Here is a 144,179-nt window from a genome sequence, read left to right as displayed (position 1 = left end):
CCACATATCCCAGGTACGGGAGGACGTATTAAAAAACTGTAAGAAGGTGTGGAATCAGGGCACTCTCAGATATTTAATAATAATATAATCTCATATTTTTTAGGTTGTCCACAGGTACTGTAGTGATTTGATAGATGGGTGTCAAAATGCATCAGTCTACCTTAATACCTTTATTAAAGATTTTGCCTGCCAAATGGAAGATCAACCTACGCCAGGAAAATTCCCTGCCCCGTCATTAACAAGTGATAGTTTCCCATTTCTTTTGCCAATTCTTATTATCCTACGGTGAACATATCATGTGGTATTCCTTAGCAAGACAGCAGTGGGCAGGGGAAGGACACGGGCTCAATACCTATGAACAAATTATACTTGGAGGTTGGAAGTAAAAAGCTACTGAAAGAGTTACATTTAGTAGTAGGTTACCCAGGTATGCTGCTTACATACAAGATGGCATCTTACAAAGCTTCTCTTAACCCCTTAACGACCACAGACGTAAATGTACATCCTGGTTTGGTGGGACTTCTCGCACCAGGACGTACATTTACGTCCTGTGTATGACCGCGAGCATTGGAAGGGTGCTCGCGTCATACATGGCAGGTTCCAGCTGCTAGCAGCAGCCGGGGACCCGCCCGTAATGGCCGACATCCGCGATCACGCGGATGTCCACCATCAACCCCTCCGATGCCGTGATCAATACAGATCACGGCATCTGCGGCATTGCAGCACTTTGATTGGATGATCGGATCACCCGCAGCGCTGCCGCGGGGATCCGATCATCCAGCATGACAGCCGGAGGTCCCCTTACCTAGCTTCGGCCGTCTCCCTGGGTCTTCTGCTCTGGTCTGCGATCGAGCAGACCAGAGCAGAAGATCACCGATAATACTGAGCAGTGCTGTGTCCTATGCATAGCACTGAACAGTATTAGCAATCAAACGATTGCTATAGATAGTCCCTTATAGGGACATAAAAAGTGTAAAAACAAAAAGTTGAAAAATGTAAAAAAAAAAGTAAAAAAAAAAGTGAAAAATCCCCTCCCCCAATAAAAATGAAAATTGTCAGTTTTTCCCATTTTACCCCCAAAAAGTGTAATTTTTTTTAATAAACATATTTGGTATCCCCGCATTCGTAAATGTCCGAACTATTAAAATATAATGTTAATGATCCCATACGGTGAATGGCGTAAACGTTAAAAAAAAAAAGTCCACAAATGCTGCTTTTTTGTCACATTTTATTGAAAAATAAATTAATAAAAAATTATCTAAAAGTTTTATATATGCAAATGTGGTATCTAAAAAAAAGTACAGATGACGGCGCAAAAAATGAGCCCTCATACCGCCTTATATACGGAAAAATTAAAAAGTTATAGGTGGTCAAAATAGGGCGATTAGATTACTGATTTTGTACAAAAAGTTTTAGATTTTTTTTTAAGTGGTACAAAAATATAAAAGTATCTAGCCATGGATATCATTTTAATCGTATTGACCCACAGAATGAAGAACCCATGTAATGTTTACCGTAAATTGTACAGTTTGAAAACAAAACCCTCCAAAATGTGCAAAATTTTGGTTTTCATTTAAATTTCCTCCATTAAAAATTTTTTTGGGGTTCGCCGCACATTTTATGGTAGAATGAGAGGTTTAATTACAAAGTACAATTGGTCATGCAAAAAACCAGCCCTTATATGGGTCTGTAGATGAAAATATAAAGGAGTTATGGATTTTAGAAGGCGAGGAGGAAAAAACGAAAACGCAAAAATAAAATTGGCCTGGTCCTTAAGGTGAAAATGGGCTTGGTCATTAAGGGGTTAAAAATGTAATACATAAGTAACTGTATTTTCCACCTTCATATGCCACCAACATACTGCATGGATGAAAAAGACATTTCAAACAAACTGCAATTGTATTTTATTAGAGAATGAATAATATATACTGTATGTACGCACTCTGTTCACCACGTGAGTCTCCGTATTGTGCTAATATGGTGTGATACTGCTTTTTGATATAATTAAGTGTTTGTATATTTATCCTTTGATAAATATAGCCACATGGTTATATTGTTTATCAAACAGAAGACTTTTTATGCTTTTTTTTCTCCCCCCCCCCTTCCATTCCGTTTTAAGGATCTGTCGATGACAGTGTGAAGATGAGGTCAATTTAATATTTGACTGCAGGGCTTCTGATTCATTTCATGTTGCGTGAGTGTATTAAACTGTTTATATATTTGTATTGTATCTATAGCAGTGAACCATTGAAACCTGTCATCTTCAAACAAAAAATATTAAATCAAAATTTTAAAAACAACCCGAAATCTAAAATTTTACCACCATCCTACCTATAGGACAGACATGTTTTTGGAAGAAAGTTGGGAACAAAAATGTTCTTTGTAATTTTATTAGCTTCAATGTTAAAAATAATAGCCAATATGTTTTAATCTGAAACATTATTTGTACAGTGTTAAATGGTTCTCTTCTACACTTGCAGTAAAATCTACTATTATTATTTAATAATTGGCACATTCTGATGTGAGTCTTTTTTGCAATGCACTTTGGTCACACTCAGTAATGATCCCCAATGTACAACTGCAAGAGTTTTTTCCTGGAATGTGGCTAGGTGGGCAGGATCTATATGCTAGGTGCCCTTATCCATATGGAGATCTTTGCCACTTTCCTTTGCCACTTTACTAAGACTTCAAAGTATTGAAGACATGCAGAAGGAAATTATAAATAAAGGGAGGCATGGTCTTCTCGTATGAAGATTAGGATTTCTGAGACATAAAATATGGCATTTTTGTCAGTTTTTTTTGGGTTTCATACAAAAAATTTTTTTGCATTTTTCTTATGGGATATATTTTACAGCCCAAGATATGTCCCAAATTACATACAAAAAGAAGTCTATAATTTGGCACATTAATGGTCGAAATAAAATTGGCTTGACACTTGAATTTCATAGATAAAATTAATATGTAAGGGAATGAAAAAACTTTTTCCTGTTGAGTTTAATAGAACTTAATGGTTAAAAATAAAGTACATTTTTGGGCTCTTTGTGGGATGTAAAATGGCTCGGGGCCTGCTATTAATTGAACCCAGCATAGGGCAGTGGTCTCCAACCTGTGGCTCGCCAGGTGTTTTGAAGCAATAACTCCCAACATGCTGAGAGTTGTTGTATTACAACAAGTGGAGAACCAAATGTTGTAGGTCCATCACTGCTGTAAAGCAGGAGCACATCTTTGTAGGTGGGGACCGGTTCACTCAGGGGAGAAGCAGCGAGACTGGTGAGTTGAGCGGCAAGAGCTGGGCCGCATTAAGGAGTATGTGAAGGGTCCCAGCAAACTATTGTCCGCTGACAAATTTATAATTCATGTACATCTGAAGACTCAAACAGACCTACTCTGATGATAAAAAATAAATTAAAAAAATCACTGAATTGGAAGGGTCACAAATTTAAAAAAAAATTAAAAACAAGATAGATAGCCCCCTTCGTGATGGAAAACTCTGTAAGAAGGGCTCTGTACAACTGAGGACAAGCAGGGCTCTGTACACTGAGTACAAGCAGGACTCTGTGCACTCAGGACAGCAGGGCTCTGTACACTGAGGACATGCAGGGCTCTGTGCGCTGAGGACAAGCAGGGCTCTGTGCACTGGGGACAAGCAGGACTGTACACTGAGGACAAGCAGGGCTCTGTGCACTGAGGACAAGCAGGGCTCTGTACACTGAGGATAAGCAGGGCTCTGTGCACTGAGGACAAGCAGGGCTCTGTGCACTGAGGACAGCAGGGCTCTGTACACTGAGGACATGGAGGGCTCTGTGCACTGAGGACAAGCAGGGCTCTGTGCACTCGGGACAAGCAGGGCTCTGTGCACTGAGGACAAGCAGGGCTCTGTGCACAGAGGACAAGCAGGACTCTGTGCACTGAGGACAAGCAGGACTGTACACTGAGGACAAGCAGGGCTCTGTGCACTGAAGACAAGCAGGGCTCTGTACACTGAGGACAAGCAGGACTGTACATTGAGGACAAGCAGTGCTCTGTGCACTGAGGACAAGCAGAGCTCTGTGCACTGAGGACAAGCATGGAGTTGTGCACTGAGAACAAGCAGGGCTCTGTACACTGAGGACAAGCAGGGCTCTCTGTACTGAGGACAAGCAGGGCCCTGTGCACTGAGGACAAACAGGGTTCTGTGCATTGAGGACAAGCAGGGCTCTGTACACTGAGGACAAGCAGGGCATTGTGCACTGAGAACAAGCAGGGCTTGTCCTCAGTGTACAGAGCCCTGCTTGTCCTCAATACACAGAGCCTTGTTTGTCCTCAGTGCACAGGGTCCTGCTTGTCCTCAGTACAGAAAGCCCTGCTTATTCTCAGTGTACAGAGCCCTGCTTGTTCTCAGTGCTCTGTGCACTGAGGACAAGCAGGGCTCTGTACACTGAGGACAAGCAGGGCTCTGTACACTGAGGACAAGCAGGGCTCTGTACACTGAGGACAAGCAGGGCTCTGTAAACTGAGGACAAGCAGGGCTCTGTATACTGAGGACAAGCAGGGGTCTGTTCACTGAGGACAAGCAGGGCTCTGTACACTGAGGACAATCAGGGCTCTGTTTACTGAGGACAAGCAGGGATCTGTACACTGAGGACAAGCAGGGCTCTGTACACTGAGGACAAGCAGGGCTCTGTGCCCTGAGGACAAGCAGGGCTCTGTGCACTGAGGACAAGCAGGGTTCTGTGCATTGAGGACAAGCAGGGCTCTGTACACTGAGGACAAGCAGGGCATTGTGCACTGAGAACAAGCAGGGCTTGTCCTCAGTGTACAGAGCCCTGCTTGTCCTCAATGCACAGAGCCTTGTTTGTCCTCAGTGCACAGGGTCCTGCTTGTCCTCAGTACAGAGAGCCCTGCTTGTTCTCAGTGTACAGAGCCCTGCTTATTCTCAGTGCTCTGGGCACTGAGGACAAGCAGGGCTCTGTACACTGAGGACAAGCAGGTCTCTGTACACTGAGGACAAGCAGGGCATTGTGCACTGAGAACAAGCAGGGCTCTGTACACTGAGGACAAGCAGGGCTCTGTACACTGAGGACAAGCAGGGCTCTGTACACTGAGGACAAGCAGGGCTCTGTAAACTGAGGACAAGCAGGGCTCTGTATACTGAGGACAAGCAGGGGTCTGTTCACTGAGGACAAGCAGGGCTCTGTACACTGAGGACAAGCAGGGCTCTGTGCCCTGAGGACAAGCAGGGATCTGTACACTGAGGACAAGCAGGGCTCTGTACACTGAGGACAAGCAGGGCTCTGTGCCCTGAGGACAAGCAGGGCTCTGTGCACTGAGGACAAGCAGGGCTTGGTGCCCTGAGGACAAGCAGGGCTCTGTACACTGAGGACAAGCAGGGCTCTGTACACTGAGGACAAGCAGGGCTCTGTACACTTAGGACAAGCAGGGCTCTGTACACTGAGGACAAGCAGGGCTCTGTGCACTGAGGACAAGCAGGGCTCTGTGCACTGAGGACAAGCAGGGCTCTGTACACTGAGGACAAGCAGGGCTCTGTACACTGAGGACAAGCATGGCTCTGTACACTGAGGACAAGCAGGGCTCTGTACACTTAGGACAAGCAGGGCTCTGTACACTGAGGATAAGCAGGGCTATGTGCACTTAGGACAATCAGGGCTCTGTTTACTGAGGACAAGCATGGTTCTTTGTACTGAGGACAAGCAGGGCTCTGTACACTTAGGACAAGCAGGGCTCTGTACACTGAGGACAAGCAGGGCTATGTGCACTTAGGACAATCAGGGCTCTGTGTACTGAGGACAAGCAGGGCTCTGTGTACTGAGGACAAGCAGGGCTTTTTGCACTGAGGCTCTGTGACACATTCCTGGCTCACACAGCAGACTGATGAAAAGCCAGGAGCCTGCCAGCAGTTGGATCAGCTACTTATCACCTATCCACAGGGAATAACTTAACGTTCGCTGAAGTATTCCTATGTACAGTACCACATTTGGGTTTCCTTTTAAAACAGTAAAACAGTTCTAGCAACACTTTTACAGACTGTATCTTAAAATGAACACTCCCTCCCTCCCAAAAATATGAAAACTATTTTTTTTTGTTTCCACATGTAGCTAGTTTAGACCAGATGGAGGAAACACAATGAAATACACAGAAAACACAGATATAAAACACAGAATAAATATTTTGTATTGCACAGCCCTTTGGAAAAGCTGGGTGGCACGGTCTAGGCAGTTGCCAAAGCCTCTCCGAACCTGGTGCACCATATGTTTGTGGTATTTATGAGTCTGCATCCAAATATTTATAAAGAACTTTACTGAAGAAAACATTTTAAATACTAGTAAGAAGATGTTATAGACACAAGGGGAGCCCAGTCTAAACACGTCAGTGGAACAGTATGGAATACAAGAAGGGAAGCAGCATTGTTCTTTATTGCCCTTTTGATGTCCATCTAAATATCCTAAACCAAATGCTTAAGACATGAAAACACATGTAAAAGATATATGTCTGTAATTATGTTATCTCTTCCTAATGCAATATGATGGTACTGGAAAAATACAAGTCAATGACTTCACAATATAGTACAGATAACATCATCCAGTCTCTGTATTGCATTACTGTATGAAATAAGGGACATGTCAGGGTGACATGTAGCATGTAAAATTGGTAAACTGCACGGTTTTAATTTGCTTTTGCCTCAGATTTAATTTGGAAATCTGTTTCTTCTGCTTTTAATGAAATCAATGCAATGTCTGAGAGCTCTACAATGCAAATTGGCGAACAGAAAGGGATGTTTCTTCATACACTAGGACTGTGACATAAACAACGGGAATGGTTTGCTTGTTTCTCTAAAATATTGTGTCTTTGATTTACTCCTGATCTCATGTAATGTTTTTTGGAAAAGTGACTGGGGGAGCTTGCCACATACGTTCTAGCATATTTTCTATTAAAAGAAAACTGTCAGGTTTTTCGCCCCACACTAACCAGCAGTACTGGCTGGTAGTACGGGGGACGCTGATCAGTTTCATGCTTACCGTGCCTGGATCCGCCAGGTATATGCTAATGAAGTGCTAACTGGCATCGGCCGGGCTAACTGGCACCCAGCTCATCAATATTCCTCCCCTCCCTCCGCCTCTCCCTCTTCTCCCCGTTCTGTAATGAAGAGAGAGGGGAGGAATATTAATGAGCTGGGTGGCGCTGCGACAGGCGGCACTGATGTCAGAGTGCCAGTTAGCCCGACCGGTGCCAGTTAGCACCTCATTAGCTTATACCGAAAATAGAAGATTACGGCCGAACGGCGTTGCAGATCCGGGCACGGTAAGCATGAAACTGATCAGCGTCCCCCGCACTACCAGCCAGTACTGCTGGTTAGTGCGGGGGGAGAAAGCTGACAGTTTTCCTTTAAAGGGTATTCTAATCTAATTATGTTATTCCATATATACAGTATAGAAAATAATAAGATGACAGTGAGGGTCCGCTGGGAACACCATTGTTCCAGACAGTTCAGTGTTGGGGTCTATTCACATGGCAGAATTTCCACTTGTGGAATTCTGCCTCAAATTAAAGCCCATAGACTTCTATGGGATTCCGCACTCCCATTCACACTTCTGAATTTCCACTTGTGGATTTCCGTAGAAGTTTTTGGGCTTTAATTTGAGGTGGAATTCCACAATAGGAAATCCTGCCATGTGAATAGACCCTAATGCTGGGTTTACACTACGGAATCTCTGGGCAGAAAATTTCCACCTGGAGATTCTGAGTGCGGCCAGGTGTGTTCCGCAAGTATTTCCACCTAAAGAATGAGCAACGCCATTCTTCAGGCGGAAATTTTCAAGCGGATTTTCTGCACACAAATTCTGCTTCACAAATTTCGAAGTGTGAATTTGTGAACGGAAACCCATTCACTATACCGTACATTTTATCAAGTGGAATTTCTGCCTACAATTTCACAGCGGAATTGCAGGCAGAAATTCTGTAGTGTGAACCTAGCCTAACTGTGCTATAAAAACTGTCAATCATTGTCAGATGGGTGGGGTTATCCTGCAGCTCATGAATACCGAGGACTCCAAAGCATTTGCATGCTCATTGAAAGGACTAGTGGTTCCCACAGCCCATGGTTAACATTTCACTGGATAGAATGTTATTTTATTAAAATACACCAGACTGACAATAGACAAACTGCTTAAAGGGGTTATCCATGAATAGAAAAACAGAGCTACTTTCTTTTAAAAAAACGCTCCTTCTCTGTCTCCAGATTGGTTGTGCTTCTGCCGCTTAGTTTACATTAAGGAGGAGGGGGGGGGGGTCTTTGCTTTTAGTTTTTATGTGTTATGTACTGCTGGCACTATAATATATAGACGGTGGAGTGCTGGCATTAAATAAGGAGAATTTAGTTCAAATCCTTTTCAGAACACTATTGGTATGGTTTATCGAAGAGGCAATCTATTGGCACATTCATTACAGTCACACTGATGGCGGCTATGGCCATATACATTCCTATACCACAGGAATTTAAGGCAGCCTATGAGACTTGACCCAGGCCTTGACCCTGTAGAGCAGCAAGGGCACTAGTACTGTATAGGAGCACTAAAAAGGTACCATTAACCCATGTTTCTACTGATTCTGAGACCCCACACAACTGACTGAGTCCAACTACATAACTTTGAATGCACAGCCCTGCTATTATTATGTAGAGGTACTAAGGGGGTGGTACTACTACTACTACTACTAATACTACTACTACTACTACTACTACTGTGTTGGAGCAGTATGGGGCCACTATTACTTTAAAGAGGCAACTTTTACTGTAGATTAGCCCTTAGGGACACTATTTCTGTAAATGATCACTATGTAAACATACTGTAAAAGTTGTAAGAACTCACAGTCTTTAGCGTAGGCCGAGGCCGCAAGGCTTAGGCCTAGTAATTGTCTTTGAAAGTTGCGGAGGTCCTACCTCATCCAGAGTCAGCAACCCAAGAGAGAGATTATTGGCTGCAGCTCCCTTATATGGGAAGGGGCTGAGCGGTTTTGGATTGGTCCATAACAGCTGTCAGGACGGGGCTACCTGGTTGATCCTGCCAGTAGCATATGCTTATCTGAAAGATTAAGCCATGCATGTGTAAGGACACACGGCCGGTACAGCGAAACTACGAATGGCTCATTAAATCAGTTATGGTTAGGGGCAGTAAGTGGGCACTGTCACAGTGATCACGTAATCACACTTTGTAATGCTTATTTAGTTTCAAACCTCAAACCTTTATTGAGTATGATTAGAAGCCGAGAGAGAGAGAGAGAGAGAGAGAGAGAGATTAGTGTGTTGTGTATAATGATGTGTGTGTTACATATAGTTACATAGTTAGTATGGTTGAGAAAAGACATACGTCCATCAAGTCCAACCAGGGAATTTAAGTGAAGGGTGTAAGGGGATAAGGGAAAGGGATGTCGTTTTATAATTCGGCAAAAGTATTAATGTTATTTTGTTCCAGGAATGTATCTAATCCTGTTTTAAAGCTGTTAATTGTTCCTGCTGTGACCAGTTCCTGAGGTAGACCGTTCCATAAATTCACAGTCCTCACGGTAAAGAAGGCGTGTCGCCCCTTTAGACTAAACCTTTTCTTCTCCAGACGGAGGGAGTGCCCCCTCGTCCTTTGGGGGGGTTTAACCTGGAACAGTTTTTCTCCATATTTTTTGTATGGGCCATTTATATACTTATATACGTTTATCATATCCCCCCTTAAACGTCTCTTCTCAAGACTAAACAATTGTAACTACTTTAATCCCTCCTCATAGCTAAGATGTTCCATGCCCCATATTAGTTTAGTCACGCGTCTCTGCACCCTTTCCAACTCCGTAGTGTCCCTTTTATGAACAGGCGACCAAAACTGAACAGCATATTCCAGGTGAGGCCGTACCAATGCTTTATAAAGGGGGAGTATTATGTCCCTGTCCCTCGAGTCCATGCCTCTTTTGATACATGACAATATCCTGCCGGCTTTGGAAGCAGCAGCCTGACATTGCATGCTATTCTGTAGTCTGTGATCTACAAGTACACCCAGATCCTTCTCTACCAGTGACTCTGACAGTTTAATCCCCCCTAAGACATACGATGCATGCAGGTTATTAGTACCCAGATGCATAACTTTACATTTATCCACATTGAACCTCATTTGCCAAGTGGATGCCCAGACACTTAGTCTATCCAAGTCATCTTGTAACTTATACACATCCTCTATAGACTGTACTGTGCTACAAAGCTTGGTGTCATCTGCAAAGATAGAAACAGAACTGTTAATGCCATCCTCTATATCATTGATAAATAAATTAAACAACAGCGGGCCCAGTACTGAATCTTGGGGTACACCACTAATTACCGGGGACCAATCAGAGTACGAATCATTGACCACCACTCTCTGGGTATGATCCATGAACCAGTGTTCAATCCAGTTACAAACTAAAGTTTCCAAGCCCAAGGACCTTAACTTACCTGTCAGACGTCTATGAGGGACAGTATCAAATGCTTTAGCAAAATCCAGAAACACTATATCCACAGCCATTCCTCTGTCAAGGCTTCTACTCACCTCTTCATAAAAGCAAATTAGATTGGTTTGACAACTTCTATCCTTAGTAAACCCATGCTGGCTATCACTTATAATACAATTATCCCCTATGTATTCCTGTATGTGATCCCTTATAAGTCCTTCAAATAATTTACCCGCAATGCACGTTAGACTTACCGGTCTATAATTGCCTGGCGAAGACCTAGAGCCCTTCTTGAAGATTGGCACCACATTCGCCTTGCGCCAGTCCCTTGGCACAATACCAGTCACCAGAGAATCTCTAAATATCATGAACAAGGGTACAGATATTACTGAACTTACCTCTCTAAGAACTCTTGGGTGTAGTCCATCCGGCCCTGGGGATTTGCTTACATTTACTTTACTTAACTTACCTTGTACCATCTCTACATTAAGCCAGTTCAGTACATTACATGATGTGTTACCAGCACTGATCTGGCCAATGTCAGCTCCTTTTTCCATAGTGTATACAGAACTAAAGAACCCATTCAGTAGCTCCGCTTTCTCTTGATCACCCATGACAACCTCCCCATTATCATTATTAAGGGGTCCTACATGCTCTGTCCTTGTTTTTTTTGTATTTATATATCTAAAAAAATATTTAGGATTAGTTTTGCTTTCTTTGGCCACCTGTCTCTCATTTTGAATTTTTGCTGTTTTTATTACATTTTTACAGATTTTATTAAGCTCCTTGTACTGTTTAAATGTTATAGCTGACCCATCAGATTTGTATTCTTTGAAGGCTATTTTTTTGTTGTTTATTGTTTGTGTGTGTATATGTGTATATATATATATATATATATATATATATATATATATATATATATATATATATATTCAGGAGTCTTCAGTCTGTGGTATAATACCAGCATGCTGCCTCTGTAGTCTCATGGGGGTTGTAGTTCACCAACACCTCTATTGTATCATAGTAGTCTCCTGGGAGTTGTAGTTCACCAACACCTCTATTGTATCTCAGTAGTCTCCTGGGAGTTGTAGTTCACCAACACCTATATTGTATCTCAGTAGTCTCCAGGGGGTAGTAGTCCATACACCAGTGTTTCCCAACCAGGGTGCTTCCAGATGTTGCAAAACTACTACACTACTCCCAGCATTCCATGGTTGGGAAACACTGGCATACACACACATAACAGGGACTACAACTCCCAGCATGTGTCATTCAGAAGTCGCCCCCCCCCCACCTATATTGTATCTTAGTAGTCTCCTGGGAGTTGTAGTTCACCAACACCTATATTGTATCTTAGTAGTCTCCTGGGAGTTGTAGTTCACCAACATCTATATTGTATCTTAGTAGTCTCCTGGGAGTTGTAGTTCACCAACACCTCTATTGTATCTCAGTTGTCTCCTTTGGGTTGTAGTTCACCAACACCTATATTGTATCTTAGTAGTCTCCTGGGGGTTGTAGTTCACCAACACCTCTATTGTATCTTAGTAGTCTTCTGGGAATTGTAGTTCACCAACACCTCTATTGTATCTCAGTAGTCTCCTGGGGGTTGTAGTTCAGCAACACCTACATTGTATCTCAGTCGTCTCCTGGGAGTTGTAGATCACCAACACCTCTATTGTATCTCAGTAGTCTCCTGGGAGTTGTAGTTCACCAACACCTCTATTGTATCTCAGTAGTCTCCTGGGGGTTGTAGTTCACCAACACTTATATTGTATCTCAGTAGTCTCCTGGGGGTTGTAGTTCACCAACACCTATATTGTATCTTAGTAGTCTCCTGGGAGTTGTAGTTCACCAACACCTATATTGTATCTCAGTAGTCTCCTGGGAGTTGTAGTTTACCTACACCTATATTGTATCTCAGTAGTCTTCTGGGAGTTGTAGTTCACCAACACCTATATTGTATCTCAGTAGCCTCCTGGGAGTTGTAGTTCACCAACACCTATATTGTATCTCAGTAGTCTCCTGGGAGTTGTAGTTCACCAACACCTCTATTGTATCTCAGTAGTCTCCTGGGAGTTGTAGTTCACCAACACCTATATTGTATCTCAGTAGCCTCCTGGGAGTTGTAGTTCACCAACACCTATATTGTATCTCAGTAGTCTCCTGGGAGTTGTAGTTCACCAACACCTCTATTGTATCTCAGTAGTCTCCTGGGAGTTGTAGTTCACCAACACCTCTATTGTATCTCAGTAGTCTCCTGGGAGTTGTAGTTCACCAACACCTATATTGTATCTCAGTAGTCTCCTGGGGGTTGTAGTGTTTCCTAACCAGGGTTCCTCCAGATGTTGCAAAACTACTACTCCCAGCATGCCCTGGTTGGGAAACACTGGCATACACACACATAACAGGGACTACAACTCCCAGCATGTGTCATTCAAGAGTCCTCCCTCACACCTAGAAATCATCCTCAGTATGATATTTATTCCCCTGCAGTCTGTCCTCCTCACACATCATTATGGAGGTGAAGGTGCTCTGCACGGACGTCCTCTCTCCCCTCCCCCGCTCTGTGTTTTCCCCGTGCAAACTTGCAGCCTCCCCGTGGTAGATGAGGTCCTGGGGAGACAGAGCAGGGGGAGGGGATGGAGCTGTGTGCGGGGGATGGAGCTGTGTAAGGAGCTGTGTACAGAGCTGTATACGTCCCCACTCTCCCCCTGCTTCTTGTGTAATGTAAGAGCGGGGGGTGTGAAGTGAGATTTCTGAACCCAAGGGGCGTGGCTTAATTATGTCCTGCAGACGTGCGATCTCGGCCTCTGCCCTCGCTCCTCCCCGCTCCTCCCCGCTCCTCCCCTCTCTAGCTTTGGAAAACTTTGCAGGGGGAGTGAAGCAATCCCCCGGCGCATTATGGGCATTTGTGACGTAGCGTCGACCAAGATGGCGGCTCCGTAGAGAATAAAAGGTCGACGCTACGCGCGTTAGGGGACCAGGAGATGACTTCCGGTGGCGGCATAGCAGAGAATCGGGACCAGCCAGGTAATGGATCCCATTTAGAAACTTATATAACTTGTGTTATTATTACATTTGGGCACTAATTTGCTAGCGCTGCAGTTGTCCTTTAAGCTATTAAAGGGATACTCCGGTGGAAAACATTTTTTTTTTTTTTTAATCAACTGGTGCCAGAAAGTTAAACAGATTTGTAAATCACTTCTATTAAAAAAAAATCTTTATCCTTCCAGTACTTTTACGCATCTGTATGCTGCAGAGGAAATTCTTTTCTTTTTGAATTTATTTTTTGCCTTGTCCACAGTGCTCTCTGCTGACACCTGATGCCCGTATCAGGAACTGTCCAGGAGGAGCAGGAGAAAATCCCCATTGCAAACCTATGCTGCTCTGGACAGTTCCTGACACCGACAGAGATGTCAGCAGAGAGCACTGTTTAACTTTCTGGCCCATTTGATTTAAAAAAAATTTTTTTTTCCACCGGAGTACCCCTTTAACCCCTTGAGGACTCATGACGTTCTCATACGTCTTCATTTCAGAGTCCTTAAGGACTCATGATGTATGAGAACGTCATGAGCTTTCCCTGCCCCCGCAGCCAGTTGGAGCGGAGCCGGTGCCCGATGCCTGCTGAAATCGTTCAGCAGGCATCGCGGCATATCGCCCAGGGGGGTCATGATGACCCCCCATGTCGGCGATGGCCGCAGATCGCTGTACAATTCAGCCCAGCGATCTGCGGCGGATTCCGGGTCAATCGGGTCTCCAGTGACTCTGACGGCCCCGAACAGCCATAGCCAGCAGGGGTGAGGTGGCACTGGTGCCACCTCACGATCGTCCTGATTCGTCAGCCGGTTTACCAGCCGATCAATCAGGGCACCTGCTGCGGGTGTCACTCCCGCAACCCGCTCCGCCCCTCTTCCGGAGAACGTGAGCGGGTGCGGGAAGTTGACCCCGGCAGCTGGGGACCCCAATGCCCGGCGTCCCTGTTGGGATCGGGGCCGCAGGAGCAGTTGGACGTGAGTGACAGCCTCCTGCTGTTGCTTAGCAACAGCTCCCAGCATGCAAAATGGGCATGCTGGAAGCTGTAGTTATGCAACAGCAGGAGGCAGACCACCACAACTCCCAGCATTCCCTTATGTGCATGCTGGGAATTATAGTTTTGCAACAGCTGGAGGCACATTTTTTCTATGGAAAAGTGTACCTTCAGCTGTTGCATAACTACAACTCCCAGCTTGCACAATCAGCTAAAGTGCATGCTGGGAGTTGTAGTGGTGCATCTGCTGGTTGCATAACTACAACTCCCAGCATGCCCATTGGCTGTCGGTGACTGCTGAGAGTTGTAGTTTTGCAACAGCTGAAGGCACACTGGTTGTGAAACACTGAGTTAAGAATCACATGGGCGGAGGTTTACAATAAGTATCCGGCTGCAAGTTTGAGCTGCGGCAAATTTTCTGCCGCAGCTCAAACTGCCAGCGAGAAACTGCTGTGAACCCCCGCCCGAGTGACTGTACCCTAAAAACACTACACTACACTACCACAAAATAAAATAAAAGGTAAAAAACACTACATATACACATACCCCTACACAGCCCCCCTCCCCAATAAAAATGAAAAACGTCTGTTTCCAAAACGGAGCCTCCAGCTGTTGCAAAACAACTACTCCCAGTATTCCCAGACAGCCACTGACTGTCCAAGCATGCTGGGAGTTTTACAACAGCTGGAGGCACCCTGTTTGGGAATCACTGGCGTAGAATACCCCTATGTCCACCCCTATGCAAGTCCCTAATTTAGGCCTCAAATGCGCATGGCGCTCTCACTTTGGAGCCCTGTCGTATTTCAAGGCAACAGTTTAGGGTCACATATGGGGTATCGCCGTACTCGGGAGAAATTTTTTACAAATTTTGGGGGTATTTTTTGCGATTACCCTTTAAAAAAATTTTTTTTTTACATATGCAAAAGTCGTGAAACACCTGTGGGGCATAAAGGTTCACATTACCCCTTGTTACGTTCCCCGAGGGGTCTAGTTTCCAAAATGGTATGCCATGTGTTGTTTTTTTGCTGTTCTGGCACCATAGGGGCTTCCTAAATGCGGCATGCCCCCAGAGTAAAATTTGCTTCCAAATGCCAAATGTGACTCCTTCTCTTCTGAGACCTGTAGTGCGCCAGCAGAACACTTTTCACCCCCCTATGGGGTGTTTTCTGAATCGGGAGAAATTGGGCTTCAAATGTTGGGGGGTAGTTTCTGCTATTACCCTTTTTACCCTTTTTTGTAAAAGTTTGGGGAAAACAAGCATTTTAGGAAAAAAAATATTTTTTTTTACATATGCAAAAGGCGTGAAACACCTGTGGGGTATTAAGGTTCACATTACCCCTTGTTATGTTCCCCGAGGGGTCTAGTTTCCAAAATGGTATGCCATGTGTTTTTTTTTTTTTGCTGTTCTGGCACCATAGGGGCTTCCTAAATGCGGCATGCCCCCAGAGCAAAATTTGCTTTCAAAAAGCCAAATGTGACTCCTCTTCTGAGACCTGTAGTGCGCCAGCAGAGCATTTTTCACCCCCATATGGGGTGTTTTCTGAATCGGGAGAAATTGGGCTTCAAATTTTGGGAGTTATTTTCTGCTATTACCCTTTTTAAAAATGTAAACTTTTTGGGAAACCAAGCATTTTAGGTATTTTTTTTTTACATATACAAAAGTCGTGAATCACCTGTGGGGTATTTAGGTTCACATTACCCCTTGTTACGTTCCCTGAGGGGTCTAGTTTTCGAAATGGTATGCCATGTGGTTTTTTTTGCTGTTCTGGCACCATAGGGGCTTCCTAAATGTGACATGCCCCCCAAAAACCATTTGTCGCTCCTTCCCTTCTGAGCCCTCTACTGCGCCCGCCGAACAATTAACATAGACATATGAGGTATGTGCTTACTCGAGAGAAATTGGGCTACAAATACAAGTAAAAACTTTCTCCTTTTTACCCGTTGCAAAAATAAAAAAAAATTGGGTCTACAAGAACATGCGAGTGTAAAAAATGAAGATTTTGAATTTTCTCCTTCACTTTGCTGCTATTCCTGTGAAACACCTAAAGGGTTAAAACACTTACTGAATGTAATTTTGAATACTTTGGGGGGTGCAGTTTTTATAATGGGGTCATTTGTGGGGTATTTCTAATATGAAGACCCTTCAAATCCACTACAAAACTGAACTGGTCCCTGAAAAATAGGGAGTTTGAAAATTTTGGGAAACATTTGAAAATTGCTGCTGAACTTTGAAGCCCTCTGGTGTCTTCCAAAAGTAAAAACTCATAAATTTTATGATGCAATCATAAAGTAGACATATTTTATATGTGAACCCCAAAAAAATGTATTTTGAGTATCCATTTTCCTTACAAGCAGAGAGCTTCAAAGTTAGAAAAATGCAAAATTTTCATTTTTTTCATCAAATTTGGGGATTTTTCACCAAGAAAGGATGCAATTTCCCACAAAAATTTACCACTATGTTAAAGTAGAATATGTCCCGAAAAAACAATCTCGGAATCAGAATGATAAGTAAAAGCATTCCAGAGTTATTAATGTTTAAAGTGACAGTGGTCAGAATTGCAAAAAACGGCCGAGTCCTTAAGGTGAAAAAGGGCTAAGTCCTTAAGGGGTTAAGCTCTTTTTTTTTTTTATAAAGCCCTAGTTTGGGTATAGATATAGATACGGTACTATCTCAAAAGTGGCTGTAAAAGCTGGCAGGACACTGACATAGAATATTATTCACTCAAGAAAGACCTATTTTGTATCACCAATTTTCATAGATAGGGATTCTTTACTGTGAGAACAGCGATACAATGGATCTTACTGCCTTTCTATCTTATTACTGTGTATGCTTGATTTATTAAACATGGTTAAAAGAGGTCTAGATAACTTCTTTAAAACTATATTATTACATGTTCTGGATACTAGATTTCTGAAAGTGGGACATTGATCCAGGGAATTACTACTAGCTGTCATATTTGAAGTTTGGAAATATTTTTTTCCCTGGTATGGGCATATGTTTCTGCATAGTAGGGTTATAGGTTGAACATGATGGACTCTTGTCTTTTTTTCCGGCCTTGTAACTATGTAACTATATTGTAAATGAGCCAAAAGAAGGATTTAATTCAAGTCATACACATTGAACAGTCAGCATTTTTCTAGCACTAAAGTAAGGACACAGATAGGAATTATAGGATTACTTTACAATGATTAGGACTACATACAGAATTTTGGTAATAGACTTGTGATGACTGGTTCTGCCAGAACCCGCAGGGTTAATGTTTTCTAGGCCTGTTGTTATTTTGTTGGCACCATGGTTGTGGACCCGCTTCCTAGTGTGGATACGCAAATAGGCAGGGACAGAGGGAGTGGGCAAGTTCAGGGCTGCACTTTATCCCTGCCCAATGGGAAATTTTCACAGGCCCAACTACTGCATCTTTTTTTATTAATCCCAGACCCCATGACATCTCTGGTTGTCAGATGCAGGACCTAACTCAGTTGGTCCAGGACTTAGCTGAGAAGTTTAAGCATCAAGAGTCCTCTCAGTCCCAGTCTAGTATAAACCAGGACTTTATAGAGAGGCTTCATCATCATGAGCAGGTGATTCAGAGACTGTTGTCCAGAATCCAGGAGCTTGAATCATCATGCATTACTGTGGAATCTAAGGTTAATCTTCCTTAGCGTTTTTCAGGGAACCGGAAAGAATTTAAAACCTTTTGTGCTAGTTGTAAGCTATACTTTAGGTTAAGACCCCATTTGTCTGGTACTGAGACTCAAAGAGTTGTTATTATTATGTCCCTTCTGCAAGGGGGTCGCCAAGAGTGGGTATTTTCTCTTGATCCTGATGCCCATGAGTTATCCTCAGTGGACTCACTGTTTGCAGGATTGGGTCTTTTGTATGCAGAACCTGACCGAGCTGCGTATGCTGAGTCTCAGCTGTGTACATTAAAACAGGGACAGCTTACTCCTTACTGTGGACAGAGCGTAATTCCACAGGACCAATTGGGCAGTATCTATCTACAGTAACAGCTACAAACCGAGTGTGGCTGCTGCCCCAAATCAGGGAGAGAATCTTACCAATGTCACTATATGATCTGTCAATGGAGGCAATCCAATACAAAATCCCCAACATAAATTTTAAGACCTGGGAAAACAACGGAATCCATAAATACACTGATGTTGCAGACCATTCTGGCTTACTCCCTTTCTCTACCATTACTGAGAAATTCAACATTCCACACACTGAATTTTATAAGTACTTACAGTTACGACATTTTGCGGGGGCAATAAATTCTTCACAAGAGTTAAATAAATCACCACTTAGGGCAAAGTTGTTTTCGAATAACGCACTGCAAAGAGGGATTTCACAAATCTATGAATCTTTACCCACCTGTAAGAAATGGGAAAGAGACATGGGAAAGACCTTCACTGTTGAACAGTGGGAAGCATCCTACATTTGGCCTATAAAGGTCTCCAAGTGTGTTTCCCATCTGGAGATAACTAGGAAGCTACTATTTAGATGGTACCAGACCCCGTATATATTGGCTAAAATGTATCCCAAGGTATCAGACTTATGTTGGAGATGTAAAACGAAAGGTTGGTACATTGTATCATATATGGGGGAGCTGTGAGGATATGAAACCCTTGTGGAAACAGGTATTTACAACCCTGCAGAATATAATGGGGAATACACCCCCCATGGCGACCTGAGGTTGCACTATTAAACTTAGGGTTGGAAGACAGACACTTAGCAGATATAACCATAATGGTACACATGCTCACAGTAGTTAAAATGAAGATAGCTACATTGTGGAAAAAGGTTGAAGTCCCGAATATATATCATATAATAAACAAAGTAAACAATAACTATCTCATGATAAGGGGTAATCGCACAACAAAAAACCCAGGTTCAGGCGCAACCGCTTACTCCAAAAGAACTGGATGATGCTTTTATAAGTATCTACGTCAACGTTTTAATATAATTCCATAAAATAGCCAAAACATAATGCGTTTCGGGGCATACAACGCCCCTTCCTCAAATGTGTAACATGGCAATGAAAACAAACAGGAAGTCCAAAACTTTATATGGCCTCAAGGGGGCGGAGCCCCAGTGACCTCACAGTACATATCACCAGTAGTGGCCAATGGTAAAACAGTAAACAAAAGACATTGCAGAATAAAATATACAATAGCTATTGTAGATTTTATTCTGCAATGTCTTTTGTTTACTGTTTAACAATTGGCCACAACTGGTCATATGTACTGTAAGGTCACTGGGGCTCTGCCCCCTTGAGGCCATATAAAGTTTTGGACTTCCTGTTTGTTTTCATTGCCATTTTACACATCTGAGGAAGGGGCGTTGTATGCCCAGAAACACGTTATGTTTTGGCTATTTTATGGAATTATATTAAAACGTTGATGTAGATACTTATAAAAGCATCATCTAGTTCTTTTGAAGTAAGCAGTTGCGCCTGAACCTGGGTTTTTTGTTGTGCGATTACCCCTCATACTGTCAATTTTCCGGTGGATTGGAGGATCCTTATCCGGCACCCGGTGGCTGCACTGCATAATATCTTGAAAAAGCGATATAAGCTGTTGTGTCTTCTCTACACAACAATAACAGGTGAGCGGATCCTCATTTGTCCCCCCAACCTGTCATGGTTTTAGACTACTGCGCAATGAGAAGCTCTGCTGTCCTTTCTTTTTATATATAGTCTGCACAATAACTATCTCATGGAACAGTCTATAGCAACAGCCCAGTACCAACTCCCAAAATTTTTGAGCGTATGGGGAAATGGCATCAATTTATGGATAGTCTAACAACACAGGAAGGCTAGTAAACTAGCAGTACGTATGGGGAAGTAGTGACAAAAGACATATGAAGAACAGGCCGAATCTATAATTCAAATTTTCTATCTTTTTTTTTTCTTTTCTTTTTTTTTCTATCTTTACTTTTCCTTTGTGCTCTTGTGCTTTCTCTCACCTTCCTTCCCCGCCACCTTTTGCCCTCTTGGGTATGGGAGCTTAGAATTGAGGGAGGGATCTGGGAGGCGGGGAATAGTTATGTGAAGTAGGGAATTCTATGGGTTGATTTAATTGTGATTATCTGACATCCTAAATGATATGCTGGTGACCTACCCCGACACCTTAGACCAATTTATGACCTTAGCGGTACATTTGGATAGACGTCTGCGTGAACACAGATGAGACTGTTGTTCTTCCTCTGTCTCTCCATTTTTGCCTGTCTCCTCTTCTGTTTCCAATCATCAACCTGTGTCTGAGGAGAAACTTGGCTCCATATCTACACTAGAGAAGCTTAAAAGGTTCCGGTATCTCAACGGCCTGTGTTTCTATTGTGGAGAGGATACTCATGTCATCTGGACCTGTGTCAAAAGTCCACGTCCAAGTGGTCATCATGTCGGCTACTTGGGCGCACAGGTATTTTCCGATTCCCAAAAATGTAAGCCTACCAATTTGTCTCTGGGGAGAATTGATATACCTTTTGTTTCTACCAATGTTTCATCTGGGATTCCTAAGAAGCAAGCTAAAAGTGTTCAAGTTGAACCTGAGTCTGAGGAATGTGATGAGGATAATTGTGAGCTAGATGACACCAATGAATGGTGTGATATTGAGGATGAGGACACGATCGAGGAGATTGATAGTCTGTCTGTGATTGTCTGTCTTTTGTCCCTTTAAGATTTGTACTGTGATGACTGGATCTGCCAGAACCAGTGGGGTTAATGATTTCTAGCCCTGTTGTTATTTTGTTGCTGGGACCATGCCTCTGTACTTCTGGGTGTGGTTCAGCTTGCTGAGCCAATTAGAATCCTCCTGCTAGCTGCACAGGGATATATAAGGAAGTCTTTCTTTGTCATACCTTGCCTGTGAAAGTTCTTGTGACTGTAACTAGCAATCTCTGTACTTATATTGTCTATTCTCTTTCTGCGACTTTTTGGCATGGCTTTTGACTACTTTCTGACTCTCTGTTATTGTATTCTGTTCCCTCCTGGCTTGGACTCGGCTCGTATTCCCTCCTGGCTTGGACTCGGCTCTTATTCAGTGTGTGTGTGTGTTTAGGTTTATTTCTGTTAGTTTTGTGTGCCTCCAGCTGTTCATGACCTTTGTCAGTTTTTGTGGTTTATTGTTTTCACCAGTTACTGTCTATCACTAATTTAAGAAGGGACCGGCACTGTGGTTGTGGACTCACTTCCTAGTGCGGATACGCAAGTAGGCAGGAACAGAGGGAGTGGGCAAGTTCAGGGCTGCACTCTTTTCCTGCCTGATGTGACAAGACTACTACTTTTTTTCCCTTTTCAGAAAATCCATCTCTCATCCTAAAAGGTGATTTTGGTAAACTTCTGGAATCAGGTTACTGACCCAAAATGTTGGTAGTTACATTCATGGGCTTTGTTATCTCTTTTTTATGGAATATAAGAGACACAGCTTTCATAGAAACCATCTTGTTTGTAAGTTCTAATTTGTATAAATATAGTCCTTGTGTGGTATCTGGAGTGGTACAACCTTGTCTACTTGCCCTATCAGATGGATGTCACTAAATGGTGCCACTTCTGCCACAAGAGCTTCATATCTAAATATATTATTTTATGGAAAATGCCTTTATTGTGTTTCTCACTGTCTAGTGTCATTGTATCTTGAATGTCATGTAAAGAGTTAATGTTGTTTCTGTAAGAGGATGAGTAAAAAAAAACACATGAGCATTCCTGCCAATTTGGGCCTATTGCCCTGTCTCCACCCTCATCAGTCCAGTCCAAGTTAGCTTTGGGGACTATAGAAAAATCTCACGGGCCCCATAGCACCCAAAGGACAGAGTTGAGAAGATCCTCAGGCCACACCTGTGAAGCAGAGCAGGTCAGTGTTAGTCAGCTCCCAAAGTCTAGTCTATTAAAGTCAAGTCTAGTCAAGTCCAGTCTATTCCAGTCAAGTCTACTCAAGTCAAGTCTATTCAAGTTCTGTCTAGACAAGCCTAAATCAAGTCAAAGTCGGTCAAGACTATAAATCCCAGTAATCTCATAAGAGCAACTGTATTTTCTTGCTTCATCCACCGTTACAATTGCACATCTGTTGAACTGTACTGTCTGTATTACCTTCCTGCAATTGTTCATGTAAAGTTTAAGCGATTACCTTAACCTGGCATTTGAGGTATCCTTTACCTGGCGCTTGTCACCGGCAACTGCTTTACCTTGAAGTGTGGTAGGTTAACACTCTTGGCATCATGAACATTCACCTTAGTCATATCACACACCAGTCTACACTACACGCCATGCCTCCGCCAACCACACTTGCAAGCATTGATGTTATAGTGATTTGCAGCTATATCCCACACAATAGTTATAATGCAGATAGCAATAGTCATATAGCAATATTAATAGTAGGTTAAAACATAAATGATCACATAGTAAGCAGTTTTGTCTAAATAATGCATTCAAGTTGTTTCTTATGGTTACAGGCTTTTCTACCAGTTGAGGGGCTCAGCATGCCTAAATCTTAACTTTGGTTCCCAAAAGAGAGCTTGTTTACTTTCAAAGGTTTTTATTAATGTTTTGTTTACAATACACACAAAAAAAAGGACATTTACCAGAACGTGTCATGTTGGAAAAGAAAGTCACACAAACGTAACAATAAACAGTATAACAACATCAGAAGTGTGGGCTGGATATTTATTGAAATATTACCAGAAATCCAAAATACCCTGGTCCAGATGACAGGGGAAGGGGGGAAGGGGATATGAGGAAAAAGTTGGTAAGAAAAAAAAATCCAATATGCCCTAAGGGCAAAGTTATGGCAAGTTATTATTCAAGAATTTATGGTTGCCACATAATTTTTAACTGTGCCTAAGAGTCCTTAAAGGGGTACTCCGCCCACAGACATTTTATCCCCTATCCAAAGGGGAAGAAATATCTGATCTCCGTGCATCTGTGCCACACCCGACATTCTAAACAGTATGTTTAGAACATTGGGTTTCCGCGGCCGACGATGTGATTGTGACATCATGCCACACCACGCCACCCCCCCCCCCCCCTCCATTCATGCCTATCCTTTGGATAGGGGATAAGATGTCCAAGGGGCGGAGTACTCCTTTAAAAAGATTGTCAATCCATCAATCTTCTAGCTCCTAGCAATTGCCAACTTATCTTAAAGGGGTTGTCTCACCTTGGTTCTTCCTGATTTTCTAGCTCCTCTGACCTGCTTGAAGCTGCTGTAGGTAGTCAGAAAAGCCAAAAGCGTCCAAAGCAGGAAAGTTGTGTAATTAATGCAACTTTCATTGACTATAATGGAAGTTGCACAAATGACATAGCCCTGTGAGCTACACTGTTTATGTAATTCCTGGAGTTACTTAAACAGAGTAGTTTGTTGGGCTATGCCATTTGCACAACTCCCATTAAAGAGGACAATTTAATAATACCGAGCACTGGAGCCATCCAATGGTGTACTGCTATATTTGGGCAGTCTGATGGTTAAAGAAAACAAATTGGATGAAGTCTCCTTGTTCATTAACTCTATGGGGGACATATATCAAAGCATTTACACAGGTTTTCTGTGTATATTAGTTGCTGAAATGTCGCAATTGCATCAAATGGTGTTATTTTTTTATGTATTTAAAAAAAAAATTTACAATTTTTAACTCAACAGATGTTTTACATGGATTTGGCTTTTTACTTTGCAGTGGTCAAATATTTACAACATGTGACTTTTTAAAAGTTGTTGCACAATAAGTTGCAAGTGGGCCAAAAAGTTGCAAATCTACAACATGGCTTAGAAAAATGCCTTTGGAAAGCACATTCAAAAAGTCGCACAGTTTTGATGCAAATGCAACTTTTTGAGCAAAATGCTCAACTCCCTGGCCACCCGCCTGCATTTAACACCCGCCCGATAGCTGTTGCATGACTACACTGAGGATATGTTGGGAGTTTTAGTCTTGCAGCAGCTAGCGGGTGAGTGTTAGATAGGGGGTTGGATGTAGATGCGGGCGTGTTGTAGATGCAGGTGAGTGATAGATGTGGGCAGGTGGCTGGGAAGTGGAGCTGGCCGACTCCCAGGAATATGAAACTACGGCACTGTCATATTTCATATTTCCCGCTCTGAGCCGTGATTGGTCGGTTGGCCTATTACAGTGCCGTAGTTTCATATTCCTGTGAGCTGGCCTGCCAGGAAGAGGGGCACAATGCCGCACGCTTCACCGGCTTGCATTTTAACAGGGTGCCTCCAGCTATTGCTTAACTACAACTCCCATCAGTTGTAGTTGAGGAACAGGGTGCTTCCAGCTGTTGCTAAACTGGAAGCTTGCTGTTGCTAAATTATAACTCCAATCATCCCCAGACAGCCAAAGGCTGTCTGAAAATGATGAGAATTGTAGTTCAGCAACAGTGGAGGCTCCCTGTTTGGAAATGCTGCTTTATGGCATTCTCCCCAGAAAAGAGAGCCACAAATGTACTAACCTATTTTTCGTGTTTTTTTCTCCTTATTGTTTCAGATCCGTGTATCCTGTAGCTGGACTACTTCAGATTTGGTGTACTACGTCGATGACACAACCATTACATAATAGCTTAATTTAGTTTACCATTTAAGCTGAACAAGGACCCCACCTCAAATAATACACTTAATGAAAAAATACTGGGGTGAGACTACTGGGGTCAAATATATCCTTTATTACGAAGTTACTGGATTAAAACATATAAGCCAACTTAACAATACAAATATAGAAAAGAAGGCCTGCAGTCAAGAAACATAACCTCAAAGGACTAACAAATCAAGGAAGATGTTGATAACCCACCTCTACCACAATTATACTGCACTTATTTAGTACTGTTAAAGTTCCTATCACCAGTGGAATGATAGTTAACAGTGATACATTGTATACAATATGCAATCACAAGTTTTATCAATGGAGAAGGGAGATTAATAAAAGGTCAGTGGTACCGATATCATAGTAGGGATGGCTAGTGAACACCTTTTCCTACGCTTCCTTTAAATCCCTGTCATGTGGTGCAAAAGAATCCCTAAGCACAACTTACCCTGGCTGTGTGGCACGTAACTGGTGCACTTGCCCTAGAAAGGGCGACCCCCGTGCCTTGGGAAACTGGGGACTACACTGCCCTGTTCCTACCAGTGTTTGCAGCTTATCAGAATTAAGTGCAAGGTGCATTATGGTAAAGTGCAATAAGAATAACTGCAGTTGTAAAAAATGAACCTGCTCCCGACTACGTCGATGACCCCCTTTCTTTGTTTAATATTAATAAAATGGGCTTGTGGGGGAGTATTTGTTTGGGGAATAAAAGTTTTTTAACCCCTTAAGGATCAAGACCATTTTATTTTTGCATTTTCATTTTATCCCCCTCGCCTTCTAAAATCCATAACTCTTTTATATTTCCATCCCCAGACCCATAAGAGGGCTTGATTTTTGCATTACTAATTCTACTTTGTAATGACACCTCTCATTTTACCATAAAATGTATCGTGAACCCCCAAAAAATATTTTTTAGCGAGGAAATATAAATGAAAACCACAATTAAGCAAGTTTTAGAGGGTTTCGTTTTCACATTGTATACATGTTACAGTAAAAATAACGTTTTCTTTATTCTTTGGGTAAATATGATTAAAATGATACCCATCATTACATACTTTTCTATTATTGTACTGCTTTTAAAAAATATTAAAGTTTTTGTACAAAATTAGTATGTTTAAAATCACCCTATTTTGACCACCTATAACCTTTTCACATTTCCGTATACGGGGCGGTATGAGGGCTCATTTTTTGCACTGTGATCTTTACTTTTTATCGATTCCACATTTGCATATATGAAACTTTTAAGTCACTTTTTATAATTTTTTTTAAAGAAAATGTGACAAAAAGCAGTAATTTTGGACTTTTTTTTTGTTTTTGACGTTTACGCCGTTCACTATATGGGATCATTAACATTATATATAGATTGGACATTTGTGCACGTGGCAATACCAAATTGTTTATTTTATTTTTTACACATTTTGGGGGTAAAATGTGGAAAAAGGGACAATTTAAATTTTTATTGGGGATGGGGATTTTTCAAATTTTTAAAATTTTGTAAAACTTTTTTTACTTTTTTATTTATTCATAGCAATCATTTAATTGCTAATACTGTTCAGTGCTATGCATAGAGCATAGCACTGATCAGTGTTATCTGCGATGTTCTGCTCTGATGTGCTCGATCTCAGGCCAGAGCAGAAGACCCCTGGAGACGGCCGGAGCCAGGTGAGGGGACCTCTGGCTGCCATGCTGGATGATCGGATCAGTGACAGTGCTGCGGGGGATCTGATCATCCATTTAAAGTACTGCACTGCCGCAGATGCCGTGATTTGTATTGATCACGGCATCTGAGGGGTTAATGGTGGACATAAGCGCAATCGCTGATGTCCGCCATTACCGTTGAGTCCCTGGCTGCTGATAGCAGCCGGGATCTGCCATGCATGAGGCGAGCACTGGACAGGTGCTTGCGGTAATGGCAGAGAGTAAATGTACGTCATGGTGCGTTAAGTACTACCGCACCATGACGTATATTTACATCAATTGTCGTTAAGGGGTTAAACATGTTTTTTTTTATTTACTTTTACTGCCTAGGCCCCGGAGCATCATTTTTGATGCTCCAGGCCTGTTGGTACCAGCTCTTCCCGGCACCCCTGTGATGGTGGTTACCAGGGTAATAATTGGGGGTTAGCAATAGCTGTTTTTGGGGCTAATGCTAAGCCCCCACTTAGTATTGGACTCCTTCTATAAGACAACTTCCACTACTAAGCCTGTAAAGTAAATGTAAAAAAGCACAACACAATAATAAACAAGAAAAGTGGGTCATCAATGTAGTTCACCGAATCAGTAGTAGTTTTCTGCATGCACGGATCTGAAATGAGAAGAAAGAAAAAACACACAATAAATGTTTTAGTACATTAGCGGGAAAAAGTGGTAAAAAAATATGAAATAAACGTGTTTTGAAGTCATTTATTGGTTTTTGCTTATGTGTGCTAAAAAAGTTGTGTTCTGATGTTATATTTTTTGTATTTTGCTTATGTGAGCCAAATTTATCAACCCCCATGTGATAGTATGATAAATATGCTGCAAAACCAAAGCAAAAAAAGACTTCAAAACTCACCAAAGACAACAATGATAAATTCGCCCTTCTATGCTTAAGGGAAAAAGACAGAAGCTGGAAGAAAGTAAAGAGTTTGAAAATAGCAGAAAGATTCTTGCAATACCTACTTTGGGTTTGTGGGGATACGCAGAAAGAGAAAAGCGTACAAAAATGGCACTACCTAATGCCGTTACCATAGGCAACAAAGGTGTATTTTACTAAACTTAGAGAGTAACCACGTACCTGTAGGTGTTGGGCTAAGAGCTCAACACCTTTTTGCGTATGTATACAATTGAGACAGTAGCATGGCTGCCTGGACCTGGATCCTGCCGCACTGGGAAGGCTTGGTAATTGGCTTGACACCGCTGGAACAAAACAACACACGTTCTCTATGGGTGCACACCGCTTCGGTAGAAATCCCCCACGGACAACGTAGGAAAATAAAAAAGGTGCAATTTATCTATGTACGCACACCACTTTGGTAGAAATCCACCGCGGACAACGTAGGAGAATAAAAAAGGTGCAATTTATCTATGTACGCACACCACTTTGGTAGAAATCCACCACGGACAACGTAGGAGAATTAAAAAAAGTGGCCTTCTTTGGATTTGCGACGTTGCAACGTTGACATAGGAGTTAGGTATCTAGGTGATTTATCTACCTGCAAAATAAAAAGTTATGGTAAAAATTAGATTATCTACAGCACAAGCATCCTTAATTTTACCCCTAAAGTCTCAATTAGAGTGTTTCTTATGTTCCCCCGGGAGAGAAGCATGAGCCAATTGCCCTTGATAGTCACCTTATGGGCCACTCAGAAAATTGAGCCAGCAAAACAAAGTTCAATCTCTTTAGTAACCTCCCCAACATTACTGGGATTTGTCGCCAGGGAATCATTGAGCCCCTTCTAAAAGCCTCAGGCCTGACCAACCCATCACCAATCAAGACCAATTGTAATGAATGCACTTGGCCAGGCTTGCTGCTTGGCGCATGCTGCTCTCTGGTCAGTGAAGCACAGGCACCGGATCTGCTGCATTAATTAGGCAAAAAATCAAATGAAAACTTTGTCACCAGAGAAAGTCCACTGTTAAGGGGGTTTATCCCTAGATTGTGAAAATATTCCAGCCATGGCTTGATCCATAGATGTTTGAGGTGGACTGCTTGGAATGCTTGCGGCTGGATGTCTCGTTTGCAGCCCAATGTTGTCCAAGTGATTTTATATGTTTTGTATAGACAACGTTCAACACCCTAGGCTTGAGACATACAATTTCTCTTGTACTACAGAATGGATCACTATTTGCCATTCTTCTCATCTGACAATTCAACTGTCATTCTAATTTATCGTTGATGTCACAACCACTGGGACCCTCAGCATTGTGCTGTTATCCTGGACCAAGTGTTTAGCGATCTGCTGGAGTGATAAACCAAGGTCCCTCAATTCAAGGATTTTGGTGGTGATAATTAGCCTATCGAAAAACAGTAGGTGTCACAAAATAATACCGTAATAACTTGATTCGATATCTGAAGTTTCTTATGGCTCTTAGGCTATGTTCACACCTCGGAATGTCTCTGTATGGACATTCCACAGAGTGTGGGCTCTGGCACAATATGCCAGTGCTAGGACCGCATGGTAATGCGCTGTCTCATAGACGGCACTGCATTCCATGCAGAGTCTGCAGAAAGAATGGACAGATTCATTCTTTTTGTGGACACGGATATCAGAATTTCCGTGCCAGAGTCATCTGGCATGGAAATTCCGCTGTGTGCACAGCACTGCAGAATCCCATTGAATACAATGGGCCTCCGCTGCTGTGGAAATTCCGATGTGTGAACATGGCCTTATACTGTACTATTGAAGTCCCTTCCACGTGCCACAGATTGGAGCAAGGAGCTTGAAAATGTGATCATTTCGAGATCTTAGCGATACCTGCTACTTCCTCAATTTGTATAACCTTGTGGCTTGTCCTTTTCAGTGTTGCAGCCTTAATGTTAAGGAACGTACATAAAATTTAAATGGGCACTGTCACCAACTTAATTTTTTGGTATGTTGTAGTACTTATGTACTACAACATATCTCTAATATACTTTTATTATTATTTTTTTTCACTAAAAAGGTTTAATTTACATTTAAAAACCGGCTACTGAAAAAGGACTGATTTTGGAGTGGCAATCAGTCCTTTTTCAGTTAGGCTGCACTCGCTCCCTGCCTGTCAATCAGACAGGCGGGAGCGAGCGCATTGGCTCCCTGGCCACTGGCTGGGAGGCCACTCCTCCCACACATCACCGTCGCTGCCTCGTTGCCGCCGCTGTCCCTGCACGCCCGCTGCCGGACTCTGCAGTAACTGCAAATGTAATGAGGGAACGAGGTATGCAGGGCGGGGAGGGGGGGGAGGAGGGAACGGGCTAGTGCCGTAGCGCGGGGGGTGGGTGTTAACCGGCTAGCAAAAAAAATAAATTGGATGGTGGAAGCTACCCTTTAAATTGAAAGAGAAGCCTCATAATGCGTCATTTTTCTCTGGTTTTAAAAAGTTACTGAAACTGAACGCTCCGAGCAGATGCCAGACTATTTACTTTTTGAGACTAGTATATATAGTTAATTTCATCATCATAATTATAATAAGAATAAGTAATTTTAAGTTATTTTTTTACAAACATGTACATTCTATGTTGATATTGCAACCCTTCTCTTAAATTAAAATCACCTACAAATGTGTGTGTGTGTATGTGTATATATATATATATATATATATATATATATATATATATATATATATATATATATTCATTTGTTTTTCAAATCATATATATTGATGCTGTGATGCCCTGAAAGTGAATTTCATTCCCATGCATTTTAATCACTGTAGTAATGTGCCGAGACTGATTCTCTTTCCCACAGTGTCTGCTAAGATGAGATGTGACAGAAAAATACCCAAGAACTATGTGTAATGTATACATGTAGAGGGTTTTATTATATGGTTCACTGCAAAACAAGCCAAAATGAATAAAAACAGGCCTGGTTGATGGGGTATTCATGTGTATATCAAGGAAGAATGTGAATTGAAACAAAAGTTCAATAGGGAAACACTTTCGAACGGTGTTATATGAGCAAAGCAGGTTCCGTGCAGTAACCTGACACTGCATTAAATTGGGGAATTTTATTTGTCAAGTTGTGCTCTGCAGGATTATGCGATTTCATGTTAACATGTTATTCCCATTATATGCCATATCAGACATCTGTTACCAGTAAACATTTTATGCTGGCATATGGTAAAGATAACATGTAAGAAAATAGAACACCTAATGTGATAATACAACACGGATGTGAAAATAATACTGTAAACACTTTAACAATATATTAAATACCATAAAAGTGCATATATATATATATATATATATATATATATATATATATATATAAATATATATATATATATATATAAATATTTTTTCCCCCATAAATATATATCTTTATATATATACAGTGGTCCCTCAAGTTACAATATTAATCGGTTCCAGGACGACCATTGTATGTTGAGACCATTGTATGTTGAGACCAGAACTCTATGGAAACCTGGTAATTGGTTCTGAAGCCTCAAAATGTCATCCAAAAATAGGAAAAAGTGAGGATTAAAGAAAAATAAGTAGATAACTAATATAGATAAAACAAGATCGTACATATAAAAGTAATAAAGAGCTACTGGGAGCTGTAATCACTGTCTATGTCAGTGTTTACCAACCAGGGTGCCTCCAGCTGTTGCAAAACTACAACTCCCAGCATGCCCGGACAGCCGTTGGCTGTCCGGGCATGCTGGGAGTTGTAGTTTTGCAACAGCTGGAGGCACCCTGGTTGGGGAACAATGGTTTTTGCAGAAGACAGGATTTTCTTCAGGGTCCTATACAGTACACACAGTTTACCAAATGGAGCCGCCCTTACTTGGTGTCCAAAGGAGCAGCTAACCCTGGTACAGGTAAGGAGTAGTACAGAACTTGTAGTTCCTCCCTGTACTGTAGGGAGCGCTACCAGACACCAGTCAGTGCATGCACTTCAGTAATACAGGGGATTTACCAGTAAAATGCCCATTCTGATTGGTCGGTTCTTCCAGTTGTGACATGTCTCACAGATCTGGACTGTCTGTACATTGTATGTTGAGTCTGGTTTCAACTTACAATGGTCCAGAAAAGACCTTTGTATGTTGAAACTATTGTATGTTGAGGCCATTGTAAGTTGAGGGATCACTATTTTGAGGGATCACTATTTTTCCCCATAAATATCTATCTATCTATCTATCTATCTATATATATATATATATATATATATGTGTATATATATATATATATATTGTCACAAATCGGCTGGCTGGAGGTGGATCCTCTGTGCCAGAGAGGGATTGGCGTGGACCGTGCTGGTGGACCGGTTCTAAGTTGCTACTGGTATTCACCAGAGCCCGCTGCAAAGCGGGATGGTCTTGCTGCGGCGGTAGTGACCAGGTCGTATCCACCAGCAACGGCTCAACCTCTCTGACTGCTGAAGATAGGCGCGGTACAAGGGAGTAGACAAGAGCAAGGTCGGACGTAGCAGAAGGTCAGGGCAGGCAGCAAGGATCGTAGTCAGGGGCAACGGCAGGAGGTCTGGAACACAGGCTAGGAACACACAAGGAAACGCTTTCACTGGCACAATGGCAACAAGATCCGGCGAGGGAGTGCAGGGGAAGTGAGGTATAAATAGGGAGTGCACAGGTGAACACACTAATTAAGCCAGCTGCGCCAATCAGTGGCGCAGTGGCCCTTTAAATTGCAGAGACCCGGCGCGCGCGCGCCCTAAGGAGCGGGGCCGCGCGCCGGGACAAGACCGACGGAGAGCGAATCAGGTACGGGAGCCGGGATGCGCATCGCGAGCGGGCGCCTCCCGCATCGCGAATCGCATCCCGGCAGAGAGAGGTATTGCAGCGCACCCGGTCAGCAGGTCTGACCGGGGCGCTGCAAATGCGAGGATGTTGCGAGCGCTCCGGGGAGGAGCGGGGACCCGGAGCGCTCGGCGTAACATATATATATATATATATATATATATATATAGATATTTATGGGGAATTTTTTTTTATAGATGTATATGCACTTATATGGTCAGTTGCATGCAATTTTTGGTTCCACAATATACAGCAATGTCCGTCCTTATTTTTTTAGCATGACACTTTTTGACAATTACATTGAATAGTTTGTTATGTCAATAGTAATAATGCGCATGGATTTGGCAGAAGGGATTGTAAGGAGTTGTGCTAAGGAGAGTTCAGTAAGAGGTCAGACGTGTTCACTGTCCATGTGCGACGGAATGAAACAAATATTGTCATCTTTGTAAGCAGATCACATTTTGTAGCCATTCATGTGTACATTTGCGTTTCTGTTATAAAAAAAAAAAAAAAAAAACCTTCGAGCATCTTTGTTTAACAGACAAAACCTCTTGTACAGTATATTTGACCTTAACAAGCCGCTTTTTATTATCCTGCCCAGATGAACTGTAGAGACAGTAGATGCAGAAGCGTAATTCCTATTAATTAATGTTACCGTCAAGACAACAATATCACTGTGATAATGAATGAAAAATAGATGTTACTATTCACTGGAAACAGGTTAGTGATAATAAAATGCTTAAGATAGATGTAAAAGAACTCTTGGCCCTGAGTAATTGCTAACTAAAATAAACATTATGAGCCATAGGGTCTATTGCCAAAACTTGACGACTTAAATGTGACAAGACAAATTAAGTGACAGTTCAAGAAATCTGGCTACATGAGCTTAGTCAGAAAGGCAAATGTTCAAATGATTAGAAGATCGGGGATGATTACAAAGAAGCTCTGACTATAAAATATGACCTTTAAAATATGAAATGAACTTTACTACAACTCTTTGTTGTAACAGTTATAATTGTAATTCATAAACGTATGTGGTAATGAAATGGAAAAATTATATTGTAAGTCCTGAAACTATATAAAACACACACACATGTGAATATATATATATATATATATATACAGACACACACATCTGTGCATCTGTGCGGACGCACAATTCCAATAGCGAACAACCAGGTTTGTACACAGCGCCACTGACAGGGGATACAGCCAATACAGAGGTCAGGGTTCCCAGGAGGCCCTGGTCCCTGCGGCACCCCCCCCAGCAGCAGCCCCACCCCAGAAGCAGAAGACTCCTGTTTAAACAGCGGTCTCCTTCTTTTGTACGCCCGTTGGCCACATCATTCCCCCCCCCCATCCTCCCCGTGACACTTTATTCCCCCTGTGTTAAATTATCCCCCAGTTTATTACCCTCTGGGACACATTATTTCCCCCTTCCCTCCTCCTTTTGACCATTTTGACCATAGAAGGATTTTTTAGCCTTTTTCCACAATAGGGAACACCTGCCAATAGCGAACAAGTGTATTGGGAGATTCTACTGTACATATATATATATATATATATATATATATATACACACACTCACACACACACACACACACAGTGGTGCTTGAACATTTATAAACCCTTCAGTATTTCACTATTGATGCATACTTTTGTCCTAAATCTACATCATCAGATTGTCAAATAAGTCCTAGAAATAGACAAAGGGAACTAAATCAGACAAATGAGTAAAAAATATTAGACTTGGTCATTTATTTGTTCAGAAAAAGCACCCAATAGCACATATTTGTGAGTGGCATAAATATGTGAACCTTTGCGTTCAGTATCTGGTATAACCCCCATGCACAAGGGGGGGGGGGTCATTACGGAGCTTGAGGTCTTCTATTCATCGCAATCCTGCAAACATGTGAGGGCAGAAGTGGTCCCCCAGCAGGCTTCAGGGATGTCATGCCTGCTGGGAAACTCCCACTTTCTCCTGCTGGGAGACTGCACTATGCGAGCAAGAAGAAAGGTATGATAGAGAGCTTTTAAAGCTCTGAAATTGTTTTTAAGGGTAGGAGGGGTGTCAGGAGTAGTTAGGGAACATAGCCTGAGGTAGTTGAGAACAGTTTATTTGGTGACAGGTACTTTTTAACACTTCTCTTGGATTAAGGCAGTGGTCTCAAACTGTGGCCCTCCAGATGTTGCAAAACTTCAAATCCCAGCATGCCCGGATAGCCAACAGCTATCTGGGCATGCTGGGAGTTGCCGTTTTCCAATATCTGGAGGGCCACAGTTTCAGGTTACTGCATGAAGGTCAATACTTTGAAAATACAATTCCCTGCTATGTTACCTGACTGCTGGAGCTCTAGAAGCTGGACCAATGGCAATCACCTTACTGGCATGCGACCCTGTTTTTGTTTTCTTAGAGAAGACAACCTTTTTAATAAAGGAAAGTTCCTGCAAAAGTAATTTCAAAAATGTCATAGTCATACACCTCTAAGGCAAACAAGGCATGAGATTGTCTTTTCTGTTTCCAATTATGCGCTACAGGGTGCAAAATGTGATCCCCTTGTGCTCTTTATTTTGATTTAGAGGATCCTTACCATAAAATATAAAACTAAAAATCTTCAAAATATAAAATAGATTTTCTGACCAGTGGAAGAAGAAGAATAAACGATGGGGCATTGATGGAAATATCTCTCTTTTTTAAGCAGAAAATCTTTGAAAATACAAGGTGGTAGAAGTGCATGCTCCTCTACGATGTACTACTCTTACTACTTCTTCTTGGTGTTGAAAATTGTTCAATGGGGAAGACATTGTTTTGGAAAGGGTCCAGAAGTCAATTTTTTTTGTTAATTTATAACAGATTATTTGAGATTCTCATTTGACTTCCATCTCTTAAATATGTAATACTCCCTAAAGGCTATGAAACCATGCTTTACCAGCCACCAGATGTATCTCTCCACATGCTGAGAATCTACAGTGCTATCCTCTTCAGAGTTTAGACAAAACCCCTCTGTATGGTAGACAAGATGGACAGCTTCCAATTCACAATAGGATCTAAGTCCTTAGCAAGTTTTGAAGCTCTGGAATCGATTTGGACTGAGCATATTTCCTCCTCTTGGGTTTGCTACAGTGTTTCAGTTTGCTTCCATATGTGCAACCCTTGATTTACACTTCTTGTCCTCAAGGAACAATTTTTCTCTTCCTCTCCATAGATTTTCATAATCTCCAGCACCATCATGTGTTGTCTCTTCCATGAAATCACTGTAAGCACAAGGAATAAGCATTTTATATATTGTATGCAGCTGACCACCACTGACCAAAATAGAATACATAGAATGTTGTATTGTAAACATACAGATGTGGCCAGTGTCAACATGATCTTCGATGCCTTAAAATATTGTACTGCACTCCTGAAATTGACATAAGTTATACTAACATGTAAGTGAGTTCATCATTACTCCCCAAGAGCTGGCCATATCCATCGATTGAGCCGTGTCAGGGGTGCAAAAGAAAAACAAAAGTTATAAGTCGGATGAAATAAACAAAAAAAAGTTGCAAGTCTTTAAAAATTTTTTATGTATGTGACAATATCATTTAAGTGAAAAAATTTGAGTTTATATTTTTTTTCATTTGAAAAATGGATAAAAAGGGTGACTCAAAGGAATTTTCTTTTAATATTTGTAAAACACTTTTATTTTGTGGAACTACTTTTTTTAATCCTCCTAGGGGACTTGACTAATGTGATCACTTGAGGGGAGATTTATCAAAACCTGTCCAGAGGAAAAGTTGCTGAATTGCCCATAGCAACCTATCAGATCGCTTCTCTCATTTTTCAGAGGCCTTTTTAAAAATGAAAAAAGTGATCTGATTGGTTGCTATGGGCAATTCAGCAACTTTTCATCTGGGCAGGTTTTGATAAATCTCCCCCTTGATTGCTCCTTAATTGCTTGTACAGTGCACTGCAATAACTATGTATTGCAGTGCACCATCAAACTGCTGATCTCCTACTGTGGTGTCCCAGTACAGGACCTGATCCTGTCCCTGTCTAAAGTCCCCTCAGCCAGAATCCCTTCATTCCCATAAGGCTCTCCTGCAGGGCTTACCCCTGGTCGCCTCATATAAATTGTGTATTATTTAATGTATATACATAGGTATTATAAATGTATAGGACCTTAGCAGGTCATGTGACTATAATTATGGTTGTACTGTTGTTCAAGGACCTTCCAGGGTCATGTGATGTACCCAGAGTTCACTGGGTTCAGGACTTACAGGTTTGCTGAACAATGAACTTTGTCCAGCCCCTTATTATATAAAGGGCTGTAGTCTGTAAATTCTCTCTCTTCCTGCCGGACTATCAAGCAAGCACAAACATCTCAGCAGAAATCTCAATTCATCTAGGCCAAAGCCTAAGAATCCTGCAGCCACTAAACCGTGAGTTACCAAGCTTAATCTATCAAATCCTGTGTGATTACTACCAGCTAGAATATTATAATTAGTAGCACAGTGGCCTGCATCAAGGCTCATTGCTTCAAAGTCCCAGCAAAACCTGTGAGGAACCTGCATCCCGGTGGCCTCTTAAGAGACTGTTATGTATAGAGACTGTTGCATAAAATCTTCAAGTAAAGTTCTTCAGTCTATTCATAAAGTCTGCTGTGGACATTCCGTTATTTTCCCTGCCGTTTCTGGCGTGGTTGGCGGTAGGACCATTGACACTAAGGAAACCTCACCCTGGCATCACGACATCTAAGGGTTAATACAACTAGACCCTGCACTTACATCACCGCAACACCCCAGACCCCACAACTCTCCTGGTTCACCACACTACTATAGCTTTCTTATGCCTATGGCAGGCTCTAACATGAGTCATGGCAGTGATGGAGGTCTTCAGTTGGCCCTAACTGTCATGACAGTTGATCAACAGCCCATGATTGCATTATGGGTGCGCCAATTGAATGCCCGAAGCATCAGGTACATGGCTCCTAACTGTCTAGATGCCACAGTTGCCATTGACCATGTCATCTCTAAATGCACTTCCTCCATACATGTACTGTGCAATGCATTAAGAGGTTCAGGGTTATTCCACAAATAGATGTTAATTTACTCTATTAGATTGGGCAAAATGTAAATTTTTTTTAAATGGGGATTTTTTTAAGAAACCACTTGTTTCTAGCAAACGTTGTTACACATGTGTTATGGCACTCCTTGGTGTTCTTTAGGTTCCCTCTCAGAATGCCCATCTGATGTGTCCAGGTGTGCTGGTGGTTACACAAATCAGGGCCGGTTCACATCACGTTTTTAGCAATACAGGACCGTATACGGCTAGGGGGAGCTAAAACTGGGCGCTCCCGTATCCCAGCCGCATCTGGCCCGTATGTAATGCATTTCAATGAGCCGACTGGAGTCATCTGCTGACTCCAGTCGGCTCATTTTCCCCCCGTATACGGTTCTCTAACCGGACCTAAAACCGTGGCTCATTGAAATGCATTACATATGGGCCGGATGCGGCTGGGATATTATAGATACAGATACAGGTACATTTTTAAAAATCTAATTGAATTTTTTTTTTTTTTATCTAACAGAGTAAAATAATATTTAATCACGGCCAAGTGCTTAGCTATGCATTCCAACATAGCACTATGTACGTGATGCAATAAGTTAGGGCTTGTACCTAAGAGGTCAGATATTTTATTGTCATTTAACCCCTTTACTCCTTAGCTTGTTTTGACCTTAATGACCAAGGCAAATTTTAAAAATCTGACATGCATCCACTTATTTGGTAACTTTGGAACGCTTTCACTCATGAAAGCCATTCTTAGATAGTTTTTTTTCGTGACATAGTGCACTTTTCATTAGTGGTAACATTTTGATTGATATATTTCGTCGTTTTTGTAAAAAAAAAAATTGCAAAAAAATGAAAAATTAGCATTTTTCTAGATTTTACATTTTCTGATCGTACGATAAATAGTCATGCCGCACCAAATTAAAGGGGTTATCCAGGAAAAAACTTTTTTTTTAATATCAACTGGCTCCAGAAAGTTAAACAGATTTGTAAATTACCAACAAGGAGAAGGAAATAATGTCTGCACTCACCATGCCGTAAAAAATAGATATGCATTATTGAAGTCTTCAAAGTTCAAAGATTTGTAAATTACTTCCATTAAAAAATCTTAAAGGGGTTCTCCACTGCTTTAACCTTCTTTGGCCAGTTAGTTAGTACTGTGGCTATATGTCATTAACGCTTTCTTTCCTGTTGCTAACGCTACTATATGTGTTTGTTTTTTTACCTTTTTTAACAGACCCGGAAGCTGGTTAATTCCTTAGTTTGCTGGCTTGCCTCGACCACTTTTTTTTTCTCCCGCCGCCATCTTGCCATCGATACGTCACCCTGCAGGGTGTTGTGTGGGAGGCCGGCCTGCCCCTCACTCCGTTCGTGCCCGCCTCCCGCGCTAATGAATATTCTGCCGTTATAAGCGTGCACCTCCTTACTTTCAGCTTCTTCTAAGCTGAATGCTGATTGGGCTGCTTGCGGCGAATCGGCTCCGGTGATTGGCGCATGCGCAGTTCATCCTCGATCGTGAGGGTCATCTGCGCATGTGCCATTGTGAAAGCAGCCTTGAGCCTGACGCGCTGGGGGATTGTTAACACTAAAAGTGGTCGAGGCAAGCCAGCAAACTAAGGAATTAACCAGCTTCCGAGTCTGTTAAAAAAGGTTAAAAAAAAACTACATATAATAGCGTTAGCAACAGGAAAGAAAGCGTTAATGACATATAGCCACAGTACTAACTAACTGGCCAAAGAAGGTTAAAGAAGTGGAGAACCCCTTTCATCCTTTCTGTACTTATCAGCTGCTGAAGTTGAGTTGTTCTTTTCTGTCTAAGTGCTCTCTGATGACACCTGTCTCGGGAACTGACCAGAGTAGAAGCAAATCCCTATAGTAAACCTCTTCTACTCTGTGCAGTTCCCGAGAAAAGCAGAAATGTCAGCAGAGAGCATTGTTGCCAGACAGAAAAGAACAACTCAACTTTAGCAGCTGATAATTATTGGAAGGATTAAGATTTTTTTATAGAAGTCATTTACAAATCTTAAGCCACTAGAAAGGGAGAGAGCACACCGTGCAGCTAAACATGCAGATATACGATACCGCTGGTGTACACTGGCAGCCTCCGGACCCGATAAGTAACAATGCAGCACCTGCGGGGTGCACACACTAGATAAAGTATCAAACAATACAATGTAAAGAGGTAGCGTGCACTCACCGTGGGTAAACAGCTGCAGGCCCGAGGTCCGGGATCACCACGACATAGACGGAGACGGTAAGGGGCGCTCAGAGGCCCCTTACCGTCTCCGTCTATGTCGTGGTGATCCCGGACCTCGGGCCTGCAGCTGTTTACCCACGGTGAGTGCACGCTATCTCTTTACATTGTATAATTTACAAATCTGTTTAACTTTCTGGAGCCAGTTCATATAAAAAAAAAAAGTTTTGTCCTGGAATACCCCTTCAATGATTAATACACATCTACAATATGTCCACTTTATGTCTGCATCATTTGGTAAACATTCTTTTACTTTTTTAGAATGTTAGAAGGTTTAGCAGCAATTTTCCAGATTTCCAGATCTGAAGTGGAATTTAGGGGCCTATACGTTAGATACCCCCATAAATCACCCCATTTTTTAAACTGCACCCCTTAACGTAGTCAGAATGACATTAAAGAAGCTTATCAACCCTTTAGGCGTTTCACAGAAAAAAAAGCAAAGTGGAGGCGGAATTTAAAAATTAAATTTTTTTGCAGATTTTTAATTTTAATCCCTTTTTTTCTGTAACATAGTAGGTGTTGACGTGTTGACGTGTTGACGTACTTAGAAATGTCCCATATGTGGCCTTTGTGCGCTACGTGTCTCTCACACAGGCCTCAGACATGAAGTTGCGCTGTGTGGATTTTGGGGCATCCTTTTAGTTTATATATAGATATTTTGTTGGCATCATAAAAAATTACAGGGGCCTAGGGGTGCAAAAATATTTTTGGGAGACAAGTTGACGCTTTCATTGGTACCATTCTGGGGTACATGTGACACCCTGATCGTTTTTTTTATTTTTTATATGGTGGTATACATAAAAAAATCTATTCTGTGGTTGTTATTTGTTTATTTTTTATAGGTCGTTTATCATGAGGTATAAATGACATGTTAACTTTGCACTGCAGGTTGATACGGTCACGGCGATACCAAATTTATATACTGTATTTTTTTTATATTTTAGTTTATGGCATTTATGGCATAAAAACTATATTTTTTTTTAAAATCATGTTTGTAAGTCGCCGTATTCTGTGAGCTGTAACTTTTTAATTTTTCACTGACACAATTGTGTGAGGACTCTTTTTTTGCAGGACATGTTGATGTATTTGGGGGGACTATTTGGGGTGACTATTACATATATATATAATTTATTTTATTATTTTTATATTTTTTAACATTATTTTCCTTTTATTTTTACTATTATACACATAATTCAATGGAGTACACATCTGTACTCCATTGAATTATGCTTATATCTGTCAGTACTGACAGGCATAGGATAGATCAGTTAGGGACTGATCGTTCATGTTGCCACGACAACGGAGGCCAGTGTCAGGCCTCTGGTTGCCATGGAAACCATCAGCGCTCTGCTTTTACTTTGCAAAACGCCGATCGGTGACAGAGGGAGCTCCCTCCCTCTGTAGCCCTAATAGAAGCTGCAGTCACAGTGACCGCAGCGTCTACAGGGTTAATTCAGATGGGTGGCCTTCTCCGATGGGGCCCCCCTCCCCATCGATCGCTACACACAGTGAAGCAATGGGGGAGAGGGGGAAAGAGGAGACCCCTGCCAGATCCCTGCTATTGATCTGTCTGTACTTACGGACCAATAGCAGCGGTCGCCGGTCGGGACCGCTGCGATTGGTCCCTGGCCTGCTTCAGGGGAGCTCGGCTGTGCTGTGCAGCACAGCCTTGCTCAATAAACTGTCACAGCTCCCGGCGGCGCTGTGACAGTTTATTTCCATCAGGTACATGTATGTGATGATGCGGGAAGTTATCCCTAATCACCACGTACGTGTACCTGATTTTGGAGTAAAGGATTTAAAGGAGATCTCTGGTGTAAAATAACTTATCCCCTATCTACAGGATAGGGAATAAGTAGCTAATTGCAGGGGCTCTGACCACTGGGGCCCCTTGCGATCACTAAGAGGCGACCCAGTGCTCAGTGAGAAGGGTGTTATGAGTTCCATTTGTTCTTATGGGAGCGCCAAAAGACCTGAGTACAGGGAACATTGGAGCTCCCAAAGAAATGAATGGTGCGCAGGCAGTTTACTAGACGAAACACGCTCCTCACTGAGAGCGCCTGGTCCCATCCAGTGGTCAGATCCCCCTGCGATCATCTATTTATTCTCTATCCTGTGGATAGGGGATAAGTTATTTTTTGCTGGAGTACTCCTTTAAATAGAATGCCTGGTATTTGACAACTCATTTTCCAACCTGGGGTTTATCTAGATCTTATGGCTCACATAGTTTTCCTGTACAGAGGTTGAACTTCCACTTTTCTGTAGTAAGTATATTCTATATCATACACAGTAATCTGAAGAAGAAAAATCTCTTTCATACTGAAGTGAAGCATAGAGAATGATGTGAAAGAAGCTAAATAAACCCTAAATGAGTAAAGCCTAATGGTATCAGGCCTAAGGTGGAGTGACACATCACATGACACAGTGCATCCGGACTGCCCATGGGGACTTTAATCTCTTATGGTTATATCAGAAAACTGTCTTCTGGGTCCAATCAATCAACAAAGCTCTAAATGCCACTGTGGGCTGTAATACAAGGCAATGCTTCTCATTTAATGTAAGGAATGTGATATATTATTTCACTATAAAGGAACAAATTATTGTTTAGTCCAAGGTCATCATGACATTACTTATTATGTTATATTCTTTATGTATATAAACTATGTGAGTATTGATATTAAGTAAAAATATATTATCTTTTCCTTACAAAGAGCTATTTTAAGAGCAAAAAGAATCTAAATGTACAGTAGGTACAGTGCAGCCTATTTTTGGAAATACCAAATGACTGTAATGTTATGTATCATTTCCTGCTCCTTAGAATTCGTCTAAAAAGAGGATTCTGGTTCATTTATGTAATTTCACCATGTAATAAATACACATCAGTAATTTTTAAAACTCCCTGCCTAATTCATAGGACCCTTTAAACCCCTAAAAGAGCTCTGACCTGTTGAGTCACAGGAATATATAGGAATTCCCATTTTCTGTCCCGATATGTACGTGATAGAGGATAACAAGCTGATTAGTGGGGGTTTAACCGCTGGGACCCCCACCAATACCAAGAACAGGGACAAAATTGTCCCTGGAATGATTTGTGGAGAGACAACGTTCCCTCCATTCTTGATGGAGTCGCCGTAGCCTGAAGTCTGCAATGTTAGGTGGCCGCAAAGACAATGTATGGAGGGCTTGGCTGCACAAGTGCAAGGGGTGTACAATTCTTTGTGGGGGCCTTGAAAACTGGGAAAAATGGATAGGGCATAACAAAATAAAGGGTTTAATTGGTGTATCCCACCAAAAAAACAAATCCCCTCTGTTCCAGTCTTCTCTTGCTCGTGTTTTTTGGTGGTTCAGTATGCGTTGCTGAATATTAAAGTTTCCCACAGTCCTAGAGTCCCTCTTACCACCATTGCCATGCACTGGTCACGAGACAGATCTGTGACGTCAGTCAGGGGCCTGGCTTGTGAGAGGATGCAACAACAAGCCAGCTCTCTGTAAAGAAGAGAATCACATGATCCACGCCTAAGGCACACATAGGAGCAAGACAAAAAGATCCACACACTGATCCCTGGGAGGAGGGAGTCATAGGGGAGATTTATCAAAACCTGTCCAGAGGAAAAGTTGCCCAGTTGCTCATAGCAACCAATCAGATCGCTTCTTTCACTTTGCAGAGGCCTTGTAAAACATAGATACATAGAATGTGTCGGCAGATAAGAACCATTAGGCCAATAATCTGAATCCTATTGTAGTAGCCCTTGGGGGGGGTGTATGGTGGTATCGGTATATGAGGGGTTAATATTAACCCTGTCACTCGTGACGCCAGGGTGAGGGCTGATATTACTGAGGTATAGCTTCGGCCTATCGCCACCCTTCCCAGAAACGACAGGCGTATGCAGGTAATGACTGAAGGTCCACACTGGAGTTAAACTTGAACTGAAGTAAGCTTTACTCTTGAAATTGCAGTACATTCAGAATACAGTTACAGTCTCTGCAATACACTTCTATAGAATTCAATGACTGACAGTTGCCTCGGACCTTGTGTCTTTTGCAGGTTAATAGAATCAAGGTAATTGGTGCGTGGATCCGTCCGGATTTAGGAGTAGATTAGGTCCGGTGGTCCCGCAGAGTGTTTGGGGATTGATACACTCTATATTTGCTAAGGATCGGCCGTTGCTGCAAGGCTTGGGCCTAACTCACGTTTTTTTAGCAGCGCAGGATCTATAGAGAGATGTTGCTCGTTAAAATGGCTGCCGCATCCCTTATATGGACAGGGGGCGGAGCCTAATTTGATAGGTCCAAGGTCAGCTGTCACTCACCGTCACACAGGCTTCTGGGTGATCATCTGACTTCCTATACAGGTCCTATACACATAATGAAACCAAAACGAGGCTAGAAATACCAAAGTGAGGCCTGGAACGTATCCATAGTGAGGCTTGGAATGCATCACATGACCAGAAGGCCCTGCGACGCCATGGAAACAAGTAATTAACCATTTATTTACATATACTATCCTATTTACATTAACCTATGCATAAATTAGAGATTCATACACTAGAATAGAGGCGACTAGGGGTAGACTGGCTAAGAGGGATCCCTAAGTCCTAGGGACTCTGGCTATGGGGACCCATAAATAAACAAGTACCGTATAGAATGTGGTATTGGGACACCACACTATCAATAGTCCCTGGCCCTATCTTATATGAAGGATAGCTTTATGTTTATCCCATGCATGTTTAAACTCCTTCACTGTATTTGCAGTGACCACTTCTGCAGGAAGGCTATTCCATGCATCCACTACTCTCTCAGTAAAGTAATACTTCCTGATATTACTTTTAAACCTTTGCCCCTCTAATTGAAAAATGAAAGAAGTGCGCTGATTCCTCTGGACTGGTTTAAATAAATCTCCCCCATAGTCCTTTATATATCTGGATTGTGGGTTAAATTAAATATTATACCCCTTTATAATGGGAATATGACTTTAACAAAGAGAGTTTTGTGGGCCGATCTGATCAAGAAAATTTCAAATGAATTAAATAATTAAACTTTAGCTATATTGCCTATAGCCTTACCACCCTAAGAATGCCTACACTTGTCTGATATCGGATGCTAAGCAGAGTCAGGCATGTTTAGTACTTTAATGGAAAAAAAGACTAAATATATCAAATATAATACAGTTTTTATGGAAGAAATCCCAGCAACTTTTAGAGACTTCTCAGCTGTTTCGGGACAGCTAAATAATTTATAACAAAGCTCATATGTTTCTTAAAACATCTAGAAATCCTTAGGGTTTTCACTCTTCCCAAATGGAATAAATCACTGAAAATGATGTAAATGAAAATATGCTGTTCAAGTGTATCATTTAACCTCTTGCCGCAAATGGACATTCATTAACATCCATTTGCGACTCCCGAGGTATGACGCGCGCTCAGCAGGTGAGCTCGCATCATACCCGGTGGGTCACGGTTGCTATAGGCAAGCAGGACCCACAGCTAATGCCAGACTTCGCCGACCGGGCTGATGTCCGACATTAACCCTTTAGACGCGGCGATCAAACTAAGTTTGATCAAACAAAGTTTGATCGCTGCATCTAAAATGAAAGTAATGAAATCGCGGTAGAGATGAGCGAACTTTAGAAAAATTCGATTCAGCAGATTCGCCGAATTTTCCCAAAAAATTTTGGTTCAGTCCAAATTTATTTGCTGTGAATCTGTATTAAAAATGGCTATTTCTGGCCTACAGAGGTCCTCAATAGGGGTATAGAACACTGCTTTGTTCTAACACGCATAGGGAGTGTGCTGTGTTAGTGAAATAATACTGTTATTCAGTATGACGTGCAAATTACAGGCATCGCTATTAGAATCACTGCCGTAGAGCTTCTGGATGTGGCAGATTTATTATGTAATTTTTATTTCATTTAATTTTAATTTATTTACATTTTTGGATTACTCATTCTGGTGAGCATCGAGCTGGTGGTACGCCACGAGGCGAGCTACCAACTGTTCCAGCCCCTGCCTCTCAGCACACCCCCATACTCTGAGTGTCCACTTGAAAAGGGAGGGACTGCAGTACCAGCAACTTGGACAGGAGCATATTCAGCTTCTGTGCGATTGGATAAGTAGGCACATAAAGCTGAAAGTGGCTGCAGTGAAAAAGCTCGTGCTTGTATCTTAAAATCCAGCTGGTGGTCCTCCGCCAGGCGAGATACCACCTGTTCCAGCCCCTGCCTCTCAGCACCCCCCTGACTGTGAAAGTGTGAATGTCTCATTTCATCGGTTATGGCTCATTGTTATCGCTCCAAGCTGTTTCATTGAATTCTTGTGATAATTCCACAGGTAATATGATGTCGATGACCATAGGGCCTCAGTCTTGAACGATTACATTGATTTTTTTTATTTATTTCAATTTAAGATTTATATTAGATTCCCAAGTTTAATGTCCTAGTGTTTACTTTGAACTAATATTGTATGACGACAAAACCCAAACTAACAAGGAGTCACATGGCAGCACAATGACAGAGCCTAGAGGTGGAAGCAGCATGAGGAGACCATGATCTGGCAGAATGACACAGCCTGGAATTGGCGGCAGCAAGAGGAGACCATATAGTGGCTGAATGGCACAGCCTGCAGCTTGCAGCAACATGAGGAGACCGTAGGGCCTCTCAATCCCTAAGATTTAAATGGTCACTCTCACTAAAACTAATTTTTGCTATTGCACTCCTTACGGTAAATAAAACATATTTCTAATATACCTTGTGTAAAAAAAAAAAATGAAGTTTTCTGTTTCATTTCTGCTTAAAAAAGCTCAAGAGCACATTTTTCCCCATCTCATACACAGACTTTGGATTGAAGCCCAAACACAGGAAGTGCAGTCTGGAGTGCTGAGGGGAGTGTGTCCAACCAACAGCATATGGCAGTTAAGTGTGAGAGGAGCGATGATTGGATGAGGCTGGACCCAAATAAAACCTAGAAAACGTCTTTTTTTTTTAAAACAAAGTATATTAGAAATATTTTCTATTTTCCATAAGGAGTGCATTAGCAAAAATTCGTTTTAATGAGAGTGACCATTTAAAGATGAATTTTAAAATTTAAATTGAAGATTTATGGTAGCTAGTTCTACCATGAAAATATGTAGGTAATGTCCCAGGTCCAGCAGCATCATTAAACCATAAAGTGGCTGACTGACACAGCCTGCCGCTTGCGGCAAAATGAGGAGACCATAGGGCTTCACAATCCCTAGCCTAGCTATTGCTACCATGAAAATTTGTAGGTAATGTCCCAGGCAGAGCAGCATCAGTAAACCATACAGTGGCTGAATGACACAGCCTACAGCTCACGGCAGCATGAGGAGACCATAGGGCCTCACAATCCTTAAGATTAAAAGATGAATTTTAAAATTTAAATTGAAGATTTATGGTAGCAAGTGCTACCATGAAAATTTGTAGGTAATGTCCCAGCACCAGCAGCATCAGTAAACCATATAGTGGCTGAATGGCACAGCCTGGAGTTGGCGGCAGATGAGGAGACCATATAGTGGCTGAATGGCACAGCCTGGAGTTGGCGGCACATGAGTAGACAATATAGTGGCTGAATGGCATAGCCTGGATTTGGCGGCAGCATGAGTAGAACATATAGTGGCTGAATGGCACAGCCTAGAGTTGGTGGCATATGAGGAGACCATACAGTGGCTGAATGGCACAGCCTGGAGTTGGCAGAAGCATTAGGAGACCATATAGTGGCTGAATGGCACAGCCTGGAGTTGGTGGCATCATGAGTAGAACATATAGTGGCTGAATGGCACAGCCTGCAGTTGGCGGCAGCATGAGAAGAACATATGGTGGCTGAATAGCACAGCCTGGAGTTGGCGGCATGAGGAGACCATATAATGGCTGAATGGCACAGCCTGGAGTTGGCAGATGCATAAGGAGACCATATAGTAGCTGAATGGCACAGCCTGTAGTTGGCTAAAGCATGAGGAGACCATATAGTGGCTTAATGGCACAGCCTGGAGGTGGCTGAAACATGAGGACACCATATAGTGGCTGAATGGCACAGCCTGGAGTTGGCAGAAGCATGAGGAGATGATATAGTGGCTGAATGAGACAGCCTGGAGGTTGCAGCAACATCAGGAGTCCTGAAAGTGATCTGGTTACAGAGTGGTGCGGTGGGTGGCAATACCAGTACCTGGTGACGAAGATGGGTGAAAAAAGGTCTGATGCAGAGGAATGTTTGTAACTGGGGAGCAGCGCCTTAAATCTGTTTGGCACTATCCATATTTGTGAAGTGTTGGTGTGGCACCATGGTCAATTTCCTCTGATGCATCAGGCATTGGTGGGTGGAAATCCTGGCTGATCCATGCCTGATTCATCTTCACAAAGGTCAGTCCCTCCACATTTTTTGTGGACAGACAAGTTCTTCTTGGGGTGACTATGGCCACACTAAACACCCGCTCTGATGGCACACTACTGGCTGGGCAGGATAGCTTTTCCAGGGCAAACTCTACTAGTTGTAGCCACAAATTTGGCTGCCCAGAAGTCCAGCGGATCTTCAAGGTGTGTTGGCATGGGCATGTCAAGGTATGCCACCACCTGCTGGTTCAGGCCCTGCTCCAGGTCTACCTGCTGCTGATGAGTTGCTTCACTATGCGGGTGAAGAAAGATACTCATCAGTAACTGTAGACTCAGGCTGCTGCTGATGGAGCTGGTACTGCTCCTGCCACCCCACCCCAGCAGCCATTGCAGTGGAAGCTGAGCACAGAGGGCCCCCAGAGTCAGACCTGCAAGAGGATGGACAATGGCGCCAATAGGCATTGGCCAACTGACTACGTAGGATGCCTCTGTAGTTGGTCAGTTTGTCCTCCCTCTCAGTGGGTGTAAAAAAAGGCCCCCATTTTGTGGCGGTAGCGAGGGTCCAATAAGGTGGAGAGCCAGAAGTCATCCCGCTGACGAAGGGTGACAATTCGGCGATCACTACGCGAGAAAGTGAGCATGCACCGTGCCATTTGTGCAAGTGACTTGGAGGGACTCCCTGCCTCCATCTCCACTGCATACTGCCACAGTGTGTCTGGGTCCTCTGTCTCGCCTTCCTCATAACCCTCTAGCTCCTGACTGCTCCTGCTCCTCCTCTCCTGTCAGATTACTAGAAAAACTGCCCATTAGGCAAAACCTAAATAGTGCTCCACTGTGCTCCTCCTCCTCTTCCAGTTCAGCTCCCACAGGGCTCATGTGGCCGTGAGATGTAGGTGCCACATCTCCATTGCCCTGACCAGCCATCATTTTCAACATGTGTTGTAGGAAATGAAGCAGTGGAATGATGTCGTTCATCCCGTAATCCTGGCGATTTACTAATAATGTGGCTTCCTCAAAGGGCCTGAACAAACGGCAGCTGTCATGTATGAGCTGCCACTGGTTTACATTGAAGTTACAGAGGGGAGTCCCCCTATCCGCTTGGATCATCAAGAAATCGGTGATGGCTTTTCTCTGTTCGTATAGTCGGTCCAACATATGGAGGGTGGAAATCCAACGTGTGGCAACATGGCAAATCAGACTATGTTGGGGATACCGTTCTGACACTGCAGCTCAAGGAGGGTGTGCTCTGCGGTGTACGAGTGGCTGAAGTGCATGCACCGTTTCCTTCCCATTGTTAGGATGTCTTGCAAATGGGGGGAACAGGAACCGCTTGACAACGAGATTGAACACGTGTGCCATGCAGCGCGCATGGTTCAGCCTTCCCTGTCGCAGCGTAGACAAGATATTCTTCCCGTTGTCAGTCACCATGGTTCCCATTTCCAGGTTTTGTGGAGCAATCCATGCTCCGATTTCTTTATGAATTACTTTTAGCAGTTCCTCCCCTGTGTGACTCCATTGACCAAGGCAAACCATGTGAAGAACAATGTGACACCGCCGTTTCCTGCACACATGGTATGCTGAAGGGGCACTGAGACTTGTCTGTGCAGTGGAGGCTGAGGGCACGGTAGAGGATGAGGAGGCGGAGTCACAACTGTCACAGGACCAATGGCCTGAGAGCATGGAGGAGAAAGCGGCCTGACCTGTCCAGGTTGGTGCTTTGGCTGTGCAGGAACCACATTCACCCAGAGAGCCGTAAAAGACATGTATTGTCCCTTACCATAGTTATAGCTCCAGACGTCGGCACTACCGTGCATACTGTTGTCTCTTGGACATGGCTTCACCGATGGGTTGCTGGCGGAATGACTGACTAAATGTAGGAGAAGGAGGAGCATCTGGAGCGACAAAAGGAGGGTATGACACACAGCTCCCTTCGGCTGAGGTGGTGGAGCCTTGGCTGGCTGAAAGAGGGAGTGGCGTGTCTCTGGGTGATGCAGCAGGCTGGACCACAACATCAGAGCCACGGTTCTCCCAGGCCACTTTGTGGTAGCGCAGCATATGTTGAAGCAGGGCCGTGGTGCCAACATTGGGACCCTGACCACGCTTCACCTTCTGCCGACAAATCTTGCATATGACTATGTGAACCTCCTCCGGATGCTTGATGAAAAACTGCCACACCGCCGAGTAGCTGATTTTCCCACCAACAGTTCGCACTAATTGACTGCTACTGCTGCCGTCTCCAGGAACCCTTGTTGCACTACCTCCTGGGAAGTAGGCTGCCGCGAAGCAGGTGATCTCCTCCGGGCACGTTTGGCTCCAGAATTTCAAAATAGTACACTACTTAGATGTACGTATATGGTATGCACTTATGAGGGCAGAACAATGCGCTACAGTACGCTTCAAAAAACATATTTTAGTAAAACACCAGCCGGTGATTACTTTTGCCTGGACTTTAACAGTACCTAGGCCCTTGACAGATTAACAGGTACAAAATAGTACACTACTTAGATGTAGGTATGTGGTATGCACTTATGAGGGCAGAAAAATGCGCTACAGTATGCTTAAAAAATTTATTTTTGCACAACACCAGCAGTACACAACAGTGCTGCAGCACTGCTGTGTACTAAACCCAAAATTAAGACTATTAGGAATGGACTGCTGTGTATTATACCCTCTACAGACTAGTATAACCAGCAGACCATTTGTTGTGGAACAAAGACACAGAATTGTGCTGAAAAATTATTCTTCCATCCTCTGCTATAGTTTATGAAGTTGAGGCAACTTGTTGAAATGTATGAGGCAACACACAGCTATCTGCCCCTCTCTGTAATACAATGCTGTAGAAAGTGACTGGGAGGTTAATGGCTGCAGTAAAAATTATTTTCAATGAAAAAAAGCACTGCTCTCTGTCCACCAGAACGCTGATGTGACTAGGAGGTGAAACGCTGCTGGAAAAAGCTTTTCTGTGTGACACACACACACAGCGATGTCCGTCCTATCTCTCTGCAGTGTAATGAATGAAGTGACTAGCCAGAATATGGCTGCCAATTATACAGGGCTGTGACATCACAGGGGTTACTGGCTGCTGATAGGCTGCATCCAGCATGTGATTCAGGTTCATCCCACCTACCCACATTCCCGCCTTGCTGTCCAGCATTCACAGAGTTCCTTGCCCCATGTCCTCACATGTGGATCCACCATTTTAGATGCACAGGAGCCTGGGCCGCACTAAATGGAGTTTAATGAAGCGATTTGTGCGATAGAATAGCGGCGATATTCGCATTCATTGCGAATAAAATTTTCCATGAAATTCGTAACGAATTCGGATTCGTCAGCTTCGATCACTCATCTCTAAATCTCAGAGTCCCGAACAACTTGCAGGACACAAGGAGGATCCCTACCTGCCTCTTCGCTGTCCGATCGCCGAATGACTGCTCCGTGCCTGAGATCCAGGCAGAAGCAGTCGAGCGGCGATAACACTCATCAATACCATGCTATTGTATGGCAGTGATCAGTGTAGGAAATCAGTTTGTGCAATGTTATAGTCCCCTATGGGTAATAGGGGTAAAAGGGAAAATAAAGTGTTATAAATGTGATTTAACCACTTCCCTAATAAAAGTTTGCATCACCACCCTTTTCCCATAAAAAAAAAACAGTGCAAATAAAAATAAACATATGTGCTATCCCCGAGTGCAAAAATGTCCAAACTATGAAAATACAAAATTAATTAAACCACACAGTCAATGGCGTACACGTAAACAAAAATTCCAAAGTCCAAAATAGCGTATTTTTGGTCACTTTTTATACCATAAAAAAATTAATAAAAAGTGATCAAAAAGTTCGATCAAAACAAAAATGGTGCCGATAAAACCTTCAGATCACGCGCAAAAAAATTAGCCCTCATACCGCCCCTTATATGGAAAAATTCAAAAGTTATAGGGGTCAGAAGAGGACATTTTTCAACATATTAATTTTGGTGCATGTAGTTATAATTTTTTTGTAGTAAAATAAAATCAAACCTATATAAATTGGGTATCCTTGCAACCGTATGGACCTACACATTACTACCTAATGTGGGGAGCCTACCACTACCTAATTTGGGGAACCTGCCACTACCTAATGTGGGGAAACTGCTACTGCCTAATGTGGGGAAACTGCTACCTACCTAATGTGGGGAAACCGCTACCTACCTAATGTGGGGAACATACTACCTACCTAATGTGGGGAAACCGCTACCTTCCTAATATGGGGAAACCGCTACCTTCCTAATGTAGGGAAACTGCTGCCTGCCTAATGCCCCCCCCCCCCAGAAATAGCACCCCCATTATCCATAAGCTCATGCTATTACCACACAGGGGAAGGGGGAATGGGGGGGTTGCTGGTAGATGATGATGGTGGTGCTACTTCTGGTGGGAGGTATTGCTGGTGGATGATGAGGGGAGCATGATGAGGGCATTATATGTAAGGGGCAATGATGGGGGCATTATATGAAAGGGGCACATGATGGAGGCATTATATGTAAGGGGCACATGCGACCCAACCTCACCCAGCTGCTACTTCCAGTGGCCCCCAGATTATTTGAGTTTGAGACCCCTACTCTATCACCTCCATGCTGCCAGTGGAAGATCCAGGGGGGGGGATGGGCAATGGGGCAATTGCCCCCTGAGATTGTTGCCCCTCCTGTACTATAGCATGGTGGAGCAGGAGCTGTCAGCTGTCCCGTTCCACCATTCCCTCACATTTCTCACACGCTGCTGCATTCTTGCAGTGTGAGCCGTGGGGACGCCCTCCACGGCAGGCCGGCGCGATGAGGTCACATCATCGCGCTGGCGCCCGGAGATCGCCTCCCCGCAGCTCTCACACTGCGAGAATGGAGCAGCATGTGACAAATGTGACAGCTGGAGAGAGGTGCTTGGGCGCGGTATGGTACAGGGGAATTATTAAAACTTGATTGGGAGAAGTGCCAAGACTGGAGATTGTTTCCTGTTCCAAGTACCATTACTGTTTGCTGACATCCTAAAGAGATCAGGTTCTCCAGTGCTGCTGACCTATCCCTGTGTTTCATGCCTTGATAGATGTTGTGCTCCAAGCATAACCAACCTCAGTGCGCATAACTGTCTTCTACCTTACACCACTGCTTTACCAGGGTTAATGCACTAGGATCCTGCTCCGATCTTGTTTCTGCTTTTTAGCCTCCATATTCTAAATAGGGCCTCAGTTCCTTGTTATCAATAGTGCACCATGTCACGAATGTGCACTCAGCGGCATTTATTGGAGCTATCAAAAATGGCCAAGTACAATCCTTGTCTACCTTGAGCAGCTCACATAGAAATTGGTGTGGCAGTATGCTTACTTGAAGCACGCTGCTTCATTGATTACAAAGACCTGGAGCCCAGTCCTGGAGATCGCATGGGGGCCCAGAGGTCAGATCCCCACAATCTGACACTTTTCCTCTATCATGTGGCTAGCGGATAAGTAATGTTAACTTAGGATGCCCCTTTAGGTTACTTTAACCAGTTAAGGATCAAGGGCGTACCTGTAACAACTGCCAGGACCCGTGGCTAATAGCGCGCAGCACTGATCGCGGTGCAGCATGCTATTAACCCTTTAGACACAGCGTTCAAAGTTGATAGCCGCATCTAAAGTGAAAGTAAACTACCCCCTAGCCTAACAGCTGAAGGACACGAGGAGGGTCCCCTTACCTGCCTCCTGGTGTCTGATCGCCGAATAACTGCTCAGTGCCTGAGATCCAAGCATGAGCAGTCAAGCAGCAGAATCATCTATCAATGGTTTCCTATGAGAAACCATTGATCAATGTAAAAGATCAGTGTGTGCAGTGTTATAGCCCCCTATGGGAGCTATAACTGCAAAAAAGAAAAGTGGAGAAATAAGTTAATAAACATAATTTAACCCCTTCCCTAATAAAAGTTTGAATCATCCCCCTTTTACCATTTAAAAAAAAACTGTTTAATTAAAAATAAAAATAAACATATGTGGCATCACCGCGTTCAGAAATTACCGAATTATAAAAATATATCCTTAATTAAACCGCACAGTCATTGGCGTATCCCAGAATAGCGTATTTTTGGTCACTTTTCATTTCATAAAAAAATGAATAAAAAGCGATCACGATAAAAACTTCAGGTAACGGCGCAAAAAATGTACCCTCATACCGCCCCATATGCGAAAAAAATTAAAGTTACAGCGGTCAGACGATGATAATTTTAAATGTATAAATTTTCCTGTATGTAGTTATGATTTTTTCCAGAAGCATGACAAAAATCAATATAGTGTTGAGCGGCATAGGCCATATTCAAATTCGCGATATTTTGCGAATATATGGACGAATATTCGTAATATTCACGATTAATTTTCGTATATGCGAAAATCTGCATATGCGAATTTTCGCATATGCAGATTTTCGCATATACGAAAATTCGCCCGGCGGTCTCACACAGTAGTATCAGAGCCTTCTTTACACCACACAAGCTGGAAGCAGAGAGGGATGATCACTGTGATGTGTACTGTGGGAAAAAAAAAAGAATATTCGTAATTGCGAATATATAGTGCTATATTCTCGAATATGTGATATTCGCGAATAAAGTTCGCATTGCGAATATGCGCGAGCAACACTAAACCTATATAAGTAGGTTATCATTTTAATCGTATGGACCTACAGAATAAAGATAAGGTGTCATTTTTACCGAAAAATGTACTGCGTAGAAACGGAAGCCCCCAAAATGTACAAAATTGTGTTTTTTCTTAAATTTTGTTGCACAATGATTTTTTTTTCTGTTTCATTGTAGATTTTGGGGTAAAATGACTGATGTCATTACAAAGTAGAATTGGTGGCGCAAAAAATAAGCCATCATATGGATTTATAGGTGCAAAATTGAAAGAGTTATGATTTTTTAAAGGTAAGGAGGAAAAAATTAAAGTGCAAAAATGGAAAACCCTGTGGTCCTAAAGGGGTTAAAAGGTGCAGTATCTGCTGCAATCCATTGAAGGGTTTATGTGTTGCTTTGATTTAGGTAGGCCAGAACTGACGATGAGTTATAATAATCAGCATTTATACTATAAATTACAATCATAATGCAGATTACATAAAAAATACATATTAACCCCTTAAAAAGGTACTCCGGTGGAAAATATATATATATTTTTTTAAATCAACTGGTGCCACAAAGTTAAACAGATTTGTAAATTACTTATATTTAAAATTCTTAATCCTTCCAATACTTATCGGCTGCTGTATGCTCCACAGGAAGTTCTTTTCTTTTTGAATTTCTTTTCTATCTGACCACAGTGCTCTCTGATGACACCTATGTTGGTGTCAGGAACTGCCACGAGCAGGAAAGGTTTGCTATGGGGATTTGCTCCTGCTCTGGACAGTTCCTGACATGGACAGAGGTGTCAGCAGCACTGTGGTCAGATCGAAAAGAAATTCGAAAATAAAAAAAGTTCCTCTGGAGCATACAGCAGCTGATAAGCACTGGAAGGATAAAATTTTTAAATAGAAGTAATTTACAAATCTGTTTAACAATGTTATGCTATGGCATGGCATTGAGTAGTGTATGCAATCCAAGGATTGCATGTGATAGTCCCCTATGGGGACTAAAGAAAAGTAAAAAAATTAAATAAAATAAAAAATAGGCTAATAAATGTGAATTAACCCTTTCCTTAGTTTGAATTACCCCTTTTTTTCTATTTATCAAATAAAATAATATAGACAAATATAAACATATGTGGTGTCCCTGTGTGCATAAATGTCTTGTTGTGGTGTGACATACAGTACATATAAATTAGCCTATCATCTTACAGTAAGTCAGTACTAATATTTTAAAGATGATATGACATATTACTGAAAATAACTAACATATCACTTCTCATTACCATCATTTGTCTATAATGGTCAGATGACCCCAGGTTGTGATGAAATGAAGCTTATGTTGGATTATGAAGTTTATTCCATGGTTAATTAAAGGAAGAAGCTCCCAGAAACATAACATTTAGCTACATTACCTCTCATATTTTCATTCTCCACATTATTACAGTGATCCCTCAACTTACAATATGAAGAAACAGGAAAAAACAGGAAAAAACCCTTTTCGTCGGCGCTGCTCGGATGGTGCAAGAAAGTGGATGGTACCCAGAGTATTATGTAACAATATTTTATTGAAACACATACAAAAAGGGGTACAGACAGGACAAGACGCGTTTCGGGAGTGAGCCCTCCCTTTCTCAATTGTGGACATATGCAGTCTGATGTGACAGGGGATGTGGTACATATAAATACATTTACAATCTGGCGCCAAAAAACATTCCGGCACAGGTCAAAGGTTGAACATAAGAAAAAAGTAGTGCTGCATATTCATTTCGAATAAAAATGGTTATATTAGGAAAACAATATAGAGAATATTGTGTTTGGTACTTGTAAATTATTGAAATTTACTTAAAACATTGCAAATACACTTTACATAGTCTAACAGTTACGTACTAGTCCTGGTAGCCACGGACTCAGAACGAGGCTTGGGCTAGCTAGTGTTGATAGTGAGGCATGGTCACAATGGCCGTGGTTAAGGCTTGCCGCTGTTTGTCTATGTGCAAAGGGCGGCCAATTAGAGTATAGATACGCGATGACGTACTATACCGTCCTTACGGGTAAGTCGGGATTTGTACTTGCCGCTTTTTTCAATGTAGAGTCGGCAACCAATCAGATTGTGAGATTGGGGTGACGTACTGTGTTGATGTTGAGAGCGCTTCTCTTTGTTTATATAGTCACGTGGTGTGCATTTGCAACCTATAGGAGATCAGGTTAGCCGGCTGTTCAGCCAATCAATGAGCTGAAGGGTAGTTGTATGGCGGTAAACATAGGTATTATGAATGTAAGAGACCATATGATTCAAATCAATCATAGGTTTCTTAGGTGACGAGGGTGGGTGGTTGGACCAATCAGATCACTGCCTATCTGATAGTGTAAGGTCTATGAAGAAAGATGCTGCGGGATGGGAGGTTTCTGATAGGTGGACGTTTGGACCAATGGGGGCGTCGCCTAATCCGTCTTAGATTAGCAGTAGAGGGCGGGTGTATTTAGAATTCCTGATAGACGCTTTAGCCAATCCGAGAATCGCCTACTTCATCGTGTATTTCCACTTGGGGGATACAGGGCATGATCAAGAATCCCTGGTAGGTGGGTTGTAGATGCTCGCCCAGCCACTCGCTCCGGCATCCAGAGAAGAGCGGATGGACACAATGACATCGGCAAGGTGAGTGAATGTATCCTCACAATTTATGTTGGATTTTCAATATATTCATTAAGTCCCTGAGGGATAAGGGTTTTTAGCTTAAAAATCCAGTAGTTCTCCCTCCTGCATAGTTGCGTATAACGTCGGTGGCAAGTGATTGGTATCTGCTCGATCGGGGTGACAGAAAAATGTGAAAAATCGCAATTGTGCATTAGTGAGGCATGGCGTGATACGCTGTGCAGTTGGTACCCGGTTTTTACATTAAACCGGTGTTTGTTCAATCTGGCATTAAGACACTGGATTGTCCGGCCTATATATTGACTTTTGCAAGTGCATTCCAGTAGATAGACAACAAAGGATGATTTACATGTTAATATAGTCTTAATTGGGAAAGTTTCGCCTGTGATGTTCGAAGTGAAGGATTTCTTGCGATGCGTAATGCTTGTGCAACATTTGCATGCGGACGTTCCACATTTGTAGGAACCCTCTAGTCCTTCTTTCAGAAAGGTGGTTTTTGTAGGTTCCTTTAGTTTGCTTGGTGCCAGTATGTTTTTAAGTGACTTATTCTTTCTGAAGGTCACCTGTGGTTTTGAAGGAATAATGTCTTTCAGAAAAGGGTCCAGTAAAAGAGTGGCCCAGTGTTTTTCCAAAATCTTCTTTATATTTTTGTGGTCTGTTGAGTATGTAGTAAGAAAGTTGTAGGCGTAGGATTTCTCCAAACTTTCTGTGGTAGTGAGGTTTTTACATTTTGGTTGAAGACAAGTCTTCTGATCAGTCTTCATAGCTTTTTGTTTGCTATTCTGCATCAGGGATCTAGGGTATCCCTTTGCTTTAAATCTTTTGTTCAAGATTTCACTTTGTGTAAAAAAGTCTTTGTCCGATGTGCAGTTGCGCCGAATTCTCTTAAATTGGCCGTATGGAATGTTTTGGATCCATTTCTGATAGTGGCAGCTAGAGTAATCCAAATAACTATTCCCGTCTACTGCTTTGAAAAAGGTTTTAGTGGTGATCTTTTTTTCCTTATTGTGTGACACCATGACATCTAAAAATTCTGCATTGTTATCATACTGGTGGTGGGTGAACTGAATGTTCCACGTGTTATTGTTTAGTGATGTGATGAAATCCTTGGGATTCGTGATGGTGTTATCCCAGACAATAAAGATATCGTCTATATACCTCTGGTATGAGATACAGTTACAAAACAGGGGGTCTTGGTACAGGATTTGTTCCTCAAACGCTCCCATGAAAAGATTCGCAAAACTTGGTGCGAAACGGGTCCCCATCGCAGTCCCACAGTGCTTTGTTCCAAGACCTCTGCCGATCCCTGCGAGGACATCGGCCGCAACCCGCAGGCTGCAGCTCCGGACTACCGCTCACTACCCCAACACGGAGGGGTTACATGCATGAACCCAAGGTTCACTCAAGGTGAGCATACTACTTAATCCTTCGCTTTAATATATATCGTCGGAATTACACGAGGCGCTGTCCTCCTTTTTTTGCTTTTCTATTTTACTCAACTTACAATGGCCTCAACATACAATAGTTTCAACATACAATGTTTTTTTCTGGTCCATCGAAACTTGAAACCAGACTCAACATACAATGTACAGACAGTCCAGATCTGTGAAACGTGTCACAACTGGAGGAACTGACCAATCAGAATTGGCATTTTACTGGTAAATCACCTCTATTACTGAAGTGCCTGCACTGACTGGTGTCTGGTAGCGCCCCCTACAGTACAGGGAGGAACTACAAGTTCTGTACTACTCCTTACCTGTGCCAAGGTTAGCTGCTCCTTTGGACACCAAGTAAGGGCGGCTCCATTTGGGACACTGTGTACTGTATGGGACCCTGAAGAAGCTCCTTTCCTCTACATAAACCATTGTTTCCCAACTAGGGTGCCTCCAGCTGCTGCAAAACTACAACTCCCAGCATGCCCGGACAGCCAACGGCTGTCCGGGCATGCTGGGAGTTGTAGTTTTGCAACAGCTGGAGGCACCCTGGTTGAGAAACACTAACATAGACAGTGATTACAGCTCCCAGCAGATCTTTCTTACTTTTATATGTATGGACTTGCTTTATCTGTATTACTTATCTACTTATTTTTCTATAATCCATCCTTTTTCCTATTTTTGGATGACATTTTGGGGGCTTCAGAACCAATTACCAGGTTTCCATAGAGTTCTGGTCTCAACATACAATGGTTTCAACATACAATGGTCATCCCGGAACCAATTAATTTTGTACCTTGAGGGACCACTGTATTATGGCTTTATGATTTATAATTGTTCTCCATCATGTTATCCTGATGTATAACATTGTTGATGTTTTGCTTGGACCAATATTAAAAAAAAAAAAAAAAGACATACTCACCTACCTGGGTGCCCCATAACTCCCGCAGTGACATCATCCAGTCCCCCACTCCTCGCTCTGCTTCCTACTTCTGAGACTCATATTGGCAGTGATAGAGTCTACATTGTATCATTTACTCTCATACTTTCAATAGTTTTTATTGAGTTTTTCAACATAACAAAAACATTTTCATAACAATAAGAGATTAGAGCAGTCGCAGCCACTCCAAATAGAATCATATTTATGAATCAGCGGTGTATATTCTCGTTAAAGTCCGAAAAAGCATAGACATCGTAAGGCACAGTATATCAGGAGTGCATATAATGGGAAGTTAGAATTAAGAAACCAGAAACATTTAAAGGGGTATTCCAGGCAAAAACTTTTTTTTATATATCAACTGGCTCCGGAAAGTTAAACAGATTTGTAAATTACTTCTATTAAAAAATCTTAATCCTTCCAATAGTTATTAGCTTCTGAAGTTGAGTTGCTGTTTTCTGTCTAACTGCTTTCTGATGACTCACGTCCCGGGAGCTGTCCAGCTCCTATGGGGATATTCTCCCATCATGCAAGGGATATTCTCCCATCATGCACAGCTCCCGTGACATCATCATTGAGCAGTTAGACAGAAAACTTCAGAAGCTAATAACTATTGGAAGGATTAAGATTTTTTAATAGAAGTAATTTACAAATCTGTTTAACTTTCCGGAGCCAGTTGATATATTAAAAAAAGTTTTTGCCTGGAATACCCCTTTAACATGAAGAAGGAAGCTGAGGAGCAAACAGTCATGGTAACATTGTCCCTTGAAGGGAGACATTAAAACAAAGATTACCTTTAAAATTGGCAGTTACTAACAGGTTGGTACTGAGCTATAAGACCTGTGAGAGAGGCAGTGTGAATGAAGAAGGAGTGAATCCTGTGTCATCCTGGACTAAATTAGAGAGAGAACTAAAGCTAGCTATATTAGGTCGGAGCAACCCCCACGTTTCGTGCTCGGGTAAACTAAAAGCTAATAAGAGCGAATCGGTGAAAATGCTAAAGGCTAGAGTCTAAACGATAATGAGTGGGTAGTATCCCATAGAGCGAGTGATCTATTGTGTGTAAAGCTGAGAGTGAATAAGACACAGTAAGTAAGGGTAGGATTAGATATTCTCCAGCAATGCAGAGTGTGAGGAGGTTTCCCATTGTCGCCACCTGCGTGAAAAATTAAGAATGTTGCCCGATCCTCTAGCAATAATATATTCAAAAGCATAGGTAGTATGTATTTTGTGGAGGACTGCGTCAAGTGTAGGGATCGTGGAGGATTTCCAGTGCCATGTCAGTGTAATCTTGGCTATAATGCTAATTATACAGAACCGGTCTCTGTTCATTGGACGGACAGCAGCTAGGTCCAGTGGCCAATCAGTTGTGCTCAACATTAACGAGTTTAATAAATTCTTAACTGCTGCCCAATGTGATACAATCAGGGGGCAAGAATATGAACTAGGGTACCTCTCTGTCCGCATCCTCGCCAGCATTTATCGAAAGACCCAGAGTAAATTCTGGAGAGCCTGTCAGGGGTAAAATACCATCTCATAAGAGTTTTGTAAGCACCTTCGAAATGTGTCGCACAAAGGAAGGCTCTTTTAATATTTCTAAAAGCTGTGTGCCAGTCTGTTTCTTCAAAAGAGATGCTGAGGTCCCTTTCCCAATGTCTAAGGGGGTATGACTTTATGCAGTTGTCCGAGCGTGTGAGTGCTATGTTGATAGGTTTTAACCCTCTTTGAGAAGTGGATAAGTAATGGGACGTATATCTGTCTATTACAGAAGCGGAGGGTGCGAGGGATTGTAAAAAGTGTCTGATCTGCAAATAGATATAGAAGTCTCTAATGGGGAGTAAGAAATCAGTTGCAAGGTCTGCAAAGGGTCTGACACCGTGCTCGTCCATAACCTGGCTTGCAAGGGTGATGCCCCGAAGCTGGCAGCCTCTCAAGTCCAGGTATGGTATCTGAGATTGTACAATGGAGAGGGGCATGTCCTGTGGAACCAGAAGACCCCTTGGTGAGAGTGTTGAGTGATTAAACTTCCAGGCACGGTATGATGCCCTAATCAGAGGATGGGCAAGGAGGGGATCAGGGAGCTGCCAAAGATGAAGGAGCATTACCTCCCTGGACGACAGAGGCCGTGTGGAGAAGGACTCAAGACTCACCCAAGGGGAGTTACAAGGAGGGGACCACCAGTTCTTCAATAAAGACACCAAGGTTGCTAGGTAATAGCTTTTAATATCTGGGCTACCAAGTCCACCCGCCTCCGTGGACCTCACTAGCAGAGAGCTGGCAAGTCTGGGAGTTCTATGGGACCAGATAAAGTCAGTGAGTAGTCTTTGGGCTGATCGAAAAAAGGAGTCAGGCAAAGAAATGGGGAGGGAGCAAAACATGAATAACAACTTCGTGAGCAAAAACATTTTAAAGGTGGCAATGCGCCCTATCCATGATAATTCAGACTTGGAGAGACGCAATACGTCAGCTCCAAGCTCATGTAAGAGAGGTTCGTAGTTATGGTGAAAGAGGAAGGAGTGGGGGTAAAAAAGACGGACACCCAAATAAGAAACATCCTGTTGTCTCCATTCAAACGAGTATGTTTGTTTCAGGGTATCTACCATAGTTCAGGGTAAATTTAGGGGTAGTGCCTGTGTCTTTGAAGTGTTCAGGGAGTAGTAGGAGAGCTGTCCAAAAACAGAAATGTTATCTAGTACCTCTTTGAGAGAGTCCAGAGGGTCTGTTAGCATCAGGATCACATCGTCCGCATATAGCGAGACTATGTGATGCCGATCTCCCACCACCACTCCACGAACTTTGGTGTTCAATCTGAGTGCATGTGCCAGGGGTTCAATTGACAATATGTATATTAGAGGGGACAGGGGGCACCCCTGTCAAGCAGGGCCGCCATCAAGGGGGTACAACCCATACATTTGTAGGGGCCCGAAGCTTCAGGGGGGCCCGGACATCCCTGGACCTTTTTTTTTTTTCCGGCTTGTCAGTGAGTGACTGCGACTGTCACTCACTGACCCCTGGCTGGGTGCCCCAGGACTATGACCGGGCCTCATAGTCCGGGGGGCCCGCAGGACTATGGCCCGCACTTTCAAGGGCGCGGGCCCCTTAAGAAGTACTGCAGGGCCGAACAGACCAGGGGCTGATGGAAGTCGACGTGCCCCGCGCAGGCACGCACGTCTACTCCAGTCACCTGTCCCTGCGCGATCTCCAGTCCAGCTAAAGCATCCTCCCGACGGATCCTCCCCGTGCAGTGACACTGTGACAGGAGCAGCAGCTGCACTGATCCACGGCAGGGTAGGTGAACTGGTGGGCGGGCGGTGGGTCGGAGGGGGCTTGATAGTTGTTTGCAGACTACAATGGTGATGAGAGGTGCATGGGAAGAGGTGCTTGGGGTGTTATAGGGGTGGTGAGAGGTGCATGGGGGGTTATGGGGGTGATGAGAGGTGCAGGGGGGTGTTATGGGGTGATGAGAGGGGGGTGTTATGGGGGTGATGAGAGGTGCAGGGGGGTGTTATGGGGGTGATGAGAGGGGGTTATGAGGGTGATGAGAGGTGCAGGGGGTGTTATAGAGGTGATGAGAGGGGGGTTATGAGGGTGATGAGAGATGCAGGGGGGTTATGGGGGTGATGAGAGGGGGGTTATGGGGGTGATGAGAGGGGGGTTATGAGGGTGATGAGAGGTGCAGGGGGGTGTTATAGGGGTGATGAGAGGGGGGGTTATGGGGGTGATGAGAGAGGGGTTATGGGGGTGATGAGAGGGGGGATTATGGGGGTGATGAGAGATGCAGGGGGGTTATGGGGGTGATGAGAGGGGGGGTTATGGGGGTGATGAGAGGTGCAGGGGTGTGTTATGGGGGTGATGAGAGGGGTGTTATGGGGGTGATGAGAGATGCAGGGGGGTTATGGGGGTGATGAGAGGGGGGTTATGTGGGTGATGAGAGAGGGGTCATGGGGGTGATGAGAGGGGGGGTTACAGGGGTGATGAGAGGGGGGTTACAGGGGTGATGAGAGGGGGGGGTTACAGGGGTGATGAGAGGTGCAGGGGGGTGTTATGGGGGTGGTGAGAGATGCAGGGGGGGTTATAGTAGTGATGAGGAGAGGCTTGGCGGTGGGTTATGGGGGTGATGAGGACACAGAGGATAAGAGGGGGTGTATATGTATATATGAATATATGTATGCATGTGTGGCAGTATTATATTCAGAGTGTACAGTGTGTGGCAGGATTATATTTAGTGGGTACAGTGTGTGGCAGTATTATATTCAATGGATACAGTGTGGGGCAGCATTATATTCAGGATACAGTGTGGGGCAGTATTATATTTAGTGGGTATAGTGTGTGGCAGGATTATATTTAGTGGTTACAGTGTATAGCAGTATTATATTCAGGGTACAGTGTGGGGCAGTATTATATTCAGTGGATACAGTGTGTTGCAGGATTATATTTAGTGGGTATTATATACAGTGTATTATATTAGTATTATATTCAGGGTAGGGCTGGGCGGTATGACCAAATATGTGTATCACTGTATTTTTTTAACTTACGGCGGTTCCACGGTATATAACGCTATTTTCACCCCCCCCCCCAAATCATGTTACCTGACAGCACTGTTCTGCTCCCCCCAATTAATAATCAGCCCAGCGGGGTACTACTCACATTCAAGCACCGCCCTCCTCCTCTTTGTTGGGGGCCGCCGGAGATGGAACTCACTGTACGCCAGTGGTCTCCAACCTGCGGACCACCAGATGTTGCAAAACTACAACTCCCAGCATGCCTGGACAGCCAACGGCTGTCCGGGCATGCTGGGAGTTGTCGTTTTGCAACAGCTGGAGATCCGCAGGTTTGAGACCACTGCTGTACGCTGTATACCTATGCCCGGGCTGCAAAAGACACAGAAAATAAACTTTAACTTACCTACGTCGGCCACATGCTGTTTCTTGGGACGGGAACGTCGGAGAGCCGTCAGCCTATCACTGGCCGGAGTGATATCCCGCCCCGGCCAGTGATAGGCTGAGCGCACTGTCATGTAAGAAGCCGGCCAGAGCTCCTTACATGACAGTGGGCTCAGCCTATCACTGGCCGGGGCGGGACATCGCTCCGGCCGGTGATAGGCTGACGGCTCTCCGACGTTCCTGTCCCCAGCGTGTGGCCGACGTAGGCAAGTTACCGTTTATTTTCTTTATCTTTTGCATCCCGTGCATAGGTATACAGCGCACAGCAGTGGTCTCAAACCTGCGGACCTCCAGCTGTTGCAAAACTACAACTCCCAGCATGCCCGGACAGCCGTTGGGGAGTTGTAGTTTTGCAACATCTTGAGGTCCACAGGTTGGAGACCACTGGCGTACAGTATAGAGTTCCAGTGCCCGGCGGCCCCCAACAAAGAGGAGGAGGGCAGTGCTTGACATATGTGAGTAGTACCCCGCTGGGCTGATCATTAATTGGTGGGGGGGGGGGAAGAACAGCACTGGCGGGTAACATAGGATTAGTTCCCCGATGTGGGGACATTGCTGCGCTGGGCTGATAATACATTCCCGAGGGGGAGGGGCCCAACCGGTATTGCGGTATGGGGGAAAATTCATATTGTGCAGCCCAAAAAATGTGGTATTCGGTATGAACCGGTATACCGCCCAGCCCTAATTCAGGGTACAGTTTATGGCAGTATTATATTCAGGGTACGGTGTGTGGCAGGATTATATTTAGTGGGTACAGTGTATAGCAGTATTATATTCAGGGTACAGTGTGGGGTAGTATTATATTCAGTTGATACAGTGTGTGGCAGGATTAAATTTAGTGGGTAAAGTGTATAGCAGTATTATATTCAGGGTACAGTGTATAGCATTATTATATTCAGGGTACAGTGTGTGGCAGGATTATATTTAGTGGATACAGTGTGTGGCAGTATTATATTAAGGGTACAGTGTATAGCAGTATTATATTCAAGGTACGGTGTGTGGCAGGATTATATTTAGTGGGTACAGTGTATAGCAGTATTATATTCAGGGTACAGTGTGTGGCAGGATTATATTCAGGGTACAGTGTATAGCAGTATTATATTCAGGTTACAGTGTGTGGTAGGATTATATTTAGTGGGTACAGTGTATAGCAGTATTATATTCAGGGTTCAGTGTGTGGCAGTATTATATTCAGGGTACAGTGTGTGGCAGTATTATATTCAGGGTACAGTGTATAGCAGTATTATATTCAGGGTACAGTGTGTGGCAGTATTATATTCAGGGGTACAGTGTGTGGCAGTATTATATTCAGGGTACTGTGTGTGGCAGTATTATATTCAGGGGTACAGTGTGTGGCAATATTATATTCAGGGTACAGTGTGTGGCAGTATTATATTCAGGGTACAGTGTGTGGCAGTATTATATTCAGGGTACAGTGTGTGGCAGTATTATATTCAGGGTACAGTGTGTAGCAGTAATATATTCAGGGTACAATGTGGGGCAGAATTATATATTTAGTGGGCACAATGTATAGCAGTATTTTATTTAGGGTACAGTGTGGGGCAGCATTACATTTAGTGGGTACAGTGTACAGCAGTATTATATTCAGTGTACAGTGTACAGCAGTATTATATTCAGGGTACAGTGTGTGGCAGGATTATATTCAGGGTACAGTGTGGGGCAGTATTATATTCAGGGTACAGTGTGTGGCAGAATTATATTCAGGGTACAGTGTGGGGCAGTATTATATTCAGGGTACAGAGTGGGGCAGTATTTTATTTCGGATACACTTTCTGGCAAGGTTGTAATGATTACTGTCTTCATGCAGAGGATGAGGATCTGCTGACATAGTGAGGAGCCAATGATGTCTGGATGTCAGACTCTGCAGAGAAGATGGAGCTGGAGGAAGACCTGGTGTCTGGACCAGATGAAGAAGAAAAGATAACAGAGAAGACATAACTCAAGTCAGAAGACGTCACTCAGGTCACTGATATAATTGTGTATTCTCCTGACTGTCCCATCAGAGCTGTAGTCACTTTAAGTTCTGCAGTGATGATGGGTAAAACTGTGTCCAATCTGTGTCTCTCCAGCGGTTACAAAACTACAACTCCCATAATGCCTGAGGCTCTCCAGACATGATGGGAGTTTTAGCTTTCCAACAGTGGGAGAACCACTTCAATCGAGGAGATCGGTGGTGGTCTCAGCAGTCAGACCCCCACCAAAAAAACGAGCCGCTTATTCTAAAATGCCCGGGCCTTGGGGGGGGGGGGGGGTCGAGGTAATTTTTTGCATCAGGGCCCTGTGGTTTCTAGCATCGGGGCCTCTCTGTTAATGCAGTAGTCTGGTGAAAAATAACTTATCCCCTATTCAAAGATCGCGGGGGGCGGCAGTTTTCTGGAAGCTGATGTCTGTACCCCGCAGGAAGCCGCGGCTGGCACACCCCCTCCATGTATTCTCTAATCTAATTATAAATTTCTGATGGCAGCCCTGCTGTCGAGAGCCTTTAGTGATAGAGAATTCCTCAGATAAAGCCCCGTTGACTAGGACCCTTGCAGTCGGACAGGTATAAAGGGCCTTCATAGCTGACAAAATGGGTCCAGAGAACCCCATAGCTCTCAGAACCCGGGAAGGCATACGACCAGCGGAGCCGGTCGAAGGCCTTCTTGGCATCAAGTGCAAGTATCAGTGCAGGAATAGAGGCACTCTCTATATGGTAGAGAATATGAAACAGGCGGCGGGTGTTATCTGCCGACTGTCTACCTGCGACAAATACAGACTGATCCGCACTAATCAGATGGGGGAGAATAGGGGATAATCTAAGTGCTATGGCTTTGGAATATATTTTGATATCTTGGTTTAACAAAGAGATAGGGCGGAAGTTTTTTGGGAGGTTTGTGGGTTTCCCTGGTTTAGGTATGGTCATGATCAAGGCCCGAAGATTTTCTCCGGGGAGAGAACTAGTGGTCATAGTTTCGTTACAAAAAGCAGTTAAGTGCTGGGACAGAGAGGGAGAGAGGCACTAGTAAAACCATTAGTCGGCAGGGAGTTAATGACTTTCTGGATTTCGGTCAGGGTGATAGGGGCATTAAGATCGGAACGTTGCTGCTCAGTTAGAGGGGGTAGATTAAGCCACTCTAAGTAGTGGTCAACAGAGAATATGTGATCTGGAGGGGATATTATGGAGTCCTTCAAGTTGTATAAGGCAGCATAGAAAGCAGCGAAGCCGTTCGTTCTGTCTAGTGGGGCGACAAGTTTAGTACCTGTGGTAGGGTGAATAAGGGAAAGGATACGGGATTTACCTGCGTTATTGTCCTGAGAGTAATACCAAGCCTGGGTCTTCCGATAAGCCTTCTCATAGGAAGCTAGCATGTGATGGCGCAAGTCCATTCGCAAATCAGTAAGAGCTGCGGAAAATTCAGGAGAGGGATCATCTCTATTGTCCATTCAACAATCTGTAACTGGGAAAGAAGGGAGGTTAGTTTTTGGTCTCTAAGTTTCTTGAGTATTGATCCATATTTAACACACGAACCACAAATTACGGCTTTGTGACAATTCCAGAGTGAGACTGCACTTTCAATGGAACCTGCATTAATGTAAAAATAGTCAGAAACATCCTCCCTTGATTTGTGAGAGTATTCCCGGTGGGACAGCAAAAACGGGCTAATACGCCATAAATAAGAGGTTGGTGAGGAGACCTTATCATGCAATGAGAGGGTAACAGATGAGTGGTCAGACCACGTGATATCTTCTATGGTGGATTCTTTGATGTTAGACAGTGAAGTTCTGTATATCAATAGCATGTCCAACCTGGAATGTGTGTTGTGACCTTTCTCTGTACCGTGGCCTATGCGCCATGTGTCATACAGCTCCTGTTTCTACGCCCAATTCGCCAACAACATTGATTGTGCGGGATAGGGCAGTGGAATCTATGGTAGGGTCCATTACTAAGTTAAAGTCGCCTCCTATAATAAGAGACCTCCACTTACAGTTAAGCGCTCGCTGCAATTCCTTGTTCAGCAAGCTGAGTTGGCTGCGATTAGGAGTATATACAGAGACTATAGTCATCTGGATCGCATTAACAGTGCAACATAAGATCAGAAAGCGACCACAGGGATCAGAGATGGCAACTCTGTTTCCTTTACGCTAAAAGAAGCTAACAGCTATGAAAGTACCCCTAGTTTTAAATGTAAAGTGGGAGTGATAGATATGGGGGAAAGAAGGGAGTTTCACTCTAAATGCATCTTTCTCCAATAAATGTGTCTCATGTACGCAAAGAATATCACACTTAAGGGAGCTGGTATCTTTCCACAAGTGAGATCTTTTCTGTGAGGTGTGTTCAAACCATTTGCGTTAATACAAGCAATTTTAACTACCATGACCAAAAGGATAATAAGAAGTTAGCTTAAATGTCAGGCAGATATATTCGGTGAGGAAGCGCGCTTCCCAGCCAGCACGCGCCAACCTCTATGTCAAGCAGGAATGACACTACATGAGCACAGGTCAAAAAGCAATAATAAAGGTAATACTTATGAAGCTCAGGTGTAGAACAATAGCAAACAAAAACAAACACAAAAACAAAGGAAATAACAAAAGTCAAAGAGCTCCAAAAGAAGGAGCTTGCATTATGGAGTGGGGTAATAGTCCACACTATGACCAAAGGACAGTAGTCGGTGTCACCATCGATCACCAGGAAAGCATATGAATTAGATACTGTCTTGACTTGAGGATGTCGACCAGTCTCTAGGGATTCTAGGGACAGGTGCTCCCAGGGATCGTTGACTCAGAGGGGCTGAAGGGATGCGTTGATCTGAAAGAAAAGCAAGTCCTTCATTCAGTGAACTAATCACGTGCAGGGTATTATCCTTGCGTATCAGGAACCGCATGGGGAATCCCCATCTGTAAGAGATGTTCGCCGTAATGAACGTAATGCTTGGGTAACAGGCAGTAGGTTTCTTTGAGCTTGCAGGGTAGCAGCAGACAGATCAGCGAATATAGAAAACGTATGATATGGAGCCGGCAGGTCCCCATTCTTTCTCGAGTACTCCATTACTCTCTCCTTGATCGTAAAAAAGTGTATCTTCGCCAGGACATCTCTGGGGACAGAGTCATCCAAATGTTTTGGTCGAGGGACCCTGTGTGCCCTGTCTACTTCAAGTTCATGAGGGGTGCAGGATGTGAGCACTGCTTGTAACAAGGAGCGAACATAGTGGGGGATATCCCCGGGCTGTTCTGAGTCTGGGATACCCTGTAACTTAACATTGTTCCTCCTGCTCCTATCTTACAAATCAGCAATTTTGGCTTTAAGTGCATCCACAGAATTCTTCATCTTGTTCTCAATGTGGTCCACTCTGCTACCCAACGCATCCACCGCCATATTCACCAATCATACTATTTATGTCCCCCAGAAACATTATGCGAAGCGCCACCAGCAAGCGCCACCTTCATGGTTACATCCGTCATCATTTGGCCAGACACACTGATTTCGTCCAGAGACGGACTCACAGAAGGTAGCGGGGCAGGAGGGTCACCCCAGGCCGAGTCGCCCATGTCCGCTGTATCCGCAGCAAGCCTCGGAGGTCCTCCACACTGTGGGCTGAAGGTGGGGATCGCAGACCTGAGGCAGCAGACTGTCGGGGCTGAGAGGTATGCGCAAACAGCTCCGGGTCCGAGCTGGAGCACTGGGGATGTGGAGAAGCAGGTGAGCCCATTCTGCTGTGGGAGCAGGGAGGAGAGGCAAGGGAGGCCGGCACGACATAATCTTGAAAAACCCATCCAACGCGGGTAAAGCTGAATTTCTGTAGAGTCCCCTGCTTCGGGACCCTTTTTCTGCGTCCAGTCATGATCCAGAGAGGAGTGAGCACTGGCTAGGGTAAGTTTCAAGGCTGTATCAGCTAGGTGAAGTCGCTCAATGAGGCCTCAGACCCAGAGCTCTCTCACTGTGCGGCCACCGTCCTCGGCAGCCAGGCCACGCCCCCTCATTTACTCTCATACATCCTCAAGCTTCATACATTGTTTTCTTCACTTATCAATATTTTTCCTTAAACTGAATATATAATAACAATCTTCCTGAACTTTAAAACCGCAGGTATAAATAAATTCCCAATTCACAAAAGAAGAGACACTCTTAATAACATTATATAACTGCCAGCTGGCATGACTTCCAAATTATTTTGCAATCATTTTTTGCTTTTATTACCTGCTAAAATGTAATTTTGGGCGTCCTTATCTAGATAGGGTGTGAAGAATAGGCATGTATTTGTGTGTCTGGCATGTGCTCAAAATAGCATTTGCTGATAGAAAACCATATGTCCTATGTTGTATCCTATACATCAGTTTTTGTAATGACCTCACATGACAATATATTTTAATGTGCAATATACAGAAGAGCATCACCTATAGTAAAGCGATGCTAATGAATTCCATATTCTGTTGGTTAGATGGAAAAACAACACAAAATGACAATATCTCTGGTACATTTTTCATTCATTGCACTGAGCTGGCCTGAGGCTTCTTTAACAAGGCACCAGATGTTTCTTTGAGAAATGTATTTGTCTTTGTGTGATGACAGATGCTCTATGAAATCTTACTGTATGTAATGATAGAGTTTGCCATTTCAAATCAGGAAATTCAATTTGTTTCCATACAAGCAAGGGAAGAGGGTAAACCCAGGAACAAGACACTATAATAGCTGATGCTCCCACTGTTTACTATAGTAAATAGGAATGTATTGTATTATTTAGTGCACTTGTCATGCAGAATCTTGGCAAACTCATATACCAGGAGAATTGTAACTTTATTTGTTAATCCAGATATTACTGAGAATTGGAATTAAAAACAGATTTGGGCTGAATTCAAACCACGTTTAAGGATTACCTCCGTACATTTTGTTCTTCAGTACGAAGATATGTCGATAATTTTATGTTCACAAATAAAATAGCACTTAATACTTTTTATTGCTTTTGACAACCATGTATTACATCTGTAGCAAACATTAACTTGACAATTACCACATAATGTTATTGAACATGTCAAGTTAAAGTTTGTTGCAACCTAGTATGTAAACTGTTAAGTGTCAATTTAAGGGGGCAGTCCGGGCAAAAACATCTTATCCCCTATGCAAAGTATAGGGGATAAGATGTCTGATCACGGGGGGCCCGCTGCTGGGACCCCCCGCGATCTTCCTGCAGCACCTGCATTCTATGCAGGGCTGCGTCTCCAATTTCGGAGACCTCTGGGTTTCCGGGACTAAGGACGTGACGTCAGGCCATGCCCTCCATTCATGTCTATGGGAGGGGGCGTGATGGCCGTGATGGCCCCCCACGATCAGACATATTATCCCCTATCATTTGGATAGGGGGTAAGATGTTTTTGCTTGAATACCCCTTTAAAGTCTGCTACATTTGTACCACTGCATCACAGTTGGGCATTTTGCTGGTTCAACCTGTTATAAAAAAGAGCATTAAAGTTTTTCCAGGCTCATACATTTTTAATATATGGCTGGGAGCACTGTAAAATAAAAAATAAATCATAATCACCTTCCTCAGTTCTCCACAGCTCCTGTTTTAGCACCTTCAGGTTCCCCACTCATTGCAGCTTGTTCCTTTTTCCTGCTTCTCGGGACCTGCATGCTCAGCCAGTCACTGACCATAGTGGAACAGTGATTGGCTTTGTAGGCAGGTCCTGCTGAGCAGACTTGCTTTGTCAGCAGGAAAAAATAGTGATGAGCGAAGCGGGGAACCAAAAAGGCACTGAGTTCAGGGCTGTGGGGGACCAGAATAGGTGAGTATGGCCTCCAGCCATAGATAAAAAAAAATTATGAACCCAGATAACCCCTTCAAGATAAAGTAATCACCCAGTGCTGCAAATGTACCACCAGTAAATTGCATATTTATTGAATCAGGTTTTCAAAATAAATATATTTTTAAAACATTTTGGCAGTGTTGATCTTAACATATTACAGTTTTCCCACTGGTCATTAGAGCAGTTATAATAGGGTGACACTTGCTGTTTTCTGTGAGCCTGTCAGCTTTGCTGTATAGACTGGGAAAGAATGAGGAGAGTTATCTCATGATCTTTTGCTAATGGCTGAGTAAATGACAGCTTTATTGTACAGCTTGAGGCCTTGATAGTACAGCACATCTTGTGTGTTTAGAAAAGTTAACTGCAGAAGGACTGTATAGTGTAAGACCCAGTTTTCAGTAGACTATCTGTGGTCCTCTATTAGTTATATGTTACACAGGACTTTGTTTTGAAGAATGCCTCTTTAATCAACCATAGATGCCTTAAAGGGGTACTCCAGTGGTCAACGTGTTTTTCAGTTTTTTACTTACCCTTTTTGTTTTGTTTCAGCTCTATTCTTGTTGTTTAGGCTACTTTATTTCTGTTCTTTGTTGTCCTTTTATCCCCCACTTTGTTTTCTTATCTTTGCTTCTATTTCCTGTTTCTTGCTGTGCTGAAAACTACAAATCCCAGCATGCCACATGCCTTGCTGGTTTGGGGCAGCTCCTTTTTTTTTTGCTCCGCCCTCTACCCATTCTTCTATTTTCCCGGGTTGGCCCCTTATACACAGCACGCTAATATAATCAGCCTTGGTTGGGATACACTGTCATACACACACAAAAGGGACTACAACTCTCTGCATGTTTCATTTAGGAGTCTTCAGTCTGTGGTATAACACCAGCATGCTGCCTCTGTAGTCTCCTGGGGGTTGTAGTTCACCACACCTCTATAGGGCATACACCAGTGTTTCCCAACCAGGATGCCTCCAAGTGTTAAAAAATTACTACTACCAGCATGCTGGGAGTTGTAGTTTTGATACAGCTGAAGACACCCTGGTTGGGGGAACAATGCACTTTGTTTGTAATGTACTGAATTGGCTAGAACAGTGTTTCCCAACCAGTGTGCCTCCAGCTGTTGCCAAACTACAACTCCCAGCATGCCCAAAGGCTGTCAGGGCATGCTGGGAGTTATAGTTTTGCAACAGCTGGAGGCACATTGGTTTGTAAACACTAGCATACACACACAAAACAGGGACTACAACTCACATCATGTGTCATTCAGGAGTCCCCCCCTGCCCCCCTTCACACATAGAAATCATCCCCAGTCTGAGATTTATTCCCCTGCAGTCTATACATCCCCAGCCCATGCACTTTGTCATCCTCCCCTACAGATAACACTCTTATCTTCTCTGTCTTCTTTCAGTGCAGACCTGCGTCCTCAGAAGACAGAGCAGGGGGAGGGGAGATGAGGAGCTGTGTACGTCCTCTCTCTCCCCCTGCTCTAGCTTCTTTCTCTCATGCAGACCTGCGTCCTCCGGGCTCTGAGAGAAAAAAAAAGCCCTGACGCATTGTCCACAGCCTAATCCTAACATGGCCGACGCATGGACGACAGTAAGAGATCCAACACAGAACTACAGAACTTCCTGGCCCACAAACAGGTAAGAAAAAAAGACACATGCTACACAAACATATAATACATGTCAATTGCAAAAAACATGAATATTAAAAGAAGATGCAATATAGCCAAAAATCTTAACCACGAGTACCCCTTTATCAATGTTGAAGGATACCCACCCAAATAAACTAAAACTTTTTATTGTACTTTAAAAACATTAAATCTTAAATACATTCTGTGTTGTGATAGACTCAAAGCCTGGAGAGTGATTCTAATCTTCGAAGACATCACTTCCCCTGACAGAAGTCACAAGGTGACATGTTGTCATCAGGCGTTTGGGCCTAGAAATTGACTCAATCAGGTATCAGAGATTTAAGATCTACCGTATTTTTCGCCGTATAAGACGCACTTTTTCTTCCCCAAAACTGGGGGGGAAAAAGTTGGTGCGTCTTATACGGCGAATACACCCCTATCGCGGCGGTCCCTGCGGCCATCAACGGCCGGGACCCGCGGCTAATACAGGACATCACCGATCGTGGTGATGCCCTGTATTAACCCTTCAGACGCGGTGATCAAAGCTGACCGCCGCGACTGAAGGGAAAGTGACACTAACCCAGCTGTTCAGTCGGGCTGTTCGGGACCGCCGCGATTTCACCTCGGCGGTCCCGAACAGCCCGACTGAATAGCCGGGTTAGTGCTTACAGGACACTGGGAGGGACCTTACCTGCCTCCTCGGTGTCTTCTCCGTTCAGGGATCCCCTGTATGGCCGACGCTCTCCTTCCTCGTCATCACGTCGTCGCGTACGTGCGTCGGCGTGCGTAACGACGTGATGGCGGCGACGGAGAGCGAGGATACCCGGCCGGCAGCAGAGACGTTCCGGAGCGACGGGGACACGGCGACAGCGATGGAGCGACATCAAGGGCAGCGGTGACGGGTCCGGAGCGGCGGGGACACATGAGTATTACCTCCTATGCAGTGGTCTTCAATCTGCGGACCTCCAGATGTTGCAAAACTACAACTCCCAGCGTGCCCGGACAGCCAACGGCTGTCCGGGCACGCTGGGAGTTGTAGTTTTGCAACATCTGGAGGTCCGCAGGTTGAAGACCACTATCGGGTTCAAAATCTTTATTTTTTTTAGATTTTGCACCTAGAAATTGGGTGCGTCTTATACGCCGGTGCGTCCTATAGGGCGAAAAATACGGTAATTAAAAAACTGATGGGGAGATTTATCAAAACCTGTCCAAAGGAAAAGTTGCTGAGTTGTTAAAAATGAAAGAAGCAATCTGATTGGTTTTGATAAATCTCCCCCTATAACTTTTTATTAACCTTTTATATACCGTATGTATTTTTGTTAGTCTTCTTTGAAGTGTCCTTCACATTTATCTTTGATGAAAGAGGTCAATGTGATCATCAACTTAGATGACGTGTGCTAAAATGCATGTGTAATTGCTCCTTAAAGTAATGATACCAATCAAATGTGAGATAATATGGAACTAAATAAGCTTGTGTTTAGCTTGGGATACCACTCTGCGTATTCTTTAGTCCAATGGTCTATGACCGTGTATTTATGTTCTACAGCTGCTATGATTGCCCACTAGACCACCCTGCACCCTATAGTACTATAGCCTAATTGTCAAATGAAATGCTAATGTCAAAGCATCCGGAGAAAAATATGGAAAAGATGAGGCAAAAGCAAACACTTTGGAACTTTAGTCAAGAAGAAATTTTGGAGACACATATGGTAAAACCATTAAATAAAGTAAATACAGTCTAATAATAAGCACAGAGCTTTAAATAGTACCATAAAGTAAAGCAAAGACAAAGTAAAAATGGGTTTAGATGTCTATTAATTGCCTCGTTTAGCATGGCATGAATCGAAGTCTATTAATGAATGGAATGTGTATTATGTTTGCATTTATTTATTTAAACTGGTTTGTAACCTTATACCAACAGCCATTAGACTGCCATTTATTATAGCTAAAGAAAACTTTTTACGATATAATGTATTAATCACCGATTGTTTGCCCTGGATTACAACGTTTTATTTAGGATAGTAAGTGATCTGGAGTGCCTGCCTGATAATAGCAGGATGCATTCCTATAGAATAAACAATATTTTCCATATGAGAAATGGCTTTTACTTTTTACTTAATGTGGGAAAAGTGTTTTGTTTTTTTTGCACCATAATAATAACCATAATATAAATAAATTATATTTATTATTATCCTTATTTAATTATTATTACTACTACAGTGGTATCTTAAGTTACACTATTTTCAATGTACAATGGTCTTTCCTGGACCATTGCAACTTGAAACTATATTTAAAGGGGCTTGGACCCCCGCAATCTCCGGGCCAGTGCTGTGTGGTTACGGTCATGGAAGCCTGGGTGGGGCTTCTGTGATTGTGAGGTCCCATCATGCTCCCTCCATTTATGTCTATGGGAGGGGCCGTCATGCTCCCTCCCATAGACATGAATGGAGGGGGCGTGACCTCAGGCTTCCCTGACCGCAATGCCACAGTGTCCCCTGAAATCAGACATGTTATCCCTTATCCTTTGTATAGGGGAAAACATGTCTAGGGGTGAAGTATCCCTTTAAAAGACAATGCTATAGGCATTTCAAATAAGCACCGATTGACTCTCTAGTAGCCCCTCCCTACAGTATAGTGTGGTACTGTACTACTCGTTACCTGTGCCAGTACTAGCAGTTTTTTTTAGGACACCAGGTGGTGGGGCTCCATTTTATTTTTATGGTACACTGTATATAATATACAACACCCTGAAACACCTGTCCTCTATGTACAAAGTATTTGTAGCTTCTAGCAGCTACTTCTACCTTTTATATGTACAGGACTTGCTTCATCTGTATTAGTTATCTGCTGCTTTTTCTTTAATCTTCATTTTTTTTTCTTATTCTGGGTTGACATTTTGGGAGCTTCAGAACCAAATACTAGTTTTCCATACAGTTTTGGTCTCAAAAGACAATATTTTTTATTTACAATGGTCATTCTGGAGCTGAATAATATTGTGACTTTAGAGGAAAATAAAATAATAAAAATAAAAAAGAAGAAATAATAATAATATCCTTAGGTTTTTATGCGACAAAAAATAGTCACTGAAGCAAACAGAATAGGCTGAGATCTCCTTGTGATCAGACACTTATTCTCTAGCCAGTGTTTTAAAACCTAAACCCTTTAAAGTGATAAAATAGATGTTGGTAGAGAGTAACACAAGGGAAGGGATTTATTAAGTGGTTGTCTGGGGCATTATTTTTCTTTTTTAAAGTGTTTAGGGTGGGATGAATAAAATGAGAAAAAAATGTACTCACCTGCCACCTATTAGTGCCATTCTGCCAGTGATAGTCCCCACTGCCTTCTGCCTTTCTCTCCACACATAAGAAAAACCTGCTCAGTGGTGACCTACCTTATTTTGACGGTAGTCGTCGGCACTTCCGTAGATCGTGGTGGTGCTTGTGGCAAAGAAAATAGTCCAATAAGAAGTAAGTAAGAGGCCCAGCACTGATCAAATAACTGCAGGAAGGTGAATATTTATTCACATAAGTGATATGACAGGACGTGTTTTGGTGGTATGACAGTAGAGGAAAGCATACTGCTTAAACGTGCCCTGTTATACCACTTATGTGACCTACCTTAGACTGTGATTCGCTGAATGAATATTTCCTGTGTGTCCAGACAATAGCACAAAGGCATCAGCAGCAGGGACTTAGAGCGGCACAAGCTGGGTATTAGCAGGAGATGAGTAGATGATTTATGTTTTTAACTCCAACTATGAGCACTTTTAAAGATAAAACTAATCCTCCAGACAACCCCTTAACTGGTGTTCATTATTCCTCCTGTAATTTTTTTATTTGTGGCCAAATAAATGAGCATGCTTATTATTTTAATGGCCATTCGAAATCACGGTTGTTTGACAATACACAATACGTGCATTGATGGCCGCTTTTCCATAGACTGTAATACAAACATTATTGTAATATCTGTATTCTGTGTTTTTTTGTTGTTCTGTATTCACACCTGCTGTTCATGTCTGACCAGTTTTTGCATGTTGTGTGCCTTGGTCAGGATAGTGTTAATGTTTGCAGCCTAAAGGCTCCTGTGTGGGGTTATTTCAGGGTTATTTAGACCCAACTCTGCTGGTATTGCTTGCTGGTAATTGCATTATGTTTGCACAATGTTTGACATAGCACATTTGTCTGTGTACATATATAGCCATGGCTTCTTATGCTGTATTTAGATTTTAGCCTTGATGATCAGGGTTTTAGTGTTATACTTTGTATATATTTTGCGTACCTTGGTTAGACCCGTGTTCAAATTGTGTTCTGTTATCTGCCCTGTTTAGTTCTTGTGTCAGTCCTGTATAGTTTTTTGTAGTACCTGCATTCCAATATTTTATGGAGTTTGGCTTTTGTAGTTCCTGTATTCCTTCATGTTATGGAGTTTGGCTTTTGAAGTTTTTCTTGTATCTGTCTAGTGTAAATTGTGTTCTAGTATACCGACCTGTATGGTGTCTGACAACAGTTTACCCGTTCATCCCCTGCATATCCTGGTCCGGTTTAGTCCATGTTATATTTATCCTGTTATTCAGTCCTGTTCATATTTTCATATCTACCATTTATCTTGTCTCTGGTTCCTGAACTGATTGTCAGTAGGCTATATCTTGCCTTCATATTCCTGTTTGTTGATTATAGTGGTTACCCCTTTGTGTTCTTGATGGGTATGCCAACTTTGTACAGTCTCTGTTTATTATTTTGACTCTGACGCCCCAGCACATTAGCACAGTTTATGGACCGTCTTCATGATTGTAGATCCGGACCGTCTTTGTGGTTGTAGATCCATTGCATAGGGCGGATGGGCAATAGGAAGGGAAAGCGGCTTTAGGAAAAGTTAGGGTGAACTTTTCCCCAGCCCTACGTGACGTGATCATGACAATTATTTTAATGCGGGAAGACAAAAAAGTGAGCAGGGCCTTTATGGCCAACAAGTTTACTATAATGTAGGCTATTAGCATAAATTGTAGCCTAAATCTATGTTAGCTCCATACTTGTGTAGATATTATATAACTACCCCATAAGTGCCAAAATTGATTAATAGGCATAATAGATTAGGTGCATCTTACACCAGTAGGTTTATGTTAAAGACTGACATAAGTATAGTAAATCTTCCCAAATGTCTTCTCCCAACAAACTTTACTCCAAAGCAACTTAAGTGTGGAGAGAATACATTATAATTAAACTGGTCTAACTCTGTAGGCAACCCTATTAGCTACTGGCCCTGTTGCAGCACAGATAGACACAGTTTACGATAACTTTATGTACGGCTATCTTTCTGCATTACAGGGACTTTAAGGTTTGCAATGTGTCAGGTGGAAGATATGGTTAAAATTAAAATGTCTGTTCACAACTTAGATCCTCTTTGCACTTATTTAAGCTGTGAACATTATCTACTAATTTGTTGGGGAAACAATTCATGGATAGAGATTCAAAGGCATACAGTGTGAAATGGTCTCTCACATTTTATGTGAAATGTGAAATACAGTGAATTTTAGGGGAATAAATGAGCTGGAAATATATCTTGTTGGCCATCTTCAATAATCCTCCTACAGGTGTTTGGTGAAGATAGAACACTAATATTGGCAGGGAACAATGAATTATTTCAAAAGTTTTAATGGTTTAGATACTGTGGGGGAGATTTATCAAACCCTGTCCAGAGTAAAAATTGCTGAGTTGCCTATAGCAACCAATCAGATTGCTTATTTCAGTTTTCAGAGGCCTTCTGATTGGTTGCTATGGGCAACTCAGCAACTTTTCCTCTGGACAGGTTTTGATAACTCTCCCCCTGTGTGTAGAAAAAGTAGAGTCTGCGATGCCGTGTACCTGAAACTCTAGCTGTAAACTGCAGCCAAACACCTTTGCAATCCCCAATGCTGCTCTCTCCTGGTGCTCAAGCTTCATATACGCCACAACACGAATATGGGTAAACAAAAAAAAAAATCAGTATGGCACCCACGTATGCAGGATAATTCTCTTTATTGTACAAACAGTCCAGTCACAGATGCAGATCTGGCCGAGGGACCGTTTCACGCTTGCTAACACTAAATCGTGACCTCTGAGAGTTCATGATTAAGCACTAGTAAGCGTGAAACGGCCGTCGCCCATATCTGCATCTGTGACCGGACTGTTTGTGCAATAAAGAGAATTATGCTGCATACGTGGGTATCATTAGGATTTCCTTTGTTTAATGGTTTAGAGCTTCTAGCTCCATTTGACACAACACTTAATATTTGCTTTAGGGGTCACTGCTTTATAAATTTGCATTAAATAGGGATTCGATTAAGAATCTTTTACAATCAACATTACTGAGCATTTCCTGTCATGTGAATAAGAAAACTTGATAAAGATTTGCTAAATAGAACATCATTTCCCTACAGAAATTCATTTAAATTAGGAATTTTCATGAAGTATGGCTGAGGCGATTTCCCACCTTCATGACATTCATTTCCAGAGACATCATTTGTGTAATAAGCATCCGGCAGCATGACGGGGCAGCTCCTTTTATAGTGCAACAGCTGCAATTGGGCATATTGTGCTGGCAGCATTTCCTGTAATTGTTCACAATTATAAAAGATCACTACAGTATATCCTGCACCGCAGTTACATAGCTTGAAGTAGAGAAATTACATATGATCTGAGAAATGCAAGTTGACATTGAAGTGTAACAATAAGGTAAGACTGAAAAAGAAACCAATTTCTAGCTGATTTAATTGGCTTAAATATACCTTAAAGCTAGTCAGTTATGGCAACCTGACACAACAGCTTATTGCTTGTCTGCATGTAAACAATAAGGCAGATTTTGTTCATTTTTAACTCATTCTTGACACAGCGATTTGTAGTCTTTTATGTGTACAGTTTATGGATAGATGGGACATATTTTTTAGTAGTTTGGACATTTCCATGAGGCGATGCCGGATATGCAAAATTTTTTAAAGAATGTTCCGGGAAAAAGAGTGGGATTTGAATTTTTATTAGTGGAAGACTTTTTAAAACCTTTTTTTTTTTCACTTGTTTAGTATCAGGCAATAATTTGATTGCTTACACAGTACACTGCAATCCTGTTATATTGCAGAGTATCTTTTGATCTGTGCTTTACTTATACAGCCAGCAAATAATAAAAAATATTTTTTTTCAGGACTTTAAATTACATTTTTACTTTTTTTTCCCTTGGGGACTTGACAGAAAGCTATCAATGCTTGGTATGGAGCAGGGTATTGGAACCCTAACTGGCAAGATAACCCATTGACACCTCCTAATCAGGTCATGGAGCACTGATAGGATGACAAATGGAGCCCTATTTGTCTGTCAAATACACTAGATACTGTAGCTGCTACTGGCCATGACCTTTTTGGGGATTAAACTGCTGAGATCAGAGATATCTCCAATTCTGGCCGTCACTGAAGGAGCAGCACTGTGTAATTTAATATAATACTAATTATGCATATGACAATACCTAAGAGATCCACAAAGAAATTGTGAATTATGACATGAGGACAGACATCTGACAGTGACCTCCATATTTAACATAGGTCATTAAGGGATTAAAATGTAACTATACAAAAGATGTATAATGTGACTACTTGGCCTAAACATCAAATTTAATGGACTAAAAATGTGAACACACAGGTTTGCCTTATATAAGCTGAAAAACAAGAAACCCTTAGCACCCAGAGGGTAAACCCCTGGGTCATGGGGTTCAACCCCCTATAGATTGTGTATATAAAACTCCACTTTTATTATATTCTTATAAAACTAAAATTCCGAAAAGATTAGTGTGTTTAAAACTCCAGCTTCTTGTCTACTTTAGCATTCATCTCGCCCTCTAGGAGAGTCAACAAACATAAACCAGCACCTGCAGAACGCTGTAAACTGTGAACCTGCTGCTGTATTAAAATGTTTGCCTCCCCTACATGTTTCGTGGCACCAGCCATGTCCTCTATACCCCTGAAGATGTGGCTGGTGCCACAAAACATGTAGGGGTTTGTTGTCTTTGTTTGCCTCCCCTACATGTTTCGTGGCACCAGCCATGTCCTATATACCCCTGAAGATGTGGCTGGTGCCACAAAACATGTAGGGTTTGTTGTCTTTAAAAAAAATAACCAGCTATTTACCTTCCACAGCTCCCCAGGTGCCTCCATTGTCCCGCTGTGATCTCCGATGCACTCCTCTTTCTGATTGCCTGCGGTAAATACATCATGTTGTGGCTCAGCAATTACTGGCCAAGATGGGACATCGCTACTGCCAATGATTGCTGTGATGCAGCATGGCGTATTGACTACCCGGGTGGAAGGTAAGTACAGCAGATGTTTTTTATTTAATTTTTTTGGTTTTTAAACCCTATCCTGTAGTACCCCTTTAAAGGGGTACTCCGCTGCTCAGTGTTTGGAACAAACTGTTCCGAACACTGGAGCCGGCGCGGGAGCTCGTGACATTATAGCTCCGCCCCCTCATGACATCACACCCCACAAGTCTATGGGAGGGGGCATTGAGTTTGTTCCAAACGCTAAGCAGCAGAGTACCCCTTTAAGTCCCTGGTAAAAAAAAAATTCTAATTGACATTACTAGCAGGAAAAAAAAGTGCTTCATAAAATATTTTTTGCATTGTTTAGCTACTTGACCTTTATTTGGTATTATGCAATTACTGTTTTTTTCTTTTAGATTTTTGTAAGTTTTAAAGGCTAATGTAGTACCATCAAATGAATTTATTTTTAAATTCCCCTTTTTCTGTCATTCATTGCCCTTTAATAGTAGGGTTTGTTGTTTAAGTCATTTATACTTGTTCTCCACAGAAATAGATTTTGCAGTAAAATTACTTCAAGGGGTATTCCAGGGAAAAACTTTTTTTTATATATATATCAACTGGCTCCAGAAAGTTAAACTTCTTTGTAAATTACTTCTATTAAAAGATCTTAATCCTATCAATAATTATCAGCTGCTGAAGTTGAGTTGTTTGCTGTCTGTCAACACTGCTCTCTGCTGACATCTCTGCTTGTCTCGGGAACTGCACAAAGTAGAAGAGGTTTGCAATGGGGATTTGCTTCCAAACTGGTCGGTTCCCGAGACGTGTCATCAGAGAGCACTTAGACAGAAAAGAACAACTCAACTTCAGAAGCTCATAAGTACTGAAAGGATGAAGATTTTTTAATAGAAGTAATTACAAATCTGTTTAACTTTCTGGAGACAGTTGATGTGTAAAAAAAAGTTTTTTTTCCTGGATAACCCCTTTAAAGTAGATTGCATTGTCTCCCATTTTACATCTACATCAGTATTTGACAATAGTTCCTTCCAGTCTATGCCCTGAGGTGCCTTTTTAAAATTAAATATTTTCCCTCCCGCTCTGTGTTTTGTTTTTTTACAGTTTAGACAAATTAAATTATATTGTGGTCACTGTTACCAAGGTTTTCATGAATACTGACAATCCCAACAAGCTCTGCATTGTTAGAAATAACCACATCCAACAGAGCATCACTTGTTGGATCTTCCACAAACCGGGCCATAAAATAATCAAGCTGCAAGTGGAGACATTTTCTTCCCTTTTGAAACAGAATGATGACTCTGTTAATGTGTATGTATGTGTGTACATACTTCGTAAATGTGCTTGTCTGTGGTGTATATGCAAATCTATCTGCACCTTTGTGTGTTTTATGTGTCTATATATGTGACCATGGGGGAAATGTATAAAAAACATGTGTAAAGAAAGACCCTATGCAATGGATGGACCAACATAAAATAGTCCATTATTTGAAAGTGGAGGGAAATATTAAATTGATTTCAAATTAATTTAAAAATAAAAATCTGAAAAGAGTTGAGAGCATATGTATTTATTCCATTGGTGCAACAATTAGTGAATAGGGTACATCTGTCTGCAATTTAATCTCAGAACAAATACACCTGTTCTATGAAGGTCTTAGAGTTTGTTAGAGAACATTACTGAACAAACAGCAGCATGAAGACCAAGGAGCTCACCAAACAGGTCAGGGATAAAGTTGAGGAGTATTGCAAAAACAATTCCAAGCTTTGAACATCTCACAGAGAAACATAAAACCCATCATCACAAAACTGAAAGAATATGACAGAACAGTAAACCTATCAAGGCAAGGCCATCCACCAAAACTAACAAGTCTGGCAAGGAGAAAATTTATCAGAAAGGCCAAGAGCCCCATGGTAACTTTGGAGGAGCTGCAAGGATCAGTGGTGAGGTGGGAGAGTCTGCCCACAGGACATTAGTTGTGTACTTTACTCTACATATCTGGCCTTATCCAGTGACTTAAAGTGGTTTTAAAACTGTGTTGCAAAAAGTAGCACAGAAAAAAAGAAGTGACATGTCATTTCTTTTTTCAGTGCTGCCTTTTTAGCTCTGTTTTTGCAATTCCCAATTGAAGTAAATAGGTGAAGGAAACAGCGCTTTGGGACTTTTTGGAGGCTTTTTTTCTGCTGCATTTTTCAACGTTGTTTCTGCACATTCTCCTTTAAAGGGGTATTCCAGGATTTTTTTTATTTGACTATGCTACAGGGGCTGTAAAGTTAGTGTAGTTCATAATATAGTGTCTGTACCTGTATGTGACGGTTTTCTCACAATTCTTGTGATTTTCACTCCAATATTTATTTTTTACCAGCATACAAAATGACTGTTGTCTCAGATTTTTCCCAGGTTCCAATGCGGCCAAGACCTTACTAACTAGTCAGCTGATGACAGGGAGCCTGTCTGCTTCAATGGGTGGAGGGATCTCTTGGTGAGAGAGAGATCAATCTGCAACAGCTGTAGGCACCCTGATTGAAAACCACAGGTCTTTTGAATGGATGCAGCTCATTTATGTTTCAATGGGTGGGGTGGCTGATGTGTGGGAGGGAGGAAGATGGAATTGTGGGATTTGTAGTAAAAAAAAAAAAGAAAAGTCAAACAGGAAATACCAGTTCACAAAAAGCTAGCCACAGTGTTATGGTAATCTCCCAAAAAAGCCATTTAACCCCAAGACAATCGCAGATCCTTCCTAAGCATGTCCATTACTGTCTGCCATGTACGTACTAAAATCACCTTATGGTGGAGAACCCCTTTAAAGTAGATGCAAGCCATGTTCCTTTTCGGGCTTCTTTTGAAGCTTCTCTATAGCTTCTTTTACACTGTGTGAACAACCCCTAAGCTATTCAAAATGGGTTTTAATGATCAATGAAGAACTTGAGGGACAATGAAGGACTCTTTAGCACTAAGCAGGGGGTTTCAATTTACATTACTACTCTCTCTCTCTCTCTACTCTTTTTTTCTGGTTGATATTTCTTGAGGGATGTGCCAAATTGAAAATTAAACTAGAAAAATGGTCAGCTGACATTTAATATGGATAAGTGCAAGATAATGCATCTTAGGCGTAAACGTATAGAATATGTGATACAGTCCTGACCTCTGTATCTGAAGAAAAGGGATTTAGGGGCATTATTTCAGAAGACTTTAAGGTAGGCAGGCAATGTCATAGAGCAGCAGAAAATGCTAGCAGAAAGCTTTGGTGTATGGTAAGCACAGTGGCTCAGTGGTTAGCACTGTTCCAGGGTTCAATTCCCACCAAGGACAAGATCTGCAAAGAGTTTGTTTGTTCTGTTTGTGTAGGTTTCCTCCCGCACTTCAAAACATACTGATAGGTTAAGATTGTGAGCCCCAATGGGGACAGAGGCCAATTTTAATTTACATACAGTGGGGCAGAAAAGTATTTAGTTAGCCACCAATTGTGCAAGTTCTCCCACTTAAAAAGATGAGAGAGGCCTGTAATTTTCATCATAGGTATACCTCAACTATGAGAGACAGAATGAGAAAAAAAATCTATAAAATCACATTGTCTGATTTTTAAAGAATTTAATAGCAAATTATGGTGGAAAATAAGTATTTGGTCAATAACAAAAGTTCATCTCACAACTTTATTATATACCTTTTGTTCGCAATAACAGAGGTCAAACATTTTCTGTAAGTCTTCACAAGGTTTTCACACACTGTTGCTGGTATTTTTGCACGTTCCTCCGTGCAGATCTCCTCTAGAGCAGTGATGTTTTGGGGCTGTCGCTGGGAAACATAGACTTTCAACTCCCTCCAAAGGTTTTCTATGGGGCTGAGATCTAGAGACTGGATAGGTCACTCAAGGATCTTGAAATGCTTCTTACGAAGCCACTCCTTTGTTGCCCGGGTGGTGTGTTTGGGATCATTGTCATGCTAAAAGACCCAGCTGTGTTTCGTCTTTAATGCCCTTGAGTTTTTCAAAATCTCACGATACATGGCCCCTGTTACGCCGAGCGCTCCGGGTCCCCGCTCCTCCCCGGAGCGCTCGCTTCACTCTCCCTGCTGCAGCGCTCCGGTCACATCCTCTGACCCGGGGCGCTGCGATTCCGCTGCCAGCCGGGATGCGATTCGCGATGCGGGTAGCGCCCGCTCGCGATGCGCACCCCGGCTCCCGTACCTTACTCGCTCTCCGTCTGTTCTGTCCCGGCGCGCGCGGCCCCGCTCCCTAGGGCGCGCGCGCGCCGGGTCTCTGCGATTTAAAGGGCCACTGCGCCGCTGATTGGCGCAGTGGTTCCAATTAGTGTGTTCACCTGTGCACTTCCCTATATCACCTCACTTCCCCTGCACTCCCTTGCCGGATCTTTTTCCATTGTGCCAGTGAAAGCGTTCCTTGTGTGTTCCTAGCCTGTGTTCCAGACCTTCTGCCGTTGCCCCTGACTACGATCCTTGCTGCCTGCCCCGACCTTCTGCTACGTCCGACCTTGCTTCTGCCTACTCCCTTGTACCGCGCCTATCTTCAGCAGCCAGAGAGGTGAGCCGTTGCTAGTGGATACGACCTGGTCACTACCGCCGCAGCAAGACCATCCCGCTTTGCGGCGGGCTCTGGTGAAAACCAGTAGTGGCTTAGAACCGGTCCACTAGCACGGTCCACGCCAATCCCTCTCTGGCACAGAGGATCCACTACCTGCCAGCCGGCATCGTGACAGTAGATCCGGCCATGGATCCCGCTGAAGTTCCTCTGCCAGTTGTCGCTGACCTCACCACGGTGGTCGCCCAGCAGTCACAACAGATAGCGCAACAAGGCCAACAGCTGTCTCAACTGACCGTTATGCTACAACAGTTACTACCACAGCTTCAGCAGTCACCTCCTCCGCCAGCTCCTGCACCTCCTCCGCAGCGAGTGGCCGCTCCTGGGCTACGCCTATCCTTGCCGGATAAATTTGATGGGGACTCTAAGTTTTGCCGTGGCTTTCTTTCCCAATGTTCCCTGCATCTGGAGATGATGTCGGACCTGTTTCCCACTGAAAGGTCTAAGGTGGCTTTCGTAGTCAGCCTTCTGTCCGGAAAAGCCCTGTCATGGGCCACACCGCTCTGGGACCGCAATGACCCCGTCACTGCCTCTGTACACTCCTTCCTCTCGGAAATCCGAAGTGTCTTTGAGGAACCTGCCCGAGCCTCTTCTGCTGAGACTGCCCTGTTGAACCTGGTCCAGGGTAATTCTTCCGTTGGCGAGTATGCCGTACAATTCCGTACTCTTGCTTCAGAATTGTCCTGGAATAATGAGGCCCTCTGCGCGACCTTCAAAAAAGGCCTATCCAGCAACATTAAAGATGTTCTGGCCGCACGAGAAATTCCTGCTAATCTACATGAACTTATTCACCTAGCCACTCGCATTGACATGCGTTTTTCCGAAAGGCGTCAGGAACTCCGCCAAGATATGGACTCTGTTCGCACGAGGCGTTTCTTCTCCTCGGCTCCTCTCTCCTCTGGTCCCCTGCAATCTGTTCCTGTGCCTCCCGCCGTGGAGGCTATGCAGGTCGACCGGTCTCGTCTGACACCTCAAGAGAGGACACGACGCCGTATGGAGAACCTCTGCCTGTACTGTGCTAGTACCGAACACTTCCTGAGGGATTGTCCTATCCGTCCTCCCCGCCTGGAAAGACGTACGCTGACTCCGCACAAAGGTGTGACAGTCCTTGATGTCTACTCTGCTTCTCCACGTCTTACTGTGCCTGTGCGGATGTCTGCCTCTGCCTTCTCCTTCTCTACTGTGGCCTTCTTGGACTCTGGATCTGCAGGAAATTTTATTTTGGCCTCTCTCGTCAACAGGTTCAACATCCCGGTGACCAGTCTCGCCAGACCCCTCTACATCAATTGTGTAAATAATGAAAGATTGGACTGTACCATACGTTTCCGCACGGAGCCCCTTCTTATGAGCATCGGATCTCATCACGAGAGGATTGAACTTTTGGTCCTCCCCAATTGCACCTCGGAAATTCTCCTTGGACTTCCCTGGCTTCAACTTCATTCCCCAACCTTGGATTGGTCCACTGGGGAGATCAAGAGTTGGGGGTCCTCTTGTTCCAAGAACTGTCTAAAACCGGTTCCCAGTAACCCTTGCCGTAACTCTGTGGTTCCTCCAGTAACCGGTCTCCCTAAGGCCTATATGGACTTCGCGGATGTTTTCTGCAAAAAACAAGCTGAGACTCTACCTCCTCACAGGCCTTATGATTGTCCTATCGACCTCCTCCCGGGCACTACTCCACCCCGGGGCAGAATTTATCCTCTCTCTGCCCCAGAGACTCTTGCCATGTCTGAATACGTCCAGGAGAATCTAAAAAAGGGCTTTATCCGTAAATCCTCCTCTCCTGCCGGAGCCGGATTTTTCTTTGTGTCCAAAAAAGATGGCTCCCTACGTCCTTGCATTGACTACCGCGGTCTTAATAAAATCACGGTTAAGAACCGCTACCCCTTACCCCTCATCTCTGAACTCTTTGATCGCCTCCAAGGTGCCCACATCTTTACTAAATTGGACTTAAGAGGCGCCTATAACCTCATCCGCATCAGAGAGGGGGATGAGTGGAAAACGGCATTTAACACCAGAGATGGACACTTTGAGTATCTGGTCATGCCCTTTGGCCTGTGCAACGCCCCTGCCGTCTTCCAAGACTTTGTCAATGAAATTTTTCGTGATCTGTTATACTCCTGTGTTGTTGTATATCTGGACGATATCCTAATTTTTTCTGCCAATCTAGAAGAACACCGCCAGCATGTCCGTATGGTTCTTCAGAGACTTCGTGACAATCAACTCTATGCCAAGATTGAGAAATGTCTGTTTGAATGCCAATCTCTTCCTTTTCTAGGATATTTGGTCTCTGGCCAGGGACTACAGATGGATCCAGACAAACTCTCTGCCGTCTTAGATTGGCCACGCCCCTCCGGACTCCGTGCTATCCAACGCTTTTTGGGGTTCGCCAATTATTACAGGCAATTTATTCCACATTTTTCTACCATTGTGGCTCCTATCGTGGCTTTAACCAAAAAAAATGCTGATCCCAAGTCCTGGCCTCCTCAAGCAGAAGACGCCTTTAAACGACTCAAGTCTGCCTTTTCTTCGGCTCCCGTCCTCTCCAGACCTGACCCTTCCAAACCCTTCCTATTGGAGGTTGATGCCTCCTCAGTGGGAGCTGGAGCTGTTCTTCTACAAAAAAATTCCTCCGGGCATGCTGTCACTTGTGGTTTTTTCTCTAGGACCTTCTCTCCAGCGGAGAGGAACTACTCCATCGGGGATCGAGAGCTTCTAGCCATTAAATTAGCACTTGAGGAATGGAGGCATCTGCTGGAGGGATCAAGTTTTCCTGTTATTATCTACACCGACCACAAGAACCTCTCCTACCTCCAGTCTGCCCAACGGCTGAATCCTCGCCAGGCCCGGTGGTCTCTGTTCTTTGCCCGATTTAATTTTGAGATTCACTTTCGTCCTGCCGATAAGAACATTAGGGCCGATGCTCTCTCTCGTTCCTCGGATGCCTCAGAAGTTGAACTCTCTCCGCAACACATCATTCCACCTGACTGCCTGATCTCCACTTCTCCTGCCTCCATCAGGCAGACTCCTCCAGGAAAGACCTTTGTTTCTCCACGCCAACGCCTCGGAATCCTCAAATGGGGTCACTCCTCCCATCTCGCAGGTCATGCGGGCATCAAGAAATCTGTGCAACTCATCTCCCGCTTCTATTGGTGGTCGACTCTGGAGACGGATGTTGTGGACTTTGTGCGAGCCTGCACTATCTGTGCCCGGGATAAGACTCCTCGCCAGAAGCCCGCTGGTTTTCTTCATCCTCTGCCTGTCCCCGAACAGCCTTGGTCTCTGATTGGTATGGATTTTATTACTGATTTACCCCCTTCCCGTGGCAACACTGTTATTTGGGTGGTCGTTGATCGATTCTCCAAAATGGCACATTTCATCCCTCTTCCTGGTCTTCCTTCTGCGCCTCAGTTGGCTAAACAATTTTTTGTACACATTTTTCGTCTTCACGGGTTGCCTACGCAGATTGTCTCGGATAGAGGTGTCCAATTCGTGTCTAAATTCTGGAGGGCTCTCTGTAAACAACTCAAGATTAAATTAAACTTTTCCTCTGCATATCACCCTCAATCCAATGGGCAAGTGGAAAGAATTAACCAGGTCCTGGGTGATTATTTACGCCATTTTGTTTCCTCCCGCCAGGATGACTGGGCAGATCTTCTACCATGGGCCGAATTTTCGTATAACTTCAGAGTCTCTGAATCTTCCTCCAAATCCCCATTTTTCGTGGTGTACGGCCGTCACCCTCTTCCCCCCCTCCCTACTCCCTTGCCCTCTGGTTTGCCCGCTGTGGATGAAATAACTCGTGATCTTTCCACCATATGGAAAGAGACCCAAAATTCTCTTTTACAGGCTTCATCTCGCATGAAAAAGTTTGCCGATAAAAAAAGAAGAGCTCCCCCCATTTTTGCTCCCGGAGACAAGGTATGGCTCTCCGCTAAATATGTCCGCTTTCGTGTCCCCAGTTACAAACTGGGACCACGCTATCTTGGTCCTTTCAAAGTCTTGTGCCAAATTAATCCTGTCTCTTACAAACTTCTTCTTCCTCCTTCTCTTCGTATTCCTAATGCCTTTCACGTCTCTCTTCTCAAACCACTCATCCTCAACCGTTTTTCTCCCAAATCTGTTCCTCCCACTCCTGTTTCCGGCTCCTCGGACATCTTCTCTGTCAAAGAGATCTTAGCTTCCAAAAAGGTCAGAGGGAAAACTTTTTTTTTAGTGGACTGGGAGGGTTGTGGTCCTGAAGAGAGATCCTGGGAACCTGAGGACAACATCCTAGACAAAAGTCTGCTCCTCAGGTTCTCAGGCTCTAAGAAGAGGGGGAGACCCAAGGGGGGGGGTACTGTTACGCCGAGCGCTCCGGGTCCCCGCTCCTCCCCGGAGCGCTCGCTTCACTCTCCCTGCTGCAGCGCTCCGGTCACATCCTCTGACCCGGGGCGCTGCGATTCCGCTGCCAGCCGGGATGCGATTCGCGATGCGGGTAGCGCCCGCTCGCGATGCGCACCCCGGCTCCCGTACCTTACTCGCTCTCCGTCTGTTCTGTCCCGGCGCGCGCGGCCCCGCTCCCTAGGGCGCGCGCGCGCCGGGTCTCTGCGATTTAAAGGGCCACTGCGCCGCTGATTGGCGCAGTGGTTCCAATTAGTGTGTTCACCTGTGCACTTCCCTATATCACCTCACTTCCCCTGCACTCCCTTGCCGGATCTTGTTGCCATTGTGCCAGTGAAAGCGTTCCTTGTGTGTTCCTAGCCTGTGTTCCAGACCTTCTGCCGTTGCCCCTGACTACGATCCTTGCTGCCTGCCCCGACCTTCTGCTACGTCCGACCTTGCTTCTGCCTACTCCCTTGTACCGCGCCTATCTTCAGCAGCCAGAGAGGTGAGCCGTTGCTAGTGGATACGACCTGGTCACTACCGCCGCAGCAAGACCATCCCGCTTTGCGGCGGGCTCTGGTGAAAACCAGTAGTGGCTTAGAACCGGTCCACTAGCACGGTCCACGCCAATCCCTCTCTGGCACAGAGGATCCACTACCTGCCAGCCGGCATCGTGACAGCCCCATTCATTCTTTCCTTTACACGGATCAGTTGTCCTGGTCCCTTTGCAGAAAAACAGCCCCAAAGCAGGATGTTTCCACCCCCATGCTTCACAGTAGGTATGGTGTTCTTTGGATGCAACTCAGCATTCTTTCTCCTCCAAACATGATGAGTTGAGTTTTAACCAAAAAGTTCTACTTTGGTCATCTGGCCATATGACATTCTCCCAATCCTCTTCTGGATCATCTAAATGCTCTCTAGCAAACTTTAGATGGGTCCGAACATATACTGGCTTAAGCAGGGGGACACGCCTAGCACTGCATGATTTGATATGATATGAGTCCCTGGCAGCATAGTGTGTTACTGATGGTAGCCTTTGTTACTTTGGTCCCAGATCTCTGTAGGTCATTCACTAGGTCCCACCATGTGGTTCTGGGATTTTTGCTCACCGTTATTGAGATCATTTTGACACCACGGGGTGAGATCTTGCGTGGAGCCCCAGATCGAGGTAGATTATCAGTGGTCTTGTATGTCTTCCATTTTCTAATAATTGCTCCCACAGTTGATTTCTTCCCACCAAGCTGCTTGCCTATTGCAGATTCAGTCTTCCCAGCCTGGTGCAAGTCTACAATTTTGTTTCTGGTGTCCTTCAACAGCTCTTTGGTGTGGTGATAGTGGTGTTTGGAGTGTGACTGTTTGAGGTTGTTGACAGGTGTCTTTTATACTGATAACAAGTTCAAACAGGTGACATTATTACAGGTAATGAGTGAAGGACAGAGGAGAACTCTTAAAGAAGTTACAGGTCTGTGAGAGCCAGAAATCCTGCTTGTTTGTAGGTGACTAAATACTTATTTTCAACCATAATTTGCAAATAAATTCTTTCAAAATCAGACAATGTGATTTTATGGATCTTTTTTCTCATTATGTCTTTCATAGTTGAGGTATACCTATGATGAAAATTATCTTTTTAAAAATCTTTTTAAGTAGGGAACTTGCACAATTGGGGGCTGACTAAATACTTTTTTGCCCCACTGTATAGGTTGGACTTAATGGACCTGTGACTTTTTTTTAAATCTCAGCATCTATATATCTGTATGTAATAGATAATTTAGGCTGTAAAGAGATAGTATTGAATATATAACAGTCTGCTAATAATTTTACAAATAGACACCAGACAAAGATTGTACCTGAGGATGTTCTAGAAAGATAAAGCATTACATATTACGTAGGTAATCCTTTCCTAGCCAGATTACTATCACACATTTCAATCATCTGCTTTACATTAATGTGTATGTAACCATGATCCTTTTTCTTTGTATTTTGTTTAAACAATAGACGCTAGTAAAGCCTGCAGATGAAGCAGCAGTGTGGTAGCCTGAGTGGATAGTTTGCTGTTCACTGTATTTTATTTGTGCCTGAGCTGAATGAATTATATATGAATTTCTATTCTTAGGCATAAAATTTTGATGACATAAAGTCCCATAGCTGTGTGTCATTGCCAAGTGTCATCTGAGATTCCAGTTTAGTCTGTTGGTAAATAAACGTAATTTTTTTTTTCTTGTTTTTGAACATTCATCTTACGGTATTTGTTGCTGGGAATTCTCTCTAAAACTGAAGAATAAAATGTGTACATTTTAAGGCTTTATCAACAAAACAATGTATTTATACTACGGTTAGAAAAAATGCTGATGACAAAATAAAAATAAAATAAAAAAAACTTTGAGAATGAGAAATACCGTATTTTTCGCCCTATAGGATGCACCGGCATATAAGACGCACCCTATTTTAAAGGTGCAAAATCTAGAAAAAAAAGATTCTGCACCCAACAGTGATCTTCAACCTGCGGACCTCCAGATGTTGCAAAACTACAACTCCCAGCATGCCCGGACAGCCGTTGGCTGTCCGGGCATGCTGGGAGTTGTAGTTTTGTAACATCTGGAGGTCCGCAGGTTGAAGACCACTGGATAAGAGGTAGTACTCGCCTGTCCCCGCAGCTCCGGACCCGTCAACGCTCGTCACCGCTGCCATGGATGTCGCTCCATCGCTGTCGCCGCGTCCCCGTGGTGTCCCCGACACTCCGGACGTCTTCTTCCCTGGGATCCACGCTCTCCGTCGCCGTCATCACGTCGCTATGCATGCCGCTCCTATTGGATGACGGGACGGCGTGCGCGACGACGTGATGACGACGAAGGAGAGCGCTGGCAATGCAGGGGATCCCGGCACGGAGCAGACACCGAGGAGGCAGGTAAGTTCCCTCCTGGTGTCCTGTAAGCTGTTCGGGACGCCGCGATTTCACCACAGCGGTCCCGAGCAGCCCGACTGAAGAGCAGGGTTAGTGTTATTTTCACTTCAGACGCGGTGGTCAGCTTTGATTGCCACATCTGAAGGGTTAATACAGGGCATCACCGCGATCGGTGATGTCCTGTATTAGCCGCGGGTCCCGGCCGTTGATGGCCGCAGGTATTCGCCATATAAGACGCACCAACTAATAAAAGATTATAAATGGATACTAACACAAGGCCACAGAAAAACTGTCCTTTTTAACCCCTGATTGGTTTCTCCAGCATGTAGTGAAGCCATTTGGGTTACATAGAGCTCCTTCTACTTTTCAGGGGTTGATAGAACAGCATCATAGCAATCATATCATGACTGCATAGTTGTCTACTTGGACAATGTAGTCAATTTCAGCTAAACAACAGAAATCAATATTGTAAGGTATAGGCCATACTGTACTTGATGTAATAGAATCCTTACATCAAAAACCATCAAAAACCATGAACAATTTGCATTAGAGCTTGAAAAAGCAAGATACCTTGGATATTTTATTGGCAAAGGGTCAGTCAAACCACAAATTACCAAGGTTTAGGAAATTGCTACTTGTTATTCACAGTGCGGGAACAAGATTTGGAAACAGGGCTCGGCTTCCACCTGCCTGTCAAGGTTCTTTGTTTCTTCTTGCCCTAACAGCTATCTAACAGTCTCAGCAGTTTGGAACATGAATTGCAGCTGACAGATTCTCTTTAACTTTGCTGACACTTTTTATTTTGGACTAAATGACATCAAATTCGGACTTTTAAACCTTTGAAGCCTGAAAAGCAAAATGACTATATTTTTATGCATTAATGATAAAAAATATCTAGAAAATTGGTGAAAACATAACAGAAAAGAATGTATGCCAGGTTTAAAAAAAACTACATATATACAAAATATTGTAAAATTCATTTTCACCAAAATATTTTCTCAGACACATCCAGATTACATGCTATTCATTTGCGTTTGGATTTTCACACATGTAACACTGGTAGATGGTGTGAAAAACATTTCAAGGTCTTAAACTCTTATGTGTTTTTTTCACATTATGTTTAAAGTTTAATGGCTCCAATTTACAGATTCTTTAAAAATCCCTAAGAAAGCCATATATTCTATTAAAATGAACATTTAAAGCTTTTATATATATTCTGGATGTAGCACTACAGCCCTTTCTAATGCATTTTAATCTTCACTGAACTATGTGTCATGGAAATAATAACATTGAAACAAATAAAAAAAAAAGCTTCCTTATTTATGTTTTAATGTTGCGTTGCGTTTAAGCAACCTAGAACAACATCATCTACTGTTTGGCAATCTTATCCTATGGCTAATGATGCCCATTTTGATTCTCAGCTTGCATGTTTAACATGGTTCATTTTTACACACTATATTGTGTTTGCAGTAGCATCACAATGCAAAGATCCCACCCACGCTGCCCCAAATGGTAATAATGCCACTCTCAGTGGGTAAATGCCCTAAGTAGGGACTTGCTTCCCAGCAGGTAAGTGCTCCCTTTAAGATTTTTTCCCCCAGTAGGTAAAGAAGGGACCCCAGTAGGTACTTGTTCTGCAGTAGGTGGATAGGTGCACCTAATATGCAGCTCCCCCCCCCAGTAACTACATAGGTGCCCCCCAAGTAGGTAGCTGCCCCTCAGCAAGTAAATAAGTCCCTCTGTAGATAGACAGATGTCCGCCTAGTGGGTAGCTGCCCGCCACTAAATAGCCAGAGACCTAAGTAGGCAGATAGATGCCCAAATTAGGTAGCTTCGCCTTAGTAAGAGTTGCTCTTCAGTAGGTAGCCAGGTGCCCTACCCCCCAATGGCCCCAATATAGAGAGCCCCCTAGTTAAAAAAAAAATAAAAAAAAAACACTACATGCTCACCTCCTGTTTGCTCCTTCACCTCTCTTCCTTCCCTCCTCTTCTGTACTTACACGCTGTGCTTGGTCCTGTGCTGCTCCCAGTTTTCTGTAGGCCACAGGTCCAAGAAAAGCTGCGGCCTGCAGAGTAAATATCAGTGTAAAGGCTCTTTGCTCCATTAGCTCCTAAGGATGCACTTGCAGTTGAAAGTGGAACTTACCAGCAGTGGAAATCCAGAGCACGTGGCCTGGATCTCTGGTGCTAGCGGTCAGGGTGGTGGGTGCTTACTCTGCCTACTTCTTGTTCTGGTCCCGACTATATGGTACTAGAAATGTTGTTGTATTTGTACCTGAATGCAAAAAGCTTACTACTAAGGAGGTTTTCTGACCCTTGTTAAGTTTAGGCTGTCAAGTTTATGTGAGAACCCCAAATGATTTCATCACAATCCCCTTAGTTCTGTGTCATATATTAGGAAAATGACATGCTATGATAAGCAGAAAAATGGATTGGCATTTCAGACATGTCAATATTGGGATGTGCATTTTAACTAGTTCCAAGTGGCTGACTGGTTTTTGGTTGGCCCGATTCCCCATGACTTTCAATGCCAAATATGTCAAAGACTTCAAAACACTGACAAAAAATAGCATCCCTCCAGGTGGAAATAATGCTTCTTTATTGTAAATTGCCAATGGATTGGCTGTCTAGCCTGTTAATTTAAGGGGTGTGGTCATGATAGGGTTATACTCTTTACCACTGTTACTAGTGGGGTACCACAGGGGTCCGTCTTGGGTCCTGTCCTATTTAATATATTCATTAATGACCTTGCAGAGGGGTTGAATAGTAAAGTAGCAGTCTTTGCAGATGACACTAAACTCTGTAAAGCGGTAAACGCTATAGAGGACAGTGCACTGTTACAAATGGATCTGGATAGGTTGGAGGTTTGGGCTGGGAAGTGGCAGATGAGGTTCAACACTGATAAATGTAAGGTAATGCACATGGGGAAGAAAAATCCGGGCTGGGATTATGCATTAAATGGGAGAACACTTGGGACGACTGACATGGAAAAGGACTTAGGAGTCTTAGTTAACAGTAAATTTAGCTGTAGTGACCAGTGTCGGGCAGCTGCTGCCAAGGCTAATAAAATCATGGGGTGCATCAATAGGGGCATAGATGCCCATGACAAGGAAATAATTCTATCGCTGTACAGATCACTAGTCAGACCACACATAGAATACTGTGTACAGTACTGGGCACCAGTGTACAAGAAAGATATAGTGGAGCTGGAGAGGGTTCAAAGACGGGCAACCAGAGTAATACGGGGAATGGGAGGACTACAGTACCCAGAAAGATTATCAGAATTAGGGTTATTTAGTTTAGAAAAAAGAAGGCTTAGGGGAGACCTAATAACTATGTATAAATATATCAGGGGACCGTACAGTGATCTCTCCCATGATCTATTTATACCCAGGACTGTATCAATAACAAGGGGGCATCCTCTACATCTAGAGGAAAGAAGGTTTCTACACCAGCACAGATGGGGGTTCTTTACTGTAAGAGCAGTGAGACTGTGGAATTCTCTCCCGGAGGAAGTGGTCATAATGAACTCTGTAATAGAATTCAAAAAGGGTCTGGATGCATTTTTGTAGAATAATAACATCACCGGTTATGTATACTAGATTTATAGGGACAGAACGTTGATCCAGGGATTTATTCTGATGCCATATTTGGAGTCGGAAAGGAATTTTTACCTCTAGTATGAGTTTTTTTTTGCCTTCTTCTGGATCAACTCAACTCAATAGGGACTTATTAGGGTTATAGGTTGAACTTGATGGACTATTTAATCCCAATTTTAAAAGAGGTCCCTGTCATAAGAGAATACAATTGCTATAGAGGATTTGACTTGGTCTACAACAGTATTTAGTAAAATGTATGTGTGAAGGTTCCATGCAAACAAAGATCAAAGGTTTCCTAGCCCAGATTATCACGCTGCCACCACCATCTTGCCTTCTTCCCATCATGTACTATGGTTCTATCCAGGACGGGACAGACATGGACAGAGGTGTCAGCAGAGAGCACCGTGGACAGACAGAAAAGAAATTCAAAAAGAAAAGAACTTCCTCTGTAGTATACAACAGCTGATAAGTACTGCAAGGATTAAGATTTTTAAATAGAAGTAATTTACAAATCTGTTTAACTTTCTTGCACCAGTTGATTTAAAAAACTTTTTTTTCCAGGGGAGTACCTCTTTAAGAACCTCACAGACTGGCCCCTGAACTTTGCGCACTACAACACCATAGCCAGAATACAGGGCTGTGTGCACATCAATGCATGTTTTGTGCTCCTGAAGACCACTGTTAATATGTGATGCCAGTTCATATGACTAGGGCCTGCTGGGCAGTCCTGAACAGAAGGCTATTCCAAGAGAGAGAGAGAGAGAGATAAAACATCAACATTTTTGGTTTAAACTTGGCGTACCAGAAATTTAAGAACATTACAGTATACATTACGACAAGATTCTAATGAGCAGTATAGTAATTCCTTTTGGTTTTCTGTCAGGTCCATTCTTATCATGAAAACCTGGTAGGCATCCATCAAACACAGTAATATCTATGTATTTGTTTTTTTAGAACCCGACTGCACCTAATATAAAATTTTTGGGCATGTAATAAAAGGATAATTCAGCTTAGATTGTTTTATGTAAACCACCCTGCGATCAGACATCTTATCCCCTCTCCTTTAGATAGGGGATAAGATATCTAGGGGCGGAGTACCAGTTGCCAGACCGGACGGTTGCCAGACCGCTTCTGGGATCTGCCACTGATGACATCTCTGAAGCAGGACCCTGTGTTTAATTTTTTTGGGGGGGATTGTCCAGGTACACTGTAGATATTGTTTGTGCATGTGCTAGAAAAGAGGCTGGATAATAGCTTTACTCATAGCATGTCTACTAATGCTATGAGTAAATGTCTACTTCTAATGTGTTATAAGGTGGCGCCCAACTATAATAGATACTAAATATACCTCCATGGGTATTTTTCGTGTGAAAAAAAATAGGGAATTATATTTATTAGGCTATTATAATATTTATATTTAAATGGCTGCCATTTAGAGTGTTGTGTAGACAATTACAATTAATCCAACAGAATTTGGGAGAGAAACAAGTTTTAAAGGTTAAATGCAAGAACAGAATCTTGGCAACTTCATCTTGAAACAATAAGCCTCTCATCAGGCTTTTCAAATCAGTTAAACATATATATATCACGTTAAAAACCAAACGCGTTCCAGATACCGCAAGAGACTGTGTGACACACCCTTCCAATATAAAATACAGAATTGTCTTTTAAATGCCTATTCAAATTCACTTTTCATTTGTTTTGGCCAAACTTTTCTTTTCTTTATTCCCAGATGAATCATAATTACCATGTGTATTAACCTTGGAGTTTCTAAGTTGTCTTTTTCTTTCAGTAGGACATTCTGTAGGATGACAATAAAATATATATCCACATTTATGTTTATTGGGTTTACGCCAGTGTTTTTTTTTTTTACATGCTTATTTTACGGAACAGCTGTCTGCAGATGGGTTCTCTTTCCTTCTGGAGAGAGTTCTGGCTTGGCATAAAATCCCAATCAGTTCTGAGACTTCTTAACTGGAGTCGGAGCTGATTGCAGGACACACTACCTGTATAGGGGGTGTGGTGAGCTCATTTGAATATTTTTTACACAGGTGCCCGCGGAGTGCAAATGGCCTACTTAAATCTCCATCTCACGTCAGGAGTGGCGTCCTCTCCCCGAGGAAAATACTGATCCCGTTTAGCTAGTCAGAGGCCTCTCACCCAGCCAAGCCAGATAACCCTGCTCTGTACTGACGAGGGGCAAGTACCCCGAAACAGCTGTCTGCAGATGGATTCTCTTTCCTTCTGGAGAGAGTTCTGGCTTGGCATAAAATCCCAATCAGTTCTGAGACTTCTTAACTGGAGTTGGAGCTGGTCGCAGGACACACTACCTGTATAGGGGGTGTGGTGAGCTCATTTGAATATTTTTTATGATACAGAAATTCTTAAAAAGTGCAAACAGGAATTGGACATTAAAGTTGTTATAGTGCAATAAAGCATTTATAAGTTCTGCTGTTTATGAAAAAATGTGACCGACAGATGTCTTGGAAATGGCAGGGAATGTACAGTATCTAGATGAGAATATGACACTGATAGGTTTCTGCTAATCTTCTTAGTCCTACAATGTCAAATACAAATTTGAAAAAGCTTTTTTGAAATAGAAAAAGTAGAGTGAGATTGAAGAAAATACTTTGGCCATTGGTCATTTATTTACACCAAAGGAACAAGAGTCTATATACCACTAAATTATTTTATTATCACCCAAAAATTATGAAGAGCATCCATAATGTTAAATGCTTCAGGAAAAAAAATCACATAACCCTGTATAAGGCTATGTTTCCACACAGGTTTTTTATGGTGTTTTTTTGGCAGTTTTTGAGCCAAAGTCGGTCCTTCCTTTATATTTCCCATTCCTTTTGAATTCCTTCTAGCTTTGGCTCAACAACTTCAGTGGTAATTTTCCCCAAAAAATACCTGTGTGGAAACCTAGCCTTACACTGACGAAGGCCTCTAAAGCCTTGTATAGCCTTGTATAACACTGCTAGGGTCACCTAGGAATGTATTCAAGTAGTTTTTAAATTGAAAATGCCTTACTGTATTTTTGCAGAGATGGCACTGTGCCTGGTTTTCTGCATGTGGTAAGATAAAAAAAAGAAGATGGCAGAATAAATTACATAGATAGATACATCACCATCCAACTGTGCTCACCCCTCTAGAAGGTTTTCTTCTCAAGCCTACAGATACAACAGTGTCGCCATCACCTGATCTGATCAGACCAGCAGGCCTATGTCTTGTATGTTTGACAGATGTTCTGGCCCAACCTCTGCTCTGCGTTTCATCATCATCATGATCAAACTTTTCTTCATCTACCCCACCACTCCTCTCAGTATAAACTTCTGATGTTTGATCATAGGCTCCTTTATTTTCTTCAGCATATCCCCTATGATGATTACGATATCACCACCACCAGTCCCACTAGTGCTATACTCAGCCACAGCTACCACCTCCACCAACTTTACAACACACTTTTCCTCATGGCTATCCTTCTGCTTAGCACTTGTGGGGGGAAGCGAAGACAGAATTGCAGAACAGACTAAAGTATGTGAGCTAGGCACCTGACTGCTGCCTCTACCTGGACTAGACTGGGGAAATGGTTGGTACCCACAGTGCTGGTACTACCACAAAATGCTTACTGGCGGAAGACATGGCAGGAGTATTCTTTCCTCTACCCATGCTCATTTCATCATTCCTTTACCAACATTTTTCTTGGGTTGTCATTTACCAACTAGTTAAGTGGTAGATAACTGCCAGTCTGCTCTCACTCTCACTGATCGGAATGCATAATTTGCCATTGTACACTGCATGGGAAAGTGGTCTTGCTTACATATGGTGATCACGAAAGAGTACCTGTCTTCCCAATCTCAGAAGTTATACTTCTAAAAAGGGACTGAGGCAGTAGTGGAGCACCAGGGTCTGATGAAATATAGCCCGAAACCTATACATAAATTCCAGATGGGCTGTGGTAATGAGACATGTTGACAGAGAGTATTATAGAGACATTGTTGGACACAGACGTGTAACCCGAAGTTAAAGGGGTATTCCAGGAATTATTTTTATTTGACTATGCTTCAGGGGCTGTAAAGTTAGTGTAGTTCATAATATAGTGTCTGTATCTGTGTGTGACAATATTTCTGTGATTTTTCACCCCAATATTTATTTTTAAAGGGTACCTCTCATCAAAAAAACTTTTGATATATTATAGATTACAGCATACAAAATTACTGTTGTCTAAGATTTTTCCCAGGTTGCAATGTGGCCAAGACCTGACTCACTAGTCAGCTGATGACAGGGAGCCTGTCTGCTTCAATGGGTGGAGCGATCACTTGGTGGGAGAGAGATCAACAACTAATCCAGCAGCTGTAGGCACCCTGATTGAAAACCACAGGTCTTTTGAATGAATGCAGCTCATTTATGCTTCAATGGGTGCAATGGCTGATGTGTGGGAGGGAGGAAAATGGAATTATGGGATTTGGAGGCAAAAGAAGAAAGCTCAAACAGGAAATACCAGTTCACAAAAAGCTAGCCACAGTATTACAGTAATCTCACAACATAGCCATTTAGCCCCAAGACAAGCACAGATCCTTCCTAAGCATGTCCATTACTGTCTGCAAGGTACGTACTAAAATCACCTTGTGGTGGATAACCCCTTTAATAGTCTCCTTTGCAAAATCTGTAACAGGATGCTCTTCCATTCATTTGTCATATACCGTATATACTCGAGTATAAGCCGAGTTTTTCAGCACGATTTTTCGTGCTGAAAACACCCCCCTCGGCTTATACTCGAGTGAACTCTCCACCCGCAGTGGTCTTCAACCTGCGGACCTCCAGAGGTTTCAAAACTACAACTCCCAGCAAGCCCGGGCAGCCATCGGCTGTCCGGGCTTGCTGGGAGTTGTAGTTTTGAAACCTCCGGAGGTCCGCAGGTTGAAGACCACTGCGGCCTTCGACATCATCCAGCCCCCTCTCGCCCCCCTTTAGTTCTGTACAGTACTCACCTCCGCTCGGCGCTGGTCCGGTGCCGCAGGACTGTCCGGAGAGGAGGTGGTCCGGTGAGATAGTGGTTCCGGGCTGCTATCTTCACCGGGGAGGCCTCTTCTAAGCGCTTCGGGCCCGGCCCCAGAATAGTCACGTTGCCTTGACAACGACGCAGAGGTACGTTCATTGCCAACGTACTTCTGTGTCATCGTCCAGGCAACGCCTCTATTCCGGGCCCGCAGCGCGGAGAAGAGGCGCCCCCAGTGAAGATAGCAGCCCGGAACCACTGTCCCACTGGACAACCTCCTCTCCGGACAGTCCTGCAGGACCGGACCAGCGCCGAGCGGAGGTGAGTACTGTACAGAATTAAAGGGGGTGAGAGGGGGCTGGATGATGTCGAAGGCCGCAGTGGTCTTCAACCTGCGGACCTCCGGAGGCTGCCACTGCGGTTGAAGACCACTGCGGGCGGATGATGACAAGAGGATGATGAAGGGGGGGTGTGGGATGATGAAGGGGGGTGTGTGGGATGATGACAAGGGGATGATGAAGGGGGGGGTGTGGGATGGTGACAAGGGGATGATGAGGGGGGGGGGGTGTGGGATGATGACAAGGGGATGATGAAGGGGGTGGGGATGATGAAGGGGGGTGTGTGGGATGATGATGAAGGGGGGTGGGGATGATGACAAGGGGATGATGAAGGGGGGTGTGTGGGATGATTACAAGGGGATGATGAAGGGGGGATGTGTGGGATGATGACAAGGGGATAATGACAGGTGATGATGAGGGTCTGAATGACAGGTGATGATGATGGTCGGTGATGATGATGAGGATGTTAATGACGGGGGTCTGGATGATGACAGGGGGGGATGATGTATTTCCCACCCTAGGCTTATACTCGAGTCAATAACTTTTCCTGGGATTTTGGGTTGAAATTAGGGGTCTCGGCTTATACTCGGGTCGGCTTATACTCGAGTATATACGGTACAAGTGTCTTATCATGACAAAGAGGGACAACTACTACATACTGTATGTATCCTCTAAAATTATGCCTTTGACTAGACATGACAGGACATACAGTAGGGAAAGAAGACATGATAAGGTATTGTTATGTATACCAGGAATCTTTCTATTCTTTCCCTGTGTTCTAAACACTGAGGCAGTTTCTAGCAATATATTAGTCTGGTACGAGTTTATAGGATCTTGTGTCCAAATTATTGGTCTGGATTTTTACCCAAGGCCAGCAAATTTACAGTAATGGAAACAGCAAAATGTAGACAAAATACATTGTGAATCCAATTTTATGTGTCTAGTACCTATCTTTCCCCCACAAATACCTTCTTTCTGTTGCTCACTTGCTTTGTTATTCTATGCCTTGGAGGGGACGTGTCCTCACTCTGTATTACTCAACTTTCTTCCTGAGTACTGATTCTCCTCATCAAACCACTGCAGGCTGCTCTGTAACCCCCTCCTGACGAAGTGGGTTAGCCCACGAAACAGACGTCCGTTGAGGGTGCACGGGAGTCCCCAGATGGCCGCTGATAATATGCAAGGAACAGGTAATGCGATTCATTAATGTTATGATGCCGGTGATTGCACATGTTATACAATAGTGGTACCAACATTTCCTATATAGACATATGGAGGTATAATAATTAGGTTATTTTGTAGACTGTCAAACTGCACGAGTGATCGGCCTAAGATTCCTATGCTATTTTGGGGTGTGTGTTTTTTAGGGGTTAGGGGTTGCGTCTTTTTCTAATATTGTATATTTTTCTATTTATATTTTGTTGAATAATAAAGATGTCTTTTTGATACTACTTGATTGTGGTTATTGGTGGGGGATAGCAAGTGTAGGTGTATATAGAAACTGTTGTTTATTGCTATCTGCATGATATTTGACTGTTCAATAGGAGAGTGTAGGTGTTTTATATTTTATATGCTCTGTAACCCCCTCCTCTGTTTTTATGCTACATTCTAATAGGACAGGACTGAGCACAGAGGAGTGCTAGCCCACCCTCACTTACTGGACTTTGTCCATGCCTGTGCCTTAGCTTGGACAAAGATGATGCTGCCGCCAGACAGGATTGTGTTCTGAATGGTATGGGTGTTTTTTTTTATACTCCATGATTTCTATAAAGAGGAGATAACATTTTCTTATGAAGTGTAGTAGAAAGGTAAATGTTTTGCCAAGATGTACAACGCATAAAAAGTTTTTGTATCTGACAATGCCCATTTAATGGCCTCAGAACAGTCATAAAAGCTCCATACTTTGAACATTGCAAAATGTAAACCATAAATTCTTAAGCAGTTCTTCACGGGAGCAGGAGACTGTTGTACTCTTCTGGTACTCCTGGAATGGCTGATGGTCTTCATCATTCATTCAGTGCTGCTGTGAGCCCTTAAAGGGGTACTCTGGTGGAAAACATTTTTTTTTAATCAACTGGTGCCAGACAGTTAAACAGATTTGTATATGACTTCTATTAAAAAATCTTTACCCTTCCAGTACTTTTTAGCAGCTGTATGCTACAGAGGAAATTCTTTTCTTTTTTAATTTCTTTTTTTCTTGTCCACAGTGCTCTCTGCTGACACCTCTGTCCATGTCAGGAACTGTCCAGAGCAGCATAGGTTTGCAATGGGGATTTACTCCTGCTCTGGACAGTCCAAGATATTAACTCTGCAGGGTGCCCAAACTTTTGCAGATGCCATTTTTTTGTTTTCTGTTATTTTGAAAGTGTAAAATCTAACGTTTGTTGACATATTATAAGAATGTCTAATTTGTAATTTGATGCCTTTTGGAGATTTTTCCATCTTTCCTTGGCTTCTTTATGCACATTAATACAAATTTTTACCTGGGGTGCCCAAACTTTTGATCCCCACTGTATAATGTCACTTTACGCAGCTTCTGAACTATAACAGTCCACAGTAGGCCTCTCAAACACCTTATAAGGTTTAACCACACACACACTGACTGCCATAAAACCCTGTCCTCACATAACCTCCTTCTAGCCTTCTCCTACGAGCAGCATAGAATACTCACAACTATATCATCATCAGTCTCTTCCTACGTCTACAAGGATGATGGAGCCTCCCTCTGTAAGCTGGCAGCCAGGAAAATTACCATCCCTGCTGTCCAGCGACTCTCCCAATATGCCTTGATGGCACTTCTTCATAGCGCAAGTCCACCAGCTTACAACTCAGTACACAAGGTGCTAAGGTAGTGCATGAGGCACACTTAAAGAGTACCTCTCATGATCTTGTTAAATTTTATAATCCTCCAAGTTCACTGCCTCATCATGATAAACCACCCACTGCATTTATTTCTATTATTTGTTAGTTTTATACCTTGACATTGCTCTGCATTTTCTGCTCAGTCTCAGTCAGATTCACAGACTGGGAAGGGGCGTTACCCAGCAGGCGTGACATCATCTGACGCCATACAGGAGAGAACTTCCTCCTCCACTCTGCTACAGACAGCCCAGAGCAGTTCAGTGTGTGAGATGAGCTATGATTGGCCAAGGCTGCACACACACCCTCAGCATTTCCTACTTTTGGACTCCAAAGTCTGCTAAAGAAAATGTGCTCTGGACAAGTAGGGAGACACCTAGTGGCAGCTTTTTTTTAACCACAAATAAAACATAAAAAACTAAAAAAAAAATTTAAACAAAGTACATTAGAAAGATTTTTTATTTACCATAAGGAATGCAATAGCAAAAATTAATTTTAATGAGAGTGCCCATTTAACACAGCATATGCACAACATTATATAAAGTACATATCTCTTAAAGGAGACATACTATTAATCTTTCACAAAGGAATACCATTTACCTTCCTTACATGCAGAGTTATGAGCCCTATAGAAAAACCATTCTTATTTGTTTATTTATTTAATTATGTATTTAGTTGTTTATTTAATTTGGGAGGATTTACTTTAAAGCTTTGTCAATTGTAACTTTAGTTGAATGTGTTCCTTTTCACAACACACTGCTATTAGAATTATTCAGTTTATTATGTAAAAAATATGTGTCTTTATGGCACAGAATGATATATAAATGAAGACAGTCTAGGAAATCATGGCTGGTGCATAGTAGTTGTGCTCACTATTCAGAACTCTTGGCTTTGTACAATCTGCTGCTGACAGCCATAGAGTAGCCGTGAGAAACATGATTTTGGAAAACTAAGAAGATGAAGCCAAAATATTTCTACCCTGCTTCCAAGCTTAATCATGTTTCATTAAACTAGTGCACAGGAATGAAAGTTGGAGGGACATTTATAGGAAATGCATGTCTGGAAATGTCTGGACATTGATATTTGTATAATCGGTATGCAGATGAGAAAATAATCAAGACCAATTACAGTAGATTGAATTGCAATGTAAATAAGCAATAATAAAATGTTATTTATTCCTACTTGTAAATGCAAGAAAAACAGCTAAGACTGAAAGGGGTACTCTGCCCCTAGACATCTTATCCTCTATCCAAATGCGGGACCCCCGTGATCTTGACTGCGGCCTGATGGCTGGCGATGCACGACGGAGGCTCGTGACGTCATGGTTACACCCTCCTCGTGATGTCACGCCCCTTTAATGCAAGTCTATGGGACGGGGCGTCATGAGCAGGGCATGGTTGTGACGTCACGAGCCTCCGGTGCTGCGTCCCGACGCTCTAATTGAATGCCGGTTGCAGCAGGGATATCGTGGAGGTCCCCAGTGGCTGGACCCCCGAGTTGTCTAGGGATGGCGTACCCCTTTACTCTGTACGCTACAGAGGAAGTTGTATCGTTTTCTCTAGTCTATTCTAATTATAGAATAGGTACACTTTAAATTACATAAAGCAACTAAATGATAGTCTTACATTGGGAGCCATCAATCTTATTAAGTGAATTACTTTGGCCTCTTTTGCTAAAATCTGTACCAATCACCACGCCTGAGAATTGGTCATACGACCTCAATTACACAAAATAAGATTGCCCTAACGTTACCCGCATGATTTTACCAGATGTAACAGAACAACGGAGGACCTCTTTTATGCTTAAAGGGGTACTCCAGTGGGAAAAAAAAACTATTTTTAAATCAACTCGTGCCAGAAAGTTAAACAGATTTGTAAATTAGTTAATATATAGTAACAAGGATTGTCAGCTCACCCGATCCTCCGCATGGCAAGAAAACCTCTAGTTCAGGAAGAAAAGGGCAGGATCCAGCGGTGTAATAAACTTCACCTTTATTCGTAATCCGGATAAAACTTCGACTCAAAATACAAACGATAAAGCCTCCTGGATAAGCAACATGACGCATTACAGGTCAAGTGACCTTTCATCAAATGCATCTGATGAAAGGTCACATGACCTGAAACGCGTCATGTTGCTTATCCAGGAGGTTTTAAATGGATTACGAAAAAGGCGAAGTTTATTACATGGCTGGCTCCTGCCCTTTTCTTCCAGATTTGTAAATTACTTCTATAAAAAAGTCTTACTGACACCTCTGTCCATGTCAGCAACTGTCCAGAGCAGGATTGGTTTGCTATGGGGATTTGCTCCTGCTCTGGACAGTTCCTGACATGGACAGAGGTGTCAACAGAGAGCACTGTGGTCAGACTGAAATGAAATTTAAAAAGAAGAGAACTTCCTGTTGAAAATACAGCAGCTGGTAAGTCCTGAAAGGATAAAAATTATTTAATAGTAATTAAATTAATAGTAAGTCTGTTTTACTTTCTGGCACCAGTTGATTATAAAAATAAAAATAAATTTCCACCTGAGTACCCCTTTAATAACTCCTATGTTATCTCTCTTGTCTATAGGTCTATTAAACTCTAGCGTTATTTTTTTCAGTATGGTCTTACGTGTTATTTACACTTCAGTATTTGATCAGTAAAGTGAGTTAAAGCTTTTTTTTATGTTATTAATTGTAAATAAAAAATTCCCTTTGAGGACTGCTCACCTTCAACAAATAACCTGCAACAGTAGCAATACCCATAAGATACCACATGGTCCATAGAATCTCAGTGACTCAGCAATTGTTTTTTTATTTATTAATTTTTTTGTAAGTTTCATACAGTCAACACAGTCTCTTAGAGATAGTTTCCCACCACACTGAAGGTTTCACACAACTCAGCATTACACAGGACATTTTTTCATCCAGCTCATTAACTGCTTCATTGCTACACAGGCCTCGCATGCGCTAGAACTCCGGAGGATCTCTTTTATGCTTAATATCTCCTATGTAATCTCTCTTGTCTATATACATCTATCAAACTCTAGTTTCCTTTTTTTCAGTATGGTCTTAGGCGTTATTTACACTTCAGCATCTGATCAGTATCTCTCACCCTTTTTAAGCCACATAAACACACATAATATATGATGGAAAACATTTACGCTTCAACTTTTTCTAGTTTTTTTTCCCCCCTGATAAGAGACAGATACTGAAACGTTCTTTTTTCTAATTTTTGATTGTAATTTTATTTTATTTAAAGCGCAACTGTCAGGAAATTGTCCCCCATAAACTATTCCCGGATAGACACAGCTGTTCACAATGACAATTTAGGCATAGCTTTTGCTGCACTTTAGTAGCATTAATCAGGCTAAAAAAATGCTTTATTCAGTAGTCACATTATTTTTACATGTGGGCGGCGAATTTGCAGAGCTCCCTCCGCACACACACAACTCACCTGTACTCCTGTCTTCAGCGAGGCGCAGCGATAACTAGAGGCAGAAAGCTTATTTACCCGCTGCCTCTAGCATTACGCCAAAAAATCTAAGAACGGGATGCGCTCCGTGGTGTATTACCCTCGGTGTGTGGTAATGCTCAATGTGGATTGCGCTTACCGCAAACGGTTGTACTCCAATCCAAGTACAACCATGGGGTAACGTGTGAAAGAACACAGGGTCTCTGCAGCCCCTCCTCTGTAGGTAAACAGCATCAGACAGCGGACATACATCCGGGAACAGAGCAGGATGGAAAGGCGCTGACACTAGATAAGTTGCTAAATAGATTTATTTTCCCACAATGCAATGCATTTCACGGACTGGGCCACTTCCTCAGGAAGCGGCCGAGTCTGTGAAACGCGCTGCATTGTGGGAAAATAAATCTATTTAGCAATTTACCTAGTCTCAGTGCCTGTCCATCCCGCTCTGTTCCCGGAGGTATGTCCGCTGTCTAGAATTACTGGCACACTGGGGCCATCGTGAGGCAGCGCTCGCACTAAAAACTCACCGCCTGCACGTAAGAATAATCAGGTGCACATGCGATGGGACCTGTGTGTCAATCACACAGCGGGGATAGGCGTAGTGGCCGCGGGGCATAGCCATGCCTATCCGACTGTTGCTGACTACTGAGTAAAGCATTTTGTTGCCTGATTAATGCTAATAAAAAGCAGCAAAATCTATGCCTACTACCAGTCTTATTATCATGGTAAGTCCGATGTATCACTATTGTTATATTAATAAATTGTTTTAATTTAATCTAACTCACTGGATCTACATTATTCTATATATATATATATATATATATATATATATATATATATATATTTCACATTTGCTGCACTACAGCTGTATAGCTTTTCATGTTTTATCTATATACTCATGTTTTATCTATATCTTTGTGCCAGCCGTGTGCTGCTGTATTCTCCTGTTGCTGTATATTTAGCCCAGCAGCCTGCACCTGTAAGCCAGGTCCATATAATAGTTTGGAATCACTAGTGCTGGCCAACTTATTCTTTGGTTGTATTACACATATGGGGGAGTGGCTACCTCCATGTTGGCTCTTGCACCCCACCCACCTCTATCAGGTGTATATAAGGATGTTTCAGATCCTGCAATGCCTGCTGAGCTGTTCACACAGAGGCATAGTCATAGTGTAGGGTCCGTCCCAAAATGAGGTCACCTTACCGTGGTGGGACGGTCCAAGCTATTTGGCCGCCAAATTTGCAAGCTAAGTTAACTGTTTCATAATTTCATAATTTCACATTAGTTGCACTACAGCTGTACAGCTTTTCATGTTTTATCTATATACTCATGTTTTATCTATATCTTTGTGCCAGCAGTGTGCTGCTGTATTCTTCTGTTGCTGTATATATATATATATATATATATATATATATATACACAATATATATATATATATATATATATATATATATATATAGATAATAAAGATGTATGAGTGGCACTGTGCAGGATTTAATCCCAGGATCCAGGCGGGTGCTCAGTCCTGTGTAAGACCAGACCAACACGTCCCAAGTAATGTTTTTCCAGGCTCCTTCTGGACCTCTTCTACTATGTATTCATTTGTGTAATTTTTATTCAACATCCCATGAAAGGATTTTCCTCCTCTATAATTTTAAATTACAATATAGTGATATTCTTATGTATGTATTGTGCCTGTGCGCAGAGATATGTACAGCTACCTGTAGCAGTAGTATGTGCAATAAGGCTTTTCCAAGAGCCAACCCTGGGGAACCTTCTCTGGTCCCAGGCTTTCTCCATAACAATGCCAGCACTGGCTATTATGGCAACAGGGAGGATGATCACAGCCACAAGGGCCCCCAATTGTACAGTGGTGCTATAAGGATTGATTGGGCCATGAAAAGGTAGACTACAAGGAGTCTTCTTCAATGCTGACAGTTGCAGAAGGAATTTGCGCAGCTATGTAGTATTGCGTATATACATTAAATTACACATTTATTAAAATTTTAGTACAGTGTGTACATGGATATTACCAGGGAAGAACTTGTTAGGATACGACTCTACGATTGTAAACATGTGTTTCCTGGGTTGGGGGTCAACTCAGCTTTCGGATGACTTACGCTGAATCCTGTGTTTACACTTGTTTACTCCTAGTACTCCTTCCACATAACATACATTTAATCACATATTTTATGTGGTTTGAGATGTGATTGTCTGCCCGTTGTTGTGATGGGTGGTAATCTCTGTATAGTTTTGTGGAATATGTTGCTGCTGTAAAAGCATTAATAAATAAATAGTTAAACAGAAAGAAAACTTCAGTAAAAAATACTACAATGTACCTGAATGTTCAATAAACACTAATTGTAAAAACTGATAACAACAATAGACTCTAGTCTTTATAAGGCTGCATTCACACCTCGTTTTTTACATACAGGTGCCGTAGTATACTACGGTTTTAGGTCCGGTCAGGAAAGCGCATTCGGGTCAAAACTGAGCCGAACGGAGTCACCGTTTGACTCCGGTCGGCTCCTTAAAGTAAATGGAGTCACGGGCTGATCTGGCTGGGGTACAAGAGCGCTCGGTTTCCCCCTCCCCAGCCGGATCCGGCACCCGCATGTAAAAAAACAAGGTGTGAATGCAGCCTAATATAAAATTATTTTCTTAAGCTACAAACATGAAATAGGTTTTACATACCAGATACAAGGAATATGCTTTCAATAGCTTTGTCTGGCAGGTTTTAACCAGTTATCTAAAATAGCAAGAAGAGGTAACACATGTTAAAGAACATTGCAGGGTGTTTTATTTCCGTTGCCTTCAATGAAGTGATGGTATAAATTGACATTCTTAAAATTCCATCAGGAAAATGCCAAATCATGTATTTCTTTTCTGCAGAGAAATGAAAGGAGAACAGTCGCTTCACTTAGACTTCAGCCTCGGGCATGTTTTCCCTGCAATACTGTCCTAGACCATTGTATGGTCAAAGCATCCATGGCTGTTGTCTTCAGACTATAGCAGATGTGTTCCGCACCTCAGGGCAACCTTTCAAAGTGAGAGTGTATTTATGTGAAAGTGACTGATCTGAAAACTCCACTATTCTCCAGTCAATAATGATCAAAAGTGAAAGTAATGTAGAAGCTCTTGGCGAAGATACGTCCAAATGACATTCCATTTTTTATGTTTTCTCTCTGTAATAATATATGTGTAAAAGGAGCATTTGACAGAAATGGTAGATGACAATACAATTTGTTCCTCTGGCAATTCTACGCAAGATTCTGTGCCCTAGTGACCCAAATTTTCTTGTTTGCATACATAGTTGAGCTGAAGAAAAACTTTATGACCCTGAGCTGTTTAATTATATTTATCATTTATGGCTGAAATAGTTTATATATCTATTGTTGCAGATGACATGTTTTGTAATGTAGACATTGTTAGTACATAAAAATGTATCATACATACCATATTCAATCTATTATACTGCGTTGATCATTGAAATGGTCCAATAAAGTCATAGACGTATCCATGAGTATGATTATTTTTGTTAAAAATTAAGACTCTCCGCCCACCAAGCCTTCTCTTGGGTAATAACCTACAAATAGCAGCCACATATATCCTACATTTCCAATACAATGATTAGTCATATCCAAAATTATTCATCAAAAGGTTGGTTGTTTTGTGCTTGTTGTCAAACTTTCATCTTATTTCCATAGACACTTATAGGTGTTCTACAAACTAGATGTAAACCTTTGTTTATGGCTTCCATTCCTAGAAGAGCCATAACAGTAATGACACATTTATTTATTACATAGATCATAATGAATCCTGACAGATCCCATTAACTTATCAGGCTCCTGTCAGTGCTCTGACATGGTTGCCCTCAAGAGTTCATTGATGCTCATAAAGATGACTTAATAAAAGGTCATCACCCATTTGGAAAACTGAAGACAACAATAACCAATAATGTATAACCATTAAAGGTTATCGAGTGACCTGCGTAGCTAAAAATACAGTGGGGCAAAATAGTTTAGTCAGCCACAAATTGTGCAAGTTCTCCCACTTCAAAAGATGAGAGGCCTGTAATTTTCATCATAGGTATACCTCAACTATGGGAGACATAATGAGTCTGATTTTTATAAGAATTTATTTGCAATTGTGGAAAATAAGTATTTGGTCAATAACAAAAGTTAATCTCAATACTTTGTTATATACCCTTTGTTGGCAATGACAGAGGTCAAACATTTTCTGTAAGTCTTCACAAGGTCTTCACACACTGTTGCTGGTATTTTGGCCCATTCCTCCATGCAGATCTCCTCTAGGGCAGTGATGATTTTGGGCTGTCGCTGGGCAACACAGACTTTCAACTCCCTCCACAGGTTTGCTATAGGGTTGAGATCTGGAGACTGGCTAGGCCACTCCAAGACCTTCATATGCTTCTTACAAAGCCACTCCTTTTTTGCCCGGGCGGTGTGTTTGGGATCATTGTTATACTGAAAGACCCAGCCACGTTTCATCTTCAATGCCGATGCTGATGGAAGGATGTTTTCACTCAAAATCTCATGATACATGGCCGCATTTCTTCTTTCCTTTACACCAATGAGTCGTCCTGGTCCGTTAGCAGAAAAACAGCCCCAAAGCATGATGTTTCCACCCCCATGCTTAACAGTAGGTATGGTGTTCTTTGGATGCAACTCAGCATTCTTTCTCCTCCAAACACGAAGAGATGAGTTTTCACCAAAAAAGTTCTACTTCGTTTTTATCTGACTATATAACATTCTCCCAATACTCTTCTGGATCATCCAAATGCTCTCTAGCAAACTTCAGACGGGCCCGGACATGTACTGGCTTAAGCAGGGGGACATGTCTGGCACTGCGTGATTTGAGTCCCTGACGGCGTAATGTGTTACTGATGCTAGCCTTTGTTACTTTGGTCCCAGCTCTCTGCAGGTCATTCACTAGGCCCCCCTGCATGGTTCTGGGAGTTTTGCTCACTGTTCTTGTGATCATTTTGACACCATCTTGCGTGGAGCCCCAGATTGAGAGAGCTTATCAGTGGTCTTGTATGTCCATTTTCTAATAATTGCTCCCACGGTTGACTTCTTCACACCAAGCTTCTTGCCTATTGCAGATTCAGTCTTCCCAGCCTGTTGCAGGTCTACAATTTTGTTTCTGGTGTCTTTCGACAGCTCTTTGGTCTTGGTCTCTTTGGTCTTGGACATAGTTGAGTTTGGAGTTTGATTGTTGTTGTGGACAGGTGTCTTTTATACTGATAACAAGTTCAATCAGGTGCCATTAATACAGGTAACGAGTGCAGGACAGAGGAGACTCTTAAAGAAGAAGTTACAGGTCTGTGAGAGCCAGAAATCTTGCTTGTTTGTAGGTGACCAAATATTTATTTTCCACCATAATTTGCAAATAAATTAATTAAAAATCAGACAATGTGATTTTATGGATTTTTTTTCTCATTATGTCTCTCATAGTTGAGGTATACCTATGATGAAAATTACAGGCCTCTCATCTTTTTAAGTGGGAGAACTTGCACAATTGGTGGCTGACTAAATACTTTTTTGCCCCACGGTACATGGTTGGATGGCTTCTTTGCAAACATAATGTACATCAACACTATTTACTGCTGTAGGCAGAGTTCCTTACTTCTGTTTTTCTCTCCTTTTCATCTGCTTCTATCTTGATCATTGTAATATAGCTGTTAAAATAAACAGATAACTACTATAAAATCTGCTAGACCTTGGAAGTTATATGTATTTTGCAACATTTCATAGCATCAGAATTAACACAATGATACCATAGCCTGATGGGCTATTACAAATTTCTAAAATAATCTTTCTCTTTGTATTTGAAATATTATGAATGGAAACTCTTAAGGAAAAGTCACTATTGATTCCAGATGAAGGAGGTTGAATCAATTGTAGCTGGGAAAATATTATCCTACACCAGAAACAGCTCTGTCTTACTTCTGGACTGATCAGGGAGACCATGGGGGAAATTTTCTAAGCTACACAAGTGGCGTATATATAAAAAAGTTGCACATTTTATCATAAACTGGGTTTTTTTTTGTGCAAAAAAAAAAGTGTGACTTTTCATTATAAATGCCTCTCATGCCAAGGAGTCAGGAAGGGCTCAGGAAGTGGGGAGTGACTTCACATGGAGAGGGCATTCGACTTTTGGTCTCAATGGGTCTTTATATTCTATATTGTTTTTGCTGCTACACTATGCCTTGAAATGTTTGAGAAAGGGTTTCTGTAGTTTCCAGAAGGAAGTTTCCAGAATCTCTTCAGGAGGAAGTTATTTATTGTATTGCAGGAGACTAATGAGACAGTAAGTTGCTGGAGAGTGTCTGTCTATGGGGACAGACTGGAGAAGCTTGTAAGGAGATGTAGGACAAGGACCTCACATCCCTTATTCAGGTTGCATACTGGCGACTAATATGTGGACTTGAAGCCACCCACAGCTGGGAATTACAGTGACTAAAGTTAGTGCACCCCACATGTGGAAATTACTCAGTAGAGAATGATAAGAGAGGAGTTTCTAGCCAAACATATATCCACCTGCATTTGAGGAAACTGACTACTGAAAGAAAAGGAAAAATATCTGTATTTTGGAAATCTTGCTCCAGAAAAGCCTTATTGCAACTTTGGAGCAATTGGATGTTCTGTTGCAATTTACTTCACTTCATTGGCTCCATTTATTTGTACCTTACATTAAGGAAAACCCACCCTACATTTGCCATGTCATAAGTCCCAACACCACACACAATGCACTCACTAGAGATGAGCGAATTTTTGAAAAATTTGATTCGTCCGATTCGCCAAATTTACCGAAAAAATGTGGTTCAGTCTGAATTTATTTGCGGCGAATCGCTATTTAAAATGGCTATTTCTGGCCTACAGAGAGGCTCAATAGAGGTGTAGAACACTTTGCTTTGTCCTAACACACATAGGGAGTGTGCTGTGTTAGTGAAATAATACTGTTATTCAGTATGACATGCAAATTACAGGCATCGCTATTAGAATCACTGCCGCAGAACGTCTGAATGTGGCAGATTTTTTATGTTATTTTAATTTAATTTAATTAGAATTTTATTAATTAATATATTTTTTAATTACCCATTGGGTGAGCATCGAGCTGGCCGTCGGCCGCGAGGCAATCTACCACCTGTTCCAGCCCCGGCCTCTCAGCGCACTCCCATACTCTGAGTGTCCACTTGAAAAGGGAGGGACTGCAGTACCAGCAACTGGCTGCAGTGAAAAAGCTCGTACTTGTATCTTAAAATCAGGCTGGCGGTCCTCCTCAAAAGACCAAATCTAACAAGGAGTCACATGTCGTCGCATGGCAGCACAATGACAGAGCCTAGAGGTGGCAGCAGCATGAGGAGACCCTAGTCTGGCAGAATGGTAAAAAAAAGCCTGGAATTGGCAGCAGCAAGAGGAGACCATATAGTGGCTGAATGACACAGCCTGGAGTTGGCGGTGTGAGGTGGTTTTTTGCGCCCCCGTAGATCCATGCGTCCGCAAGGAGAAGGAGGAGGTTCACGCCCCCTCCCTCATCTCCTCTCCCTGAGCTCGGCTGCTCGGCTGGACGCAGATCTCTACAGCACGCCCCCTCCCTGAGGACATAGATCTCCACGGCAGGTCCCCTCCCTCATCTCCCCGAGCTGAAGACGTAGAGCAGTGCTCCCATTGAGCTCTATGTGTAAAGGAGGACATACAGCAGGAGCTAAAGGGGGATATACTGCACGGGCTAAAGGGGGACATTTAGCCCGTGCAGTATGTCCCCCTTTAGCTCCTGCAGTATGTCCCCTTTACACATAGAGCTCATTGGGAGCACTGCTCTATGTCTTCAGCTCGGGGAGATGTGGGAGGGGACCTGCCGGGGAGATTTACGTCCTCAGCTCGGGGAGATGAGGGAGGGGACCTGCCATGGAGATTTACGTCCTCAGGGAGGGGAGATGAGGGAGGGGACCTGCTGTGGAGATCTATGTCCTCAGGGAGGGGGCGTGCCGTAGAGATCTGCGTCCAGCCGAGCAGCCAAGCTCAGGGAGGGGAGCTGAGGGAGGGGGCGTGAACCTCCTCCTTCCCCTTGCTCTGCCCTCCCCCAGTTCTAGCTTCGGAAATGTTCGGATAGCTGGGGGAGGAGCGGACGCATGGATCTACGGGGGCGCAAAAAACCACCTCACAGCGGCAGCATGAGGAGACCATAGGGTCTCACAAACCCTACGATTAAAAGATGAATTTTCTAATTTTAATTGAAGATTTATGGTAGCTTGTGCCCGGTGACAAAGGTGGGTGAAAAAAGGTCTGATAAGGAGGAATGTTTTTAACTGGGGAGCAGCGCCTTAAATCTGTTTGGCACTATCCATATTTGTGAAGTGTTGGTGTGACACCATGGTCAATCTACTCTGATGCATCAGGCATTGGTGGGTGGAAATCCTGACTGATCCACGTCTGATTCATCTTCACAAAGGTCAGTCTCTCCACATTTTTCGTTGACAGATGAGTTTTTCTTGGGTGACTATGGGACATGGTGGAGGATGAGGAGGCAGAGTCGTACACTGTCGCAGGACCAATGGCCTTAGAGTGTGGAACCAGAAGTGGCGTGACCTTTCCAAGTTGCTGTTGTGGCTGTGCAAGAACCACATTCACCCATTGGGCAGTAAAGGACATGTATTGTCCGTGACCATAGTTACAGCTCCACATGTCGGCGTTGCAGTGCACTTTGGTACAGTGGGGTGGTGGGTGTTAATACCAGTACCTGGTGAGGAAGGTGGGTGAAAGAAGGAGAACTTGGCATCAGATGTGTGGCATTAGGTGGGTGGCATAATCAGAATAGTAGCTGAGGCAGGTAGTCAGAAGAAAACAGTATTTTTTGTCAAAGTGTTGGTGTGCACAAGTAAGTATTGAGGATATGCATTACGTAAAGCTTAACTTTTAACATTATTCTTAGCATAAAATATATGGACCCAAATTTTTTTTTTAATCTAACAAAAGGAAAGGTGTGCAAAAAACACAATGTGTCACCTACACCACCAAGTACTGATGCGATGCAAAGACCTCTAAAAGGTAGAAGGGAACAACGTATGGTCCATTGTAACAGGTGGGGGTAAAAACTTCCCCTGTAAGGCCCTACTCTCGCACTATTAATTCCCTTATTGGCAAGTGGCATTCGTCCTAAAAAGGGCGGCCCCACACAAGAACCTCTCCCTATTTCCACCTAAAAACACTACAATTTTCCAGGGTTTTTTTTAAGTTGGAAATAGGGATAGGTTCTTGTGTGAGGCTGCCCTTTAGGATGAGTAACATTAGCCAAGTAGGGAATTAATAGTGCGAGAGTAGGGCCTTACAGGGGAAGTTTTTACCCCCACCTGTTACAATGGACCATACGTTGTTCCATTCCACCTTTTAGAGGTCTTTGCATCGCATCAATACTTGGGGGTGTATGTTGCACATGGTGTTTTTTGCACACCTTTCCTTTCATTAGATTTCAAAAATTTTTGGGTCCATATATTTTATCCTAAGAAAAGTTAAGTTTTAACTAATTAACTAATTCTTACTTGTGGTCTAATGCAGAGGAATTTCTGTAACTGGGGACCAACACCTTAATTGTGTTTTGCAGTATCCATGGCAGCACAATGAGAGAGCCTGGAGGTGGTAGCATCAGCATAAGGAGACCATAGAGCAGCACAATGAGAGAGCCTGGAGATAGCAGCATCAGCATGAGGAGACCATATAGCGGCACAATGACAGAGCCTGGAGGTGGTAGCATCAGCATGAGGAGACCATAGAGCAGCACAATGAGAGAGCCTGAAGGTGGCAGCATTAGCTTGAGGTGACTATAGAGCAGCACAATGAGAGAGCCTGGAAGTGGCAGCATCAGCATGAGGAGACCATATGGCGGCACAATGACAGAGCCTGGAGGTGACAGCAGCAGCATGAGGGCCATGCCAATCAAAGGGTTGAGTCTGAGGAACCCACCGACTGTTGACTGGGGGTGTCGGATGTCACTTGGGATGAAATGGATGAACGAGTGAATCAATCAACCATGGCTGCTGGGTTGCTGGTCGAGACACGACTGCTAGCTGACACCGGGAGCTCAGACCTCTTGCTGCGACTCCTGCTGCCACACACCCCTACTCTGCTGCGACCTCTGCCTGTGACTGATGAATTTAGGCCTCTGCTGCAACCGCTGCCTGTGCCTGATGAATTTAGGCCTCTGCTGCAGCCTCTGCCTGTGCCTGATGAATTTTGGCCTCAGCCACTCCTCTGTGTACATCCTGGCACTTCTCTGCCTGACATACTTAGTGTGTATATGAGTACAATAAGCTTCACTACGCTTAAAACAGTATCTGTCTAGAACAGCAGCAGGTGTGTACTTTTGGCTGGCCTTTTACAGTAACTAGGCCCTTAAGACTTTATCAGGAACATGTAGGTATGTGGTATGCACTTATGAGGGCAGAAAAATGTGCTATAGTACGCTTAAAAAACACATTGGAGTAAAACACCAGCCGGTGATTACTTTTGCCTGGCCTTTCACAGTATCTAGGCCCTTGACATATTAACAGGTACAAAATAGTACACTACTTAGTTGTAGGTATGTGGTATGCACTTATGAGGGCAGACAAATACGCTACACTACGCTTAAAATAGTATTGGAGTAAAACACCAGCCGGTGATTACTTTTTCCAGGCTTTTCACTATATCTAGGCCCTTGACAGATTAACAGGTACAAAATAGTACACTACTTAGATGAACGTATGTGGTATGCACTTATTGGGGCAGGAAAATGCACTACCGTACTCCTTAAAAAACATATTTTTGCACAACACCAACAGCACACAACAGTGTTGGAGCACACAAAAGCTGTGTACTAAACCCAAAATTGCACTCTGTCAAAGACAATTAGGAATGGACTGCTGGGTATTATACTGTCTACAGACTAGTATAACTAACAGACCATTTGTTGGAGAACAAAGACACAGAGTTGAGCTGAAAAATTATTCTTCCATCCTCTGCTAAGGTTTATGAAGTTGAGGCAGCTTGTTGAAATGTAACACACAGCTCCCTGCCCCTCTCTGTAATACAATGCTGTAGAAAGTGACTGGGAGGTTAATGGCTGCAGTAAAAATTATTTTCAGTGAAAAAATGCACTGCTCTCTGTCCACCAGAACGTTGATATGACTAGGAGGTGAAATGTTTCTGGAAAAAAGCTTTTCTGTGTAGCACACAGGGCTGTCTGTCCCTATCTATCTCTCTGCAGTGAAAGGATGAAGTGACTAGCCGGAATATGGCTGCCGATTATATAGGGCTGTGACATCACAGAGGGTGACTGGCTGCTGGTAGGCTGCAGCCTGGATGTGATTCAGGGTCATCCCGCCAACCCTTGTTCTTCCCTTCCCAGGATTCCTTGCCCCATGTCCTCACATGTGTTTCCGCCATTTTAGATGCCCTGGAGCCTGGACCACAGTAAATGGAGTTTAATGAAGTGATTTGCGCTATAGAATTGCGGTGATATTCGCATTAGTTGCAAATCAAATTTTTCATGAAATTCGTAACGAATTCGGATTCGTCATATTCAATTCGCTCCTCTCTAGCACTCACAAAATCCAACTGCACTACAACAGTCACAGGATTTATGGGCAAATTTCAACTTATATTATACAGAGATAAGTTTATTGACAAGCGTAGAGTTTAACCCCTTAAGGACCCAGAGCGTATGAGTATGCCTTGGCTCCTTGGTCCTTAAGGACCCAGGGCGTACCTGTACGCTCGTGGAAATTCCGGTCCCCGCTATGCACCGGGCTGGGATCGGACCGGGATTTCTGCTGAAATCATTCAGCAGGCATCCCGTGCAAACCTCTGGGGATCCTGAGATCCCCCCATGTCAATTCAGACTGGCGATCTGCGGCGACTCCGGGTAATACGGGTCTCCGGTGACCTGATTACCCGGAAAATAAGGGGGATCGGGGGTGTCCAAGACACCCACGATCCCCCTGAAGGGATAGGAGTGAGGTGGCAGGGGTGCCACCCCTCCTATCCCTGCTATTGGTCGGACAGAAGCGACTGACAAATAGCAGATTGGGGGCGGGGGGGTTAAGTTCGATTCCCCGCTCTGCCCACTGACTGTTGTCCGTGCAGAGTGGGGGAACAGGTGTTGACCGGCGCTGGAGGTCACTTACCATGGGCGATCAGTGGCGGGCGAAGGCAGGCGGTGATGAGATGCGGCTCCCTGGTGCGCAATCCTACGGAAGCCTGTGAGTTGTTGCCTAGCAACCTCTGGAGGGCTACAGTTTGGAGACCACTCCACAGTGGTCTCTAAACTGTAGCCCTCCAGATGTTGCAAAACTACAACTTCCAGCATGCCCACACAGCTGTCTGGGCATGCTAGGAGTTGTAGTTTTGCAAAGTTTAGAAGGGTACAGTTTGGAGATCACTTTGCAGCTGTCTGGGCAGTTTGCTGTCTGGGCATGCTGGGATTTGTAGTTTTGCAACATCTGGAGGGCCACAGTGCAGTGGTCTCTAAACTGTGGCCTTTTAAATCTGCAAAACTACAACTCGCAGCATGCACGAACAGCAAATGGCTGTCTCGCCATGCTGGGAATTGTAGTTGTGTACCTCCAGCTGTTGCATAACTACATCTTTCAGCATGCCCTTCGATGATCAGTACATGCTGGGAATTGTAGTTTTGCAACAACTGGATGCACACTGGTTGGAAAATACTGAGTTAGGTAACAGAACCTAACTGAAGGTTTTCCAACCAGTGTGCCTCCAGCTGTTGCAAAAGTACAACTCCCAGCATGCACGATCTGTCAGTGCATGCTGGGAGATGTAGTTGTGCAACAGCTGGAGGTTTGTCCTCTCCCTTGTGAATGTACAGGGTACATTCACACGGGCAGTTTTAAAGTGAGTTTCCTGCATCAAGTTTGAGCTGCGGCAAATTTTCCGACGCAGCGCAAACTCCTAGCGGGAAACTCACCCTAAACCCCCGCTACTGCGAATGTACCCTAAAAACACTACATTACGCTAACACATAATAAAGGGTAATACACTACATATACACCCCCTTACGCTCTCCCCCCAATAAAAATGAAAAACGTATCATACGGCAGTGTTTTCAAAACAGAGCCTCCAGCCATTGCAAAACAACAACTCCCAGCAATTCCGGACAGCCACTGACTGTTCAGGCATGCTGCGAGTTTAGCAATAGCTAGAGGCACCCTGTTTGGGATTCACTGGCGTAGAATACCCCTGTGTCCACCCCTATGCAATCCCTCATTTAGTCCTCAAATGCGCTTGGCACTCTCTCACTTCGAAGCCCTGTTGTATTTCAAGGGTCACATATGGGGTAGCTCCGTACTTGGGAGCAATTGCATTACACATTTTGGGGGGCTTTTTCTTCTTTTACCCCTTATGAAAAGGAAAAGTTGGGGTCTACAGCAGCCTGTTATTGTAAAAAAAAAAAAAAAATTCTACACTAAGATGCTGGTGTTGCCCCATACTTTTTATTTTCACAAGAGGTAAAAGGAAAAAAAGACCCCCAAAATTTGTAACACAATTTCTCCTGAGTATGGAAATATCCCATATGTGGGCGTAAAATTCTCTGCGGACGCACAACAAGGCTCAGGAGTGAGAGCGCACTATGTACAGTGTGCTAAAGCCAAATGTGACTCCTCTTCTGAGCATTGTAGTGTGCCCGCAGAGCACTTGATGTCCACACATGGGGTATTTCCATACTCAGAAGAGATGGGGTTACAAATTTTGGGGGACTTTTTCTCCTATTACCTGTTAAAATGCAAGATTTTAGGAAAAAATTGAATTTTTGTGAAAAAAAAAATCATTTACACATCCAACTTTAACGAAAAGTCATCAAACACCTGTGGGGTATGAAGGCTCACTGGACCTTGTTACATTCCTTGACGGGTGTAGTTTCCAAAATAGTATGCCATGTGTTGTGTTTTTTATTTTTATATTATTTTTTTGCTGTTCTAGCACCATAGGGGCTTCCTAAATGTGTCAGCACCCCAAAAACCATTTCAGAAAAATCCCTTGTCGCTCCTTTCCTTCTGAGACCTTTAGTGCACCCACAGAGCACTTGACATACACATATGAGATATTTCCTTGGCCTCGACTAAGAGCCATTTACGGCTCGAAATGCGTCAGTGTTTCATGTGTGTTCTTTTAATTTCCATGGATATCCTTTGGTTTTAACTATATGAATTAAAAGTGAAGTTTTAATCCATTTTTCCACCATCATCGTTTGGAGCAGCTGGAGGCCCCTGCTTTTTTGCCCTCTTTGATGTTCTTCCCCAGTAAACAGCCCGCCGCTTGCCTGCCCTGCTCTCCATATCTGATGTGAATTTCCAGTTTTCTACCCTGTTATTGGTGAGCTGAGTCTTATTCCCTTTTTCTACTTTATGAGATATTTCCTTACTCGAGAGAAATTGGGTTACACATTTTATGGTGATTTCTCTCCTCATACCCCAAATTCAAAAACTGGGTCTACAAGAACATGCGAGTGTAAAAAATTAAGATTTTTAATTTTCTGCTTCCCTTTGCTGCTATTCCTGTGAAACACCTACTGAATGTCATTTTGAATACTTTGAGGGGTGCAGTTTTTATAATGGGTCATTTATGTGGTATTTCTAATATGAAGGCCCCTCAGATCCAATTCAAAACTGAACTGGTCCCTGAAAAACTCCGATTTTGAAAATTTTGTGAAAAATTGGAAAATTGCTGCTGAACTTTGAAGCCCTCTGATGTCTTCCAAAAGTAAAAACGTGTGAACTTTATGATGCAAACATAAAGTAGACATATTGTATATGCGAATCAATATATAATTTATTTGGTATGTCTAATTTCCTTACAAGCAGAGAGCTTCAAAGTAAAAAAATTTTTAAATTTTTTCATAACATTTTTGAATTTTTCACCAAGAAATGATGCAAGTATCGACAATATTTTACCACTAATATAAAGTAGAATATGTCACGAAAAAACTATCTCGGAATGAAAAGTAAAAGCATCCCAGACTTATTAATGCTTAAAGTGACAGTGGTCAGATGTGTAAAAATATGCCCGGGTCCTTAAGGTGAAAATGGTCTGGGTCCTTAAGGGGTTAAAAGGGATCAGATAAATGCAAAACTCACCTTGGGGACTTCCACATAACATATTCCTTTGTGCTCAATGTCTACCATTGGTGGAGAATCAGAAGACCCTTATATACCGTATTTATCGGGGTATACCACGCACCGGCCTATAACACGCACCCTCATTTTACCAAGGATATTTGGGTAAAAAAAGTTTTTCACCCAAATATCCATGGTAAAATGAGGGTGCGTGTGTGCGCGTATATACCCCGATACACCCCAGGAAAGGCAGGGGGAGAGAGGCCGTCGCTGCCGACTTCTCACTCCCTGCCTTTCCTGGGGTCTAGAGCCCTGCTGCCGGCCCTTCTCTTCCCCTGGCTATAGGCGCCGCTGCCCGTTGTGTCCCCCTGACTATCGGTGCCGGCGCCCCATTGCCGTTGCCAATAGCCAGGGGGAGAGAAGCGGCGCCGACAGCCAGGGGGAGAGAAGGGGCATGCGCCGCGCCATGCAGCACATAGCAACGACGCAGGGGACGCACACCGGAGGCCTGAAGCAGCGCGGAACCGACCCCGGCAACAGGTAATTATGCAACCGGGGATGGGGGGAGGCAACGGGGCAGCGGCGCCGGCAATGGGTGCCGCTGCCCCTTCTCTCCCCCTGGCTATCGGCGCCGGCAATGGGGCGCCGGCACCGATAGTCAGGGGGACAGAACGGGCAGCGGCGCCGATAGCCAGGGGGAGAGAAGGGCCGGCAGCAGGGCTCTAGACCCCAGGAAAGGCAGGGGGAGAGAAGCGGGCAGCGACGGCCTCTCTCCCCCTGCCTTTCCAGGGGGTGTATCGGCGTATAACACGCACATAGACTTTAGGCTAAAAAATTTTGCCTAAAAAGTGTGTGTTATATGCCGATAAATACGGTACATTAAACCTTCAAACTGAGTTGTCTAATAGGAATGGGCACAATTGCTTAAAAGGAAATGGAAACTGTATCATTTAATGACTTATAGCCCTAAAGGTATATTGTGAAATGGTAACCTAGAATGACCTACAATAACCTTTGTTAAGAATCAGAATTATTCTAAAGTCTTTGTGAGAGAACCAGAGTTGGAATATTTATAAGTCTCTTCTGTCCCTGAGCCATTCAATTAAATTTAATTGCCAAATAAGTTTTGATGCAAAAGATAAGATAACAAGACTTAGCTAATAGTCTTCCAGAAAACAATATCTGTTAAATGTGCATTAGACTCACAAAATTGTAATAATGTGGATCTGCTTTGGTGCTGGTACGGTTCCTACAAAAGAATCCAGAAATGATACCGCATCATATCATCCCCGTTGGTTAGCTTATGAATGGTGCAAATTTCATCATGCAACAGGACAATAATCCTAGTCATCAAGATTTGCAAACACTTGGTGATTAACCAAGAGTACAAATTGTGATGAATATGACTGCAAAATTGTCAGGTCTTAATCCTATTTAGCTCTTGAGAGAACCAATTCTTCACCTTAGGGTAAAACGATCAAAAAAGCCAGTCACACCTCTAACAAGTTTTGGGTTGAATTTTCCCCTAAACATCCTCAAATGCCATGGCCCATAACTATCAGGGGTCCAGAAGTTGTCATCACACCTGGGACCAAGGGCCTAAGGGGGACCAACAGCCACATAGGGGAATATTACTTTTTTTTTATAACTGTGCTGTAACATATCTATTGACTATCCCTGTACTTGTGTTCGCTATCTCTTTTTACCATGTTATTGTCCCCGTTCTATTTACCGTTTTCACTGCATAAGTACTGTGACATTGTGGGGAATATTATTTTATGTGTACTTCAGTGCTGTAATATAACTGTGGTTCTAAGCTGTGTTTATAATTCCATGTAACCTCACTGAATGCATTAATCTGATCCTGTATGATTGCTATGTTTAACACATAGATATATACCGTATTTTCCGCCATATAAGATGCTCCGGCACATAAGACGCAGCCAATTTTAAAGGGTGAAAATCTAGAAAAAAAAGATTCTGCACCAAATACAATGGAAAGTATAGGACAGTGATCTTCAACCTGCGGACCTCCAGATGTTGCAAAACTACAACTCCCAGCATGCCCGGAGAGCCGTTGGCTGTCCGGGCATGCCAGAAGTTGTAGTTTTGCAACACCTGGAGGTCGGCAGGTTGAAGACCACTGGTATAGGAGGTAATACTCACTACGGACCCGCCGCTACAGACCCGTCACCGCTCGTCACCTTTGCCCTGGATGTCGCCCTCTATCGCTGTCGCTGTGTCCCCGTCGCTCCGGAACATCTCTGCTGCCCGGTATCCTAACTCTCCATAGCCGCCATCACGTCGCTACGAGACGCGCCGCAACGACGTGATGACGATGAATGAGAGCGCCGACCATGCAGGGGATCCCGGCACGGAGCAGACACCGAGGAGGCAGGTAAGGTCCCTTCCGGTGTCCTGTAAGCTGTTCGGGATGCTGCAATTTTACCGTGGCGGTCCCGAACAGCCCGACTGAGCGGTAGGGTTAGGGTCACTTTCGCTTCAGATGAGGCGGTCAGCTTTGATCGCCGCGTCTGAAGGGTTAATACAGGGCATCACCGCGATCGGTGATGTCCTGTATTAGCCGCGGGTCCCGGCCGTTGATGGCCGCAGGGACCGCGGCAGTATTTGCCGTATAAGACGCACCAACTTTTCCCCCCCCAGCACGTCTTATACGGCGAAAAATACGGTAGTTCATAAGGTTTAAGAAAGACGAGAGTCCATCAAATCCAACATATAACCCTACTGTGTTGATCCAGAGAAAGCATAAAACCCTTGAGACAGATGCCAATTTTACCATATCAGGGGGAAAATCCTTCCCAACTACAAATATAGTAAAACAGAAAAAATTGCTGGGTCAATGTCCTATGTCTATAAAACTAGTATCCATAACTTGTGATATCATATTTTTTTTTCAAGAAAAGCATCTAGGCCTCTCTTGAACTTGTTTATTGAGTCAGACATCACAACATCATGTGGCAGAGAGTTCCCTAGTCTCACTGCTCTTACAGTAAAGAATCTCTGTCTGTGCTGATACTGAACCATCTTTCCTCTAGACGTAGTGGATGTCCCCTTCTTACGGTTACCGACCTAGGTAAAAAAGATCACTAAAAAGATCTCTGTACTGTCCATTTATATATTTGTACATTGTGATAAAATCAATTTTATGGACCATCCTTTTATGTGGTACAGTAAGAAATGCCATAGAAAAGTCCAGATACACAACATCTTCAACCTGGTCCAATATATATGCTGATGCTGTGTTATTAAGTTATTTTCATTAAGATACTTCAGAATAGATTTTACCCATAACAGATGTTAATCTTACAGGCCTATAGTTTCCGTGATCACTTTTTAACCCTTTTTGAATTGTGGCACTATATTTGCTACGCGCCAGTAATGTGGAATAATCTGTCCTCATAGAATCTTTAGATATAGGGAATAAGGGTCTGTCCAGCAGGGTACTTTATTCCTGCACAACTCTTTGATGGATGCCATCCTAGCCCAGTGAGTTGTGTATTTTAATTAGTGTTGCTCGCGAATATTCGCAATGCGAATTTTATTCGCGAATATCGCATATTCGCGAATTCGCGAATATTCGCGAATATAGCACTATATATTCGTAATTACGAATATTCGTTTTATTTTTATTTATTTTTTTTCACAGTACATATCACAGTGATCATCCCTCTCTGCTTCCAGCTTGTGTGGTGTAATGAAAGCTCTAATACTACTGTGTGAGACTGGCGTGCGAATTTTCGCATATGCGAAAATTTGCATATACTAATTTTCGCATATGTGAATTTTCGCTTGCACTAATTTAGTATATGCTAATTTACGCATATGTTAATTTTCGCATACGCAAATTTCCGCATATGCGAAAATAAAACGTGAATATTGCGAATATGTGAATATATGACGAATATTCGAATATGGCCTATGCCGCTCAACACTAATTTTAATGTTTTTAAGGTGGCACTACAATTCTTGTTTTGTCAAGCAGGTGAGAAATGCCTGAGAATTTACATTATTTCTAATCATGTCATCAGACATTGGATTTTCCTGTGTAAGTACAGTAGAGAAGAAGTCATTTAGTAGATTGGCCTTTTCCTCATCCTCCTCCACCATGACACCCAGATTATTTCTTAGAGGGCCTACACTTTCAGAGTTCTTTTTAGGTTATTTTTACTATCTGCGTCAATCCTTCTACTTGTTGCAATTTTTGCTTTTATTTGTCTGAATCTATGTCACTGAGGTCCTCTCTTAGTTGTTGAAAATTTTTCTTCCTGAAGTGTAGAGTTTTTGTAGCCCCCTCTACTGAATGTTTAAAGGAAATCTGTCATCAGAATCACCCGCACTAAACATGTTACACAGGCTTGTAGTGCGGGTGATCCTGATTAAAACGCTTCTTACCTGGTTAAAAATGGTTCAGCGGTTCTTCAGATATCTTTATTTTTAGTTTTCTGTTATTCCCTGGCTTGGGAGGTGTTATCATCTCGGACTCGGCTACACGTCATTCTAGCTGGGCGGAGCGGCCGCCCGGCTCATGGATATTCATGAACTTATCCTCGTAGTCTAACTCCTTTTTCTAGGTCTGGTGGGGAGGGCCGCGCATGCGCCGTGTTCCGTACACCCGGAAGCGGCGTTCTCCCCCCGGCTTCACTCGAGCTGCGGCCCAATACAAGTAAGAAGACGGGCTGCATGAGTGAAAAGCCGGGGGGAGAACGCCGCTTCCGGATGTACGGAACGCGGCGCATGCGCGGCCCTCCCCACAGGACCTAGAAAAAGGAGTTAGATTACGAGGATAAGTTCATGAATATTCATGAGCTGGGCGGCCGCTGCGCCCAGCTAGAATGACGTGTGGTCGAGTCCCAGATGATAACACCTCCCACTGAGTCCTAAGCCAGGGAATAACAGAAAACTAAAAATAAAGATATCTGAAGAACCGCTGAACCATTTTTAACCAGGTAAGAAGCGTTTTAATCAGGATCACCCGCACTACAAGCATGTGTAACAGGTTTAGTGCGGGTGATTCTGATGACAGATTTCCTTTAAAAAGGGATAAAAGAAAACATATTATGTTGTGGTCACTATTACACCTCTACTTTGGATATTATGCCTGGCATATTGCTACTATTAGGTCTAGAAAAGGGCTACCTCTTGTTGGGTCCTGCACTAGTTGTGAAAGGTAGTTGTCCTTTGTCCTTTGTTCTTTCCTTTGCAGGACCAACAGGTTTTTAGCTTCGCAGTTTATATCAGGGTAGTTGAAGTTTCCATAATAATAACTTACCCTGCTTGCTGCCACATCTATTTGTCTTATAAATAGGGTTTCTGCTGCTTCCATTATACTTGACAATGTGGTGAGGGTGCGATGGAAGGGCAGATGTTATTAACCCCTTGTGTTCGTAATGCCAGGGTGTGGTTATCCTCTACGCCACCCAAGGTATGGCCGCTGGTTCCTGGACCAGGCGCAGGACAAATAATCATTCCGATGCAAGGTTACGGAACAATGGCAGCTTTACTGAGGCAGACAGATTGTATAGTCTTTACAGCTCAGTTAGGCCCAAGAAGATGACCAGTGACTTAGGAGACTTGCGGGCTCACTGGGACTTGTAGTGGACTTGGGCACAATTAGGCAGACCCATGCTGACTTTAGCAGACTTGTTAGACTTGACTATGACCGGGGTACATGGTTGATGGTAGCGTGGCTGCGCGGTTAGGCTTTGGTCTCCCTCAGTACACCAGACACTCTCAGGTCTTGACTGTACTGCTCCTCAGCTAAGACTAAACTGCCACTAAACTAGCTCCTCCCAAGTATTTAAGGGAGCAATTTGGAGGGGCCCTATAGGTCACCCACAAGTCACCTGGTCACTGACACCTTCCCTGGTTACATGACTTGATAACATCATTTAAAGGCACATTAACATCAGAAAGGCAATTTAATAAATAACATAAGGCACTGTTAACCATTTAGCGTTTGTGAAATGGAGGTGGACTCAGGGGGCTATGATATAGAGTCTGCCACACAGGACAGAAAAGGGTACAGGAGGTCAACTCCTGTACTGGGCTACAACAGGAACTAACAACCAACCCCTATCAGTAATTTATTATTCAATCTCCCTCTCCTTGTTTACACCCATAGAGACTTCACATAATCCTTTTCATCACATATGTCTTCACACAAAATGGTTTAACGGCAACCTGTAATGAGCATCACCCGCACCAATCCTTCTGGTACAGGGTAATAGTACGATGTTTACCATTTTTTCCTACATGGCTCCATTCCTGAGTTATGTCAAAAATTCAATTATGCAATTTTTTTGCTCCCTCAGGGGGGTGGAAGAGAGTGTGAAGGAGTGAAACCCTGGGTCAGGCACAAGGTATTTATATCCTCTTATACTACTAATACGTGAACATATTCAGCCCTGCTATATCTCCATTTATGGCTACTTTAATTATGCTGAGCTTATCTTTTTGCACTAACATCACCAAGCTGCTGACCTGTTGCACCAGCCTCTGGGTTTACCCCATGCCCGTCCTTTTGTGTTGTGCTGTGTCTCCTGTGGATTACCTGAACTACTGACCTCCCATACTAGTTTCTGCACTCTGCCTCTGTTGTCTCTGGTTCAGTGTCCCCCTACCAACTGCCAGCTACCCACATCTGGATTCTTATTTCTTACTCACTGGTCCACTGGGCCAACTGCTACCCACACTGGGACCACTCTCAAGAAACAACCTTGTACCATCTGGCAGCTGAGACCAGCTTTTACATCTTAGAGTGGAATAAAAGGTTCTTAGACTTCTGAGATTGGCCCTAAGGCAAACTGGTTAGGTAGCACAGTGTGTCCACACTGTGTTTTACTAGTGTGAATTGAAACTACAAAGGTCAGTTCCCTTTTACCACTTTACCACTTCAAGAATTATGGCCGACATTTATCATTGTCTTTAGGCTGTTTTTGTGTCTAGAAAAGGCGCACAAAAAGGCCCAAGCAGGGTTTATTTGCACCTTTTTTGCACCTTTTGGTTTACACATTTCTGCTGATTTTGAGTTGCAATCCACTGATTTTGGCAATACACGAGATATGGAAGGGTTTTATGAACTCCGCCGTTTTGTGAAAAGGAGCAAAAAAGGCGTAAAGCCACTGAAAAGTCTCTAAAACTACACCAGCCCAACTAAGGTTAGCTTTATGGTGTATGTGAAGAGTAAAATTTCAGAAAATGTGACCTGCACAAAATTTATAAAATGCTCTGTGACCATTTAATAAATGTGGTGTTCCTACACATTACCAGCACACAAAAAAGGTGTAGAAAAATGCTTCACTTACACCTGCAATGATAAATGCTTCACTTACACCTACAATGATAAATGCTTCACTTACACCTACAATGATAAATGCCCCCTATATATATACTATGCTCTATGCTTTTCCTTTTGTAGTTCACTGTGGATAATGGAGTGCATGGACATAGTATTATTTCTTGTTTGTATTAATCCCACAAACTGGACATATTGGGCCTCATTTACTAATGTTGCCGGTGTGTATTATGGTTTGTTTGTTTTTTTCCCTCCTAGTACTCCGTAATTATTTACTAATGTGGCGCAGATTTTGGTCCATGTGTTTTTCTGGTGCATGACATCACCACTAAAGCCAACGGCAGAAAACTTTGTTCAGTCTGGAAGTTTCTCTGCCAGTTCTCAACTTATTTATTTATATTAAAAATGTTAAATTATCATTATTCCATCTTGCTTGAGGGTGGCACAGATAATCCCAACCATTTTGGACTTTTGGACTATTTTCTGACCAGCTTTTACCTGGTGAAATTGTTGACGCTCAAACCGACAATTTTTTGTTGGTTAGTTTAGTAAATACGTCGGGATGTTTAAAAATTACATAGCCATGCCCCTTTTTCAGGTTTTGAGAGGCTCTAAGCGGTCTAGGCAGCATAGTGTGGTGCACACTGCCGCAATCTGTCGCACGGTGTCTGCAACATGGCGCAGACATGTTGCGACACAATTTGGTCGCCAAAAACTACCAAAACATGCGGAAACTGTTAGTAAATGAGGCCCATTGTTTTTTTCTTGGAAAGTCCCTGTGTGTGACTTAAATGTCCCATTTGTAATTATTTAAATGTTAGCAAGTGTGACTAACCAGCCATGATTACTATACCATGACATCACTGCCACTATTATTTTTGTACTCTTGTTTCACTTTGGTTATGACAATGTTAAAACGCACCTGTCAGATCCCACAAAAAAATGTATGTTACTAAGTACCTAAATACCAAATTTTTATGCCTCTATCACCTCTATTTATTATAAAAAAAATACCTCTTTTCATTAGCTCACAGTGTTAGAAATCCTCTTAGAGGAAGAGCCTTGTCCATGACTCTTACCCCTTTAAATTTCACGTCATCATGTGTAGCTTTATTGTTCCTTTAACAGACCTTTCATCTTTTATTATTCAATGTGACTTAACACGTTTGTGGTGTCTGAAAGTGGCTTGTGACCTAAAAAATTGTTGTAGACCACTGATCTGGAAAGTAACTATTTACAGAGATAACATTTATATCTCGTCTATCTGCATATAGAAAAAATATATTCAATAAACATGTACCACAATACTATCCTAAATGCAAATGTATCTTCCACCATTAAAAACATCCTTTTTAGACAACTGGTTCTGTTTCCACTCTGCTCTGGCCACAATAAGAGAGGTGATAGACGAATGAGATCTGGTCTCATATGAGGTCTGTAGGTGGTAGAGACAGGATGCCTGGGGTCTGGCGGAGATAGTAGACTACATGATCATAAGGGATTTGACCTTTTTTCTTTTTTAAGAAGAGATTAATATTAAATGTCATTTTTGTTCTAAATAATGTTCTGCTTTTTTATAGATAAAAATCAACCAATGTTGCAACCATGAAGTTAGATTTTCACTTCCTGAGTTTTCATGACACGTTGCCTTTTGTTTTATTTGCAAATGAATAAGAGGAAAATGAGTCATTTTTTTGAGAATGTAAAATAATAATATTTCATTTTTAGCTTGACTTTTAAAGATAGGAAGCATCATTTTACCCAATATCTACTTTGTCTTTCCTGAAATAAGTCATAAATTTTTTGTTGTCGGTGGCATAACATCAAGGCATCAACAGAGATTATACTGAAGACAGGCTTTGTGAACATTACATGACAGGAAAAGGATTGAGGCTATTGTCATGAGATGTGAAACTTAGGTAACTTAAAGGGGTACTCCAGTGGAAATGTTTTTTTTTTTTTTTTTTTAATCAACTGGTGCCAGAAAGTTAAACAGATTTGCAAATAACTTCTATTAAAAAAATCTTAATCCTTCCAGTACTTATTAGCTGCTGAATACTACATTCTTTTACATTGTTTTCTACATTCTTTTCTTTTTGGAACACAGTGCTCTCTGCTGACATCACAAGCACAGTGCTCTCTGCTGACATCTCTGTCCATTTTAAGAACTGTCCAGAGTAGTAGAAAATCCCCATAGCAAACATATGCTGCTCTGGTCAGTTCCTAAAATGGACAGAGATGTCAGGAGAGAGCACTGAGGTCATGATGTCAGCAGACAGCTCTGTGTTCCAAAAAGAAAATAATTTCCTCTTTAGTATTCAGCAGCTAATAAGTACTGGAAGGATTAAGATTTTTTAATAGAAGTAATTTACAAATCTGTTAAACTTTCTGTCACCAGTTGATTTAAAAAAAAATAAAAAGTTTTCCACTGAAGTACCCCTTTAAAAGTATTTTACAGATTTAATCACCATAATTCAGTGTACCCTGTGTGAACTTCCCACCCTACCAGCGCCAAAGCAGACTCATAATATTAGTTTTTCAGCATTCTGGATAGAGGACATCTGCCTCTATGCTTCTGTTAAAGAGACAGGTGACCTGACAAGCGAGGTTTGCAACTATTAGAAATCTTAATATCAATCGTATGGCAGTATCATTTAGGGCCCTATTACATGGGGCAAATATTGGCCTTGTGAAATAGGCCATCTGGTTTGCACTTAGTGAGGCCAACATTGTTCTTTCAGCAGGACAATGATCACAAACAGACCTTTAGGCTAGAGCTATTTGACCTAGATAGAGTGTGATAGAGTGCTGCCCAGATGACATGGCCTCCACAATTACCCAACCTAAACCAAATTGGAAAGCTTTGGAATGAGTTTAGCTGCAGGGCTAAGAAAAAAACGTAAAGTGTTTAGCATCTTTGGGAACTTCTTCAGGATTGTTGGAAAACCATTCCAGGTGACTACCTCATAAAGATGACTTAGAAATTGCTAGGAGTGTGTGAAGGTGTCATCAAAGCAACAAAAAACTACTTTGAAGAATCTTTTGGTTTGTCTAAGGCTATGTTCACACGGGCTAATGTCCACACGGAAAATCTCAGTGCGAACAGTACCCTGACAGCAGAGCGCTGGCATAAGACATGTCTATTCTTTGTGCGGACACCAGAATTTACATTTCTGCAGGGAAATTCAGCTATGTGAACAGTACAACAGAATCCTATTGAAATGAATAGGACTCTGCTGCTGCGGAATTCTACATGGAAATTCTGCCGTGTGAACATAGCCTAATACTTTCTGCAATTAATGGCAATCTTAGTTTGACATGTTCCATCTACTTAACCCCTTAAGGACTCAGCCCTTTTTCACCTTAAAGGGGTGCTCCGGTGGAAAACTTTTTTTTTACCACAGGACACCTTCAGAGGTCTTGTAGAGTCCATGGCTCCACAGGTTGCTTCACAAGGGGGCCTAAATAATATTAGGTTCCAAGGTTTTAATGTTATGGCTGATCGATGTATGGCTCCAAGCATAGTCATATTCATGTTGGGTTTTCATTGAGCATCATTTGTGACAGCTAGAATAGGGTAATCTGCAGTCAGTATGGTCTAACAGGATTGGTTGGTATCCATTTGATAGATCTGGCATGGCTCCATTATGAACAGAAGTCATGGCTCATAGTCATAGTCATAGTCATAGTGTGACACTTAACACCCTGGCAAACCCTTTCTATTAGGTTGACAACCAAGTTTAACCCCTTAAGGACCCAGCGTTTTTCAGTTTTTGCACTTTCGTTTTTTCCTCCTTACATTTTAAAAATTATAACCCTTTAAATTTTGCACCTAAAAATCCATATGATGGCTTTTTCGGTGACACCAATTCTACTTTGTAATGACATCAGTAATTTTACCCAAAAATCTACGACGAAACAGAAAAAAAAAATCATTGTGCGAAAATTGAAGAAAAAACGCCATTTTGTAATTTTTTGAGGCTTCTGTTTCTGAGCAGTACATTTTTCGGTAAAAATGACACCTTCTCTTTATTCTGTAGGTCCATACGATTAAATGATACCCTACTCATATAGGTTTGATGTTGTTGTACTTCTGGAAAAAATCATAACTACATATTTATACATTTAAAATGGTCATCTTATGACCCCTATAACTTTTAAATTTTTCCCCAAGAATGGGGTGGTGTGAGGGCTCATTTTTTGCGCCATGATATGAAGTTTTTATCGGTACCATTTTTGTTTTGGTCGGACTTTTTGATCGCTTTTTATAAATTTTTATGGTATAAAAAGTGACCAAAAATACGCTATTTTGGACTTTGGAATTTTTTTGCGTGTACGCCATTGACCGTGCAATTTAATGATATATCTTTATAAAACAGCAAAGGTAGGCATGGACGCGTTTCGGGTATGCACCCTTCATCTTTTTGTGCTAAGACGAAGGGTGCATACCCGAAACGCGTCCATGCCTGCTCTGAGTTGTTTGATGGCTGATATCCCACTTGCATGCGGTTTTATGGGAACCTAAATAAACTACAATTTTCATTGTTACCACTGGCTACCTTTGCTGTTTTATAGTAGTTACTTGGAGTACACAGCCGTGTTGGGGATCCTGAGAGCCGACCATCCTTTTCCTTTCGATATATCTTTATGGTTTGGACATTTACACATGCAGCAATACCACATATGTTTGTTTTAATTTTTATTTACACCCTTTTATTTTTTTTATGGGAAAAGGGGGGTGATTCAGATTTTTATTAGGGAAGGGGTTAAATCACATTTATAAACTTTTTTTATGCAGTGTTATAGCCCCCTCTAGGGGCTATATCACTGCATACACTGATTTCAGACACTGATCAATGCATTGCCTTAGGTATGCACTGATCAGTGTTTTCTGCGCTTGATTGCTCAAGCCTGAATTTCAGGCTTGGAGCAATCAAATGCCGATCGGACAGCTGGGAGCAAGGTAAGACTCCTCCTGCTGTCCTGTCAGCTGTTTGCGATGCCTCGATTTCACTGCGGCGATCCCGAACAGCGCCGCTGATCAGTGTATTCTCCTGTTTTAGATGCCGCAATCAACTTTGATCGCGGCGTCTAAAGAGTCAATACCGGACATGAGCCCGATCGGCGATGTTCGGTATTAGCTGCGGGTCCTGGTTGTTGATAGCAACCAGGACCCTGCAGATACGAAGCGCACTGACCGGGAGCCGGCCACGGACGTAAATATACGTCTATGGTTGTTAAGGGGTTAAATACATTTAAGTCTCAGCCTCAGAAATAATGCAGGTTTATCATGAATGATGCGAACATATTTAATTCTTTACAACTGAAATGAAATATGTCAAGGAGATTTGTATACAGAATTATTGTTTCCCCTAACTCCAGAAATATGGAAGTGTAGTTTGGATAATTATTATTTTTAGAGCAAAATGGAAAGAAAGACAAATATGCCTCAAATTAAGTTAAACGAATCCTGTACTAAACTTTTACAGGAGATATTTATTTATATCTAACACAATATAAATAGTCAAATACCTCCCAAGGAGCTGCAATACAAAACCACAAGTTATATACCATGATGATACAATAAAACCTTTGTTACTTAGTGATTTGTACCTCAGATATTGAAGTTGGAAACACATGTGGGATGCCTTAATTTCATTTTGTGCTTATTATTGTAATAGTTTATGAATTTGACAAAAGCAAATAAAGTTTTCCTTTCTGTGCAATGTTTAATGTCAATATACATTTAGTTATAAAAATGGACCTTGTAAGGAATGATTTTAAAGGTCAGTTTAGACTGTAATTTTAGTTGCAATCTATGAAGAACTGATAATCATGGTCTTAGGATATGAAAGGCCCAGAAGAGATTTGTTAAACTCTATTTATAGTACAGATTCTAGAATGTGGTTGGAAAGATTTTTAAACATTAGTAAGAAGATACATCAATGTTAAGCAGGTTAGATTCTGTGAAAACTGCTCCTATTGTCCTCAATGAGATCCCACAATGCAGACCACAGCAGTGATTTCTGATGAAAATTTTTTGGGTCACTTTTATGGGAGCCTAGCAAGTGTGCCAGTAGGCCCTTCATGCCTACACCACAGACTCATAATAATGATCAAGGATTTACCCGACTCAGTTGATGATCTATAGCACCCTTCGCAAGAACTGGTCAGTCTTTCAAGTAGACCCTTTACTGGATAAAGTGGTGGCAGACTATCCATTGGTGACCTATTGGAAAGGCTGCAGCCCTCAGGACCATTTGGTCTACATACACTACCCCTGACCTACCATCCAACTCTTGGTTACAACATCATATCTCAGAGAACTTCAGGTGTAGTGGTTGTCGAGCATGCCAATATATATTCGTGGAACTATGGTTAATGTAAGTTCGGTGACTGGACAGCCGTTCCAAGTGAAGGACTTGGAATTGTCGTACCAAAGCTGTGGTATATTTGTGCCAATGTAGTTGCCCAATGGGCTACATTGGCAAAACTAAAAGGGAATTCAGACACTGTATAGGTGAGCATGTTAATGATGTCCTATGATAATATAATATATAATGATGATCTCAAAAATCTTTCATTTGCAGCTCTAGAGGTTGTTTGTCCCTTATCGGGAAGGGATGATACTGATAAATATCTCCTACAAAAAGAGACTAAGTGGATTTAAAGATTTAAATCTTCCGCTTCACAGAGTCTCAATTAAATATTATCCTTTACTTGTTTTATTTAACATCTTGAGCTCACTACATCCATCCTGGCCTTTTCTATGGCTATTGGGGGGGGGACAGGACATAACCGGATCTTGGTTTGATCCCCATACAAATCCCTCAATGTGACACCACAGCCTTGCCTTATTGGCACGGGATTGTGTCAGAATGAATTATATAGATTGAAATACCTTGCTCCATGTTCTATTTCATGGCTTTGTATGTTCTTCGATGTAAATCGGTAGACTTGGATGTACAATAATTCCCATGGGGTATCATCATCCTCATGGAGGATATACTATATGATTGTCAGCATGTGAATTGTTTGGATAGAGAGTCATTTGTATGGACCAACATACTCACCGCATCCTATATACTAAGACACCAACATACTCACTGTATCCAGTCCTCAAATATATGATATATAGGTTTTTACATGATCTGTTAATGGCACTGCGTTTCATCTTTATTTCTTTAAATGGTATTAGGCTGTGTACCATATGGCCATGATTGCACATGATGAATGTATCTTTATGAACAGTAAACTGTATTGCCATATTGTTATAATTATACGAGATGAATTTACTTTATTAATAATATACCATGCATTCTAATGGCCAGTGCCCACTTGTGCATGTTTATTATGGTACCATAACTACGGGTGACAACGGTTGTCACATGATACCTACCATGTGACCGGTCTCTGGTCTCTGTATCATCTTAGCCCCCCATCATTCCCTGATGAGCTGGGGCCAGAAACACATCGCGATTGCTAAACTAGCTTTCCAGAGCCCAGATGCGTACCCTTAAGAGAGAGAGAGAGGTGGTTGTTTTTGACTGCTATTTTCTAAGGAGTATCTGGAATTCATCATGCCTGTACCCTTGCAGGATTTAACTAGGACCCTACAGACTGTAGAGAGGATATGATATTGTGTATGTATATACATGTGGTGCATATGGCTTGTTAGCAAATGGTGGCAAATACATTGATTCCTTGTGGGATAATTATCACAGTTCAGTTACCCCCTGGAGGGAAATTGCTCTTTTATTCACCATCTTGTGTTGTTTAATTACCTGAGTAGCCATGCAGATGTATACAACTGATGTGTAAGTTTTTGCATACATTTATTATTTGATCTGTGCATATACCTGGCTGCACATGTATATATAAAATTCATTGCAGTCTATCACTACATGTTGACAAAGTCTGCTATCATTTTCTATCTTTTTCTATCATACGCATTGCTATCATATCATTGCTATCAAACTTCCAACTTGAAGAATAACTCTACATCTCTTCCTATACATTATCATTTGTCTTGGGTATTAGGCCCTGTAGGATACTTTTCCTTCTCCTATCCACCAAGTTAGATAGGTCCCCCCTAGTGAGACAGAGATTTCCCATTCTCCTTATTGTATTTTTCTTATAGGACAGAGTTAGGATTGTTATAGGGGTAGGTTCCAGTGTGGGGGCCCACTTGCCAGGGCATTTAACTCCATCTAGGTAAAGGGGTAGAATTAGGGACATATTGTAGGGACAACTAGATAGGGGCCACTCACCAGCAGGCCCTCCCCTTCCCTCAGTTCCCTTCCCCTTCTTTTCCACCTTCCTACTCCCCCTCTCTATCCTTTTTTTCCAGATTTTACTGTGCAGACGTTCGATCAGGTACTCTGGTTCCGTAATTTAGTGGGTCACCTTTGTGATCGCCCTTTTATTGGTTTATCACCGGTGTGAGTGCAGGGTTTTGTGCATCATCAGGACCCAATTGTGTTTTAAATGAGTTGATGTTATTGTAGTATATTTTTAAGGTATTTATTAAATGTTAAGTTTTAGTGCTTCTGTAATTTTTTTTTTTTACACCAGGTTACATAAAAAACAGAGCATTTATTAGCCCCACATATCTAGTTTGGTTTAACAAAAGAAAAAATTCTATCTGTCGAAATGCATTTCTGTGAGAGTGAAAGTTAAATAGGCCCTTTACTCCAAGTTACTTTTATTTTTGGGTTTAACCAAATATAGACAATTAATTAGCTTGGTTTAAAAAACATTTCTAGTTATGAAAGTTGTGAAAGTTGACTGGGCCTTTTATTGTATATTAGGCTCCTTTCACACTACCACTACTGCCCATCAGTAGCGGGTCCATTGGAATATAGCGGTAGAAAAATTATTGCTTGTGACATCTTTTTCTCCTGCTATCTTCCGTCGGAATAACGGCTGCAGTAACGGACATCAGAGAATGCCATTCAAGTGAATGGGCTCCACAGTGCCCGTTATGCCTCCCGTTGGGCTCCGTCACACAAACAGCCATTAAAAAAAAAAAAATAGCCTACATGGCCATTTGTGGTGGAGCCCAGCGGCAATATGAAAGTAGCCTTACCTGTATTTTCAAGTTTAACCAAAAACTGGGCCAGGCTGGAACCTTAATAGTTGGCAAAAAAAATCATCCAAAAAAAACAGTTTTTTCAAGCTTGTAGACCAGACACACCTCACATTCTGGAGTGTGCACAGTGTGTATTAGAACTCAACTGACTTATAATAAAACATTTAATTTATTTTCAAATTGTCAAAAAAATTGTCTATTTTGAGAATTGTACACTAGAACTCAACTGACGCGTTAAAATTTAGAATTTTTTAAAATTGTTTGTTGAAAATAAGAAGCAGTGACTGAGCATAGTACTAGTGGAACTGGTGGTGGTAGATGTGGTAGTGATATAAGGCTCCAGGGTGATTATGCTGAGGAAGAGCAAGGAGCCCATGATCAGACATCAGAAGGTTATGCTGAGAGGAGTGGCAGGGACAATATGAAGAAAAATGTTATAAAAATTATTACATAAAATATAATATAATGATTACCGTATTTATCGGGGTATACCACGCACCAGCCTATAACACGCACCCTCATTTTACCAAGGATATTTGGGTAAAAAAAGTTTTTTACCCAAATATCCATGGTAAAATGAGGGTGCGTGTGTGCGCGTGTATACCCCGATACACCCCCAGGAAAGGCAGGGGGAGAGAGGCCGTCGCTGCCCGCTTCTCTCCCCCTGCCTTTCCTGGGGTCTAGAGCCCTGCTGCCGGCCCTTCTCTCCCCCTGGCTATCGGCGCCACTGCCCGTTCTGTCCCCCTGGCTATCGGTGCTGGCGCCCCATTGCCGGCGCCGATAGCCAGGGGGAGAGAAGCGGCGCCGACAGCCAGGGGGAGAGAAGAGGCAGCGGCACCCATTGCCGGCACCGCTGCCCCGTTGCCTCCCCCCATCCCCGGTGGCATAATTACCTGTTGCCGGGGTCGGGTCCGCGCTGCTGCAAGCCTCCGGCGTGCGTCCCCTGCGTCGTTACTATGCACGGCGCGGCGCACTGACGTCATGCGCCGTGCAGCCCATAGCAACGACGCAGGGGACGCACGCCAGAGGCCTGCAGCAGCGCGGACCCGACCCCGGCAACAGGTAATTATGCCACCGGGGATGGGGGGAGGCAACGGGGCAGCGGTGCCGGCAATGTGTGCCGCTGCCCCTTCTCTCCCCCTGGCTGTCGGCGCCGCTTCTCTCCCCCTGGCTATCGGCGCCCCATTGCGATCGCCCCAATGGGGCGCCGGCACCGATAGTCAGGGGGACAGAACGGGCAGCGGCGCCGATAGCCAGGGGGAGAGAAGGGCCGGCAGCAGGGCTCTAGACCCCAGGAAAGGCAGGGGGAGAGAAGCGGGCAGCGACGGCCTCTCTCCCCCTTCCTTTCCTGGGGGTGTATCGGCGTATAACACGCACATAGACTTTAGGCTAAAAATGTTAGCCTAAAAAGTGCGTGTTATACGCCGATAACTACGGTAATTATCCTCTCACAGGGCCCTTGTGGGAGGATTAACACTATATATGACAGTATAAAATATAAATAAAATATATAATGAACACACTACTGCATGCATGTAAAGATTATGGATTTAACAATTGTTAAGTCCACCAATGCCTGCTGTCCTCCGGCTACAGCTACCATTAGTCCACCACTGACTGCTCTACGTTGGCTACAGCTACCACTAGTCCACCACTGCCTGCTGACACTGAAGGAAAGGAATGAGTACTGGATAGCCACACTCATAGACCCTCGGTATAATCCCAGAATGGGGGAAATTTGTTTTACATGTGTTTTAAAGGCTTACTGCATTGTTGGTTTGCAAGGAACTTGTTCTCTGCAAACCAAACTTTTTCGAAAAGTTCTGTGAGTCTGGTGAATCGAACTTATACAAAAGCCCTATTAACTCTAGTTAGCACTTTTTCAATTTTTATTTGATGTAAATCTACAGGTCCCTATTCATTTCAGGACAAGTTGTACTTTATATACTTGTTACATATACATAAGCATTTCAAATATATTCATTTTTGTTTTTACAGAATACTGAAAAAGGCAATTCCCCTATAATTACTTTTTTCAGCATACACTGATCATCATAACTTATGCCATAGATTTATTTTACAGGTTATTACAGGGGTGACGATAACACATATATGTATATGTTTTTGGACTTCTATTTAATAAAGTTTATTTCTTATATGAAATGCACATTTGTAAGTGGTTTTTACAGATTTTTTTGTTTACAATACTTACTATACCTAGAGAGAAAGGAAGACAATTAATAGCTAATCCATTTATAGGAAACTTGATACCTCAATACAGAGATAGTGGTCCACTTGCTGACACAAAAGACATTGTTATACAGATACCCCAAGCTATGTTGATACAAATGCTCACTCACTAACCTAGACTAAACCTGTCAATTGTAAGAGGTAACATGATGGATAGGCAGCCCTCCTTCCCTTACAGGCATGAGACAACTCATCGTTTGCCAAGACTCCAGTAATTCAATAAGCAGCAGATATATAAAGATATGTGGTTAGAAACCTTGTGATGATGAAGTGATGAAGTTTGAGAAGTGGAATGGCTGTGGCCTTAGTGTGGAAGGAGAAGATTGAGATAAACATTCATTTAGTTTTTCTGTTTCTTTATTGTTTTCCTTATATACAGAAAGTTCCAGTTGACTGGAATTTAAGTAGTTTTAATTTGGAATTATTTTTAAGAAAATATAAACAAAATATCGTACAAATGGGTTTATGATATTGTGCTAAGGTATGCCAAACAGTGGTCGGACTCCCCACGATTTCTTGTACAAGGCCTTGCTCCGAGGGTAGTGACATACTCCAGTCCCCACCCTTGGAGACAAGTGCAAGTGAAGGCCCGCTCAGCCAATCAGGACCCCCTTCTCAGTCTTTCATTGGCTGAGCAGGCTGTCACCTGTGCCCATCTTGGAAGGTGGGGACCGGAGCGCGTCAAGGAAGTAGCGGGGCCCTATTCAGCAGGACCTGTGGATAGGGGATCATTTTAAGTTCCCTGGAGTACCCCTTTATGGGAAGTGTGAATATAATGAAGTGCATGCATCCACCCTACAGGTAAGAAGGTAGTGTTACAAAGAATATTCATCAGTAAATACTTAGAAATGTCAGATAACATTGTT

At 42.8% G+C, this 144,179-nt stretch overlaps 3 long non-coding RNA genes across 3 annotated transcripts; 1 reads left to right on the top strand and 2 right to left on the bottom strand.

Annotated features, from left to right (window-relative positions):
* Window positions 1-28,109: 28,109 nt before the first annotated feature.
* Window positions 28,110-37,446, bottom strand: LOC130273263 (uncharacterized). Its single transcript, XR_008843933.1, has 3 exons — window positions 37,257-37,446; window positions 34,825-35,741; window positions 28,110-28,246 (listed from the first exon to the last, which is right to left on the bottom strand). It is a non-coding gene; the product is annotated as an uncharacterized LOC130273263 (long non-coding RNA).
* LOC130273265 (uncharacterized) lies at window positions 37,396-98,530 on the top strand. The gene is made up of 3 exons (XR_008843935.1): window positions 37,396-37,448; window positions 82,289-82,458; window positions 98,440-98,530. It is a non-coding gene; the product is annotated as an uncharacterized LOC130273265 (long non-coding RNA).
* Window positions 98,531-105,080: 6,550 nt separating this feature from the next.
* Window positions 105,081-131,278, bottom strand: LOC130273264 (uncharacterized). The gene is made up of 4 exons (XR_008843934.1): window positions 131,159-131,278; window positions 115,177-115,228; window positions 112,225-112,279; window positions 105,081-105,264 (listed from the first exon to the last, which is right to left on the bottom strand). It is a non-coding gene; the product is annotated as an uncharacterized LOC130273264 (long non-coding RNA).
* Between the last annotated feature and the right edge of the window lie 12,901 nt (window positions 131,279-144,179).

This window comes from Hyla sarda, chromosome 5, assembly GCF_029499605.1.
Source record: "Hyla sarda isolate aHylSar1 chromosome 5, aHylSar1.hap1, whole genome shotgun sequence".
Classification (NCBI taxonomy): Eukaryota; Metazoa; Chordata; class Amphibia; order Anura; family Hylidae; genus Hyla; species Hyla sarda.
This window is presented reverse-complemented; position numbering and strand designations above follow the sequence as displayed.